The sequence below is a fragment of the Lontra canadensis genome, unplaced genomic scaffold (assembly GCF_010015895.1).
Source record: "Lontra canadensis isolate GAN:19392208 unplaced genomic scaffold, GSC_riverotter_1.0 scaffold188, whole genome shotgun sequence".
Taxonomy (NCBI): domain Eukaryota; kingdom Metazoa; phylum Chordata; class Mammalia; order Carnivora; family Mustelidae; genus Lontra; species Lontra canadensis.
In genome coordinates, this window is record NW_022631182.1 from 139,599 (window position 1) to 263,679 (window position 124,081).

A 124,081-nucleotide genomic window follows, 5' to 3' on the forward strand; every position below is an offset into this window, starting at 1 on the left:
ATGTGCACATTTCTGAACCAATTCCTGTGGACCAAGAAATAAGATACTTTGGTCATCTAAGCCTGAGTCACAGTCCCGTTGCTATGGCTGGAGTGGGTTTAGGGATTCAGCCCTACCAAAACCACACATTATGGGGGAAAGAGGATTTCTGTGCACTGGATGGACAAAAGCAGCATGTGTCCACCAAAATGACTTGAGGACTGATGGATAACATGACATAATACTTCAGCCCTGAGGCTTTGAAGGGGGGCTAGGTCTTACAATAATGTCACCATGATTCACCAGGTGTAGGCTCTCAGCACGTTCAGGGATGTGGCAACTACAGAATTTCTGCATCTCTCTTTTTTTTTTTTTAAAAAGATTGTATGTATGTATGTATGTATATATGTATGTACGTATGTATGTACATATTCAGAGGGTTGGGAGAGGGGCAAAGGGAGAGGGAGAGAAAGAATCTCAAACAGGGTCCCCACTGAGCGTGGAGCCCGATGCAGGACTCGATCTCATGACCCTGAGATCATGACCTGAGCCTAAAGCAAGAGTTGGATGCTTAACTAGGTGAGCCAGCCAGGTGCCCTCTCCATCTCTTTTTTGAAAAGATATAGTAGCCTGTCTTGGAAGGTATAGAGGTCCCCCTCTCAACAAGTTACCCCTTGGAATGGCCACTGGCTGGGACAGAGTGGTAATATCCCAAATCAATCCTCAGCACAAAGGCTGTTCAAACCAAGTGACATTCCAGAGCTCAGGGGGCTTGAGAGAAACCTTCCTCTTATGCTCGTCTCCCCCTGTTACAGGGGGTCCGTCCGTCCTCCTGAGGACATCCGAAGAGCAGCTCCATCAACAGGCCTAGACTCGGGGTCACTTTCAAGAGAATGCCTTTGTCATACACTTCCTGTGTTTTTGTCTTTCTGTTTGTGTGCCTTTGGGTCAAATGCATGTACACAGCTGTGATTGACCTGGCCTAAAGAACACAGCACAACCCACTACCTGCTCGATGGGGATTGAAATCCCACCACTTACAGAGTTTTTCCTTAAAAATGATCTCTTCCTGGGGCACCTGGGTGGCTCAGTGGGTTAAGCCTCTGCCTTCGGCTCAGGTCATGATCTCAGGGTCCTGGGATAGAGCCCCACGTCAGGCTCTCTGCTCAGTGGGAAGCCTGCTTCCCCCTCTCTCTCTGCCTGCCTCTCTGCCTACTTGTGATCTCTGTCTGTCAAATAAATAAATAAAATCTTAAAAAAAAAAAGATCTCCTCCTAAAAGTGCTAATTCCCCAGGAGAGGCAATATTGTTAATTTACTCATTTACAGTTAGTAAGAGTGAGTTCGTCAGGCTCTTTCATGAGCAAACCTTTCTTGATGTGAAATGTGGAGCCTCTTACTAGCGTCTAGTAACTAGGCCGTGAGACACTTGAAGATAGTCGTATCTGATCGGCATTGGAGATGTCCACCTCAGAAGAACCTTCCACATAACTGTTACTCACTACTGGTTTTTATATGAATACTCTTCAAGTTACCTTCAAATTCCCAGTAAAGCTATCGTACACAGAACTGTAAGCGGTAGTATTTTGGGTGTGAGGAAGAGCCAAGGAGGGGAAATCCTGTCCGCCATTAGGGCGGGGTTTAACCTAGAATTACAGGGAAGGAATCACTGTAAGATGGGACAGAAACCCTGAATTCAGGAGATTCTGGAAATGGGAGCAGGAAGCAACAGAAGAAATATTAAGATCCAAATTACTAAGAATCCTGCTGAGGGCTTCATCCTTCCTGTAGGCTGGGGGGTAGGGAGGTTCCAGCTGACGTTCACTGACTTTGAGAGGCAGGTGACGCAGATGGTATCTGGGTTACACCCAGCTGACATAGGGCTCATTCATTCCCCTCCCATGCCCCTCAAATTGGATTAAACCTTTTATATGCGTTCCCACTTTCCTGAGAGGCAGGATAATGTAGCGGTTATCAGCCCAGCACACGGCACCAGACCCCTAAGGTATAAATCCTTAGCTGTGTATGGCTATGCGACCCCAGCCTGGCACTGAACTTCTCTGGTCCTCAGTTTTCTCATCTGAAAAATGGGCGTAATTGTAGTTCTCAACTTGCTGGGTGGTTTGGGGGAACTCCATGAGTTAACATACGTAAAAAGTTCATGATAAGTCTTGACATAGGGCAAGCAATACTCATTCTGCTCTTTTTATTACTCCCGCTAAGTGACTAGGGGAAAGGGCAGTATCATCAGAAGCAGAATCCAAGCCTCCGCTTCCTTAATCAACAGACCCAGAAGCAGAGGACAGCCCCTCGGTCGGAGAGGACCCCCAGGACTGCAGATGCTCTGGCGGTGCTCTGAGCCGTGCTGCCGATGGTTCAAGGTGCCCTGCACTTCCTTGCCGGCCGGGCCTTGCGAGCACGCAGAGGACCAGCCTGGGACCAGCACCAGGGCCGTGGAGGCTGCTCTGTTCTCAGGACTCTTCCGTCTCTGACAAAGAGGGCACAGACGCAGGGTAAGCCGCTTCCTTTTCTTCCTGGAATCCCCCTGACCATGGCTCCTCTCCTTCCCTGATTGTTTATTGAGGCTTTGGGTCAAAACTGAGTGTGATGGTGAGGTGTTTGGTACCGGGTTATGCGTTACCTGTTTAAAGAGAAGAGACTCAGCCCTGCAAACAGAGGCCGACAGGGTCATGAGGGCTGTGGTTCTCATCGGGTTGGAGCTTGGGCAGGCGGAAAACCTTCAGCCCATGGGTTCTCGTTCCCATGTGGGCTGGGTGAAGAGTGGAGAGGAGATGCCACTGAGGGGGAAGAGGCAGAAGGAAGAAGGACTTGTGGTTCCATATGGTGCCACAGGTGGGTTCTTAGCTACACAGCTGGCCACCAACCCAACACAGCCCAGACCCTGGACTCATATTGCTTTGAGTTATCTTGGAGGGTCATCCAGTTGTCCACGGCTCCCCAAGCACTTCCCAGTTCCCACTTGTCATTCTGCCGATAAAGGTGGGTGGAGATGTGTGAGGGAGAAGGTTTACCATTATATCGCCGCTATAGCTTCAGACCCTTACAGGTGAAAATCACTCTTGATTGCTTATTACTAGGGAACAGGGTAATTGAGAAAAGGTGAGGAGAAATAATGCAAGATGTGTTTTTCCCCTGCTTCCTAGCTTTCTCACCTCCACAGCATAATGAATTCTGCTTATAAAAGCATATCATTACTCTTAGGAATTGGTTATTGTTATAGGCAAAGCAAGCCCCTACTCTTTGCTATGAGTCCTTGGATCCAGTGGGCAGAACAACAAAATTAGCAGCAGATTATCTCGTAGACTAAAAAATTCTGATTTTTTTTGTGTATGTGTTGTAAGATGGTGACAGATTTGACTGGGGTTCTCCAAAATTTTGTGGCTATGCTTAGAGCCCCCAGTCTATCCACTCTGTACCACTCACCTGGAACCAGGACCAAAAATCTAATTTTCAAATAGGATAATTTTTAACTTTTTTTTTTTTCCTAGAAGGAGAGTACTCTGTGATCTTTTATGGAGCTTTGTCCATAAAAATGTGGTTGAACTGTGTCCATTGTCCTTTCAGAATTCCCCAGTGCCCAGACAAAGCCAACTCTCCATTATATAGGTATCTATTCAACTACGATATGATCTGGACAGCATCAAAAATTGATTTTTGGCTACACACTCAAGTTTATGGGGTTTTGGTTGCTTGATTTGTTGGTTTTGGGTTTTTTTTGGTAGGAGACAGAAATAGTTTATAATTATTCATCCCCAGTTTCCCCAACTTCCAAAATTTTTCAGTAGACCTCCACCATGACGACCTTCCTACATTGGGCCGATCCAGTTTTCCCTTGAATTAGTGTCCGTTGTCCTGCAGGGGTGAGGAGTGGAGTGGAGTGGATTGCCTGGGATTGAATTCTGTCTGATTATGGCCAATTCCTTCACCTTTTTGCCTCAGTGTCCGCATCTATAAAATGAAGGTAATAATGGTATCTGCTTCATCAGTTGTTGGAGTGCAAAGTGTGTCAATACATATATCATAGTTAATTTAATGCCTGGCACATAATGAGAGCATTAGGTGTTAGCTAGCTAGTATCTTGTCCCATGCCTGGGGCCATACTTGCAGATGACACGCAGTGAATTCTCTTAAGTCTAGACATTTGTCTGGTGGCATGAGGGTGATTTGGACATTTGGCAGGGGAAAATGGTCTCTGGTTGTCAGAGGGCTCTTCTACTCGCTCCTCGGGGTGCATATAAAATATAAAAACCCAGTCCATTCATCTTTGTACCCATAAGTTCCATTTTCCAAGGCACAGGGAATTTACCAGCCTATTGGGGAGAGAAGTCAAAAGCTGACATTTCTTTTCTACTCTGATTGATCTGGAGAGCCAGAGTGTGAGTTGACAAAGGAGGCGGTGTATTTCCACCATGCTGAAGGTACAACTGTGTTGTTCCAGGAGTTTTACTCATTCAGAATATTAAAAAAAATTTTTTTTAAGATTTATTTATTTGAGAGAGAGTGGGGGGATGGACAAAGGGAGAAGGAGACAGACAGAATCTCAAGCAGACTCCCTGCTGACTGTGGAGCTCATCGTGGGCCTCAATCTCATGACTCCGAGATCATGCCTGAGTTGAAATCAAGACTTGGATACTTAACTGACTGAGCCACCCAGGCGCCCCTCATTCAGAATATTTATTAAGCACCTACTGTGTGCCAGGTACTACTGTAGGTGCTGACAGTAAACAAGACCCAACTAATTCCAGAATGCTATTAGTCACCTCTTATTCAGAATAGCATATTCTGGATGTCCCCAGATGGCCATAAGTTTCTGAGGTATCCTGTGAATTACCAAAAAAAGATGATGTGATGGTCACTATAGTGACAAGCATATTTTGTTGCATCCTGATATTTTTTAGAAATAGATGGTGGGGCGCCTGGGTGGCTCAGTGGGTTAAGGCCTCTGCCTTCGGCTCAGGTCATGATCTCAGGGTCCTAGGATCGAGCCCTGCATCGGGCTCTCTGCTCAGTGGGGAGCCTGCTTCCCTTCCTCTCTCTCTCTCTTCCTGCCTCTCTGCCTACTTGTGATCTCTGTCTGTCAAATAAATAAATAAAATCTTAAAAAACAAAAGAAATAGATGGTTTATCCAACACATTGATATTTTCCACAACTATTGAATTAAACTGGATGGCCCATTCCTAGAACACAGGGAGAAGTAGACATACACTACAACAGTTACTTGTACCATTTTGATGGTTTTCTCTTGCTTGTATGTTTTCCTTGCATGTGTTCTTTGGTCTCTCGCCAATTATTATTTCTTCTCTGACCTGCTGGATTGTGAGCTTCATTAGAGGAAGAACCTTCCTAGCTCACATCCCACTGAGGACTTGGCCTGACCGACTGCTGGCCTGAGGCGGAGGGCTCAGGCAAGTTGAAGGGAGGAAGGGTCTGCTACCTGGTGAGATGTGCAAGTAAGCCCTGTGTCAGAGCTGTGCACTGGGAGCTTTTTTTCTGATATTCAGTGGAAGACTGTCAGGGGAAATGAGGTCCTAACACACCTCTCTCCCGTGGTTCTCTCAGCTTCTCTGAAATGACTCAATGGGGTAAAAAGTCTCTCCAGATTTCCTCAAGCACTAATGGTTTCTGCTTCTAGGACACCCAGGCAGAAACTTAAAGAGAGTTTGGGAGTTGGTCCTCTTTTTTGACTTGAAGGAATCCACGTGCTGGGAAGCCAGTGAGAGGTCAAAGTCACTGATTCACAGACACACACACACACACACACACACACACACACCCCTGCCCCCTCTGGACCCTCAGAGAAAAATGATTTCTTGCAAGGAAGAAAGTGGAGCCGACAAAGAAAAGAGGGGAATCAAGAAGGAAGGAAAAACTTCCATATGGAAAAGGACACTAATGATAGGGAAAGAAATTTTATTTTCAAGCTTTTAAGAGAATAATACAAACAACAGAGAGTTTTAAAAAACCCTAAAAACTAGTTTAAAAAAGTACTTGACAGTGTCCCTTTAATACCCATGGATGGTGCGGCCATTGTGCATTGACAATGAGAAATTCTGCAGGTGACCACCCCCCATGGCCTTCCTGGCAAGGTCCCAGGAACTGGCAGGTAGGCTCAAGGGCAGTGCTCCTTGCTAGGGTCCCTGCACCCTGCCTAGCTACATGGGAGGGACCAGGGAGTTTGTAGCACTAAAGGATGACCGCCCTCCAGAGAGGGTCCCGAGTTACAAGGAATACTTAGATTGGTCTCCACTCCACTCCTTGGGGCATGTCCAGCCAACTTCCTCCCATCTGTTGTAGCAGCTATCCTGGGTGGGAGGTGCTCTGCCCTTGGGGGCCCTGGGTCTCTGCATGCGCCAAAGCAGAAAGCATGACATTGAGAGTGTCCTGGCCATGGGCAGGGTTGGGTAGTTGGGAAAGTCACTCCTGGATTGACAACTTTGAAGGCGGAAGCCACAGCAGGACTGTGCTTGAGATACCCACAGGAAACCTGTACTTTTCTCTAGTTGTGTGTGTGTTTCTTGTAAACATCTTTGAGCCAAACCACCATAAAATAAAGCAACAAGGGCACAAAAAGACACCCACCTCCAAACCTAAGCCCCCTTTGAGCCCCTCTGAAATTGGGAGAAGTCAAAAATCACCCTCCCACTGGGGGCTCGCTCCAGAACCTCCCTCCCTGCACATGGCCCCAGAGTCCCTAAAGCCATCTGAGTCAGGAATCCTGCCTACCCAGATGAGCCCAGAGGCCACCAATGCTGCCTGTCATCCTTGCTAGCCCACACCCATCCCTCTCCCTCCCCACCACGGCCCCAAACACAGCCCCGGGAGAAACAAAAGCAAACTCAAGGGGGAAACAAGGCAGGCCACAGTGCCTTTCCTTCGTGCACCCTTTGCATTGTTCCTCCCCAACCCTCATGCCCACAGGGGCATGACCACCAACAACTCCCCGGCTTCGCCCTCCCCAGCCCCCTCTTCCCCCAGGTGTTGTGTGCATGGGCACGTCCGGGATTGTCGTCTTTGTGTTTCCTTTAGTTTCCAGCTGGATCGCACTTCCTTGTTGACTCTGTCCTGGAGTTCCTTGCTCTTCTGGGAGATTAGGCTCGACTGACTGGCCACCAGCCTCACTCACTCCAGCTCTGACCCTGCCATGCAGGCCCCCCTCAAGGCCCACCGCCCTCTGCCTGCCCTCTGTTCCAGCCCCTGGGGTGCCCCCTGGCCTCCCCACACCTGCTCCCCAGACTGTGGCCCCGGCAGGCCCTGGCCCCTTCCTGGCCCAGCCTTCCCATCTCTGTGCATGGTCACGGCCTCCCTTCCAGGTCTCTCGTCTCACACTGTCGTGACCCTCATGACGAGCTCCCGGCTCCCGCCCTGGGGGCTCCGCTGTTCATGAGGTCGTAAGTGACTCAAGATGTGCAGGATGGTATAAGCACAGTGGTGATCGGACAGAGGGCCTGAGGGGTGGCTGGCCACCCGGGCAGGGCCTTCCTCAGGGCCCGGAGTGCCCCCGGCCTCCTCTTCTGAGGAGGGGGCATTGGCCTGGGTGGCTGAGGAGGTCCGGGGATTTGTCCTGCCTCCCGACTTTTGGTCCTCCAGGTCTTTTGTCTTGTCATAGTTCAGCACTTTCCACTGCTGGTTGACAGCCTGCCAGCGTTTAAAGATGCGGTACACAGAGGGTCCCTCGTGCACGATGAGACCTGCGGCACCAGGGAGAGAGGAAAGCAAAGGCTGAGTAAGAGACTGGAAGTCACTGCTGGAAAAAGTGTCTCCCTGTGCATATCAACTGAGAGATGTTGGAGCAAACTAGATTTGTACCAGTTTGATTTGTTCTTTTCAAGCCTCTCTTTCAGCTCTGAGCCATAGGGCTACCATCCCTGTATTTCTAGGCTCAGTGAGTCCTCAGAAGGAGAAGGTGGAAGGCTGCCATACCTAGTTCATGAAATGGTGGTGTACCTATGTGCAATGCCTTTGCCTACCTCTCCTCCACCCCTCGCACTTCTTGGCTTGACAAAACCCCAAATCATCATCCATTGACAATTTTCCTACCTCTACCATGTAGCCGCGGCCCCAGCACTTGGCGGATGTTGAAGGAACCGTGTACTCTCAAAGGCACCATGAATGGTACCCACGGGCATTCCGTACCTGCCAATTGATGTCTGGAATTCCACCAGTTAACTCTTTGCTGCTTAACAAATAGCCCAATGGTACTGAACTACATCCCTGGGAAAGACAACTTGGACACAATTATCCTGGCCAGAAGCAGTGTAGAGCCAGAAAGAAGCCACGGCAGACAACCAGGCAGATGAAGATTGATTATGTGTCTAGTATGTGCCAAGCACTGGGGCTGGTGCAGTGAGCAGGACAGACAGAGTCCTGCCCTCCGAGAGCTTATATTCTAGTGGAGAGATGTGCAGCAGACTCATAAACAAACACGTGAGACTATTTTAGGCGCTGACGGATGCTACGAGGAAGATAAAATAGGGTTAAAGAGGCACTGGCTATAGACACTGAGGGTCCTGCTTTATCATCAAGAGGAGAGGGTGGCAGGAAAGGCCTTTTGAGGGGAGGTGGTATTTACGTTGATATGTAAATGATGAGAAGGAAGAAACCATGCAAAAATCTGGAGAGGGGGCATGTTAGTGACAGGAACTGCAAGTGTGAAGGCCAGGAAATGGGAATGGAATGCACATGGGTCAGAAGAAAGGTCAGTGTGGCCAAGGTGCAGTGATGAGTGGGAAGTACAAAGAGAGAGAAGGGGGTGCAGAGGCCAATATGATAAGGCCTTATAGGCCATGGCAAGGGATTTTTTATTTTATCCTAAGTATAATGGGAAGCCACTGAAGGGTTTTAATGGGGGGCAGGGTGATGTGATCTGGTTTATCCTTCAGAAAGTTCATCCTGGCTCCTGTGGAACTGGATGAGGGAAACGAACAGGAGCAGGAAATGACAGTGATTCAAGCAGGAAGGGATGGTGGCCCAGGCTAGAGTTATAGCAGAGGGTTCCATGAGAAATCGTGTGGTCAGGACATATGTAGAGGTAGAGCTCACAGGCTTGCTGACAGGTAAGGTATGAGTCAAGAGAAAAATCTGGACAACTCAGGAGCTTTTGGTGGTGGTGCCATTTGCTAATATGTGGACGGCAAGAGGGTAGGAGGGATGGATTTATGTGGCAGTGGTCATGACTGTATTAGTTTCCTATTGCTGCTGTAACAAGTGATCATATACTTAGTGACTTATAACCACACACATGTATTCTCTTATAGTACTGGAGACAGAAGTCTAAAGTGAAGGTGTTAGAGGACTGGTTCTTTCTGGTGGCGTTGAGAAGAGGATCTATCTCCTTGCTTTTAAGTTTCTAGAAGTTGCCTGCATTCCCTGTCTCTTACCTAGATGGCTCCACATCTTTGTTCCAATGTCACATCTCCTACTCTTCTGTCAATGTCTCTCTCTGTCTTGCTCTTATAAGAACACTTGGGAGTGCATTCAATCTACCCAAATAATCCAGGATTCTTCCCCTAGTTCACAGTTCTTAAATTAGTCACATCTGCGAGTCCCTTTTGCCATATAAGGTAACATTAATAGTCTGCAGGGATTAGGACCTGCATGTCTTTGGGGGCCATTATTCTGCCTGCCACAGTGATTAGTAGTTATATTTTGGTTATGGTGATTTAAAATGGCTGATAGAAATCTCACTGGAAGATCCAGGTGGGCAGTTGGACATATGAGTCTGAGTTTAGGGAGAAGGCTGGCCTGGAGGTAGAAGTCATTAGTGTAGAGGTAGACTCTGAAGCCTTAGAAATGGCCCAGATCTTCTGGGGAGAGAAGGTAGACAGATAAGAGAAGAGGGCCAATGGCAGATTCCTGGGCCTTCTCGTGTGTAGAGGTTTGGTGGAGGTAGAGCCAGCAAAAGAGGCTCTGAAGGAGCAATAAGTGATATAAACACAAGACCAGCAAGTGTATAGACCCAGAAGTCTAGAGAAGGATACATTTCAAGAAAGAATGTGTGCTAACTCTCAGATTCTGTTGAGTGGGCAGCTCAGGTAGAATCAAGAGTGTCCACTGGCTTAGTAGGCACAGGTGGAGGGAGGATGATAGACGTACAAATCAGATAGTTCTCATCCAAGTGCCTCTGTCTCTTCTATAATTTCATCAGCTAAGATGGACGGGATACGGGAGGAAGTGTTGAAGATTCATGGAGAGAAGAAAAGTGGGAAATCATTATCTTGGAAAGTGGAAGACTGAATTTACAAAGGAGATATGAAATAATTGTTTAACAGTGTTGACAATTGAGGTTTGTGGCCACAAATTTGAAAAGAGTTGTGTGGTTTTTCTCCATACCTTCAACTGCTTGCTAGGTGCACCTATGGAGTGAGAAAGCTGAGTTTAATCAGGATAGACTTTTCCCAGGCAAGTGAGACAGGCAAGAGAGGACACAGAATTATGGATGTTTGCAAGGTTGTGGTTGTCACACTGGCCCATGAAGTCTGGGCTGGAGAGGAGGAAAGTGATACACAAAAGGGATAAGGAAAAATGGAAAGTTATAGGGTCAATGCCAAGAGGTCTCTTTGAAGTTTTAGAGTTAATGAACTACGGGAATGGGATTGGGGGGTTGAAGCTCAGAGAGCAGGATGTTTAAATCCAGAATTTGAAAATGGTGTGGTTCTTGGTGATGATGAGGTCTAGGGAATGTCCACTTGGGCAGGGGCTGAGGTGGGCTAGAGGAAAAGACCTGTGGAGTAATGAGGTAACCAAAAAGCTGGACAGATTATCTGCATCAACCATCCTCAATGCTATCAGACCAAATGCCCCCCTTTTAAAACAAATATAATTTAATATCCCCTTTCTTATCCTGAAGTGAAATTCATAAGATAAATAAGCTACCATGATTTTTTAAAAAATAAATTAATGTGATGCCCTAAACAGATAATGTAAAAAAACCAAAAACACAGGAGAAGTCATTTATAACCAGACAGTATGGATTTCAACACAAATTCTGGGGCACAACTACATTAGAAAACAAACAAAAAAAATCTCAAAGATTTCCAAAATGTCCCCTAGGGGATGGTACCAACCTCTCCTGAGAGCTACTGATCACAGGGATGCTACAGACAGGAATGATGGGAGGGAATGTATGAACTAGGTGCCCCCAGGAATGTGAGGAATGAGTAGTCAGCCAGCAGTCAATAGCATCAAGAAGGGGAAAGTGTCATCAAATATGGTTACATGCACTTCAAAGGGACTGAAGCTTCTGAAGGATAAAGGCAGAAAAGCAGTTTGGAAGTGGTAACGGGGAGAAAGGAGGTTGTGGACTTCACCTCCAGGACCCGTAGAATAGAGTATATGGGAGAAAAAGCAGCTACCACTTGAGACAGCAAGAAACAGTGCCCTCAGAAGACAGCTGTTTCAATGAAAGAAACACTCACAGAAGTTGCTAGTGATGGACCATGAGGTCCAGAGGAAGGGCTGGGAAGATGGAGCCAGTTAAGGGAAGCACATAAAAGGAAAGGGGTGATTGTCCATATCATGAGGGTAGTCTGGGAGGCTGGGCCCTGTGTTGGGGAGTGAGAAGACTGGGCATTCACCCCGTAGCAACTGTCAGTGGAGGGGAGGCTGCTGGCCTGGCCTCTGGGGGGAAGAGCTGACTCACAGCAAATAACAATGAGTCACTCCAGCCTCCTCAATGTCAAGCAGAGATGGGATGGAAACATCTCAAAGCTTCTCCAACCTTGAACACACTGTGATTCTAGGAGACAAGATAGCCACCCACTGCTACTCTTTCCTCTAATGTGACAACAGTTCCTGAAATTGCACTCTGGCATCAAGTTTTCCAGAGTTTGTTAGAGAGACAGTCTCCCTGTGGCCCAATTGTTCCTAATCTCTTGGGTCATGTGCCCCTTTGAGGATCTGATGAAGGCTAAGGACCATCTCCCTGGAACAAAAACCACACAGATGAATCTAGGAATTCATAAATCTGAAGACCACCAATGGGCTCCTTGATATGGCCTATCTGATACAGGACAAGGAGACATCTTCTCTGCCCCGTTTCATCATCCTACCCCACTTACTTCCTTCAACCTTGTGAATACGTGTCCTGTGTTCATTATTTCCACAAGCCTATTTGAGCACCTCAATGTTCTTTTCCCAGACTATAAACCCCTCAAGGACGGAGGCCAGGAATGGTTGAGGGTTGGGCAGCCAACACAGTAGTAGGAGCTTAACAAAGCCTCAGTGACAATGGAGGAGATGGGGGCCTCGGGGAAAGAGAAGCAAGATCTTTTGAAGCCCCAAACTAACTCTTTCCAATAACAGCCACTACACTTGATTCTTAATTAGCTTCTTGATCAGACAATTTTACCCTGATTGAAGAGGGTGGCTTAAATTTTTGGTCTGAATGCCACCTTCTAATTATCTAACTGTCTAGTGTTCAGGAAGTAATTAAACCACTTTAATGGATAGATGGCTGAAGGGGGGAAGGTGCACCTGTTTTTGAGATAATGCTTGTTTGGCAAAAATGGGAAAAGCACGAACTACCTCATTCCCATCCACTGCTCTTAGCTCTCTCTGCTTCTTGATCTACAAATTACTTATTGATTCCTTGGATGGCAGAATAAAAACAAAACAAAAATGGAGTAAGGTGGGCGGGGCTCATCGGATTGGGATGGATGAAAATAGGCAAGTTGAAGAGATGGGAGAGAAGGAAGATGGGTTGGAAGTGGCAGCGGATGGAGAGAGAGGCTGAAATTAGAATAGGAGGAAAGAAAGCTACTGGTGAAGGGAGGCAGAGAGGCAATAGAAAAAGATAAACCATATGGGAAACTCAGTGTGTTTTGACTGGTCCTTCTCTGGCATTTTTTGTTTCATTTAACAGTGACTTCATAACCACCTCCAAGGTGCCCAACCCTGGACTGTATTTGTGGGAAATCCAGTTCCAGAAGAATTGCCACCTTCATCTCCCTGACATCTCCCCACCTTTGAGGGCAGCTCTTCCTCACATCGCTGGAGGCTCCACAACTCTCAGAACACTTTGCTTGTCATCATCTCTCTTCCCACTGGCCTCCAGTGGAAGTGGCCCTTTGGTTAGCCCGTGAGAAGGGAGGCAAGATGGCCACTGTGAGTGGGTGGTCCTGTCTGCTTGGCTCCCCCTGCCCCTAACTCACTGCTGACCTAGCACTCTCAGGAAGTCCTCAATCCTTGCTTGGCATTACCATCCCAGTCCTGCCCTGCTGAATATTGGCCAATGGCTCTTGCTGTGTCCAAAGCAGTGAGATACCATTTAATTCTATTTAGATATTTCCTGAGTACCTACTATGTGCTTCTCTGAACACCTGTGATGGAACAAAAGCACTGGTTCTTAACACGTATGGAGTTAACAGGTGAAGGCTAACTGAGAAGTCTGCAGAGAAGCCTCTTGTCCCCTCAGCAATGCCCAAATCCTCCTTCCTGCCCCTTCTGTCCTGCTGGTATCCTGATTTTGGTGGAAAAAAAGTTACAGACAACTGTGCAACAGTGCTTCTCAACTTTAGCATGCATCAGAATCCGCCAAGGAGCTTGTTACAACACCGGGTCCCGGGCCTACCTCCAGAGAGTCTGAATCAGTTGGTCTTAGATGAGGCTTAAGGACTTGCATTTCTAAGCCGCTGCTGCCTGTGTGCTGACCACACTTGAGCAGCCCTGCCTATAACATGGTCCTTACCTGGGCTACTGCCTCATGGAAGGCTCTGAACTTTGGTCAAAGAAAGAGCTATATGCAATTTTTTTTTTAAAGATTTTATTGATTTATCTGACAGAGAGATCACAAGTAGGCAGAGAGGCAGGTGGAGAGAAAGGAGGAAGCGGGCTCCCCACTGGTCAGAGAGCCTGATGTGGGGCTCGATCCCAGGACCCTGGGATCATGACCTGAGCTGAAAGCAGAGGCTTTAACCCACTGAGCCACCCAGGCACCCCTATATGTAATTTTTTTAAAAAGATTTTTTATGTATTTATTTGATACAGCAAGAGAGGGAACACAAGCAGGGAGAGTGGGAGAGGGAGAAGCAGGCTTCCCACTGAGCAGGGAGCCTGATGTGGGCCTTGATCCCTGGACCCTGGGATCATGACCTGAGCTGAAGGCAGACACTTAACGACTGAGTCACCCAGGCACCCGAGCTGTATGTAATTTTTTAAAAAGTTTTATTTATTTTTTGGGGAGAGAGAGCACAAGGGGAAGGGAGGGCCAAAGGGGGTAAGGGAGACAGAATCCCAAGCAGACTCCCCACTGAGCATGGAGCCCAGTGCGGGGCCCGATCTCACCATCCTGGGATCATGACCCAAGCTGAAACCAAGAGTCAAGGTGCTCAACCCACTAAGCCAGTCCGGCGCCCCAAGAGCTATAAGTAATTTTTTTTAAATGCTCTAGTTCCAGATGAGACAGACATGGAAACATGAGACAGCTAAAGAAATGGATACTTCCCTTCTAGACCCAGAAGACTTTGGGTCGCACAGTTCAGAGGCACCTCACACAGCGGACATTCAGAGTTTCTGCCACCTACTAGCCCTAGGGATTTGGGCAAGTCACTTCCTCTTCCCAAGCCCCAGGCTCTTCAGTAATGGGACTGATACCTCCTTGCTTACAGGGCTGTTAGGAGATTAAAAAGAGGTAATGAGTCCTGTGTGCTCTTGCTTGGGGCTATGCCCAAGCCATGTGATACTGATTGTTGTGGGGATGGGGCTGGAAATTACAGGCCAGAAAAAGCCCACTGGTATCTTTTCCTCCTCCTTTATTGCCAATCCGGTTCCCAAGCGCAAACACCTGTTCTTCCGACTCCTAACTGCCCTTCCCAATCCTCAGTCTGAGTCATTGTTTATGCATGAATAAGATGCTGGAGCTGAGAGCAGCGCTAGGGGCCAGCTGATTCTGCAGATGCGGTGACTAGCCTCCACTCCTGGCTCCCCTCCTACCACGAAGAGCCTTCCACAGTGCCAGGGGAAGGGTGCTCCCCGCCTGCAGAGTCCCCCGCTGTCACACGGCTACGGGGCAAGACTTCACCCTGAAGCCCCACCACTGCCAAGCTCAACTTCCCAATGCAACCCCTTGAGGGCCCAGCCCTGTCAGAACCTTCACTGAAGAACTTATCAAGCAAGCGTGGAAAAGAAATCAGTCTAACTGGCTAGTACTGGGGGGCCAGGGGCTAGGAGGTGCTGTCATGAGATGGCATCTGCCATTCTCCATGGTCATGACTTTGTGCTCCTCACAAGTGTAGCTAGGCTGGGCTCCTGGGAGCCCCTCTGAGGAGGTGGCGAGATAGGATTCTCAGGCCTCCTTTGGGCAGGCTCACCTTGACCCACATGCTTTGGGTCTTAGTTTGAGTTACTCTTTCCGCAATAAAGACCCAAAGAAAGATTTCAATGTGGGTGAAGCAAAACCACCTTCCCTTTGTGTTTCTATCCTGTTGATGCCTCGTCCATGTCCAGGGAGGGGCTGTCCCCTTGGAGGTCCCTTCTATTAGAATGCCCTTCCAAGCAGGGTCCTTGCTGGACTGGTTGACCTTGGTAAAGCTGGACAGGATGTCCCTAAGCACATCAGAGCCAGGACCATCCCGATCCCTCTGCCCACTCAAGGCATTGCGGAGACCCTTGAGAAGACCTTAGCAGGAAAATCATAAGAGCGCTGAGACTCCTTGAAATGAATGAGCTCAACTCAGTAGGACTGGGTAGGGAAGAAAAATATTCCTGGGGCGCCAAATATCCCTGCATTGGTATAAGCGAGGGATCCATTCCTGGAAGTGTGTGTGTGTGAAGCTATGTCCCAAGAAACTGTGGGTTTTTTTCTGTGGGGGTTATCTAAAAGCTCAGAGCTATCACTATCTGGAAAGATACAGACAGAATTGCATTTCTCAGCCACTCTGGATGATGGTGATGGCGATGATAGTACTTATGGAATGCTTACCATGTTTTGTCACACTAAAGGGCTTTGCAAATATAGTCTACATCTCACAGAAATCCCCGTAGGTAGGTGGTATTATTTCCACTCAACAGAAGAGGAAACTGTGCTCAGAGAGGCTTAGGTGTTGTTCAAAGACACACAGCTTGTACATGTAATGGGACATAAACTTAGGTTCATCTTGAAACAGAATGGTGCCATGTGTCTGGACTCCTTCCTCCTCTATGTTCCAGGTCGTGGGCTCCCTGAGAGAGAAGCTGTGGAGATAATTTTTTATAGTCTCTATGTATGAGTATATAATTTCTATTTCAGTTCACAATAAGATGTCTTTTGTGTTATGCATTTACAAAATGTGTTACCATGTTAGAGTGGTTAAGGATATTGGCTTTGAAATCAGATGAAACTAGGTTCTAGTTGTATGACCTTGGTTGATTTACCTTAGCCTTAATTATTTTTATCAGGAAAATGGGCATTTTAATAATATCTACATATAAGTTCGTAGGGAGTAAATAAGATAATGCACATAAAACACTTTTAACATTTGATACATAATGAATAGTAAATTTTAATTATTATTTTATTATCATATTATGAAATAATGACTTCATCTTAAAGAAGTTATGTTAAAGTTACAAAAGTAGTTTATTTAAGCAAATGTGCCAAAATTCTATAATTAAAAATAGTTCAAAATCCCAGGATTTTAAAAGACTACCCCTGAGAGGTGCCTAGGTGGCTCAGTTGGTTAAGCATCTGCCTTCAGCTCAGGTCATGATCTCATGGTCCTGGGATCAAGCCCCACATTGGTCTCCCTGCTCAGTGGGGAGCCTGCTTCTCCCTCTCCCTCTCCATGTATTTTCTCTCTCTCTCTCTCTCTCTCTCTCTGTCAAATAAATAAATAAAATGTAAAAAAAAAAAAAAAAAAGACTACCCTTGGAACTGGGTATTCTTTCTTAGGCTGTCCTAGTGCAGAGCTTCTCTGGAAATTTCTCAAAGACATAGCCTGTGACAGACATGACTGTCTCTCCACCAAAACCCAACTCTTCTCTTCCTTAGTCCAGAGTTGCCACAGAGAACGAATGACTTTTCAGCACTTTGTACCTATAGGGAGCAGGGTGACCAAGACTACATGTGAGCATGAGTCAGGCCAAGGTTGAAGAATGGGTATTGAGGGGAAAGTGTGTGTGGGGTGTGTGTGTGTGTGTGTGTGTGTGTGTTTTATACATCCTTGATTTTAATTTCTATTCACTGGAAATTAAAGATTCAAAAGCCTAGGGGATAATAGTCACAAAATGGAAGGAGCCTGGGTCCCTGAGTCTCTGTGTGGAGGAGAACTTCCCACTGATCAGGAACTTCTACTGTATTAACCACTGAAATTATATATATATATCTGTTGGAGATACTCTAAAATACATGTGCTAGGGTAGAGGTCACAGAGAAAAGCAGCTTTGGGTTCAATGGCATGTTTCATGTCATCCCTGAACTGTATTACCAGATTAGGTTTTTTTCCTAGCCATAGACCCCCTGTCAACAGACAGACATGCCACTCCTGAAGCTGTTCCCATGACTGTACTATAGGCACTGAAGACAATTCCCAAGAGGTGTCCCTACACTATTTTGAGCCCCATTGGCACACTGGAGTAAATGAATTGCCTCCCAAGGGGTCTCCTTTGAGGGGGACAGGGCTCATTTGGTGTGTCTGCTTCTAAATCAGTCATCTGCATTTACCGAGCAGTTAGCAGCTCAGCAGGGAAGAGAGGGGGCCTTGCATAGGAAGCCCTGGTCGGGGAAGGCAGGGGGTGGGTGGAATATGAGTTAACAGTTAATCTGGAGAGTTGGAGAGGCCATATGCATTTAATGGAACCCAGACTAAACATCATCTTGGCCATTTACATGGCTGAGGCTTATCAGTTGTTTGGTCTGGCCAAACATGATTGGGAATCCCCCCCACCACCATGGTGGTCGACCTCTGTGAATTATGACATCTTCTTATCATGGAAGTGACTTCAAAATCCTCAAATGTCAGACCTAGAAGTACCCTGCAAGTTATCAGGTTCAACTGTCTCATTTTATAGATGACTTAACTGAAGTATAAGAGGAAGAAGCAACTTGCCCAAAGTCACAGAAGTCATGGAGAATCTAGTCTTCAGACCTAGATTTTCTACTTTCAAGTCTCTTCGGGGGTACTAGGCTGTCTTCTCTATATTTTCAGTTTATTAATCAGAGAATTAAAAGGTTTGACAGATGGGGTCATTTCTAACCCAAGGGAAGGAAGAAAAGAAGGAATATTTCTACCAGGTGTTTTTTAGTTAATGTGAATTAAAATTAAGTTTGGGGGTGCCTTGGGTGGCTCAGTGGGTTAAGCCTCTGCCTTTGGCTCAGGTCATGATCTCAGGGTCCTGCAATTGAGCCCCTCATCAGGCTTTCTGCTCGGCAGGGAGCCTGCTTCCTCCTCTCTCTCTGCCTGCCTCTCTGCCTATTTGTGATCTCTCTCTCTGTCAAATAAATAAATAAAATCTTTAAAAAAAATTAAGTTTGAAAAATCATGTTTTTGTGGTCCTGCCACCCTCACCCTTTGCCCATTTACTATAAATTAGAATTTGAATTCCTTTATCTCAGAGGGCAGACACCAAGTATCTCTAAATTATAGGAAAGAACTTCAATGAACAGCAGACAGAAGAAGCTTTAACAAAAGATTTTCTATAATTTTGCAAATTACCATATTCCACTGTTTTAAAGATTTGGAACAATCTCAGAAATGCTCTCCTTCTTCTCCCTGACCACATCCCACTCACAAGTGAAAAAATAAACATGATAAGGATGAGGTCCTCATTTTTGCAGATTTGACTTTTTGGTGGCCAATCTCTTGAGTCTGTGGAGTGAAAAAAAAATGTTTTTGGTGCCAAAGACCTTAATTAATTTGCTCTTGTTAAATCCTAATAACTTGACCCACTGGAGCAGAGACTGTCCCATTTGTTTGCTGGGAGGCTCTGTCAGCTTTTCTGCTGGGGCAGACAGCATCGTTAGAGGTAACAGAAGAGGAGCCAGGTGGCAGGAGGACATTCTATGTAATCAGATCTTCTCATTGAAGGAACATGGGTGAGGGAACTAAAAGCCTTCAAGAAGAGGCACTGCTCCATATAACAGCAGACTCTCAATTACGTGAGGGCAGGGTGTCAGGCTTTCTAGGCTGTGACTGGTTTCTGGTTTTAACAGTTTCCACAAACCTTTAATGAGTGCCTACTCCAAGGGGAATCTATCCAGATCAAGTGCCCCCCCAGCCTGGTCACTGATATTTATGATGCCTGTTCCTTCCCATACGCCATTGTATTCAGTCTTCTCAGCAATGCTCTGAAGATGGTATTATTAGCCTATTTCACAGATGAGAGAAGGGAACCAGTGGTTACACAAATCACTCAAGGTCCCAAGGTTAGTAAGAAACTGAGCAACATGGGGTCCAGACCCTTATGTAGCACACTCCTGCTGCTCCAGAGACCCACCACCCTGACTTTTGTGACTCATTCCCTCCCTTTTTTCTCATTCTCAGCATCCATCTCTTAAGTGTATAATGTTCTCCAGATCTCCATCCTTATCCACCTACTCTCTGAATGCTCCTTCTAAGTTGTCTTGTCAAAACCCACAGCTTTACCCACCTCATTGTTGACCCCTAAACCCGTGTTGTATTATCTAACTTCCTACAATTTTATTATCCAACTGCCTACAGAAACCTTTCCTTACTTTCCTCCCCCCTCTTCCCATTAGTCACCGATCCTCTTCAGAACTGGTCCAGTGCCCTCAAATCTTCCTCTATCAATAGGAAGCCGTAAAATGCCCTTTCCTTCTTTCTACCCCCACAGAGACTCCTTCCTGGCAATGCCTTCCCCTCTTTGCAGCCCATAATGTACTCCCTGTCTCTTGCTTCTCTTCTACTGCGAACTCTTTGGTTAGGAACTTCCTCTTACCTTACTGCCTGGATTTTAGGCTTGTGATGGACTTTTCATTTGAAGCTTTTGACAAAGACTTACCTTTGGTTCCCCTTTGCTTCTCCCATCGCCAACCCCATTCTCATGCTCAGCTGTGGTATCCCCATTCAAGCCAGACCCTGGGGTTCCTACTTGCTTCACAGAAGTTCACACAGTCTTACCTCATCCACATCCTAAGTGCTTCTCAAGGTCATGCCATACACTTCTTCCCACTGTGCTGTTTTGCACTTCTTTCCCTTTTGCTCAGACTATTACAAGCATTTTCCCACTGGCCCCTCTCTACCTCTAGTCTTTCCAGCTCTGGTCCATCCTCCCCACCATTGCCCGAGTTATCTCTTTAAAGCACACATATATCTGACCACACTTCTTCCCAGTGTAAAATCTTATCAATGCCTCCCTATCACCAACAGAATGAAGTCTGAGCTGCTTAGCCCATGATTCATGACACTGTGGGATTTGGCTTCTGCCAACCTCCACATGCCTATGGCCCATTACACACTTTCCCACTCTGGCTCTTGACGCTGAGCCACACACACCTGCTCGGAGTCTCCCAAAGGTCCCTGGTTCTCTCAAGTCTCTGTGCCTCTATACATGCTAGTCTCTCTGCTTAGAATGTTCTTTTCCTCTCTTCTGGACAAACTTTGCCCTATCTTTTGAAAAATAGCTGAAGGATAGAGTTCCTTCCTTCAAAAAGCCTTGCTGGACCACTCCAAAAGGGAGTTAATTTTTCTCTGTTCTGTTCATATTTTTCTCTGTTCTGTTCATATTTCTCTCTATGTTATAGTGGCTGTACTTTATTTGTACTTTATTTGTAGACTGGGAGCTCCTTGAGGGCAAAGACTGTGTCTCATTCATTACTTTATTAAAGTTCCCTAGTTTCTGGAAAAAAACATTTGGCCAGGAAATGCTACTGAGTGAATGAACATGACCATCCTGAGGACCTTCTGACTCATAAATGACAAATGATAAATGATTAACTTGTCTGCCCTTCCAGTGAAATATAAGATCCTTGAGAGCAAGTGACTGTCTTATTGGGAGTGCCCTTTCAATAAATATTTTTTAGTCATGAATGGGTTTCCTAAGTTCATGTTAACCAAGAGATGTAGCTTCCCCTGCCCTAAGTTCCTTCCACCAGAGTGTCTCACCAGGAGACAAACCACCCAAATTTCACCTCAATTTCTGTTTTTTTTTAAGAATTTATTTATTTATTGGAGAGAGAAAGAGAGAGCACAGAGGGAGAGGGAGAAGCAGACTCCCCACTGAGCAGGGAGCCTGACATGGGCTCCATCCCAGGACCCTGATCATGACCTGAGCTGAAGGCAGTTGCTTAACTGATTGAGACACCCAGGTGCTCCTCACCTCAATTTCTTAATCCTCTCACTCAGTTGGTGTCAGAATAGCACTGATCAAAAGGGAAGTGCAACAATGACTAAACTCCAAGACCCTGAATAAAGGACAGGAGCAGCTAGGGCTCACTAAACTTCTTATTGCTCAGCCATTACCCTATGAGTCAAGGTATTACTGGAACAATTTCCCTTCAACCTGCCTCCTCATCCAAGCTCTGCATTTACAATTTCACAGAGCAGTCAGAGATAAAATATGCAGTAGAAAGTGCCCAAGATTTTTGGTCTCATTCTCAGCTCTGTCATTTGTTTAGCTATGTGACCTGGAGCACAATTACTTTAAGCCTTTCCTCACCTGTTAAATATGGATCATAATACTTACCCTGCTCATCTTTGAGGGAGATTGTGCACTTTCTCAGTTCTTCTCTGCCCTTGCAGGGGTTTGGTGATTTGTTCTGTCCACAGTAACTTTGTTTTAGTCTTCATAGTGACATGGATTGATCTAGAAGTTAGGACTTTACTCAAGAGACATTTAATCTGTAGGGCCAGCTTGTCTCCCAGAATGGACAACCTTCTGATATAACCAAGTCTAGAGGCCTTGTCCACAACCCTGGACCCAAGCTGCATCCAGCAGAGAACCCAGACCTTCCTGACATCCATCCTAGGCAAAATTCTTTGGTGAGAACCAAAGGCCCTTCCCTGGAGGTCAGCCAGGTGGACATAGCCATGGATGGAGCCAATATGGTTTCGTGGGCAGCAAGGTGACCATGTCCCATGCTCTGCATTCTCTTGGCGTCATGGCAGAGAATATCTGCTCAGCTGGTGCTGGCACCAATGGAGTGTCTCTTTATGTCCTTTCCACTCTTAGGAGTCTTCCCTTAGAAGACTGCTCTGATCAAAGCTTAGTCTATTTTTAAGGATTACTTAAAGCTATAGATTTCATGTTTACTCAGATTCTTTACTGTCTGAGGCCATTTAACAGTCTTAGGGAATAGACAAACTGTTCTTGGTGTCTGAAAAACAGAGAAAGTCCAAAGACTCATTTTAACAGATGGTCCTATTCCTTTCTTACTCAGCCTTTGGAGCTAGCACTCATTTTCCTAGGACTAAACTCATTTTCCTTCTTCGGATGGTAAATTTCTATTCAAGTACTGCATTGCTCCATCCATCCAAGCACCTTGGGTCTATGGGTATGGACTTTTTCATTCAACTTTTTTTTCAACCAACATTTCTTGAGAATACTCACCTCTCCCATTATCAATTCCATCTACTTTCTGGTAAGGAATCATCTCTTCTTCTGTCCACTCTGTCACATCATCTTCTTCTACTTTCTTAGGAGCTCTGGATGGGAAATGTCCCTTTTCCCATAGGAATAAGCTAATTGACTGAGTTTTAGAACTGATGACCCCCTTTATAGTAATAGAGGTGCTGCTCTGTGACTCTTTTGTCCATGTTGTTCATTTTTGTGCACTAAGAAGACCACATTGTGCTTCCTTCTGGCTTACCTACCCAGTCTCCTTCCACGTTCCAACTCCTCTGTCTTGCATTGGTTCAGTGAAACAGGTTTGTGTGTCAAGAAGTCAAGATTCATGGGTAGAGGCAGGAGGTGGTAGGATAGAGATGATGGCATACTTGCTCCTCCTCTCAAAACAAACTAGACCCTGAGTTGCCATTCTGGCTTGTTTCCCTGGAATTCTGAGGAAGGTGGAGTGTCAGCTGTGTTACAAAATTCCCTACGGTGGAGGTAACCCCTGATTGGTGGCTGCTTTACTATGAATGCCTGGTAGGAGGCTGTAGTTTGGGTGTCCCCGACACTGGTAACTGCATATGACTTTTGTGGGGAATTATGTCAAGGTGGTATTGTGGCTCTCATCTCCTTCTTCCTGAGCTATCATCTGAGCGCTGAGAGATGAGCTCTGGACTAGGATATGGAGTGCAGCAAGGACTCACCTGCAGAAGTAAGCTGAAACTGCCTTGTGTAGACTGTGGCTCCTGTCCTAAATTCCCCTAAGTGAATCTAGTGCCAAGTGTACTCTCCTGTAGGTCTGTGAGTCTAAGTGTCTAGTTGAGCCTAAAAATAAATACACAGCTGGTGGACATTCCAGGCTCCACCTGACTATCCCTACTAGGGAGCCCATAAGAGGCTGATACTTTATAACCACTTATGTAGCACTGAGTGTTTTCCCCCAACTGGCCAGAACACTACAGAAGAGAGGTAAGTGACTGATACCTAAACTTTACCCTTGAAACCACCAACATCACTACTGATTATCATCACCAATATCAAAATCATCATCAATGCAACCATCACAAGAATCTGTTCGTGCATTTCAACTACTGTCCACATCTTTCACTCTCTTCTTTAGATCATATATTACTCTCTTTTTTATTTTATCTCCTAGAATTTTCTCCCTCTCCTAGAAAAACACTGAAATGAGACTCCTGCTCTGCTGCCTGAGTCAGCCTAAGACAAATCCTTCAGTATCAGTTTCCCCATCTAGAATAATGGGAAGAAAATTATTGCCCCTGGGGAAATGGTCTAACAACTGAATTAGCTCCACTTATAATCAACAAAATGATAGCACAGTCTAAACTCTTTAAAGGTGAGCTAGTCTAAATGTAAATATATCTGAACACTTTGGGATGGCACTCAAAGTACTTATGATCCCTATGCAGCCCCCTCTTGTCCAATGGCTATCTCCAGGCAGTCACTGGCTTGTCAGAGCAGAATGGACAGATCATGGTGTGGCTTTGCATCGTGGGAAATTATGTTTTCCTAAAAGCTTGGAAGAAATGAAAACTCTCAATATTTAGCTCACTGTCCTTCTTCCAGAAATTGGGTGATTGAGTGCCATATATATATGAAGAGAAAGAAGAGAAAGAATTTGAGAGATAGAAATGGGTTGGAGGAGGGAGACAAACCATAGAGACTCTTAATCTCACAAAACAAACTGAGGGTTGCTGGGGGGAGGCGGGTGGGGAGAGGGTGGTGGGGTTATGGACATTGGGGGAGGGTATGTGCTATGGTGAGTGCTGTGAAGTGTGTAAACCTGGCGATTCACAGACCTGTACCACTGGGACTAATAATAAATTATATGATTATAAAAAAAATATTTAAAAAAATGGAAAAGAAATGGGTTGGAGGGAGGCAGATGGAGAGAAGCCAAGAGGACGAGATGGTTCTGTGGAACCCTACTCAGAGGGAGATACTATGAGCAGGAGAGACCAGGGTGCCAGGAAGGCCCAAGCAGGGGTGCTAGGTGGCCCACAGACCCACATGGAGCAGGCCGGTTTGTGAGGCCTCTTCCTGTAAGTGGGCTCAAGTGCACTCAAAGTTGCAGGTAGCATCTGCATATGTTCCATAAGGTACACTGAAGACTCCTGCTGTCTGATGCAAGAAGATAACGGAAAGAGCACTGGACTGACAATCAGGAGAACTTGCTTCTATTCCCAGCTGAGCAATCCTGAGCAGATCACTTCCTTTCTCTGAGCCCCAGTTCTCTCAACTTCAAAACAGGAGTTGTACGGGTTGATCCCATGATCTCTTCTACATTTACTCATCTCAGTCTTCAAATCTATGAAGCCCTGAATGGCAGATGGCATTTATGCTCCTCTTTCCCTCCCATGTTCCCTTCAGGGAAAGAGGAATACGCTTCCCTCACCTACCCCCACACTGATGTTGGGCTCTTTGATGACTTGCTTTGGCCCATGGGCTGTGGAGGAGACAGTAAACCAGTATTGAGCAGAAGTTTCGAGAGGCCCTGCAAGTTTCCACCAGTCCTCTTGTGCTCTTGTAACTAGCTAGAAGGGTATACCCCAGCAGTCCCTGCCCTTTTAGCCTGGGCCCCAGCACAAGGAGCCACTCAGAGCGGGTTGGAACCCAGTACTTAGTCAGAAGCCAAGCCGACCAAGGCCAGCTGAGCCACAGCCATCATGCAGGCCTAGCCACAGGAAATAAATGCCTATTGTCCTGAGGCACAGCAGTACTGGAGTTGCCTATTACTGCAGCCAAAGCTGACTGATACACACACGACAGGAAAGCAAGTCTAGTCGAAGCACACATCAGGACCAGTCAAAAGCCTGCCTGAAGGAGAATGAAGGGCAGCTGGAGAGGCTCCTCCAGGCCCTCCGCTGCTGCCCTCCTTCATGCCAGAGCTGTACACTTCCATATGGAGACACACCTGGTTTCTGGCAGCCACCACCCATGCCTCAGTGGGGTAGGAAGGGGTTTTGGTGGAGGGGGAACTAAATTAGAAATGCTCAAAGTCAAATTCCTCCCCATTCACAGTCCTCTCTTCCACAGTCCTCCAAACCTGGGCCATCTGTCCAGGTGCCATAAAAGGGTGCTTTTAAAAAGGCTGTTGAACTCAGGGTGGATATATTGGTTTAGCTAGCAGAGAGAGGGAGCGAGACGCTAAGACAAGTATCCAAGTGCCAGCATCAATGGTCTCTGGCTGCTATAATCAGCATGTGAGTCTCCAGGCCTCTCTGACTCTGATATTAAAGAACCCCAAAGAAACTCACAAAGCATCCTCCCAGCCAAATTCTAGCTAATAGATGTTTTCCTGCCAAACAGAGCAGTGTAGCATATTTGATACAATATACAAACCAAAGCCCAGAAAACACAACTGTGGAACTTCAATGCTATCAGCACCATGGCCTAGGGGACAACCCGAGACTTCCAGGTTAGGCTGAATGACCAGTGCTTCATGTCCCTGAGAGAAAACCAGGACCTCAGTCACTTGAATGACAGCTCCAGAGTTGAAAACCAAAAGCATCTGTGTGGAAGAACAAAAAGACCCAAGCCTCCACCAATCAACCTAACTTAGTAGAAGAGGAAGGAACACAGATTTGGGACTGGTGTAAGGGAACAGGCAGGAATTAAAGTGGAGGGCTTCCAACTTTTTTTCTCAAACACTGAAGAGTTATTTAGAACAGAAACGTATGTAAGTGAATAAAAGTACCAAAACTCAAGGTGAAGCAAGGGTGAAGATTCGGAGCCTGTCTGCACTGCGTTCCATTGCCCACTCCCAAACTGGTTCCTGAAGCTGTGTGTGGAACATCGGGACAATATACAGTTTGGAAACCACCAGACTAGAGACATATGGGGCATTATAATCGGCTCATGGAAAGCTGAAGAAAAGGGGGGAGGGGCAGGTATCATGATGGCTATTTCTGGGCATTTTGCTGGGACGTGAATGGATTAAATGTATAGTCATCCCTTGTCACGGCTTGACAGCCATGGAGAACACAACAGAGAGGAGAGCTTCCACATTCTATTTGAGGCAGACAGACTGACCAACTGACCTTTCTCGTCTCCTTAGAGGCAATCCTCCTTATCCTTATCTTCAACTGGGCAAGAACAGATTTGCTTCGGAAAGATTTAGATCTTCCTCCTTGGCTTGCCTCCTCCCCTACCCCACTGACACCTCAAATCTAAAGTGTTGGCTCCTACCGAGCTTACAGCTCTCAAGCCTTGTGCTTCGACATTTCAGAGGGAGGGGTCCTGAGAGATTTGTCTAGCTCACCAGCATATGGCTCCCCACTTCCCATAGAGACAAACCCCCAGACCCACCTATGCACACCACATCCATGAATCCATACATCCCATAGCAGATCTGGAAGAGGAGGTCTTGGCGTTGCCATTTTGCTGAGGGACTGAAGGTTGACCAGATAAGCCAAGAGATACTGGCGATGAGGAAGAGGGAACCCAAGATGGCAGCTGCAATCTGAACCTTCTCAATGACCGTCAGAGAGATGGCCTGCCACTGCAAAGAAGACAAAGACAGGTTAGCTGTTGCTTGGATGCCCCTATCCCATTTCCACCCCATTCCCATCCCTTTTCCTTCTGCTGTCACAACCTCTTACCTCAGGTTTTGAATTTAATGCAAGGCTTTTTAACTAGGAACACAATGGTTATTGTTCCAACATTCTGAGTTTTATGTTCCCCTTTCATTATGGAGGAAACTGGTATCACACCAAACAGGCAGAAGTTATTGTAGGGAGGGGGTTCTGGGCAGCCGTGGCTGGGAAGGAAGGCCTTTATGATTGATTATGATGCAGACAAAGTGAAAGTATAGGCCAGTGAGGGTGGTATTCTGGGGCCCAGAATATTCTTTTCAGAGCAACACTATTTATTTTCACACTAATAGGGCCCAGGCCTTTTTTTTTTTTTAACTTATTTTCTACAACAACACCTGACATGTCATTTAATATAAATGCTAGCGATTACCAATTCAACAGACAAGGAGAGGACACAGGATGTGGGGGAGAGAGAAGAAAAAAAATATACTTTACTATCTGTGAATGCTGAGATTTCATTTTTTAACAGAAAAAGCATTATGCTAACAGCAGTATTGATGGACAGATTGAAGGCTGGGGTGTGGGTGGGCTTTAACTCTGAAATTCTATGATTCTATGGCTGGCCTTAGTAGCACCTAAATGTGCCTGGAGTTGGATTTTAGTTTGGGAATTATTCATGCTCTCACTCAATAAATATGTACTCTGCTAGGTGCTGGAAATAAAGCAGTAAGCAAAAACATATAAGATTTCTGTCCTCATAGAATTTATAGTCTAGGGAACACAGATGATCAAATAATGTATTTACAGCTATAGTTCATCAGGCATAAGTGATGGAGGTAGATAGAACTATGAGAGCCTTTGATAGGCAGATTTGACTTGTCAAAAGAAGCAATGCTTGAGTTGAGGAGGAGTTCAGGCAAAGAGAGGAGGGAAGAGTGCTCTAGGCAGAGGAGAAAGCATGTGCAAAGGTCCAGTGGTGGAAAAAAATATATATAGTGAGTATGGAAACCTGGAAGAAGACCAGAAAGGGTGGAGCAGAGAGAGCAAAAGGGAGTGTGGGGTAAGACAGCTGGAAAAATAAGAAGAGGAGACCATGTAGAATCTTGAAGAATATGCACAGAATTTTGGCTGTGTCCTATGAGTAAATAGGATGCTCTGGAACGGTTTTAAGCAGGGAAGTAACAGGATTGCATTTGGGAAGCTGGAGTGCAGTACCATCTTGTGATTGTCGGGATTTGTGTAAAGCCCAGAGAATACCCCCAGCAGGCGTTTCAGCCTGAACTCCCCAGAAAAACCAGACAACATTCCATCTCCCAACAGCGAGTCCTTCTTCCACACTAAATGGCCTGGATGCAAACACTCATTCTGGCTCCAGGATAACTGACCAGCAGCTCCTAAGGAATGGTAACCATTGGAATACATTCCACTTGTTGTTCTAGATGTAGGACATCAGCCTTTACCTTTAATTGTACAGATAGCATCCTACTCCAGGCAATCAGGCCTTTCAATTTTCCACTGCTTCCTCCAGCCTGGGTCTACACAGAGCAAGGGAATTTTCCAGAAGGTGGTCTGAACCTACAGACTCCTCTCAAATACTAGACCACAAATGCTTCCTCTAGAGCCTGCCTCTCGTCTAGGAAGAGGGTTCCTGATGGAGCTTTTTGGTTTGACCACTGAGTCATCAATAACCTTCACTTCCTCCTGCTCCAGACTTCAAAACCCCCAAATATAGAGGCACAGAAAGTGCCTTAGTCCCTAAAGCCACCCTAGTGCCTGGTCCCCCAGTGAACTGTAGAACCTCAGTCGCTGACTGCGGTCTGAAGCATGATGAGAAAGGAACAGGGTGGGGTGCTGTAGACAGGCTTTCCTCCTGTGTGTCCCACGGGAACCTCTAGGAAATGAGTGGGGAACAGAGCTGCAAAGAGCGAGAGAGAACAAGACAGCTCTGAGACCTCCAAGGGAGGCTGGGAAGGGGAGAAGAGCTCCAGAGACTCTGCTACCCCCAACACTGGGGCTTCATTCCTAACAAGGTTCTGATCCCAGTATCATGATCCCAGTATTCCTAAGGAGGTTCCGATCCCAGTATCCCCCCTGGACTGCAGCACCAGGACCGGCTGTTTCCTTTGACCCCAAGAAGGGGCACTGAGCAAGGGAGGGGTCAGGACCCCGTTCTGGCTGAGCTCTATTGCAGCTTACAAAGTGTCACCTAGGAGAAGTCAGTAAGTCATAAGGACCGTTAGTTTTCCCTTTCATAAAAACAGAAATAACTGGCCCTTCTCACTCCCTAGAGTACTGTGAGGTTGAATGAAAGAATTCCTTGAAGGGGACGAGCAGCTGTCATTTCCACTCTTCAGTATGTTTGAGCGAAAATACAGTGACGCATGTCCAGGTGGGACATTCCCAAATGCACTCAGCCAAGCCATGCCTATGCACGGAAGGTCAGAGCAATGAGACCCTCTGTGCAAGCCCACCCCGCCAAGGTAACTGTGAGCAAATTGTCCCTCCACTGTGTCATCTGTGAATTGGGAAGAACAGTGCCCACAGCCCTAGGTTGTTTTCGGTATTAAATGAGATAATATATGTGAAGACTTAGAGTGACTCGCCCCCAGGGAGCACTAACTAAATGTTTGTTTATATAACTATAGTTCAGTTGCAGCAGAGAGAGGGTGAGGAGCAGCCAGAAAGCCCCAAGGCCAACCCGAGATTCCTTTCTCCATGGCTTTTCTGCTAGAAACTGAAACTTGCGGATTGTCACTGAAATAATGTGCCATGGCGGGCGCTATTTCTCACAACTTTGGATGAGGTTTGGCCCGCGTGTTGGAGGACCTGAGACGTGGGTGAAGTGCCCCCGCTCTGACAGCAGAAGCTTGTCACCCTGGGGCCCTCTCCCCGCGCCCCCCCTACTCCGCCATGGAGACTCTTGCTTGCAGGAGGGGCCCCCTGTTGCGTCCCTGACGGTAGGTGCTTCCGCTGACTGTAGGAGCTCGATCTGCTCCACAGTAGCCATCCTACTCTTGCCTGGGCCTGAGAAGCCCAGGACACACAGCTGGGACAATCTGGACCACAACCACACAACACTGCCACTAGGCCAAACTACTTCCTTCTTCTGGTGCTATCTGGAAAAGTGCAGTGGCAGTTACTGAGCACACATCATGCATTTCCAGGAGCAACAGAATCAGAGGGAGTCCCCAGGGCTTAGAAACTCATAGTGAAAGGCATGTTAGTCACTTAAATTCATGAATCAGTGTTGTCAACACAGCCATTTGCTCACCATACTTAAGAGATCAGAATAACCTTTTCTTTTTTCTTTCTTTCTTTTTTTTTTTTTTACTCCCGGGGATGGGGGGGATGATCCCTAAATGGTTTTTCATTTTATGAGTCAAGATCTGGTGCCTGTTTATGAGCCAAGGGGTTATTTTGGGGTGGGCCTGTGGATCCAGACTCTGACCCTTTTCCAAGTCTCGAAAGAGCTGCGAAGAGAGCAAACGCAGCCCAGAGGTCATGGAATCAGCAGTCTCACAACCTGCTACTTGAAGACACTTGGAGATTTGAAATGAATGACCAAAGATGGGACCAGCACCTGGAGAGGCCCCTCTCATTCTAACCCTTCCTCTGAGGTGTCTGGGAGTTTTAAGGCCTCCTTCCAGAAGTGACGCCCCCTGCTGGCCCACAGGCATGTCCTAGCGCAGACACACACACACACACACACACACACACACACGCACACCCACACACACACACACGCGCACTCATTCCTGGCTCCAGGCTTCCGGCTGCCCCTGCACAGGAAGCCTCCAGCCCCACAGTCACACCACCCCCTCGCCCCCCTGGGCTGGCAGAATCCACTCTTTCCCTCCCCCCAAAAAAGGAGGAGCGAAGCGGCTCATTGCTTATGGGGCAACCCGATCGGCTGACCCCGCATAGGTGCAGGTATTTTCAGAAGCGAAGTGCTCTCTATATGCGAGTGCACCGCGCAGGGAAAGCAGTTGGGTTTGGAGGATTTACGAGGTGGAGTAGGGCCCACCAGCCGCGCTGGGGATGAGGGATGTGTCAGGGTAGGGCCAGAGGGTGGGGGAGGATGGGGGTGCAGCCCTGTCCCAATCCCTGGAATCCGTGTGACAGACCCCACCCCCGCCTGGCCGCTCTTCCCTTGCCGCTGATGGTAGCCCCTTCTCAGTCCCTCCTTTTCCTTCTTTCCATTCTGTTTCTCGCTGCCTCCCTCTCCTGTCTCTTCTCCATTTTCCTCTGGCCCCCGTCACATGGGAGTGTGGTCTGTGGGCCAGCAGCATCAGCATCACCCAGAAGTTGTAAGAAACGCAGAATCTAAGGCCCAGCCCTGGACTCCTGAGTCACAGTCTGCATTTTAGCAAGATTCCAGGTGAACTGGATGCACCTTAAAGTCTGGGGTGGGCCACTGAGTCTGCTCCTTATTTCTGCTTTTTCCTCTCTTAGCTTTCCTCAGTCTTTCTCCTACACCTCTCACCCTTCATCTTTTTTCCATCCTACTCTCATCTGCCCTCTTCCTTTTATTTTCCTCCCTGCCTCCCCACCCTTCCTTCCATGCACCCATCTATCCATCCACCCACCCTTATACCCATCTATCCATCCATCCTTCTTTCCGTCTATCCATCCACTCATCCATCCATCCCTTAGCTCACTGATCCTGTCTACCATCTACTTCTCCACACTTTTTTCCTTCTAAATCTTCCTTCTATCTCTGCCCCATCCCTTTCTCTTCTTGCTAAGGCTGAGGAGAAAACACAAGAGCTCTCTCATCCCATCTGCCCGCATGCCACGGCAATCGTGCCCAACTAGCCCATCTTGTTCCTTTTCTCCACGCTAGAGAAACCATTCTCCCGCCCCGGTCATACCTGCAGAGGATTTTTTGTGCTTATGGCAATGACGTGGTACTTGTAGTAGCACAGCTCGCAGCTCCAGCAGCCCCGCTCGCTGATCCACTTGATGAGGCAGGGCTGGTGCGTGCACTTGACGGAGCCATCACAGCGGCACGGGCTCAGCAGCTCCCCCTGCAGGAGAGAGTCAGAAGGTGGTGAGTTCTGGATCTGAAGTCTGGCAGGTGGGTGGCGGCTGGAGTGGTGGTTTGGGCCACTGAGGTAGGACAGACCACACCACTTAAACTGGTCACTGGCTTTGATGGGAAGCACCAGAATCCACGGGGAACAGGGGAGTCAGGCAGCTTCAGAGCACTCAACTAGCATTTTGGTGCCTTGGCTCCCATTGGGTGCTGCCCAAATCCTAGGGTGCCTGTGAAATGAGTGGGTCGATTTTTATGGAAGCCCTCTGCCATCCAAAGCCCCCTGTCAGCCTGATGGACTTCTCTGTAAAGGGGTCTCAAACTCAGATGCTCTCAGAGCCAGAAAGACCATGCAAGTGACACAAGGCAGCTAGTAGGGACTGGGGCCAATCTAAGGCCCAGACCCCAAGTTAAAGGGACAGCCACCATTAGCTCCATCCCACTGTACACATGGGAATCTGGGTGACAATTTTTATGTAAAGCCTCCCAATAGTGAAATGTCAACAACAAAAGCGGGTCTTCTAAATATATTGTGAGCATAATTTGGTCCAAGTTTGGAGCCTTTGTACTCCCCTGCAGGCCAGCACATGGAGACCCCTGTCCCTCTGTGAAGCCTTCTGCCCTGAGTCTCTGGTTGGCAAAAGCTTGGCAGGTGGGGACAGGGCTGAACCCAGGTACCTAAGAGGTGGGATGTGTATCCCTGCAGGCATGAACTTGGGGCCTGGCTGGGAGTGGATGCGAAGCCTAGTCTGGGCAGGTCTGGAAGCAGAGAGGCAGAGGACCCGGCCCAGCTAGATGGCGTGAGTGGATCACAGAGATGGGCTTAGCCTCCTGTATACCCTGTGACAACATGTGCATGACCATGACTGAAGCTGGTGGGCTTTGGCTTCCTGCCAGACCTGACATGGTGGCCTGAAGTGTCTCCATGAGCCTCCACAACCCCTTTCCTTTCTCTCTCCCCTCCCTTTGCCCTCTCTCCCCTCTGTGTTGTCTTTCCCCCTCCCAGCCCAGAGTCCATGGTTTCTGCTTGCTAAATCCAACCGACTCAACTCCTTCATTTACTTTCCTAGAGATTTAAGCAGTTGGGCCCACCCACCTCCCCCAACCTGGGCTTTCTTCTGACTTACTCCAGGGTTCCCTTTCTCCTTACTTCCTATACCCACCTGCCCACCCCCACTTCATTTATTCTGGACCCAGCCCTTCCATCTCTCTCCTGCCAAAGGACCCAGAAGATGGTCCTGACCCCCGAACTGGTGTGTTTGCAATTTGGTCACTTAAACCGTATCCCTGCTAATCTGGAGGTTCCATCCTTCGAGAAACCACATCTTGCTCCCAGTTTTGGATAAGCAAGCACAGAAGCACCTGACCTATAAAACATATTTAATCATGTTCTTTGCCGTAGACTGCAGAACCAGCTGTTTCCTCCAAAGATGCATAGAATCATCTTTCCCTTCCAATTCACCCCCTGTCACTCAAAGACCCCACCTTGGCCTGGATGAGGTCTAGAATATTCTTATATTGGTCTGTCTGTCAAACTGCTTCTCATCTTCACCATAGTTCCAATGCCACCTCCTACAGGGAGTCGCCCCAGGTTGAGTCTTCTGCAGGTTGAGCTCAGTGCTTTGATCTCTAAGCACCTTTTGCAGAGTGCCTTGGGTATATACGTGTTAGAGCACTGAGCACATCCTTGTAAGGACTTGTGAGTATGCCTCTCTAATGTTCAGAGAAGCTCTGGAAGGCAGGGATCAGGGGTGGTTCATCTTTGGACACTATCCCCTCAATGCCTCACCCTACTCCCTGAAGGCCCTCAACAACAGCTGTGTTTGAATGAGTAAATGAAAAAATTAATCAAGTGTCTGCTCAGGTTCCCTGCACTGCCCTGAAGAACGGGGATGAGATGTCTGCTCCATGAGAATGGGAACCATGTCCATTGGTGGACTTCCAGACCCCCGCACCTTGCTCAGTGCCCAGCACTCAGCATATGTACGTGCCATAAATGAACTTGGTAGCAGAAATGCTCAGAGTGCCTCATCTCTGTAAACCCTTCCCAGTTCCCCACTCCACTCCTCCAGTATTGACAGGCCCCCTTCACTGTAGCTCTCACCTTTTTCATACCCACTGTTGTAGCACTTCTCCCATTTCTCTCTGGGTTCCTGCACCATGATCGCTTACAGGGACAATACTTATCTAACTTTCCATCCTTAGCACCTAGTGCAGTGCCTGAAGCAGATCCTCCTTGCAGTGTTGATGGCAAAATGCATTCCTATCTCTTTGATGAACAGGAAGTTTTGCTCCCCGAGGACATGGCCAGTTCTGGCACCTGGTGGACAGCCATGGTGCCTAGGAGAGTAGAAGAGGCAGGAGATGCCCAAATTGCTGGGCACCTGCCACAGCCTTCCAGGTCTAAGGGCACTGGGTAGTGAGTAGTTGCTGTGTAACTCAGAGAAAGAACTAGGAGGGAGTGAGCAGAGAGAGGTGCTGGGGGAGAGGCAAAAGCCCTCATTATTCATGGCAGCCTTTCCTGGGCTCATTAATTCTAACAGGATGAGCTGGGTTTGATTAATCGGGTTGTCAAGCAGCCATGTCAAATTGCCAATGAAGTAGGAGACATGACTTCCGGTCCCTGGCAACGCCAGACAGAGAAGACTGAACTCCTTGCTTCCAAGCGGCAGTGGGGAGACAGGGCAGAAAGGGCTGTTGGCTCTGCACAACCGATGACAAGACCTGGGCTCTCCGACATGACTCAGGAAGGGTGACCACACCACTAGCGCTCCCTGGGGGCCCCGGACCCCCACACAATAAGTGGGGACAGGGACAGCATGACTCAGCCTGGTCCCAGTGCCTGGCTATGGGGCCTAGAGGCCAAACGGGTGCTGTCTCCCTGGGGACTCCTCGTCCCCCAGAACCAGACAATGAAGAAGACAGAATAGGAACTCATTTCAGGTGCTGCAAAGATTAGAAAGCAAGGACACCAAAACTGTTGGAAAAGTTTCACTCTGATGAAGGAAGCAATCCAGGATTTGGGCAAAAAAATAGTAAATCTGGAAAGATGTTATTTTAACCTTGGCATTTACATAAGTTTTGTATTTTATGATCTAGTATATTTTTATGTACATTTGGGAGAAGGGCCATAATTCTCTTTATGTTTAAGGCTTGTAGGAAGCCTTAACGTGGACGCTTTTCTGTCTTTGACGGGTCAGGCCTGTGTGTCCTCAAGCGCAGGAGAAGTGGAACTGAGCCAGTGGCCCGACTTCATGAAGATGAGCTCTGCAGTCAATTCCATTGAAAGCTGGAGTGTTGGAGCCGGGAAACGGAAGTGGTGAACATCTCTGAGGCCAGGAAGAGGAAGGTTCAATGACCAGCTGCGGGTCACTCAGCGGGCCGGTGGCATGGCCGGAACGGGAAGCCTGGTCTTTCTGACACCAAACACCACGTGGCTTACCACCCCTCTCTGTTCATCCCCCCTGGGCCCTCTGTCCCACCCCCACCCCTCCCACACCCCTGCCTGCACCCTCCGCCCCCCAGCCCCTCCGCCAAGTTTCTTATGCCTGCTAGCTGCACATGGTCTCTTCTCCCTGCACCGAGACCAGAACTTGGCACTTGTCTTCCAGGATTCGGGCTGCTCCTGTGTGTCCCGCAGAGCCCAGCATGTCACAGGTGCACAATCTGGAGTGTGTGCTGATGGGAGGGGCCCCAGGGTATGGCAGAGCATGGCCCCCCCACCCCTGGCCCAGCTCCTGAGGCTCCAGCCCTCGGGCTGGGGCGATCATTACCATCTTTTTTTGGGTAATTTTTATTTTACATTTTTTTAATTAATTAATTAATTTATTTATTTATTTATACCATCCTGTCTGCTGAGCTCCGCAAACGCCACACATCAAAGAGGATTGTTAATTGCAAAGGGCACCAGACACTCCTCAATGATCTGCTCGGGGCTCTGGGGCCCAGGAAATGGCTAAGGCAAGAAAACTCAGGTCTTCTCAAAGCCCCCGGCCTCCAAGGGACAGCATGTGGGGGAGGAATGCAGAGCATGTTTTCGGAGATGGACTCTTTAGGTTTGAATGCCTCTTCATGCTCACCAGCTGTGCAGACTTTCGCAAGTCCCTCACGCTCTCTGAGGCTTCTTTATCTTTCTGCTGCAGGCAACTCTTGCCCCCTCTGAGGGTGGCTGTAAGGATTGAGTGCGGTCACGCCCACAGAAGTGCTGGAGACAGCGCCTGGCACAAGTAAATCCTTCTGGGCGAGTTTTACAATTGTAACTCACGTTACCATGAGGACCTCAATTGCATAGTTTTCTTCCTACTACAGCTCCATTTTATTCCCTACTGGGAGGAGGGAGCCATGCCTTCGGTAAAGTTCAACAGAGCACCGGAGAGAGGGGAGTCCACCCCTGTGACATGGGTAAGGGGTCACAACACAGATCTGCCAGCTCACGGCCCAGGACTGTCCTCTGTGTCATGAGGGGGACGCTGAGAGCACTGGGAGTGGAGGGCGGGGCTCTTCCCTTCCCTGGGGATGCTGAGCAGAAGAGCACGGGCCTCTTGGAGGGGTAAAGTGGGGTCATGCTAGAGGCAGGAGGCAGGACCAGCTGATCCGCAGCCCTTGGTGACAGCTGAGCTGGTGTGTGAGGAAGAGAACAGGACGGATTCTCCTCGCTGCCAATGACACAGAAAGCTGCAGGTGCAAGACTCCAGTGGTTTCTCCATTCACAGATTTCTTTCTGTTTGTTTCTCGCTTGCTTCAATTCTTCCCTGTCTCAATCTGAAAAGGCTCACTTCTGAAGTCCTTAGGTTACCTGGTTGCCATGGTAGTGGCAGGTAAGCCAAGATTTCCCCTGCCACCCACACGGGCACCGGGCATTCCTGCCACGGAGCAGAAGGAAACAAATACAGTCTAGTGACGCAAAGACTCCAGCCCTGCTGCGGTTTGCAGCTCCAGAAGATCCAAACAAAGGAGACAACAGGAACCCTAGCCTGGGGGTGCAGCCTGGGGGCATCTTCCTCTACTGACACTCAAATGGTGGTTAAGAGCTTGGACTCTAATCTTAGGAAGTCTCAGGTATATCCAGGCTCTTACAATCTGTGTGACGCTGAGAAAGTTGCTTAACCTCTCTGGGCCTCATTCAGTCATTCCTTATTCATCAGATATTCATCTAGTATGTTCCAAGTTCTGTTCTAGGTGACAAGTATACAGCAGTGAGTGGAACTGACCAAAATTGTCTAGTAGAGAGAGGCAGACAATAAAAAATATAAAAAGACTACAAGTACCTAAGATGCTATCATGTGCACCCTCTTACACTGTTGGTGGGAATGCAAGTTGGTGCAGCCACTTTGGAAAACAGTGTGGAGATTCCTCAAGAAATTAAAAATAGAGCTTCCCTATGACCCTGCAATTACACTACTGGGTATTTACCCCAAAGATACAGATGTAGTGAAAAGAAGGGCCATCTGTACCTCAATGTTTGTAGCAGCAATGGCCACGGTCACCAAACTGTGGAAAGAACCAAGATGCCCTTGAACGGACGAATGGATAAGGAAGATGTGGTCCATATACACTATGGAGTATTATGCCTCCATCAGAAAGGATGAATACCCAACTTTTGTATCAACATGGACGGGACTGGAAGAGATTATGCTGAGTGAAATAAGTCAAGCAGAGAGAGTCAATTATCATATGGTTTCACTTATTTGTGGAGCATAACAAATAGCATGGAGGACAACGGGAGATGGAGAGGAGAAGGGAGTTGAGGGAAATTGGAAGGGGAGGTGAACCGTAGAGACTATGGACTCTGAAAAACAATCTGAGGGTTTTGAAGGTGCGGGGGGTGGGAGGTTTGGGGAACCAGTTGCTGGGTATTAGAGAGGGCACGGATTGCATGGAGCACTGGGTGTGGTGCAAAAACAATGAATACTGTTACGCTGAAAAGAAATAAAAAAAAAAAGTTGCTATCATGTGTTATGCAGAAAAATTAGCAGGGGAAAGGAAAATAGAATACCAGGAAAGGGGCAGGGTGAGATTCTAAATAAAGTGGCTATGAAAGGCCTCACCAAATGGGGACATTTGTGCGAAGACTTGAAGGTCAGGGTGCAAACCATGAGGATATCTGGGGGCTGAATATTTCAGTGCAAAGGTCCTGAGGCAGAAGCATGCCTGGCATGTTGTAGGGACACCAAAGAGGCTTGAGTGTCTGGGGTAAAGTGAGTGAGGGAAAGAGGAATAGGAGATGAGTTCAGAGACATAATAAGGATGAAGAATGAGGGACAAATCAGGAGAGGCTTGTGGGCCATTGTAAGGACTTTGCCCTTACTGTGAATGAGATGGGAAATCATGAGCGTTTTGAGGAGAATAATGTGACCCGACCATGTTTGACAGGATCCCTTTGGCTGCTGTCTTGAAAACAGACTAGACAGAAGAGCCAAGGAGAAAGACAGGAGGCTGTTGCAGGCTTCCGGATGGGTGATGATGGTGTTTCGGACCTGTATGCATGCAGCGAGGGTTCTGCAAAGTGGTCCATTTCTAGATACATTTTGAAGACGCAAATAACAAGATTTGCTGATGGATTAGATGGGTGGATGAGAGGAAGGAAAACAAGGATGAGGCTGATTTTGACCTGAGCCGTGAGAAGGATGGCAAATTGCTCTCATTTGAGATGGGAAAGATTGAGGGTACAGCAGGTTTTAGAGGTCAGACTGGAAGCTGAGTTTTGGACATGTCGTCTTCGAGATGCCTGTTAAATAGGCATCAGAGACTGCAATAGATCCTAGTCTGGAGTTTAGGGGAGTGGTCCAGGTTCAAGACCTCAATCTGAGAGTCATTGACATACAGACGGTGTTTAAGGCCATGAGCCTGGGTGAAATCACCAAAGGAGCAAGTGTGGGTAGGGGAAGGGTGGGATACCATGGCTGCTTCCTGAAGGACGCCAACATGTCAGAAATTGGGAGATGGGAAAGTACTAGGAGAAGGGACTGAGAGGGAAGGTCAGTGAGATAAGAAAGGAACACTCCAGTGGTTTCTCCATTCACAGATTTCCACAATGTGTGGAACATGTGTGTTCCAACAGTGAAACAAGAAGACAACATGCTTCCAAAAAAGGGGGCCATCAGCCTTGTCAAATGCTGCTGATGGGTCAAGTTGGATGAGAATTGAGAATTAACCATAGATCTGGCAAGTTTTCCTTGATTTATTCATTAAATAATATGAATATTATTTAATAATATGAAGCAAAGTCATGGGCTGAGAGTGAAGGTGGGGAAGGTGGTGTTGGAGGTCTGAGAATTGGTATAAAATAGTCCATCTGGGGGAGTTTAAGAGTGATTAGACTGGAGTAATAAGGTATGATTGCTGGCAGCATGGAGGGTCCTTTCTATTACTACCCTCCTCCCCCATCTGTGAGACTGGGGGTGGAGGGTAGTAAGGAAATATATTTAGCACCACGCCTGGCACATGGTAAACTCTCGGCAAATGCTGGCTGTCATGTAAGGGGTTATCAGAGGGGTTATAGCAGAGCTCCTTCTCTCTAAGCCCACCTTCACACCTACTTCCAACGTTGATCAATTTCCTTACTTTTTCTCTTCCCCCTTTAAGTAACATTCTCCTATTAATAAGCCTAATGTTATAAACACTTTACAATTCTAACAAAGTGCTTTCATTGACATTCTACCACCTACTACTTCAATAACCAAATGAGGCTAATGATTACTTCTCCTGTTTTACAGATACAGAAACCCACTCAAAGAGGCTCTTACTTGCTCAAGAGAAAGGCAGAGGAAGGCTCTGAAACCAGTTCTGTCCATCAGGCTATACCCACCACATCTCTGCCACTCTAGCGTCACTAGCTCGTCTCCTCTTCTCCTGCCCCCAGCAGTCTGTTCATCAGATCCTTACTTTTCCAGCTCCCAACAGACAGCTGACCTTGTGGGCTTCCCCCATAAACATATAAACACAAAGGCAGAAATCCTTGTCCCCTTTTCCCCTTTCCTCAGAAATCAATTTCAGGCAGTATTCACTGGGTAGTAATTGATGTGGTAGTGGGGAGGTCAGGCTAACCTCCCCCTCACTTCCTCCTCACACTCCAACCCCTGGCAGATCCTCCCCATCGGATACTGCTTAAGTCAAAATTAAGAGAGAGAGATTTTTGTAAGCAGAGTAATAGATTAAAGTTTTCTCTGAGATGCAGTCTAGATTAATAAGGAAAGTTACAATTGCCTTACAATGCTCCACTGGGAAGACACAGAGGACCTAAAGCCTTAAAATCAGAATTTCCCCTCCAGGGTAGACCCAGAAGCCATGTGTCCTTGGTTGGGGGAAGAATGGACATAAGAGTAGAAGTAGTTCATTGGGATAGTGGTGAAGAATAAAGAGCAAGTGTGGGTAGGAAAAGGGAGGAATACCAAAGAAAGGAGGGACTCCCCAATGTCCATTATTGGATGGACATTGGATAGGATGGATAGTTGACTTGGTAGGGAAAGAAATGTTTTGTACCATTCCCCACACTCCACATACTTGGAGGATCAACCAACAGAAAGGCTCATCAATAACACATCTTCCATCTGTACAGATGCATCATGGTCCATGATGTTGGCCAACTGTTTATGTAGCCGTGATCTGGATTGGTGGGGGAGGGGTGGGGAGAACGGCGACAAAGCAGGAGCACAGTAGGGCTAGTGCCTTGAAGGAAAACCTGGAAGATTCCAGGCATCTTTTTCAGGAGGCCAGGCAACCATCTCTTGATTCCAGAGACCTACAAGAGGCCAATGGATCCTGGTATTAGGATCAAGAGAAATGACCTATCATGAAGACCTTCTTAACAGCAAAGGTTGTGGTCAAGAGATGAATAGGAGAGAGTGTGACTCCTCTGCCCTGAACTGTGATAAAGCAAGCTTCCCCTTATCTATGGAGGCAGGCAAGATGACTTCAGAGATCCCCATGGCCCTAGAATCCATTATTATACACAGATAGGCAATTCTGAATTCTCTGTATATTGTGCCAGGCAGTGTCTAGGCAGATCTATGTTTTCTGCCTGGAGCCCTTTCAGGCCCATCTTCTTGCTCTGTCTCCCAACCAGAGCATGTAGCTTGCCCCGTTCCCAGCTCACTTCCACACTCAGCGGTGCCAGAGCCAAACCTCAGCTTCTGGAGACTAACAGTGTGTCAACACATGTGCAAGGAAATCCATAATTGTTGCAAGATAATTTGATTTTAAAAAGAAAGAACTCTATTACTAAGTAGGAAAAAAAAAAGATTTAAGGCCTTAATGAGCTGTAGTTATCTACACTAAATCCAATTAACCACATAATTATTTCTAGTTCTGCTCTCACACCAGCAGCTTAATTTCACACACACACACACACACACACACACACAAACACACACAGAAACGTGTGTAATCTGTCTCCCTCTTCATGAAAAAAATCTCCAGCCTTCCTGTTCATCAGTTCCAAAAAAGAATTTCAGAAAGAGACAAGGAAAACACACAGACCCAAACCCAACCCTCCAAATCATGGTTTTTCATTTTCATGATAATTATTTTATTCCTGCAATGCTTTCCCCCTTATAATTTAACTGGTATAAGACAAATGTACCTATTTCCTCTAACTGCCTCTAAATTTACTCAACTGGTACTAGAAGGAAGAACTTAACCTCACAATAATTGAATTTAAATAACATCCAATTCCATAAAGTCAAACATGGTCTGCATAATAAACAAACCACACTTTACAGGGGCCAGCGGGAAGAAAGAAGGTCATATCTTATGTGTATATTCATAGCCGTATCTGTATTTCCAATGACCTAAATGCGCAATGTACTGTCTGTTTGTCTTTCTGTGTAACTCATCATGGCCATCACCGTCGTTTCCAAAGAGCTAAAATTAAAGGCTCATCTTTTCTCAAACCTCTGCCTGACTCAATAGAAAAATGTAATTTCGATAAACCTCAGCTGGCCAGAATGGGGCTATTTGCATATGGCAGCAGCTGGGCCCGTTTCCAGGGCACCAGACCCCCAGGTTGAATCCCCGCCAGTGTGCAGGGATTCCAGGTCACAGTGTCCTCTTTCTTTCCCACAAGTCAGGCCAAGCCAAGGGCACGAGTCAATGTCAAGTTAAAGGGCAAGTACTCAATTACCCCCTGGGGTCAGACCTCGTTACTCCCTGCACACTGGCAGAGGGATGCCCAGCTCCTACTGTGCAAAACCTTTGTGTTATTGGAAGGGGTTGTGGTGAAATTCTACAAAAATTAATTTTCCATCATAGTAATTAATATATCACTCTGTGCTGAGAGGATACAGCAGATGTTACAAGAGCAAACGAACTATGAGGATGGGTTGCACCTCATGGATGTCTTGAATCACAGCCCTACGCTCTTAGAACTTTCTGTATGGCTGGCTCCTACAAAGTAAAAAGCTGGGTCCTTCCTGGGTGCCAACCCTAGTTCTGCCACCCTCTGGCTGGTGACCTTGGGCTTTACGCCATCCAGGCCTTGGTTTCCTGGTTCCCAGAAGTCAGCGTACGTAAGAACCACCTGGAAGCTTGTTAGGAGGCTACGCAGGCTTTGCTCCAGAGATTCTGATTCTATGTGAACCCACTCTTCCTGTCTTGAAGCAAGGTTGGCTAAGACTCATTTTGCAAAGCCCTCACCAGATACTTTTTAGCAAGCCTTCTGTCTTCTGCATCACTCTAAGACTCTTATGTATACAAAGATAAAAACAAATACCAAGAGCTTACAGATAGTGAACACTTACTATGTGCTAAGCCCCATATGCCAGCTTTGACGGCTGAGGTTCAAATCTTGGTTCTCCCACTCAGTGGATGAAGGCCATTGTGCAAGCTACTTACCCACTCTGAGCCCTGGCCCCGCCATCGGCATCTAGATGCATTTCTAGATGTTCCGGCTGCTATGGCTGCCTCTCTTAGTAGCTCACACTCACTGAGCATGTGCTGGATGTACCCTGTGGTCTTAAGCACTTGCCATGCAGGAAGCTGGGTAGCAAGACTATGGGGCCAGCAGATGCAGACCGGCTGGTTTGAATCCTTGCTCTACCATTTACTACCTGTGTGACTGTGGCAAGTCTGCTTAGAGGTAAAGCGGGACCAAAGATACTTCCGGCCTCCCTAGGGTCTCATGAAGATTCAAGGAAGTAATGCACCATGAGACTCAGAACGCTGCCTGACGCATAGTGGGTGCCCGCTGTAGATCACTACTACTGTCACTCATGCACCCACCAAGCCTTGTGGAGTCTCCCGATCCTAACAGGAGGCAGGCGGAAGATGCTGCTGTCTCACACGGTGGACGAGGCGACCCTGCCTTTTGCTACCTTACTAAGCCCCTCACTTTACCACCTTGTAAACGAAGCTCATCAGTCCGAAACTGGTGAGTACTTACGCTGCCTGAGGGCCTGGGTAATGGGTGGAAAGTAATAACAGTGGGATGAAAGCCAGGAGCATCGAGGTACTGCTAACTGCCCTGTTATTTTGAGGGAGGGAAGGACAAAACAGATACCCCGGCTCACATCTACCTGCTGGCCTCCACGTCTCTAAGGAGCCCTCCCCATGCCTCCTTCCTCACATGCCTGGGCTCCTTCCTCCTGTGATAGGGAAAACCACCAGGCGTCAAGCCAGGGGGTTTCCAGCTATCACTTCTCTCTGCCCCCTTTCAGGCAAGGCTGTGAATGTGTGTTCACAGGGCCAGCCGAGGGCTTTGTGATGCCCTTGGAGGCACAGGAAGGAGGGAAAGTGAAAGCGAGGCAGAGAGGCTAGAATGATCTGTGTCACGAAGAGCTTAGCGAGAGAAGGGAAGTGAGAGAAGGCTTTGCCCCATGGTTTCCTCTGCCTGCGTTGGAAGGAGTAAACACTGACGTGCTTTTCAGTTCTTTCTCTGTATGGGACTTACACCTTTTCTTTGTGACAAGCTTCTTTCAGATAATTGTCCATTCAGACTGAAAAGCCCAAAGTCCAGGGAGGGTGGTGGGGCGGTGGGGCACCCTCCCGCCCTGGGTTCACAGTCTCCACCCCTGCCGGACTCAGGCCTCGCGCTGGGCGATACCCATTTCAGAGTCTGCCGAAAGCTCAGCCTGGTTCTCTTCACACCTCTCAAGGAAGCATACTATTCCTGAAGTCTTGGCTCCGCTTCCCTGTCAGGAATAAGCACACTAAGGAGAATTTGAATTACTATGGCGTGTGAATAGACTCCGGTCTGTTGACTCCAAGCTTCTGCTAAGCTGCTCCAAGTGGTTGTAGCTTCTGTCATCTTGGCAATTTTACTTTTTGTTTGAAAGAATTCTATATTCCCTACTTCTGGGACTGGGAAGGGGGTGAACTTCAAAGGCCCTTTGCTTTATCACCCAGCCCTGTCAGAGGACCTGTCCCCAATCCTGACATATGAGGTGTTCCTGTACAGAGATAATGCCAGGAAAGGGGGCCCCAGAGCCTCCCACGCTTACCCATTGCCCTTTTAGATCCATATGGGAAAACCAGTGCAGGGGCGCCTGCATGGCTCAGGCGGTTAAGCGTCTGCCTTTGGCTCAGGTCATGATCCCAGGGTTCCGCTTTCTGCTCAGCAGGGAGTCTTCTTCTCCCTCTCTCTCTCCCCTCCCTCCCCCAACTCATGCTTGCACTCTCTCACTCTCTCTCTCTCTCTCAAATACATAAAATCTGAAAGGAAGGAAGGAAGGAAGGAAGGTAGGAAGGAAGGAAGGAAGGAAGGAAGGAGAGGAGGGAGGAAAACCAGTGCAGAGAAGCCCAAAGTTCATAGAAGCAGACCAGGCTTTCACACTCAAAGATTGGGGGGTATGTATGCACCAGAAGTGTTTCCTACCAAAAGACTGAGGCAATAGCCCATAGTCTCCTTCATTTAAGAGCTGTTTAGTGGCCTTGATTGAACACCAGCTCTGGGCCTTGGTGCTGAGACCCCAAGATGGCGCCCACCCATGCCACACACACACACACACACACACACACACACACACACACACACGGATGTGCTTCCTCAAACCTATCTACATTCTCAGCTTTTGCCATGGTTTTTTGGCCTGCATTTCACTTAATTAGTGGCTTGTATGTAAAATATCATTTCCTCTTATTTGCCTTTAGCCTTTTTCAGGTGACGAGGTAGTTAGGCAAACAATCAAGACTTTTATAGGATTTCAGTCGTTTTCTGGGATTTGGTGATCCAAATCCATGTTGCCCCTCCCCTTAGATTTTGTGATTGATTTAAACTGTATTTATCTTCCCCTCAGCCATTGTGTGTCAGTGAAAATTCCTATTTTTAGATCCCCGTCTCATGTCAGGCATCATTTCAGCCACTTTTTTCCAGACCTTCACCAGTTGCTTAAGTTTTTGAGGGAAGTTTTCCTGCTATGTCCCAGACAGCCAAGGATCCTCATGTCCAGAAGCTAGGGGAGAGAAGTTCATATAAAAATACGTAGAAATTTATTATATATCAAAATTTTCCCCATAACTATGTCCCCCTCATATACATAGTTTCTTCCAAATTAGGAACGTGACATACAGCCTATTTTTAACTTGTATCTTTCTAGCCACACTATGTCATCAAAAATGTCTCATGGTGCTTCATGATTTCATGGTTCATACCTGTGATTATTTCCTTAAAGGATAATCCTGGAGGGGATCCTAGGTGGCTCAGTTGGTTAAGCATCCAGTTCTTGACTTCAGCTTGGGTTTGCATCTTGGGGTTTTGAGATCCAGCCTTGTGTGGGGCTCCACACTGAGTGGGGTGTCTGTTTCTACCTCTCCTTCTGCCCCTCCCCCCACTCATGAACACTCACGCTCTCTCTCTCTCTCTCAAATAAATCAATAAATAATCCTTAAAAAAAAAAAAGAACAAAAAAGACAGTCCTGGAATGGAATTACTAATTCAAAGTTCTTGGGCATTTTTGAGGGTGTTGGTACATGTTACCAAACAGGTCTTGCACAAGATGACCCATTTTCCATCTATATCATTACGGTGTGTCAGTACCTCCTGTTCCTGCCTCATACTCAAGGTTTCATCACCAACAATTGTCAGTGGTACCATGGCTGTGACCCTGAGAAAAAAGGCTCAGAAAACGCAGGATGTCTGTTCCTTTCTACTTTTCTTTCCACCAGGGAGGACGAGCAAGAGGTGACTGCAGGATTGGGACAGAGTTTAGTCCAGAATTCACAGCAAGGCAGCTGAGGCAATCTTGGAGGAGAATCTCAACCATGAAGGAGAACCAGTGGGGGCTCCTGGTTCTCTTAGCCTGGGTGCTGGGCAGGGGGTTCCTTACCCTTCTCCAGAGACCTGATGGATGATGACAAGGACAACTCAGAATATTCCTGTCAAGAGACTCAGTAGAGCTCAGTCTCTGGGGTAGTGGGCTACAAGTCTAAGACCACTGGGGCTAACAGGTCCCGAAGTTAAGACCCCCCACCCAGATAATTGCCCTTTGAGATAGCTAGGTGTGAGTACGTACCCTCACCAGATGTAGCGATACCCTTGTGTAAGGTGACTTTGCTGTTAAAGGTGTCATCTGGCCTTATTTTCCCTGCTACAATTTCAGTCTTTTTCGGTCTTTTCACAATGAATGGACAATGCACAGGCTTTAAGATCAAACAACTTCTAGCTCTGCCATTCATACTAGCTGTGTCGATTAGTTTCAGCTGCTAACTATGCTCTGGCAGATGCACCCCAAAATTTGTGACTTTTTTTTTAAGATTATTTATTTATTTATTTATTTACTTGACAGAGATCACAAGTAGGCAGAGAGACAGGCAGAGAGAGAGGAGGAAGCAAGATCCCTGCTGAGCAGAGAGCCCGATGCGGGGCTCGATCCCAGGACCCTAGGATCATGACCTGAGCCAAAGGCAGAGGCTTAACCCTCTGAGCCACCCAGGCACCCCAATTTGTGACATTTTTAAAATAACAACCATATATTATTTTTTACAAGCCTACAAGTTGTCTGAGTTGTTCTGCTGATCTGGTTTGGCTGAGCTTGGCTGGGCTCGCTCCTGCTTATGTGAGCTGGCTATAGGCTGTCTCATCTAGGACGGCAGCCCTCTGCTCACATGTCTCTTAATCATCCAGTAGAACTGCTTGGGCTTGTTCACATAATGCCGGAAGAGTTCCTGCCAGCAAGAGAGGTTCGGCCCAGATGTGCAAGCACTTTTCAAGCCTTACATCAAGTTCGTAATGTCCCATTGGCCAAGTCTTGTGGCCTGCTCCAGACTCAATGTAAGCAAGCATTATCAAAAGGAAGTGACTATAGGGAAGCATAAAGATCTAGGGCCATTAGTAGAATCAATCTATCACATTAGCTCTATGACCTTAGACAATTTCCTTAACCTCTCTGAGGCTTACTTCCATCATCTATAAAAATGCAGAGCTTTTGTAGGATTCCTTGCTATAATATATGTACAATGTCTGGCACATTATAAACATTCCATATGTGTTAATTTCCTTCTCCTTTTCCATCATTTGGACTCTCTCTTTTTTCCCTTAAATGCATTATTTCTATGCATTACCTTCTATGTTCAAAGCTGCAACATAATAACATTAAACATTATGCCAGGGTCTTCTGTTAAATCTCCAACCCCCCAGCCTGTGGCTAACACAGTATGTAGGCCCTCCATTCATTCCAATCATCTAGAATTTGGATAGTAAGGGAATTTAGGGGTTTCTCCTCCCTGTGTTCTTGGGACAGCCCAGTTGTGAGATGACCTCTTGGCTTTCTGACCCAGCTCCAACATCAAAAGTGAAAAAGAAAGGGTTAACACATTTGCATCAACTGATGACTCAAGATAGAGGCAACAAGATGGGGAACCTCCATTTCCTAATTTATAGGTGACCTTGGGGGTAGGATAAGTATCCTGGCCTCTCCTTAGCTAATCAGGCTCCAGAAGAGACATTAATTGCAGCCAGTCCATCCTGCTGGGGAGACCCAAGGCTGCCAGCTCCCTTGCTGGGAATGGAATAGAATTTTAATTGGCTGTGAAAGCATCATGGCAGTTGGTGCATGAAAGAGTTGATCCTCTCCCCTGAAGCAGGTGAGAGAAGCTTTGGGGGAAAAGCCCTGAAGAGGTACACGACAGCAAAGACCAGCCACGTCCAGGGCTCATCTCAGCGGGAACACCACTGGTCCTGTTCCAGGGCTGGACTCCTGCCAAGGTCGAAGACTCTCTCGCACACTATCCTCGGTGTGGTGAGCACAAAAGCATCAGGCCTGGAACCCCATTCATGCCTGTGCCCACCCACTGACTTTCATAAGAGAAGCACTATGTAGTGACTGTCACTTGCGTGGCCAAGAAAACCAGGACCCCCTACCTCAGAGAACTCTCCATCTGTAATCTCAGTCCCCCAGTGTGTGTGTGTGTGTGTGTGTGAGCACGTGTGTATGGGTGTGTGTGCACACATGAGTGTGTCCGTTTGAACCAATGGCACAGCATTCCTGTGCTATTGACTCAGAGCCTTGTTCCCATTTTTTTCACTCAAATAAATGAATGTGATAATGTCTGGGGAGAATGTCTTCATGGCAATATGTCTGTTTTCTGCCATGGTGTTTCCCGGAACACACATAGAACGCATGTGACGGGATGCTGACCTGTGGAGGTCAGCGGATGTGTCTATGAAAACAAGACAATGTGAACTTGTTAGCATAAACATACAGTGATGGATGTTGTGGTTTCCAGAGACTCTCAGGCAGGTTCTTTAACCTCTTCGTAGATTAGTTCTCTCATCAATAAAATGAGGGCAATAGCAGTACTTACCTAATAGGACTGTTGGAAAGGCTAATAAGATGTAAAGCGCTTAAAATTAATGCAGAGACTCAATAAATGCGTTTTTGTGATTACTTCTAGGCTAGGGGAGGGGAACGGAGCTGTTCATTGACCCAGTGTGCTCTGTTGACCTAGTGCCATAATGAACCTGTAGGCAAAAAGTAAAGCAGGAACGCAAAAAGCATACATGAAAAATCAATGCTTTCAGAAAACTCCTTTAGTGAGGTGAGAGCTTGAAAAAAATTCAGAATTTTTAAGGAAACTACCTCATTAATCTTTAAAACTTCAAGCAATTAAACATCATTTATAACTACTGAACAGTTTTGTTTTCATTGTGTATCTTGATTTTTATTATCAATTTTTTATTAAAAGTTTATCAAAAATTCAGTTAGGATAAAAGCAATGCATTGAAGGAGACCATTAAAAATGGAATTTTATGATTTATAGAGCTATGAAGACAAGCTTCTAAAACCAAAGCAAACCCAAAACCTCAATTCCGTTTCCATTCTCTCTGTGCCCCTCCTGTTCAGACCTCCCAACTCCTTACTGGAGAACAAGACATCTTTCTGGCTTAAGCTCAGAACATAGAAATGAAAATAGCCAGAATAAAAGACATGGACAATACATGGCATCTTCTTTGAAGTGGTGAGAACTTCATCTCCTAAAAACAGCAGATGGATCCGGGACCTTAGGGAAAAAGAGCCCCGGGAACATCGCATTAATTCCTGCCCTTAGAAGATAGAAGAGGCTTCCCAATATTGGAAACAGCTCTTTCCCCCTCCAAACCTGGTCCCTAGATCACAGCTGGGTGCACAGGCTCCTGGGCCTAACTTCTCCCATTTGGACCATCAATGCTGAGGAAATTAGCAGGACAAGTCATTTAAAGAAGTAATTGGTGGCACACATCAGATCACCCCTTCAAAGGATGGTCTTTCTCACCTTTCGTGCATCTGTAAGAGATTGACAGTGTCAGTGGAGGCAATTCTTTCTCTCTCCAAGGGACTGGAAAACATGGCTAGGTCACCTGACTGGGGGTGATATGACAAGTGGCAAAGCTAGTGCCTCAGAAGGTGCAGATGCCCACAGCGGGGTGCATCCCTGATGGTGTAAGGGATGACGGAGATCCTAGAATGAGCTCCTTGGACATGGGCACAGAAGCAATGAAGGTATTAAAAAGCGGTGTCTTCCACTATAAGCATAAAATTTCTGGTCTCCATCTTGGGTTCTTACAAGTTTCCGTGGCCTGAATTATGTCTTTTCAAAATAGGACCACCCAGGGTAAAAGGTCATTAAATCAATGTTCCAGACTTCTCTCACCACAACCTTGCAGGGAAGTTCAGGGTAAAATTCCTCCTAAGGTTGTTGCCCCTTCCTTCCCATTCCTACTGTTCCCGGCAGTTCCATCGGACCAAGGACATAAATTGCTCCTGACAGTGTGCAGGATGTAAGGTCAGTACCATCGATTATATTTTTGTTCTGTTGTTTTGTTTTTGTCCTTTAAATACCCATGAGTCAAGTCTGTCTTAGCCCCTAAAAGAGTGAAAAACACTTACAGACTCCATGGGAGCCATTCAACTCAGCATGCAAGCATCTTCTGTGTTATTCCTAATGACTCACCAGCCTCTCAGTGACAGGGAGCTCACTACCTTAAAGGCTACCCATTGTATTTTTTAATAACCAGTGAAAGCTTGCTAGAGCAATGATAAATATTATATTGCAAGGTGCAGGAGAACAGGGCTCCGTGCAAGGCATGGTACAGAGGTAGGTCAAAAGATTGGACAAAGATCATGTTGTATGGCATGTGCATCTGTATTAGCGTGCGGAGAAGAAAAGGAGATAGGCAGATGTCAGTTCAAATTTGTGTACTGTGGCTGTTTCTGAATGTTCATGTGGTCATGGTACATGGCCCAAGTGCCCTTTCCCATCATGCCTGCAACAGTTTCCCCCATCCCATATCCCACCTGCCTCCTCTGGAATAAATACCTATCTCTACTCACCATGAGCATCACTTTTCTTGTCCTGACTCTAACCCTCAGACAAAGATGCCAGAGGCAAGAAGAATGGAACAGAGGCAGTGAAGAGGAGGGGAACATGAGATTAAAAAGCCAGTGTTGGAGGAGGGGTGCCTGGGTGGCTCAGTCAGTTAAGCATCTGACTCTTGATTTAGGCTCAGGTCATGATCTTAGGGCTGTAAGATTGAGCCCTGCATTGGGCTCTATGCTGGGCATAGAGCCTTCTTGAAGATTATCTCTCTTCTTCTCCCTCCCCCTCTGTACCTAGCCCTTTCCACTCCTCTCTCTCCCTCCCTGAAAAAAAAAAAAAAAAAAGCCAATGTGGGGTGCTTAGGAGCTGGCAAGAGACTCACCAAGAAAAGTAGTGGAATGGATGGGCAGGACCCCTATGGCCCCAGCCACGCTAGCAGACATCCACATATAAACACCCTGACAGCAAAGAGCTCTGATTCCATGAATTTTGGCTTCCCACCTCTTGGCCCACTCATCATAGGCCCATGTAGGAATAGAGCAACTTGTACTGGGGGCTGTTCTGGGTGACTTGTTCATGTAGAAGGGAATTAAGTGCTGGTCATTGCCAGCCATCTCCCTGGACCCATGCTTGTCCCTTTTGCCCTAGCCTGTCAGAGTAATGACACAGAAAAAACCCTAAAGAATAAAGAGGCAAGGGACCATGCAAGCCTTATCCTAGCATGTCTTCTATCCAAACACTCCTTTCTCATCAGGACATCCCAACACATCTACCTAACCCCACCCCACCCTCTTTCACCTAAACATTTTTCATGATGGTCGCCATCATCATCATCATCATCATCACTGGGGTTGAGATTGTTTCAATTTCACCTTTTGGACCCCAAAGACATTTTGATTCCATGTTCATAAAGGCAAAGTTTTAATGGGAATTATATACACATTGGTACACATTCCTTGAGAATGTATTTTCCAAAGAGAATTCCTAAGCCTACTTAATTTTTGATCAATCTTTTTTAATATACGGCAGTTAAACTGTGAGCAGTTTTTCTATTTCTCATCTAATGTTATTGAAATGTCTCATTGGGGTAATTCATTTTATAAGTAAAATGTGTGTTAACCATTCGATTAGCTGGTTGTGAGTCCATGCTAAAATTCGCTAATTATAGCTCCTTTCATTGAAAGTTTTATTTTGTGGCCTTTAAAATCCTTCCAAATTTAATTTTTCCTGGATCAAAATTTGCCAATCTGAATTTTCTCAAGAAGTTGTGATCTTCTGCCAGATTTTAATAAATTATAAATTTGACGGAGGGCGATTTCGGCCGCTGTCAGCTTTCTGGTATTGAATGTTTGTAGATTCTTCACTGGAGTGAAGTTGCCCTCCCACGTAAGAGAAAAGGCATTTTATTCACTGCCTACTACACGCAGGAATCAAATAAATATGACCTCATTTAAGCTACAACAGTGCTGAGAGGTGAGTGTTATTATCCCTGTTTATACATCAGTGAACTAAATCTGAAAGGAGTGAGGTCGTCTGCCCAGTGTTATACAGCAGCTATACAATGAACCTGGGAATTGAAAACTCAGCTTTTGAGTATTAAAAGCGTTCATTGTTTCTACTGTATCACAGGAGCTCTCTCTTCATTTATAATCATACTGAGTCTGCTGGCTGCATGTATATCTCATAGTACCTTCCACCTTGCTCTGGCCCCTGTCTGTCTTTCTGCATGACTCTTACACACTCACACGCACACACCCCTTGTGCTTTGTTCCAGACTGCCCTTGGACCGCAGGCCCCACGCCCAGGAGCAACATGACGCATTCTCTCCTCCCTCTCTGGTAAGTGGTCCCACAGTCCCCGGAAGCGCCTGGGAAGAGCTTCTGTTTGCAGCACCTTAGTGGGTCCTCACACGTTCACATCCATGAGTGCCCCCTGATTCCAGCTGGAAGCCTGAAGGAGGTGGCGGGGTGTGTGAGGGCGTGTGAGTGTATGGAGGGAAGGGGTCCCACCCGGGGCTGGGGAGCAGGTTGCTCCACAGGAGGCCAGTGCCCTCAGCCCTGTCACTCACAGTGACACACAGGGAGGTGACCACCGGCGGAAGCGGGGGGAGTGCGTTGGCATGTTGTTCTGTTTAGTGAGGAAGAGCATGTCTTTTCAGTGGAGCACATCCAGGCAGTTTCCTTTTTTACAGCAAATTACAGGGGGATGGGAAGGAAAGGAAATGGAGGGAGGGAGAAAGGGAGGGAGAGGGGCTTCTATTTTTAAACCCTTGCCAGGCATTAGTTCTGTGGAAGTTTCTGTGAGGGAAAAAGAAGGGAAGAAGAGAGGGGAAGGAGCAAGGGACAGCTGACTGGAAGGGCCAGGTCTAGGATAGTGGTTTCCACACATAATTTTTTTTTTCAAACATACTTTTTTTTTTAAGTAGCCAGAAACTTTCCTTCAAATGTATCCTGTGAGGAATGCCACTATTTAAAATAAGGGAAAGGGGAGCTGTCTTCATTGACATGACTGGAAGAAGAGATTCCAGATCCCCATCCACTTGAGCACACAGGGCTCCTGTACTAGCTTTACTGGAAATAGGTTTCAACCAACATGGCATAGGAAGAGGTCCACCTTTTCATGTGTTCACTCCCTCATCCATTCATGAAATACTTGTTGATGCCTATTATGTTCCAAGCCCTATGCAAGGTGGTGGGGGATATTGTGGCAAATGAAACAGACCTGCCCCTGCTTACATTCTAGCATGGGAGATGAACATTCACAAAATAATCACACAAACAAATGTAAAACTGCTGCTCTGACAAGACCTGTGGAAAAGAGGACATGGTGTCACCCAATGGGAGGCTGCCCCAAGGGAGCCATATGCAGGCTGAGGGCTGAAGGACAGGCAGTAACTACAGGAAGAGGGGAGGGAAGTGCATTCCAGAGAGAAAGGATAGGAGAGAACATGGCAAGTGTCCCTGTTTTTAATTCCTACCTAGCAACCCATCCCCAAAAGCTGGTGGCTTAAGATAACCACCATTTTTACCAATTTCACAATTTTTGTAGGTCAGAAATGTGGGCAGTTGCTTGGCTGGTCATTTCTTCTGCTCCATGTGGCATTGGCCGAGGCCACTCTGTGGTATTCAGTTGGCAAATGGGCTGGTTTGGAGGACCCAGGATAACTTCCTTCAAAGATCTGGGGCTTTGGTGATGACTGGAAGCTGGACTCTTTCGGGACCATTGGCCTAAACATGGCCATTCCAACATGGCAGCCTCAGAGTCATTGGACTTTGTAGGTGGCAGCCCTGAACTCCCAGAAAGAGTATTCCAAGAGGCAGAAAGTGGAAGCTCCTACTTCCTTAAGCCCTTGACCAGAAACCACAACCATATCACCTCTACTCTATTCTACTAGTCAAAGCAGTTGCAAAGCCACTTCAAGAAGTGGGAACATGGACCCCATCTCTCATTGAGTGACTGCCAAAGAGTCTGTGGCCATCTTTAATCCACCATGGCAAACATAGGGATCAAAAGAGAGTTAGTATAGCCAGAACACAGAGTGAAGGAGAACCATGCACAGGAACGGGGTAGGGAGGGCAGGCCAGACCTCACAGACAGGGCTGTAGCATATCTTTGTGTCAGTCGGTCACAGAGCACCTCCAGAAGGCACCATTCCCATCGTAGGCTAGGTGAGCGGAGCCCTTGGAGTCATATGGTGCACAGCCTATCTGGCCACGCTGACTCCAGGAACTACACTGGCCCTGGGAACCATGTAAGACTATTGAAAAATTTTGCTGGTTGACTCTCAAAGCTTTTCTGTCCCATAGAGATAATAACCAGGCAGCCTGCAACTCAAACAGTAGTTGGTTTAAAATTTAGAGTTTGGGTCTTTGCCACTTGGAATCTCCTATAGACAGAATGTTGGTGTCCCACCCTGCAAATGCATATGCTGCAGGCTCACCCCCAGTGTGGTGGTATTTAGGTGGTGGTGCCATTGGTCATGAGAATGGGATTCCTCATGAATGGAATTAGAGCCCTTTTAAGAAAAGATCCCAGGGAGGTCCTTCATCTTTTCCACCACGTGAGGGCACATCCATATACCAGAAGGCAGGTCCTCACCAGACACTGGATCTGCTGACACCTTGATCATGGACTTCCCAGGCTCTAGAATTTCTATGAGAAATAAATATTTATTGTTTTCAGGCCACCCAGTTGATAGTATTCTCTTAGAGTAGCCTGAAAGGACTAAGACAGAAGACTTACCTAGATACACCGTCAAAGGTCACATTAGCTCCCTCCTAAAAGCAGGCATGCCCTCCCCCCGAGCTCACCTCCGGCACTGTGGACAAAGAGCTTGTGTTTTCTGAACCACCCTTTCTGGCCAATGGCAAAGGCGTCCTGCTCTGCCTAGTCCACTCTGTCCCTCAGGTGCTGAGTCCTTCCTTGTCTGTCCCAGTTTGTCCAGTGCACAGGCCCTTTCACACTGGCTCTCTGTCCATAACCAGGTTCTGCCCAGCCAGCCTTCCCTTTTGGGCTCAGCAATTGCATTAGTTCTTCCTGGCACACTGTATTCTTGCGCAAGTCCAGCCTGGCTCAACTTCGACCTGGTGCATTCTCGACCAAGCCAGTGCTGAATGGGCACTTAGAAGAACATGCTTACCAATGGGTTGAGGCTATTACATACAGCAGTAATTTGAACATTTCATTGCAGTAGAATGTTGTCCCTTATGAATGTATCATAATGCAATTTTGGATTGTTTCTAGTTTTGAATTACTATGAACATCATTATATGCATCTCGGCAAGAAGGATGGCCACATGAGGATGGAGAACCAAAAGAAGCAAGGTCACCCTCACTGGCCTGATGAGTGTGCTAGACCCAGCAGCCATACTGTCAGCCCAGCTGACCCTCCTCCTCCAGGAGCACCCCCACCCCACAGTGTCCCACATGTAGTCCTTCCCATGTGGCTTCCAGCTTGATCAGTCAGAAGATTGACTTCCAAATATGGCCCCAACGGTTAATGGTTAATTGTAATTCTTGTACCTGGCAAGTCTTAGAAATTTTAGACTAACTAAAAGATGGGGTCACAGGCCCTCAAAAGAGTCCCCACCAGGATTTCACCCCCACTCCCTGCACTAGGAATTTATCTGGAATAAATATCTGGCCCTAGTTACCATGCTTTGTCTTCTTGTCAACTATTCCTAGTCTTGACTTTAAATTTGTCTCTAGACTTCCACCCTTGGGCATACATGGTCTATTTTTGCAGCTTCTGTTTTGCTAGTCTCACCCTGACTCCAGCCAGTGGAAAAGAGTCTACTTTTATTTCATAGACCAAGTTTTGGCCTCTTTTCCATATTATCCTGAGACCCCAGCCTATTGTCCTATAGTGAAAGCCATGTGATCCCAGGCAGGTCATCCAAGCCCTGTAAACCTCCTGGCTTCCTTGTCAGCTAGCAATTAACCCTTGTTCAGCTTTAGCATAATTGTTAAAAGCCTAGCTCTTTCAGGTAGGCTGCTCAGGGTTCAAATCTCAGCTCTGCCACTTACTAGTTGTCTTAGTCCCTTCAGTCTGCTCTAACAGAATGTCCTAGATTGGGTGGCTTATAAACAATAAACATTTATTTCTCATAGTTCTAGGAAGCTGAGAAGCCCAAGATTAAGACACCAGCAGATTTGGTGTCTGGTGAGAGCCAGACAGATGGCCATCTTCTCACTGGGTCTTCACATGCTGGAAGGGATGAGCAAACTCCCAGGCTCTGTTTTAAGAGCTCTAATCCCATTCATGAAGACTCCACCCTCATGACCTAATTACCTCCCAAAGGCCCCACCTCCTCAAACCATCACATTGCGGTTAGGACTTCCAACATAGGGGTTTGGGGGATACACAGACATCCAGTTGATCACACAGGCAGTGTGACATTGCTCTATGCAAGTCACTGAGACTCTCAGTGTCCTTCCTCAGTGTCCTTACCTGCCAAACGAACAGAACTGAACTCACAGGGTCGTGGGGAGGAGGACATGAGTTAATATACAGGAAGCACAAGCAGCACTTGACACATAAGTTGCAAATAAACGTTGCTAATATCATTAATGCTTTGTCTCACATGGTGTTGAAAGGCTGGAGGGAGAGGCCGGTTTCCGTGATCCATCCATACCATGTGGCACAGACAACAGGTCCTGAGAAAATAGGCTGGCCTAGGATGGGTGTGCTTAGCCTTTGGAATCTAAAGGACTTTGGTTTGAATACCACTCTGCCATGGCTGTGCACCCTTGAACAAGTTCCTTGTGAAAATTAATAGAGAAGCAGGTGGCCTGGCTGGCCCACAGAGGGAACCAAGTTCAGGTCAGTTTTCTGTCCCCTCCGTGGGGTGCTACCTTGGCATGAGCAATACCTGAGTACGTTATTCCATGGGGTCCACCCGCTAAGAGTGAGGCTGGCTGGTTCGCAGACAAGGCAGGACTAGAGGAACATTCAGCCTCAGGCTCAAGTGGGAAGCACGCAGGTGGCCGGTCACACTGAGGCTGGGAGCCGCTCCGCCCACAGACATCACCGGTGCTCATTATGTGACCTGTCACTGTCTGTCTCCTGAGTGCAAGGCCTTTAGTGCTATTTCCAGGGGAAGGTGTCTATAAGCAATTAATAATGACGAATAATGAACTGAGCAAATTGCCATTGGGGTGGATAGCTAATCCCATTCCTGGGCAGAAATGGGCCAGGATTGAGAAGGAGGTGACAAAGGATGAAATGATTCTGAGACCACCTGAGAAGGCCCTACTATCATGGTGCCTGGGGTCCCGAGCCTGGAGTCTCTAAGGGGTGACGTGACGCAAAGCCCCGAGTACCCCATCTCCACCCCAAACTTCACTCAGGGCAGCTTTCTCTTTATCTGCTTTATATATTGGGTTTCCATGAATTTAAAATTTAAAAAGTAAGTTCTGCTGCTAAAAACATTTGAGAACTTGCATTAGTGAAACACGGGAACTAGTTATATTAAAGATGCATATTTCATTTTAGCCCCCACTTTGGGTTTTTCTGCTACAAGAGAGGGTGATTTTAAAGTATGTAAATGAAGAAAATAATAACGCTGCTTCCTTACATGCTTATATGCCGGTTTGCACTGTGCAATCACATTTCTTATTCGACTCTCGCAACGGCTCTGCCGGCTATTCAGGGCCGGGCTTCTTCCTCGTTTGCCAATGAGAAGAAGGGGGCTAGGGGCTCTAGAAGTTTCCCAGGGAGATGAAAACCTGTTTGGGAACAAGGTCTATCAAGCTCTGGATGGTGATGTCAATGAGGATGCTAATCATAGAGCCAACAATTTTTAGGTGCTTATTTTTGTCAGTTCCTGTGCTAAGAACTTTAGATATTATCTCCCTTGGTTCTCACAACGACCCTACCAAGTATGTAATATTATCAGTAAATTGAGGCCCTGCGTCATTGAGTAACTTGCTAAAGGTCACACTGCTAAGAATTCATGCATTTAACTTGAATCCAATCATGTGGAAATGATCAAACAAATCCACATTGAGAAACAGTCTACGCAACCATGGGTCTGGACCCTTCACTCGCCAAAAATGTCAATGTTCTGACAATAGACAACGGTAGGAAGCTAAATAGAAAAAAGTCACCTTAAAGGACATTATGGGGACATTGAGGGATCTCTGGATAGAGGTTGTATAAGGAGCTCTTAGCACTGTATCAATTCTAAATTCTTTTTTTTTTAAAGATTTTATTTATTTATTTGACAGAAAGGGATCACAAGTAGGCAGAGAGGCAGGCAGAGAGAGAGAGAGAGAGGAGGAAGCAGGCTCCCCGCTGAGCAGAAAGCCCAATGCGGGGCTCGATCCCAGGACCCTGGGATCATGACCTGAGCCGAAGCCAGAGGCTTTAACCCAGGCGCCCCTCAATTCTAAATTCTTGAGGGAAATAACTGTACTGTGCTTTTATAGGAGCGTAGGCTTTTAGGAGATTCATGAAGACATATTTAAGGGTTAAGTATTATGAAGTCTGCAACTTACTCTCAAGTGGTTTAGAGAAAATTTTTTGATAGATGTACATACATATATGTATATGTATACAAGTGCAGGCAATATGTATACACATACCTTCTATATGTACTATGTATGTCTTATGTGCATATATACACATCTATCTATATCTCTATAAATTATCTATCTATCATCTATCTATCTATCATAATATCTCCATATCTACCTATCTAAATACATGTATCTACCCATCCATCCATGCGGAGAGAGCATACAATATGTCAAAATGATGAATCTGGACAAAGGGTATATGAGTGTCCACTGCACTCTTCTTGCAAATTTTCTATGTGTTTCAGTGTTTTTAAAATTAAAAGTTGGCAGAGACATTTTTTTTAAAGAAATAAAGCCAGGCACAGGAGTTCCTGTCCTGGGCTCCAGACCTTGCTGCCCTCAACAGCCAGGGACATAGGTTTCCTGTATCTTCCACCCTGTAGGCTAATGATGCACCCATGTAACCACATAAGCAGACTGGATGGGAGCGCCCTACCATGTGCCCGGGCCTCTCTGAAGTGTGACTAGTGAGCCACACCTGCTCTTTGCTCCTGGACCCTCCCACTAAGCACTCTCCTGCCCAGCACCTGTCCCTAACAGTCCTCAGAACGGGATGTTGCTGGTTGACAGTGGAGCCCAGACTATGACGTCTGCTTACTGCCCAGACACTTATATATCATTCATAGCTCATTAACCCAAGCTAAAAAAGGAAAGCCATGCAACATAGCCAGCTGCTAATCCTCAGAGAGCTGATCCTGGTTGTCTTTGGATTATACAAATTGCTTAGCCACTCCTGGCCCCCTGTTCCCACCTTCGCCTATTCTTTTCAGAGAAGGGTAGGGACATTCAGATCTGTCATGGTTGTTCTTTGTGTTTACTCCCAATGACTGACACGGGCATAGTATTTGGAGATGGAAAAGAATAGTTATCATGGCCAAAATGAAATCTCCTACTTACGAAGTGTTGTTTGTAAACTTCTATTTTCTTGCCTTTTGATCCATCCTCACCTCCATACCCCATAAGCATAAAAAATGAAGAGTTGATTCTAATGGCAACATCTTTACAAAGCATCTGGTTCTGAAGATCCCATGGCACTTTACAGATGGTTTCTGGAAAACCTAATTAATCCTCATGGTGTGTCTGTGAGGAAAGAGGTTTTGATCTAAATCTACCCTGAAGACAGAACAGAGCAAGATGGGTGGAAATTATAGCAGAAGAAATTCGAGCTAGAAGAGAGGTAGAATTACCAGATGGTACGGATGGGAAATAGATTTCTGTGGCAGCTGGTACATCCCCTTTTCCAAAATATTTTTAAAATAAGAGAGAACTCCCTATAGTGGACATAGGACACTTTCCTTTACAGCTCCTGCTCAACCCGCACGGTCCGCATAAGGCTTCGCCACATCCCGATTCCAGTCATCTGCCTGTAACCTAGGCTAACCAATCAGGGGAGATCTACTCTGGGACACAATGATTGGTTTAGGAATGGGTCACATGACCAAAACCATTAAAGGAGGTCTTCCTAAGGATTTTGCTTAAGTTTTGGAGGAAGACACTGTCTTAGTCTGAGCTCATGAGTTACGAGTACAACACAGACTCAAAGACGTCAGAGCCCCTCCTGCTTCTACATGAAGAGGCTGGTGTCATGACGCAGATAGATTCTTCTACATGGACCAAAGAATGGAAATTGCAATCTGATTCCCCTGCCATTTAAATGATTTGAGTCAGCCTATAAATACCATGGAAATAAGAAAAAAAATTACTGGTATTAAATTACAAAAAATTAATTGAAATTGAAATTGTTAGAGATAAAACCCCTTGGCTCCAGGCACTCTGCAACTCGTTCCATTCACTTCAGCTTCCTGGCTTTTTAGTTAATACACTTGCTATTTTGCTCAGTGCAGTTTCAGTTGGCTTTCTGTCACTTACAACCAAGAGTGCTGATATAGCTCCATTTCCCTGATCTTCAAGCCCCATTCCATCCCATCCCCAATCATACACCCCTCATCTCAAATGGCCTTGGTGTCTTCCTGCTTGGAGCTGAGGAACCAGCAGAGAGAAAGGAGAATGATGTCTCCAGTCCTCTCCTCCCCATTTTATGATGGGCAAAGCACAGAATCATGGGCCTACATGAGACCCTGAAAGGCACCTAGCCAGTACCACCACCCAAATGACTCCAGACTCCTCTCAGCTTTGCCATCAGGTGGTCACCCAACCTTGACCCTTGCAGTGAGTATCTCTCCTCACCAAGGCCCCCCTTTGACTTTGGGACAGTCCCAATTATTACAAAGTTCTGTCTTAGAGTGAACTCATCGCTGGCTGTCTGTTATTTCCAGCCTTTGGTCTTGTTTTCTGGGGTGACACAGAGGCATTTACTCTCTCTCTTTGCTTCATCATAACCTTTAGGTACATATAGATAGCCAGTCTGCCTTCCGACACTGTCCCTATACCTAGCCATCTTCTGTGGTTTTAAGTCCCTTTATCATGTTGCCATTTTATTAGCCCTCCTCTATAGGTATATGCTTAAGGGTGACAAGAGAGGCATACAGGGAAGCTCTTACTTCTCTTTTCTGGATTCCACAGTTCAATGAATGTAGCCGAAGGCCCCATTATCATCACCAAGGAAGGGGAAGGGAGAAGAGGATTCTTTTAAGTAAAAATGGTAATATAATGGATGATAAAGAATTTGGGAAATAGCAAAAAGAGAACAGAAGATTTCCTTTAATCTTACCACCTAGGGGTAAGTGCTGTTACTACTTTATTATTTCTCTTCTAATCGTTCTCCTATAAAAACATAAATTTAATTTAAAAATAAAATCTGGAATCAAACTCTGGATACTTCTTAGATTTAAGAATATATCCAATGTCATTAATTAACGCTATTGGTAACAATTCCAGAATAGTCCATACTGTGGCTGAACCATGTCTTTATTGTCAAACACTTTGGTTTTCTCACACTTTTACTTTAATAAATAACCACATGATATGAGCATTTTAGTAGAAGATACCATTGTAGAAGTAAGATTAGAAGGCAACTGAATAGGAACATTTGAAAGGCTCTTTCTTCTTTCTGGTGAATTCTGCTTCAGGAACATTGCAACCATTCATTCTCCACCTATAGGTTATGAAGCACTTGTCTTACCTCAATCCGGTCAGCATTACATATAATTTTATAATTTATTATACTGCGGTGAATTTATTAGGAGCAATTGATACCTAACTGTGGTTCCAAGTTGTATCCTTTGATTATTTGTGGAGTAGAAAATTTTTAGATTTAATAAAACAGTTCTTAAATGGAGTAAAATGTGTTCCTCTTTTGTGATTTCTTCCATTTTTTCAGAGGTAAATGGTATTAATTGCTACTTTAAGTTGTATTTCCTTGAATATTAGTAAAGTTGAAGATTCTTAGGTTCATTACAGTAGTTTTTAAATAGAGTAAAACCAATTTTTTGTGATTTCCATTACGTTTGCCTGGTGTATTACTTTCATAAGCTGGAAAAAACTTAACTGATCCCAAATTTTAAGTACTAAAATTTATGGGCTCCTTAGGTCTAATGATAAAGCCTCCATAGCTACTCCACAGGTCAGTTTTCCTCTTTTTTTCTTTTCTTTTTTCTTTCTTTCTTTTCTTAATTGCATGCCATTTTCCCATTAGGAACCGCCAGTTCAGCTTTTGTTTTGTTTAATTTTATTTATTTATTTGACAGAGAGAAAGATAGTGAGAGAGGGAGCACAAGCAAGGGGAGTGGGAGAGGGAGAAGCAGGCTTCCTGCTGAGCAGGGAGCCCGATGCAGGGCTTGATCCCAGGACCCTGGAATCATGACCCGAGCTGAAGGCAAACACTTAATGGCTGAGCAATCCAGGCTCCCCTGCACAGGTCAGTTTTGAAGGAGCGATGACATGTATCATGAGATGGCACTTGAAAACTTAAGAAGCACATGTAACTGGGTGGGGGGGGTGGTTGTCATCTTTCTCTCACTGGCTATTTCTCACTACCTATCCATCTCTCTCATCTTCATTCACAGCTGTTCTATGTGATCCCTAGATATGGAAGGGATGTAGAGAAATCCAGTTTCTGAGGGTATGGAGTGGGGAGAGATTTTTCTGGGCTCCCAAAGGCTGATGTGAATATTGTATAAAATACTCAAAGATAACTGATGCCCCTGTCATTTAGATGATTTGAATCAGTCAGTAAATACCATTAATTAAGGGTCCACTCTGGGCTGAGCCCTGAAATAAGTATGATGGGAAGCACTTAGGGCCAAGGCAATAATGGAGAAATGGAAGTCATTGTAGAGAGAGGAGCCAGTGGGGCTGGAAAGCCATGATAATGAGAGCCATTGATTCTCTCCCCCTCCTGCTTCATAGGTTTTGCTTCTGGTTTCCAAGTGAAATGGGGATTATAAGAGAACCAATCTGCATTATAGTTGTGCGTTGTAATCACAAGATACTATTTAGGAACACTTAAATTAGATCTCTAGTTCAAACCTTATGCCAAAATAAATTCTAGATGAATTTAACATTCAACAACTTTTAATGAATGTCTTTTGTGTATCTAGGTTAGACACCAGGTTAGGTGCTGGGAATACAAAACAGACATTTCTGCCCTCCAGAGAGTCTACACTCTAGCTGCAAACATTGAGGAAGTAGACAAGTGAAATATGTAACTGCGATTCTTGATGAAGCTCATGCAAGAAAACAAAACCGTGCTAAGAGAAAGAGAGACAGGAGCTGGGAGAACCTTCTTCAGATTCCATAACAAAACAAGGAAAACTTCTCTGAGATATTTGCTCTGAGACGCAAGGAATGGGAAGGTGCCATACAGTTGCAGAGTGGACGAAGATCACTCCAGGCAGAAGACAGCTGTCAAAAGACCAGGAGAGCTGAGAGAGCTAAAACACACCAGAAGAAAATACAGATAGATACTTTCATAACCGTGGAATAGAGACACCCTTTCTACATGTGGCTCCAAAAAAAAAGCTAGAAATACAGAAGTTCAACAACATCAGAATGTTTAACTTCTTCATGGCAGAAAGCACATAAAAACCAATGGTCAATGAAGCAAAATGACTATAACTTGTATGACAGTTACTATCTTTCCTGTTTAGAAAGTCCTTAAAACCAAGTATCAGAAAGATTCATGCTCCCAAAGAGGGGGGAAAACATCAAGGAATTTCACAAAGCCAAGAAACACAAATGCCAATACACAGAGGAAAAACTGTTAAACTCCTCTACTAAATAGAGAAGTGCACATAAAAGCAATGATGGTACGCCATTTTCCACTCATGATATTGGCAAATATTGGTGAGCAGAACTGAGAGGAATAAAGAGAAGCAGTTACTCTATCCCCTGCTGGGGGGATGTACATTGCTATAACCCTTCAAGAGGACAGGGAGCAAAGGTCTTAAAGATATGCATACACTTCAAGTCAGCAATTCTAGTTCTAAGGAATTTTTCATAAGGAAATATCCTCAGTTCCTTAGGAAGATTTAACAATGAGGCTGTTCACTATAGTATTTTCTACCATGCCCATAAGCCAGAGGCAACCTCCCGAGATTCATTGGTAAGGATGGAATACAGTGAAATCATTACGAACGATCTTATAATGATTTCCAAACTGACCTGGAACTGTGTTCAAGATGTTAAGTGAAAGATACTTACGGTAGAATTGTATTTTGTTTTAATATATGGTTATGCATAGAAATGTCCTTAAAAAGTTAACAATGGTTATCTCTGACAGATGGGAGTCCATATAATTTTTACTTTGTGATACTTTTATATGTTGTATGGTCATTTTAGAACAATGTGCATTGCTATTTTTTCATAAGAAAAAAATAAAGCTTTTCTATTGGGGTGGGTAAAAAGTGAGTCATCTCCATCCCTTTGGGGCAGAAAGGGTAGGAAGATGATCCTGTCTATTTGGCTTCTCCGGGGCAGATCTGTTTGATCAGCATCACCTGAGCCTCAGGAACAGGGCTAATCCCCAGGGGAGGCAATATCCCTCTCCAGTAACGTTCTATCCCTGGTTTAGACACAGTCACCCAATCCACATAAACCCCCTGCTCAATGTTTTCTCTTTTCCTGGGAAACAAAGCCCTTTGCTGGCTCTGATTCATTGCCCAGTTGGAAGCTAAGTCACCAGAGCCTCAGACGCAGGTGTCTGGGGTGACACAGCACGACACAACGCCTCTAGAATAAGGGCAGCCCTTCCGCCTTCGAGGCTGTGAAATGTCAGGCGTGATTAGAAAGGTCACTTGTCCTGACAGCTCTCTGTGCTTCCCGGAGAGCAGCCTTCCTGCTGGGAACGTTCTTAATTGTACTCCCTGTGGTGGGGTCCCTTCCTGCTCACTCCCTTATAATAAAGGAGGCCCTATTCTCCCACCAAGTACTTCTCAAACATGGGAGGGGAAAAAAAAAAAAAAAAGCCAAGGATTGCAAAACCTTGCAAAACAGAGCAGCTCTCTGATTCAAGATGCAGATAAAAAATGAATTTATAGGAAAAAGCGTTGCATAGTGGAAGAAGGAAACCGCCATCTTGGAGAAAAGAAATACGTAGCCCTGGAGAATGTGTGGGGAGCTAGGGGGCAAAGGGGTCGGGGAACAGAGAAGAAAAGAATAAACACACCCCAAAACCATATCCTTAGAACAAGGGGAAAAAGCACGTGTCACAAAAACACTGAAGACCGACGTGGAAGCTCTCTTATAGTGGCGCGGTCCTGGCCCCACCCCCTGCAGGTCAGAGGTGCTGCCCAGAAACCTGCATTTTAGAAAAGCACCAAGGGTGGTTCCGGCGGCATTCTGTGCATCCCCCTTTGAGACTCCTGGCGTGGAGGATAAGGATGGACATGTTTGAGAAACTAGCTGCTGAGCACACTGGAGGTGTCCCAGGGGGGTAGCAAGTGAAGAACGGGCTGGAGTGGGAGAGGAAGACTGCCTAGAAGGAAGGGGTGGGGGTGAGCTCCAGGAGCCCCAGCTAGCCCAGGAATGTCTTCTGATTCCATTAACTACACACCTGTCGTGAGCGTTCCCCCAGCAAGCCATCATCTCTAATTAGTGTCTTTATACAGGACTTGCACTCAGGTAAAGCATTGGCTAGACACCTACCCTGTGGCAGAATTTTCAGTGTGTGCACAGCTTGCCCAAGGATCCCATGCAAATGCAGATTCTTGCTCCAGAGGTCTGGGGCAGAGCCGGAGATTCTGATTTCTAGCAAGTTCCCAGACAGTGGTTCTCAATTCAGGCTGCCTAGTGCATTCACCCAAGGAGCTGTGGGAAAAGCAATGTCTGAGTCCCACCGCCAGAGATTTGGATGAAATTGTTCTGAGGCATCTGGATATTTAAAGCTCTCCACTAAGGCCAGTATCCACTCCTCAGGGTACCCCAAGAAGGGTCAGGCAGAGGACTAGAGGGGGCTCTCAGCCCATACTCTCTCCTTCACTAAGTACTAATTAGGCAGATGAATGTGGAAACTCAGTGTGCATCCAGATGTAGACTCAGACCTCTGGGCTTCAATATGGCTTCAACTGTATTTTAAATTTGACCAACTATCATAATCATTGATGTATTTTTTTATTTTTATATTTTTTAAAGATTTTTTAAAAATTTATTTGATAGAGACACAGCAAGAAAGGGAATACAAGCAGGGGGCGGTGGGAGAGGGAGAAGCAGGCTTCCCGCTGAGCGGGTAGCCAAATGCGGGGCTCCATCCCAGGACCCTGGGACCAAGACCTGAGCCCAAGGCAAACTCCTAGCCTAAGGAGGGAGCCACCCAGGTGCCCCATAATCATTGCTGTAAATAGCACTTCCTAACTCGCAGAGTTCTTTCCCATCAGAACTCCTCTGTGAGTTATCCTCCTAACTCCTCTGTAAAGTGAGACGTATTATACCCATGTTATAGGAGGTATGAACTACAACACTGAGCTTGAGGTATCTCATTCCACCTCAGACCCACTGAATCAGAATCTGCATTTTAACAAGATCCGTAGGTGATTCATGTGTACATTAACATCAGAGAAACACTGCACAGCACAGACTCCAGTCTCTGGCTGGCTCCTGACTGGTTACAGCAAATGCTCTTAGGTCACCTGAAGGTCTTTTTTTAAAAAAAAAAAAATGCAGTCTTTAGCTTTTTAGCACCTCATTGAAATCATCTGGCCCCACCCCAGGCCTCCTGCATCAGCTTCTCAGGGGTAAAATCAGGAATCTTCATTTTCACTGACCCACCCCTAGTGGTTCTTATACTAAATATAATAGCTGAGAACTACTACCCTAGAAGTGTAGGGGGAAGGTATCACCAGTAATAAAGTGTTATTTTAGGGGGTGGACAACATTTTTACTCCCTGCGTGATTGGATCTAAATTATCCATGTCGATATAATGGCCTGGAGGGGGTGGGGCGGTATAGGTATGATGTATGGGAGATATTTTCCTTTCATTTCTTGGTGTCTGCCTTCTGACGGCCTCTTCCTTATTGTACTTGCCCCCAGAGCGTGGACAGGGCATAGGGCACCACACCGCCCTTTACTCATCGCGCTGCGAAAAGAAAAGGAGGGGTTGGGATGAGTGGAAACGTGAGAACATCAGCCAGGATGAAGTTTTAGGGATAATCTATGGGTTTTAGAATCTTTACAATTTTTGCCCCATTGGTTGGCCGTGTTATTTTTCTAATCTCAATAGGAATTTCTAGGGTAATGGGAATGTTTTGTGTGCAGTTAGCTTTCATCATGTCTTGTCAAGGTAGTGCAGCAGGGACATTGGTCTCTAAAACATCAAATCCAGTTCCTGTGGTCACTAAACACCCCTCCCCCAGTTTGGGCTCTGAGATACATAAGCTTTCTGTTCCTTTTCAAACAAACTCTTTTTACACTTCTCCACAGGCAGAGAAAGGAGAGAAAGGATATGACCAGGTCATGTGGTGATGGCATGAAGGATACAAATGGAAGAGGGAACAATGCACACGTTGACTCTCCAGCAAATTCTGCAATTGCAGGGCAGTTGGTAGTGATGAAAGACACGGGAAAAAGCTCAGCCATGGCTCCAGCTGTGTGATACTGAGTAGGTAAAGGAAGCACATGTTAAAATTGCCAGAAAAAAAAAAAACTGAAAATTACTGATGAAAGAAGTTAAAGAAGGTGTAAACAAGTGGAAATATTACTGTTAAGAGATGAGAACTTTGTAGTGTTTCAATGTCCATACTACTCAACACAATCTACAGATTCAGTGCAATCTCTCTCAAAATCCCAATAGTATGTTTTTACAGAAATAGAAAAGATAATCTTAAAATTCATATGGAACCACAAAAGATCCTGCAAATCCAAAGCAATATTGAAAAAGAAGAACTTCTGATGGAGGCATCAACTTCTAGATTTTGAAATACATGGCAAAGCTACAGTAATTAAAACAATATGACACTGGCATAAAAACAGATACACAGACCAAGAGAACAGAATAGAGAGCCCAGAAATAATATATGACCCTATATGGTCATCTTCTAAAGCGATAACAAGAATACACAATGGGGAAAGGATAGTGTCTTACCAAGTAGTGTTGGGAAAACTGAATATCCAACCATGTAAAAGAATAAAATTGAACCTCATTTTACACCACACACAAAAATCAACTCAAAATGTATTAAAGATTTAAATATAAGACCAGAAACTCTAAAACTTCTAGAAGACAACATAGGGAAAAAACTTCATGATATTGGGTTTGGCAATGATTTCTTGGGTAAGATACCAAAAACACAAGCCAGAGAAGCAAAATTAGACAAGTGGGATTACATGAAACTAAAAAGCTTCTGCACAAAAAAGAAATAATCTACAGAGTGAAAAGATAACATACAGAATGGGAGAAAATATTTGCAAACTGTATGTCATAGAATGGGTTAATATCCAAAATATGGAAGAAACTCTCATAGCTCAATAGAGGAAAAAAAAAAAAACAACTAATAACCTGATTGAAGGACTGACAAAGGACTTGAATATACATTTTTCTGGAGAAGACACTCAAACAGCCAACTGGTATATAAAAAGATGCCCAACATCCCTAATTATCAGGGAAATGCAAATCAAAACCATACTGAGATATCACCTCACACCTGTTAGGAGGCTATTATCAAAAAGGCAAATAAGAAAAATTGGAATTTTTGTACATCGCTGTTGGTGGGAATGTAAAATGGTGCAGCTCCTATGGAAAACAGTATGGAGTTTCGTCAAGAAATTAAAAATAAAACTACCACAGATTCAGTAATCCCACTTTGGGGCATATATCCAAAATAATTAAAATCAGGAACTCAAAGAGATAACTGTATTTACCTGTTGACTGCAGCATTACTAACAATAACTGAGACAAGGAAACAATCTAAATGCCTATCAATGGATGGCCCTATCAAGAAAATGTGGTATATACACGTGGTGAAATATTATTCAACCTTAAAAAAAGAAGGAAATCCTGGCACATATGACAATGGGATGAACCTAGAAGACATTAAGCTAGGTGAAATAAGCCACTTACAGAAAGACAAATATTGCATGATTCTACTTATATGAGGTATCTAAAACAGTCAAACTCATAGGAACACAGAGTAGAATGGTGGTGGTCAGGGGCTGGGAGAAGGGGGAAATGGGAAGTTACTGTTCAGTAATGCGAGAATAAGTCCTAGAGTTCTGTTGTACAACACAACACATATAGTTAAAATACTGTATTGTGCACTAGAATTTTAAGGGGGTAGATCTCGTGTCTAGTGTTCTTACTACAGTAACAACAACAACAATAATAGTAATAATAATAATAAGGTTACCAGGAAAAAGAAAGGGTTTTGCCAAACAAATGCATCCAGTCCTTGCCATCTGACTTGGGATGCAAGGTGCAGAATGACTGGGTGTTGTTCTTCAGAGCATCTTCCCTCCTTGCAGCAAGAAGCTCACTACAACTTCCCACAGAAAGCAGAGTAGACTCAATAGATTTTTTTTTTTTTTTTAGATTTTGTTTGTGGGGCACCTGGGTGGCTCAGTGGGTTAAAGCCTCTGCCTTCGGCTCAGGTCATGATCCCAGGGTCCTGGGATCAAGCCCCACATCGGGCTCTCTGCTTGGCAGGGAGCCTGCTTCCTCCTCTCTCTCTGCCTGCCTCTCTGCCTACTTGTGATCTCTGTCAAATAAATAAATAAAATCTTTTTAAAAAAAAGATTTTATTTGTTTATTTGTCAAGGAGAGAAAGAGCACAATCAGGGGGGAGCAGTAGGCAGAGGGAGAAGCAGGGTCCCCACTGAGCAAGAAGCCTGATGCGGGACTTAATCCCAGGACCCTGGGATCATGGCCTGATACAAAGGCAGACGCTTAACTGACTGAGCCCCCCAGGTCCCCCATCTATGTTTTTAATCTCCAGGCTCTGCAAGTTAGTGCTTACATTTGAGCAACTCATCCCTTACAGAATGTTACACCAAGGGAGGCAGGTACATCACCACCTACACTGTACAAAATGTAAGGGAAAAGGAGCCATAGCAGATGCATTGTTCAGGAGCCAGATGTGTGTCTGTCAGGCCAGCTGTGGCTCTAGGTGCTGGAGACACAGCAGTGAAGAAACCAGGCAGCACCCTTGCTCTCAGGTGATTCAATCCAAAAGGAAGAGATAGACCACAAATAAGTGTTTTAAAATATGTATGTCAGGGGTCATAAATGCTGTGAAGATAATTACATCTGCATAAAGGGACAAAGAGTCATAGAAGCTACTAGTGGGAAATCAAGGAAGGTCTTTCTAAAGAGATGACATTTGAGCAGTGACGGAATGAAGTAAGGAAATGAACTGTGTGGATATCAGGGAGATCCCCGCTCCAGAAAGAGTGCAAGTTCACAGGTTCCGCCTGGAGCAGGAGAATAAGAAACTCACCAGGCCCTTCCTGAATCAGGTCAATATAATCCTCGCTCCGTCCTCAGGCTTTCAAGTTAGCCATGCCTGTAGAAAGCGCTACAGCTAGAGAAGTACTATGATTTTGAGCAAAGAGGCTACAGACCTTCTATTGGCCTTTTGGGAAACACAAGTTGGATGCCTGATGCCCCCAACATGATCATCCAACCTGGAAGCCCCTATGAATGGACAAGTTGCCAATGCCTTGCTTATGTTCTTCTTCATCTCCCCAGTGCACAGGGCTATGTAAAAGAGAGAATGGAAAATCTGCTTAGAACCTAGGACAATTGTAAAACATAAAGGTAGATTCAGAGAACATAAAGGACTCAACATTAAACAAATCCATAAATTATATCAACTCTTAAGGTATTCTTCTTGTGATGTTTTCTGGGAAATAACTAAGAAAGGCACATGCTACATTTTAGCTTTTTATGGACAACTTCCTATGGGTGCTTAATTCTCTACCTCTCTTATCAGCATTCAATTTAGTTAGTAATAAAAATGTCTACTGATTGAACATTTCCTATGGGTCAGGTTCTCTGATAAGCATATTACATAACTTAACTCATTTAATCCTACAAGGAAGATAACATTACCTTATATTGCAGATCGAAGTAACTGAGGCTGAGAGACATTAACCCATTTGCTCAAAATCAAGTAGCCAGCAAGTGGACAACCCAGGTTGAAAATCTAGCTCTATCAGATTCCAAAGCCCATGATTTTAGCCCCCACACTAGATAGTCTCTTAGAGCAGCTAAGGGTGTATAGCGTAGCCTCCTTTACTTTAAGAAAGATTTTGAAAAATTTCTCTGGAGTTGGGTAATAGTGGAGAGGAACAGTGATGTTAAAAGGCCAGAGCTGTAACACACAAATGGAAGTTCAAACTAGAAAGCTGGGGTGAGACAAGAGAGTCATTTAATCTAAGAAATGGACATCCTAGTGTTGGTATGAGGGCCTTAACTCCCTAGTCAGAACTCCAAGGCTTCCCACAACCTGGACTAAGTACTTCCCATTCTCCCATCCATTCAAAAAGTATTTAATTAAACCCCTACCATGTGCCAGGTAACAAATAATAAACACAAACAGAATGATCCCCACTCTCATGAAGCTTATGTCTACCTGAAATAGCATCCAAAATAATATGAAATCACAGTGATGGTAAGTCCAAAGCAAGAGAGCCATGTAGTGCTAGAAAAGCATGTAAGAGGGGATGGTCTGTCCTTGAAACAGTGATGCTTGAGCCAATGATATGAATGATGGCTAGGAATTAAGTAGGCAGAAAAGGAGGGAAAATGTTAATAGAATTATCCAGCCATTTTCACCCTCTCTTCTTCTTAGCTTGCCATGGCAGAAACCTGAATCCCGTGAAATGGAGATGGGACAGTACAGGAAATGGATCCTTCAGGCCTCCTTTTTCCAAGCGAATGTAGCCCTGGGAACACTGAACGTTTTATTCATTGAGGAGAAAGATGAGACAAGGTGACTTGGTGATACAAGACCAAAATGGGGACATTGGTATTTTATCCTTTGGTATATCAGTCTTCTGGACTCCTTGGTGACATTGCTAATCAGGCAGGACTGCCACTGTCTAATGCATTGCATTTATTTGAGCTAGAAAAACATACCCACTCCTCCAGGAAGACCCAAGTCAGGCCAAGACACCTGGCTTGAGGAGTAAAGCATGGATTAGATTTCTACCTTGAGGACCAGCTGCCCCAACTCCAGCCAGATGCCCTTGTCCAGTGAACAACTGTCACATCTGTACATGGTGGAGCTGTGGACAGATCTCTGCTCTACATGTCTCTGTAACTGAGACAGCTGTGAAACAAGGAGGGACTGGATGGTAAAAGTATTGTGCATAATGATGCATACTCGGGGTGGGGGAGGTGTGTGTGTGCTCTTGCACACCTGTGTGTGTCCTGGTGAATAAAGGTAAATCACCAAAGATGGCTAGAGAAGTCTAAAGGGAGTAACAAGAATGAGTACTAGCAAAACTAGCTTGTCTTTGGAAAGTGTTTACCAGAACCAGTAACAAGGAGAAATGTGTTTACAGTAGACAAGGAGAAAGAAGAGGTGGGCATCAAACCATTAAGAGAGAAGAAAACAAATACCAGGCGATTGGTGATGAGGTGCCTAGACTCAGAGAAGTTGAAGGTTGGTTTGGTTGATGGAACCTGGCTCCATTGTGGTTTAGAGCAAAGGTTTTTAACTTGGGGTCCATAAATGAGCTTCAGGGGACCTCTGAGCTTCCTGAAACTGTAGTCTTATTTTACACATATGTGTACATGAACACTTTTTTTATGTGGAGTGTTCTTAGCATCAGATGTTCAACTGAAGGAACCCTGGTCGTGGGATATACAAATGATCTCCATTGGTAGGTCAGAGTATTCTCCGTAAGGATAAAAACATCTTGTCATGAGATGTCCTGTCACAAAACAAAGCTATTTACAATTAAGGCCAAAGAAGTCATAATTTTCCTTGGCAAAGAGCTACCAAGACTTCAAAGTGCCCTTTCCCAATGGTAACTCTGAGCAGCTTGGGTTTTCTGAATGAATGTACCTAAAATTGAATAAGCAAAGTGTGTTCATCAACAGATGTTTTAACGGGTACTTCAGTAAGTTATATTCACATCGTTTCTGCCTCCTCAGGCTTACAGTAATTCATTTTCTCTTTCTTTGCAATCATCCAAAATGATTGGAACATAGAACAGAGCAGATGAGAATCTAGGCACTGGAGTCCTTCAATGTGGAGTTGAAGACTCTTCCAGTTACCAGCTGGAGAAGTTGGTAGGTTATTTCCTCACCGTGAACTTCAGTGTCAACACCGAATGGGGATCATAACAGGGCCTAACTTAGAAGTTACTGTGAGGATAGAATCATCCAGTTAATCCACATAAGGTACTTGGCATAGTGTAAGTGCCTCATACAAGTAAGAATTATAATTTACTCCATGCCTCCCTTTGAAAGTTCTGTTTTTACTGTGTGCTTTTAAAAACTGAATATAATTTACATACGGGGGAATCACGGATTTTAAGTACAGTTCAATAAGTCTTGACAAACCCATGCATCTTTTTGATCAACAAAAGTGACATGCTCTTTCTGATGTCTATTTAGTGAAATGCTTGCTTCCCAAACGTTGACTTATATTACAATATATGATTTATCTATAAAAAAAATCTCCACCCTCTCTCCCTCCAACATACAGTTTCTAAAATAGCACCTCCCCACCCCTAGACCAATTTAAAACCTGGAAGGAACTTAGTGCAGTCATTTTGCCCCTTCCCCTGCATCCAGGAGAGGCTGTGCATAAATCTGTTTTATTTTTAGGTCTCAAAGGAGAGTGTTTCCACAACCGCCCTCAGTCACCTGTTGCAGCACTTGGCAACATTTAACACTAGAAAACTCTGTCCCTGTGCCTCTCTGATTTTAAATGAGTAGTAACCACTAATATTGATAATGCCTTAGCAAGGGCCATGGAGGGAGACATGGGCAGAGATGTATAAACTCAGCAACATGAGTACATGTGAGTATGTCTTGAGAATTGGGGACTGGGGTTGGGGTACAGAGAAGGAGCACTGCCCAGCTCCACAGCCTGCTGGTCATGGGTCAGTTTAGAATCTCTTCTTTAGAATGTATACAGTGTTTTCACATTTACTATCTCATTTTACCTCAAATATACCTGTAAGACAGATAAGGTCAGCAGGTATACAGTCTGGTTTTTATGAGATGAAGAAACTGAGGCTCAGAAATAGTAAGTGACTAGTTCAGTCTACACAGCTGACAGAATCCAGATCTGATGGTCCTGTTTCATGTTCCCTTGCTACATCCCAGCTTGATTCCTGGGGCAGTGAGAACCCTTGTGCACATCTCAGTGGTTAGACCACCACCCACAGTTCATCAGTCATTTACGGAAAATGCAGGAAGAGATGAGAGGCAATTCAAAGAGTAAATATGTGGATAAATAAAACTGAATATTGACTGTAAAAACAATAATGATGATATTTTGTGGGGTTTAAAAATATTTGTAGGATTTAAATCCTGGATAAAAATAAAAACAGCCAGAAATGCATCCAATGGATGTTTGTGCCCCTCCCAAACTCACATGTTGAAATTCTAACCCCCGATGCAATGGTGTTAGAGGGTGCTAATCAGGTGATGTGTGTGCATCCCTTACTTTCCCGAATTTAGTGCTTTAGGAAAGGGACCCCAGAACGCTCTCTTGCCCTCTATCTGCCATGTAAGGTACAACAAGAACACAGCAGTCTGCAAGAGGGTAATCACCAGGAGACCACCAAGCTGGCACCCAATCACAGATTCTCAGCCTCCAGCAATGTGAGAAATAAGTTTCAGTTGCATATAAGCTCTCAGTCTTGATACTTTGTTCTAGCACCCCGAACTGAGTAAGATAGTGGTTAAGAGGTTTAAATGTTCTACGATCTGACAATTCTTAGCATTGTCTCAAAATGGAAAATGTACCAATTTATATTTGACTATAGTATGTAAAGTTGACCATTAGAAAAATAAAAGGATATAACTAAAAGGCTGAAAGAGGGAAAATACTGTATTAATACAAATGAAGACAAGAAAGGAGAGGGGGAAAAACATAAATCAGGTAGGACAAACAGAAAACAATGGAAAGATAGTAGATATAAACCCAATGATGTAAGTAATTGTATTAAATATAAATAGACTAAATACTTCAGTTAAAATATAAATATTATTGGGGCACTTGGATGGCTCAGTCATAGAGTATGCAGCTCTTGATCTTGGGGTTGTAAGTTTGAGCCCCACGTGGGGTATAGAGATTACTTAAAAACAAAATCTTTAAAAATATACATAAACATTATCACACTGGATTAAAAAATAAAAACCCAATTATATGTTCCTTAAATATAGTGACATGAAAGATTGAAAGTAAAGGATGAAAAGTGATAGAATGTCAACACTAACCAAAAAAAAACTGTAGCTATGCTGATATCAGACAAAGTAGATTTTACAGCATAAAACACTACTAGAGACATTTTATAATGATAATATGGTCAATCTATCAGGAATATATAACAATTCTTAATTTATAGATAACTTACATATAACTTAAAATCTATAAAGCAAAAATGGACATAACTGAAAGGAAAAATAAAGTCACCAGGGAAAACTTCAACACATCTCTCTTATAACACATAGAATAAGCAGGCCAAAATAAATCAGTAAGGATATGAAAGAGCTGAAAAACCAAATGACAAACAAATTTGAACTACAGATAGAGGTAAAACACTGCTCATACTAATGACAACATGTATGTTCTTATCAAGTGCATATGAAATTTTCCAAATTTGAACACATATTGTGCTGAAAGGCAAATTCTAAGAAAATTCCAACAACTGAAATCACTCAGTTTTCTCTGAGCATGTCCAATTAAGCCCCAAATCAAGAACAAAAAATGACTAGAATATCAGCAAATGTTTAGAGATTAAGTAATAAATTTCTAACTAATCCATGGGTCAAAGAAGAAATCACATGGAAATTTCCAATCTTACTCATAGAAGTCTGACATACCAAAAAGATGTGATACAACCAAAGTTTTACTTAGAGCCTTACACATTTATATTGGAAAACAGAAAGGCTAAAAAAAATCATTAATCTAAGCATTCAACTGAATAATTTAGAAAATAGAACAGCAAATTAAGCCCAAAGTAAGTAGAAGGAAGAGAATCATAAAAATAAGATCAAAGGTTAATGAAGCAGAAAACAAATGCACATTAGAGAAGACCAGCAAAGCCAAAATTGGGTCTTTAAGAAGAATAATAAAACAGAGAGACCTCTGGCAAGACCCATCAAGACAAAAAGAAGAAAAGCAAAAACTCCATCAGGAATTACGTTCACCACAGACCTTTAAGACATTAAGAAGTTAATAATAGAATATTAACAATCCCTATACTAAAAGTTTTAGAAAATTCAGGTGAAATAGACAACTTTCCAGAAGAGTACAGCTTAAAAACTAACATAGAATAGAAAATCTAGTATCTCTAGATCTATGAAATAAATGTTTGACTAAAAATCTTCACACAAAGAAAACTCTAGGCCCATATGGCTTCACTGGTGAATTAGCGCAAATATTTAAGAAATAAGCAATATCAATATTACCTAAACTACAGGAAAGAAAGAAAGAAGGAAAGAAGAAAAGAGAGTACTACATTCTATGAAGCTAGTATAAGTTTGGTACTAAAATCTGATATTAAAAGGAAAGAAAATTTCTGGCCAATCTCTTTCATGAGCATGACACAAAAATCCCAAACAAAATGCATATCAGCAAATTGAATCCAGTGATACTAAAAAGATCAATACACTAGGACCAAGTAGATTTATTCAGAAACACAGGAACTGTTTAATAAGTGAAACCCAGTCCATGTAGTTAATTTCGTAAGTATAATAAACATGTTTATTTATTTATAAAGGAGAGAAATCATATGGCCATCTCACTAGATGAAGAAGAAAAGATTTATTAGAACTTAACACCCATTAATGATTAAAGTTCCTCGTGAACTAGGACTAGAAGAGAATTTCCAAATCTTTTCTAGAATATCTACAAAAATTCTAATGCAAAAATAGTACTTAATGGAAAACTATTAAAGGATTTTCCTCTTAAATCAGAAATGAGACAAAAATGCTCACTACCTTTATTTCTATTCAAATGCTCCTGGAAGTCTTAACAACTTCAATAAATAAATAAAAGATATAAATTTGTATAAGAATCAGAAAAAAAAACAAGTGACATTGCCATTATTTGTGTCAATATGATTGTGCACATAAGAAAAAATAATCTATAAATGATTATAATTAAAAATGATCTGGCAAAAGTTCTTGATTTTTAGGGCTAATAGAAATCAATTTATATACCAGTGGTAAACAGAAAATAAAAAATTAGGATGATATTATTTAAAATAACATCAAGAATATTGAATACATAAAGATAAATCTTGTGAAATCTTGCAAGAACTTTATACTGATAACTACAAAATTTTGCTGAGAAAAACTTAATAAAATATAAAGATGTTTTCATCTCCCTAAGTACATGTATGGATTCAATGCAATACCAATCAAAAATCCATCTTTTCTGTGGAAATTGACAAGTGAATTCTAAAATGTACGTGAAAATGCAAAGGGCTAAGAATAACCAATACAATCGTGAAGGACAAAGCTGTTTGCAACACCAGGCATGAAGACTAATGACGGGACCACAGTCATTAATTCAGTGTGGTATTGAACTAATTCAAAGAGACTAGTGGAAAGATGTCCACAAACAGGACAAATCCATGATTACTTGATTTATGACAAATGTGAAACTGCAGGGCTACGGGGGATGAGGGGCAGACTGGACTTCTCAATCAATGGTGCTGTGCATGTTGCACATCCATATGGGAAAAAAAGGGAATCTTGAACCCACTTCATCTCAGATTCAAACATTAGGTCTAGATGGATTGCAATTCTAAATGTGAAAGTAAAGTCTATAAAGGTTCTAGACAAAAACAAAGAAGAATACTTTCATGATCTTGGGGATGGGCAAAGTTTTCTTATACAGCACACAAATAGCATTAACCATGGCAGGGGAAGGATGTGGTAAAATTAAAAACTTAAGTTTATCCAGAAACTTAATTTAGAAAGTAAAAAGGCAACTTCCAGAATGGAAGAAGGTATTTGTAAAACATGTATATGAAAAACACAAAACACATTTATGACAGAGGTCTTAAATACAGAACCTATAAACAAGTCCAACAAATCAAAAAGAAAGAGACAGATAACTCCGTAGAACAGGTGGCAAAAGGCTTAAACAGGTTTTTCACAGAAGAAGACAGCCAGAGGGCTAATCAACTTATGAAAAAGTTCTCCACTTCAGTGACTGTGAAGAAAATAGTTTAAAGCCACAGTGACACACCCTGTAATCCCACTGGATTGGCTGAATTTAAGACAACATAAAGACCAAACTGTGAAACAGAGTTTGGTCTTCCTTGCTGGGGGAGGGTTTACATCAGTACAACAAATATGGACACTGTTTGGTAGTCTCTGCTCAAGGGGAACATGCATACCCTTTTGTCCCAGCCATTGAAAGGGACATGAATCATAAATTCAACCCCTCAGTTCCTCCTGCTTTATGCTTTTCTCTCTGCTCTAAAAAGATTTCTTTTGACCCCATTTTCTCTGAAATCTTCCAGTTTTCTTCTCTTCTGTTCCCCCTCCATTCTGTATATTTAGCTTAGCTGGCCTCTGGGACACACCTAGGTGGTCCCTAGGCCATCTCTCCTGCCTACTGCAAACAGGGCCCTCGATGTGCTTAGCAAAAGCCCACACTTGGAATTCCTTCTGCCCAGGACATGGGTGGGGGGCAATGTTTTTGTAGCACAGTGCCAAAGCAACATTTGGTCCCCTAGACCACTCCCCTAAATCTAGTCCTGAAATAACCCTGGCTGAGGTGATTTTCTTTTTTAACAATAATCGCTAATGTTGGCATGGTGAGCAGAATACGGCCCCCCAAAGATATCCATATCCTAAACTAGGGAACCTGTGAATATGTTACCTTACATGACAAAGCTGACATAAAATTAAAGAGGTTATCCTAGATCAGTCAGGGGGACCTGGTATAATCACAATCCCCTTCAGAGTGGAAGAGGAAGGCCAAGTGTGGATCACAGAAGCTCAACATGTGTACTAACTACTGTGGCTGGCTTGAAGATGAAGAAAGTGGCCCATGCACTCAGGAAGGTGGTGGCCTCTGACTGCTGAGAGGGCCCTCGGTGACAGCCAGAGAGAAAACGGAGCCCTCAGTCCTATAATCACAAGGAATTGACTCCTGCCAACAACCCAAAAGAACAGAAACAAATCATCTCCCAAGGCCTCCAAGAAGGAACGCAATGTGCCAACATCTTCATTTTAGTCTGGTGAGACAGACCCGTCCTGGACTTGGAAACCACAGAACTGGAAGAAAATAAATGTGTGCTATTTATAGCCAAGAGGTTTGTAGCAATTTGTTACAGCCCCAATAGAAAACTAATATAGTTGGCAAGGATGCAAAGAAATAGGACTTTTGCAAGGAAACAGCCTGTTTTATCAGAAAAGAATTTGCTAAAACATGGAATTTTCAAATAGCCAGTGAGCCCAGTAAATCAACCAATAGACCAGATTCACCATAAAGTAGCCCATGGATTCCTGAGTGCTGTGAGAACTGGCACTGGGAAGGAACCTTCACCATTCGAATGGCCAGGTGCTATTTCTAGCCATGATGTATGACTTATATGTCAGAAAAAAATAAACAGAAAGATTAGCTTGGTAGCAATGTGCAGAAAATCAATATAGTTCACAGTTACAGGCAAATTTGGTCAAAATACATAAAAAAGATACCAATGCCTGAGCAGAACCACAAAATCTACTGTACATAAATCTGAAATTGCTGACAATGGAGCCAAATGGTCATTGGCCCCAAATCTTATAAACACCAGAAGATGGGCTAAACAAGAAAAAGGCAGAAACAACTGCCATTAATTCCAGAAATTCAAAATCAAAGCTGATATGCCATTTGAGGAGCTGATGAAAGAAGGCTCCCAAATGACTAAAGATTGGAAAAGCAGAACATGCATGACATGCACAAGCGTCCAAAACGATCTCATCACAGGGGAAATGCTGGAATGTAAAAATGTAACTGCTAGGAATGTATTAAAGCTGATGTGTCATTTGGGGAATTAGTAAATGAATGCTAAAAGTGCATACAATTGAAAAAGTTGAAAAGATAGTTCGCAGCAAGAAATCAGAGGATACAGTCCCATCTGACAAGACAGCCTGAGGTGTGGGTTTCTAACATGGAGCAACAGGAATGTGATGACTTTGTAGAAGTTTGTGGAAGGCTAGACACAAAAGGGCAAGCAGCAGAGAAACAGAAGAATCCAGAACAGAATGAACAGTATGACAAGTGCCTCCAATATGATGGACATATGATTATTGAAGAAAGGTAAGAAGTAAATTGATTAAAGTCCTAAAAATTCTAGGCAATTTTAAGCTAGCAGGAGAACTAAGAAGTGACAGTGGTACCCAGATCCCATATTAAATTTTGTTTACTGATTGCTAGAAATCAATCAGACCATTGAGAAATGAGCTAAAGTCTCATAAAAATGTTAAAAGTGTAGCAACAGAGAGTGATATAAAAAGGATTTCGGAAGAAATCAGCAAAAACTGGAAGATTCCTAGTTGCAATGCCAACAAGCTCGTTTCTAATGAGAAAATATACTTTTTTGATTATTAGATACTCTCAGGGCACCTGGCTGGCTCAACTAGTAAAGCATGTGACACTTGATCTCAGGGTCGTGAGTTTGAGCCCCACATTGCGTGTAGAGATTACTTAAAAATAAGTAAAAATTTAAAGATATTCTCACATAAAAACCCGTCATTTCAACAAACTGGGCAATTCTTAAACTGCTGCTGTAAGGACAAAATGAGACCAGTGCACTCACACATGACAGGCATCTCTATTGGCACAGGAAAACCTTCTCATCCAATAGAAATTGCTCTACAACAATGTTAATCAGTACACTTGCTAAATTACTTATTCTGTTAATGGGACAATTAATGAATTGGCTTTGGCTTGCCCTATCTGTCTGTCTATCTATCTACCTATCTATCTACTTACTTACCTATCTATCATCTTCCTAACTGGCCATTTGTGAACGAGTCACTTGATTAATTGATTTTTAGCAAAATAGTAGATCAATTCAGTGTTGGTAAGTTTAGCAGAACCATTTCCTCTATAGTAAATGGGAATGCAAATAATTAAAAAAAAAACCTTCTAGAAAGCAATTTGACAATACTTGTTAAAAGCTGTAAAAATGTGCATGTGCTTTGACCAGTAATTCCACTTCTAGGAAATTATCCTAAAGAAATAATGACAATGTGCAAAAATATTAGGCTATACAAATTTCTTCATATGATTTTCCAGTACAGTAAAATATTAAAGACAAGAAAAAATTTCAATAAGAGGGCATGGGTTAGATAAATCAAGTGCATGTCTACAGCGAACTGTTATGATGCTTTACAATTTGTGCTGTGAAAGAGTATAGAAGGTCTTGTAAACTTATTCAAGCATTACTGTTAAGTTTTTTTAAAAAAATAGCTTGCAAAACAGGGGTGCCCTGGTGACTCAGTCAGTTAAGTCTCTGACTCTGGATTTTGGCTCAGGTCATGATTTCAAGGTCCTGGAATGGAACCCCACCTGAGTCAGGCTCCAAGCTCAGTGCGGAGTCTGCTTCAAGATTCTCTCTCCCTCTCCCTCTGCCCCTCCCTCTATGAGTGGACACACACTTGCTCCCTCTCAAAAATAAATAAATAAAATTTTAAAAAAATTAGGTTGCAAAACAGATTGATACCACTCTTAGTAAGAAAAAATTGCCATATGTGTATGACTGAGTGGATAAACTCTAAACTATTTAATGTGGTTATTTTGGGGCTTGGCATCTGGCATAATTTTTGTTTTCTTTGTTCTGCTTACCTGGCTTCTCTAAATTTTCCACAGTTAATATGTTATTTTTTTTTGTAAAGAGAAAAAAGCTAAAGTTTTTAATCACCTTAGAAGCTGGGAGACCTGGGAATCCTCACTCTGTATGTGACCTTGAATAAACCCCAATGTCTCCAAAATGTCATACTTCCCATCTTCCTTGAACTCATGCCTCTCTTCTTGTCTTTTCTTTCCCTCCACTAAAATTCTGTCAGTGACTCACTACTTCTAGAAATCCATATCCCATGAACTCCAACCTAGCTGGAGAAGATTTGCTTGGAGAAAGTTTTGAACATTTGTATGTTGAATGTCCACGTACAAAGCTTTCATCCAATAACTACTGAATGACAGGCCCTTTAGGAGCAAGGGATGCCAAGAGGAGGAAGTCACTCCTAGCTGCTCACCCTCTAATGGAAGAAACAGAGAGCTGATCCCAAACAGCATTGCACTGTGTAATAAATGCTCAACGTTCAAGTTTGAGCAAGGTGGTGTAAGGTCATAGAGGTCAGCCATGCCTTCCAGAAGACATGTGAATGGGTACCAGAAAGAAGAAACAGCCCAAACCTGCACTCACTGAATACTTGCTGCTACCACGGGGGCTTTGTCAGACTTAGCCCACAGGAGGCTCACAACAGTCGCACCAGGTGTCGCACCAGTCGCATCAGTGTCCTCTCCCTTTCCCCACTTTTTCTTAAGCCATTGAAAACACTGTTTTAGGGTAAGTCAAGTGCCCCATGTCCCTGTGTAGGTCACTCTTCGCCTTGCCCTGTTCTGCTCTATGTCCCAGGGCACTGACCCCTGGAAACCACACTTCTGAGGCTCCATGGCCAACTGGTTCAGCCAAGTGGGAGGTTGGAGGGTGGGAGTTAGGGAGAAGCTAGGGTCAGTCCTCATTCCCTCCTAGCTTCAAAGATCAATTTCAATGGTAGCTGTGCAGACTTCTTGGTTCCAGCACCCTCTAACCCATGCAACCTCCTCCAGATCCCACAAGGAAGAGTCCAGGAACCTGCCCCCTTCCTCTGTCCCTCCAGCTGAGGGATGGTACCATTTACTACATTGCTTCTCTGCTCTGCCTCAACATCTCCTGCTGGACTTAGGGCTCCACAAACACCACCAGAACCAGTTCCCTCCTGAACTAAGCAGCATGGGCTCTCTTTTCCCAAACAAACTCTGATCCATACATCACACAGCTACTCATTGGCTGGGCTAAGACATTCATGGCCTTCGGATTCTCAAGTCTTCAAAGATGATAGCCCGCATCCATTGCCCACTGATGGCATGTCAGTGTCTTTAAATGGATCATCTGTTTAAAGCTCACAAGAACCCTATGAAGTGGGTGCTATTATCTCTCATTTACAAGACAAGAAGCTGGGGCCCAGAAGACAAAGTAAATTTCTGAAAGACACAGCCAGCAAGTCTGGGAAGGAGGTATACGAAGATACATGCAGTTAGTTTGAGTCCAAGGTCTGTGTCTTCAACCACGATGCCGTCCCGGGTTGGAGAGCAGGGAGCCCAGCAGTGGAAGGGGATCTCCAGAAAGGGGAGAGTGAGGCACAAAGAACACAAGCGTGACCTTGAACCAGTCCTTTGACCTTCAGTATATCAGTTCCTGAGCCATAGCTGAAAGGATGGACCTGGTCACCAAGACCCCCTCTCTGATGCTCCCCAGAAGCAGACCCACTGTGCTGGCATCTGTGAGAGAAGAGAGTGCTTGGCCTGTCACAAAAGATGCCAACATATGAAGTGACCCTGCCTTCTGGGCACCTTCTCAGTTCCTCATCCCCACCTTCCCACTGCCTACAGTCCTCCATCTGCAAAGGGGAAAAGCCCATGATACCCCTTGGAAAATCCACCCCATCCTCCTGGCTCCCCTCCTTTGGCATCTGCACATCACTGGAATTCAGGTTGCTCTGATTCTAATGAGCAGGTGCCGAGCAGCTTCCATATTTCTTAGTAAATATGTCAAAATACAGGATCCATTCATTCTTTCAACACCCCCCCCCCCCCCAAGACATACTTTACTCTCTTGGCTGTTCGACTAAGAAGTGTTTTGCTTCAAAGAGCAAAAGTGGCATTAACACCGCGAGTCTGGCAGTCTTGCAGTCCTTTTCAAACCCTAGTCTGCCCTCCCGGCCATTCATCCATCAGCTCACTCGTGCATTCACTTGCCCACTCTGGGGCAGGAACAGACTTGGGGTCTTGGGTTTTATCGGGGTCTGTCAAGTAGAAAGCTGGCATCACGAGGGATCCCATGGAGACCCTCTGGGAAGCCCCATGATCACCCAGGGCTCTGCTGGGCCACTGGGTACCAGGGAGCCTGATTTGGGGCGCGGTGCACTTAATTTCCACCCTCACCCTAGACCTCCTGCTGGGATGTACTGAAAACAACTGCTCAAATCCAGCAGCAGCCTCCCCGCCCGTGGCTCCGCCCCCAGCGCCGCCCCCTTCCCCTCGGAGTCTGGGGTGAGGGAGCCCGACTTTCCAGTCCTCCCGCGCCGCGCTCCCAGCCCCCTTCTCCCAGACCCCGCGCCCCAGACAAAGGAAACAGGAAGTGGAGAGGGTGGGGCGGGCTGCTCAGACCACCCCTCCTGGATGTCGGATTGATTTTACAGCCCGGGTTCTGGGGACCATCCTTCGTTTTCATGGCCAAAATGAGGGACCTTTGGGCGGGCTGAGGGGGAGCCTTTCCCACCTGCGTGTCGCTGTTGTATTAATATAGGGTAGCACGTGAATCTAATACCCAAAATGATTTTAAAGGGCTTGGCGGTGCAGTTTCGGCCAGGAGCTCACACAGGATGCCCTCCAGAGTTCTTTACCCGGCAGCCTTCACCCCCGACAGTATCTGTGGGGGAGGAAAAAGAAGAGGCAGAGAGGGGCTTCCAGGTCGGAGCCTCATTGTGAATATAATGAACCCCGCCAGGAGCCAAAGCCAGTGATTTCCTAATCTGACCCCAACCCTTCCTTTGTAAGTAGTCCCGCAGCTACTGCCTGCAACAGTCTTAGCCATCCTCCAGGCTGTCCCTCTGTCCATCATTCCAGCACAGACCCAGCACTCTCCATGCTCATAGGACCTCATGATCAAGAAGAGAAAAGAAATGATCCTTGCCTTTAAGGACACAGCGCCCAGCTGAAGGACAGAAATACATAAGCCAAAGAATTTCAACAAAGGGAATGAGGGCTGGGCTGTGCATGAAAAAGTATTGGGGGGGTGCCCCACAGAATACTGGGGCTTGCAGGGACTTGCAAACTCCACTAGCCAGTCTGTCCAGTGGTATGAAAACCAAGGCCCCGGGAGGTGAGCAACTTGCCCAAGGTCACCCAGCAGCCAGGAGCAGAACAGGACGCACCCGGGAGCCTCCTGGTTTCTCAGATTGGCCATCTACACCTTGCTGTACAGGCTGTGTGCAGCTCCGTGGCTGTCAGTCCCTCTGCCTCCCCCTCATCCTATTGACACTTCTGCTGGCAAATCCTCAAGTTTGTGCCCTCCCAGAGTGCCTGGCCCCCAAGTGCTTGCGCCCCAGGAAAGCGGTTGCTAGCACCATTCCAAGGAGGCAGGCAGGCAGTGAGAGGTGCCAGCAGAATCATTTTCATTAATTTATGCCATTTTGCAGTTCCTCCAGTCTGTGTGCTCCCTGCTGGTCCTTCTGTATCCTGACTGAGATTGCTGTTCTGTTTGTTTCCATTGTCTGAGAAATGAAATGGTTTTGATTACACCCACGGTCTCTCGTGCATGACTACATTTTGGCTGCCCACAAGGCAGAAGGCACCATCTGTATTCTTCTGCCACTGGCTTCTGGAAGAGGGCTGCCTGCTGCTGAGAGCTGTGGGTCCAGGGACACCACCTGACCCAACCCAGCCCACCCCCCGGAAACAGGCATGGACTGAGAGGTTGGGAGGCAGAGCCGAGTAAAAGGGCAGGACCCAGGACCCAGGATGACCCAGTTTCCTGTTAGCCCCCAAAGAAGGGGAGAGGAAGGCAGAAAGAGTGTGTTAAAAAGAAAATGGCGGTCCCCAAGCGACGTCCCTTAGGACAAATCACCAAGATGAGGTGATACCTAACCTAATTGCAGTTTCAACCTCCCCCAGGAATGTAGGTCTTAACCCACCAAGCAGGAGTTTTCTGATCCACATCAATGAGGTAATCTGTCACCTAGGCCACCCAGCTCCTACAGGAAGAGGAGATACCACCTAATTAGAACCCCTCTGCCCTCCCCCACCCAAGGGAAGGTGACCTTTTCTTTTCTTTTGCTAACTTTATTGCCCCACCCCCTTCCTATAAAAACCTTCCATTTTGGGGCGCCTGGGTGGCTTAGTGGGTTAAAGCCTCTGCTTTCAGCTCAGGTGATGATCCCAGGATCCTGGGATCGGAGCCCTGCCATTGGACTCTCTGTTCAGCAGGGAGCCTGCTTCCCTTCCTCTCTCTCTCTCACTCTCTGCCTACTTGTGATCTGTCTGTCAAATAAATAAATAAAATCTAAAAAAAAAAATAACTTTCATCATAATTATTAAAAAAAAAAAAAAACAACCTTCCATTTTATACTACTCCTTGGAGCTCCCCTCCACCTGCTAGAAGGGGGTGCGGCCCGATTCATGAATTCCTTTGTTAGATCTGCCAGTTAGATCTTCAGATTGACTCAGTTGACTTTTTATTTTTTAATAAGAGGAAATTAACATTTCTGAGAGGATAAGGCAGAGTCCATCAGTTAGCCAGTCAACAAACAATACCAGCTGCTCAATGCTGGGGACTCAGGGGTGAACACGGGGCCCAGGCGCTAGTATATCTGGGCAGTGATGTTCAAAATAGTAACTGGACCTGCACAAACACCAACCAATGAGCAAGGGTCCCAGGTGCTCGGTTGTGCTGGGCATTAACCTTTTAGTTGCTGGGTCCTGGTGAGATCAGGGAGCATTAATCCCAGAGGAAAAGCTGGAGCAGTAGGGATGGTAGAGCCCCAGACTGCAGCTGCTCATGAGCCGGCAGTCAAAACTGCAACAATGCAGCAATATTAAATATCAGCCATATACACGGAGCTCAGATCTGGGGGCTATGGAGGGATTATAGTCCGCCCCTTAGCAATGGCCCATAACTGGGAAGAAAAAAACCAATGATTCTGGGCCTTCCAATCTAGAGGAATCACTTCTAGAGCATGTGTGTATGATTTTTATAAAAAATAAATTATACAGGGGCACCTGGGAGGCTCAGTGGGTTAAGCATCTGCCTTCGGTTCAGATCATGATCCCCGGGTCTTGGGATGGAGCCCTGCATTGGCCTCCCTGCTCGGCAGAGAGCCTGCTTCTCCCTCTCCGTCTGCCTGCTGCTCTCCCTGCTTATGCTCTTTCTCTCTCCGTGACAAATAAATAAAATCTTTTTTAAAAGATTTTATTTATTTATTTATTTATTTATTTGACAGAGAGATCACAAGTAGGCAGAGAGGCAGGCAGAGAGAGAGGGGGAAGCAGGCTCCCTGCTGAGCAGAGAACCCAACACAGGCCTTGATCCCAGGACCCTGAGAGCATGACCTGAGCCGAAGGCAGAGGCTTAACCCACTGAGCTACCCAGGCGCCCTAAATAAAATATTTTAAAAAACAGAACATGAATTATATTCCCAGGCTTGGTCAAAAAAAAAAAAAAAAAGTACCTTTGCCCACACACCCTCAGAGAGCCTTCCGTTTAAGCCCTGTGGCCTTAGGACACCAGGAACTGGGCTGGGCTTTAACAGGTTCTGACTACAGTTAATCCTCACAAACACCCAGAAGGTTTGTGCTATTCCCTCCAGTGACAGATGAGAAGGAGCAAAGATCAATTGTCTATGGGGCAGGAGTTACCAGGGCACCTGTCCAGCACAAGAGAGAGCAGCTGGTTGAACCTAGGGCTGCCTCGGTCTAGGAGGAAAAAGGACCCATTCGGGTGCACAGGAGTTCCGGCCCTCTAGTCCGCACCTGTCTTGTCAAAGAGACGAGCTGGGCTGAGGGAAAGACCTGCAGAAGGACCAGCAAGGCGGCTGAGGGGGTGTGACTGGCCTACGATGTTCCGCCATGGGGGCAGCAGGGAGGGGGCACCAGCTGCTTCTTAGAAGTGGGAATTGGGATGTAGAAGTTAGACTCTGGTCTTCTTCCACTCAGAGGATGAGTGAATCTGGGACGTGCAAAGAGAGTTGAGGAGTGGGCTGAGGTCTTTTTTTCCATATGCCTGTGGAAAGATCCACATGCCGCCTTCTTCTTTATCCTGGGTCTTAGGAGCTGGTTCCCAGGGTGCAGCAGTGCCCCTGCCCTCCAAGATACCCACAGAACCTGGGCTCGAACCCAGTCAGCTCCCACAATCTGCAGTCGGGCCACCAGCGGGTGGGAAGGCTCTTGTATTCTCCTGCTGCAAGACTGTACTGGAATTCCAGAGAGGAGATAGGTGGAACTTAGGGGAGGGACTGGGCAAGCAGAAGAAACTGTCCAGGAAAAGAGCACGAAGACAGGAATGTGCATGTCTGTGAAAGGAAGGGTCCTATGATCCACTGTCCAGAAGAACAGCGACTAGTAGAAAGTGAAGATTTAAATGTAAGGTTGTGGCCAAGTTGAAGGACTCTTAGGGGACTAGGACCTTAGTTGAGGTATTTTATTCAGTGGGCAGTAGGTTTGATAGTAGGTTTGATAGCAGGGTGTCTGACGAATTAGGAGACTGACAGCTAATCTCTGAGTTCCTAACATTTGTCAGACTGTTTATAATCATTCATCCAGCTTTATATATACTCTTCCTCTATCTTTCAATGACTCCCAAGAACAGACCTGTGAGGAAAATATTAAATATTACCCCTTTGCAGGTAGCAACACCACAACTCAGAAATGCCAAATGACATCTCTGAGGTCACACAGCTCACGAATGACAGTTCAGGATGGTAACTGAACTGGGGGGCTTCCTAAAACTGGAGGTGGGGAAAGCAGTGAGACGTCTGTTGAAACATTCTGGGTCTGAACAGAAAGATCTCTAAATGCAGTGGAAGCCAGGGGAAATGCAGGGGAGGGGGGGTGGATGCTGAGGTCTTCGGAGTGGGCCCTAGTGACTGATTCAGTGCACATGGAGGTGTGCACGGAGGGAGGAAGAGAGGGAGAAGTCGTGGGATGCAGGATGGGGCATGGGAACCCTGGAGAAATCGTCAGCCGTATAGGGAATTTGGCAGGAGGGCTCAGTTCGCAGATGATGGTCTTGCTGTGATTTCAGAAATGTTGCAGAGGTGTGGGAATGTCGTTTTCACTTCCCGGTTTGGCAGTACAGAAAGACAAAGTAGAACAGAAGCTTCTCAACTTTTTTTTTTTTTTTAAACTAATCTGCAGCAAAAATATACATTTAACAATACTTGCCCTTCCTACGTGGAATGTACTTGGAATTTCATCCTATCCTATTCTGGTGTATTTCATGGGAGGGGGGGCGGGGGGTGGGGGGAAGTGGAAGAGAACTCTGGCTACAATGCCTTCATGCAGTTGACTTCATGACCCACACCTGCCGGGGATGGCCCGCAGTTTGGACAAGTCTTACCCGGAAGCAGGGTGGGAGGGGTGGTGAGTGGCAAGTGTTCACGTGCGCCACACACAAACATTAACAAAGACAGACCCAGGAGAGAAAAGCCCAGAGGCAAGGAGGGAAAAACTGAGGGTGTCTAACGGGCAGAGGAACCACGGAAGGAGAGCTTCTAAGAGGCCACTGGGTTTTAGAATTAGGTCATCAGGAACCATCCAAGGAACATTTGCAGTCAGTGGTGAAGAGGAAAACAGACTGCACAACAGAGGGGCGCGTGAGGGGATGAGAGAGCACTACACCTTCCAGGGATATTGAAGACCTTAGCACGCCTCTGTGCCCACGAGCGTGGTCAGTGAAGGGGACGCAATTAGAATGTCCGAGAGCACGTGTGCGCATGCTCCTGGCAGTGGACGGTCAGGAGTCCCGGTGCCGATGGAAGACGCTGGGTGAGCTGGGACGAAGGGCATCCGGGTCATCATCTTGGGAAGGAGGCATATTGGAGGGGGGAGGAGACACGAGGTAAAGACAGACATCTGCAAAATCTAAGGGAAAATGATGGCAGGTGGAAATAGAGAGAGGATGGAATGTGAATGGCTGACCCCACATTTCTCGGGAAAGTAGGAGGCAAGTTCATCGCCTCAGAATGAAGTGGGCAATTTGGTGAGAATGGAAAGTGTTTGGAACAGCTGCTAGGGCGCATCAACAAGCAAGGAAAGAAGAGACATTCTGAATAGTTGGAAGACCAGTGTAGATGACTTGTCTGCGAAACCCATTGGTGTGGGTTTCGGAAGACCTCTGCCCTCTCTTATCAGCTGCTCTTGGAGCAGGGCCCCTTCCCCCCACAGTTGTGCTCTGGGCTCCATCACCCTGGGAGTTCAGGGAATGTTGATTGCCAGCTAAACGGCCACAGAAAACAAACCTTCATGCCCTGATTTTTTTTTTTTTTTTTTTAAAGACTCTTGCCTCTGGGCTTTCCAAAATAAGCTCCCTCTTTTAGATTTCTGACTCCACTTCCAATAAATCACTTGACAGCACAGCCTAGCCCATCTGGAGCAATCAATCAGCCCTTATCATCAGCAGTATTCTTCTCTCTTTCCTGCCCCCCCACCCTGGGATTTGCAACCCTGTCTGCATCACCTGAGGAAGAGGTAAAAATACTGATGTCTCTTTCCACCCTACGGACTGACTTAATTAGTCTAGGTTTGTGAATGGGCATCTGTAGAGTCCTCTCCCCCCAGATAATTCTAATAAGCCAGTTAACACTAAGAACCACAGAGCCCCTTGCACCCAAAGTGTGCTCTGTGGACCAGAATTATCAGCATTGACCTGGGAACCTCTAGAAATGCAGAACGTCAGGCTCTAGCCCAGAAATGGGGAATCAGATGCTACAGCTCAGCAGGGACTCCCTGCAGTTCATACGTATTTTAAAGTCTGAGAAGCTCTGTGCTGGAGATCTAGCGTAAGCTCTGTGTAAATCTCATAAGAGGGTCTCAGGGATCACACCCCCTTGGCTCTAAGCAGTCTGGCAAACAGCGGATGGCTGCTTTCCCCTAGAGTGTGAAAACGCATCTATCAGTCAGTCAACAAGAGCTTCTCCACATTTGGCAAGCAGACACTGAGTATGAGAGGTGTTGTCCCTGGATGTAGCAGTCTACAGTGCCATTTGTTGGAGCATTGTTGTAGGCTGACCAACAGTCCAGGTCCAACTGGCACTATTCCAGGTTCAGCACTAAGGTCCCACACTGTGGAAAAATCATCAGTCCTCTGGGAAGCTGGAATGGTTGGCCACCCTATGTCAAGTAACATTCAGAACTGATTTTTTACCTGGCACACTCTAGACACACACACAGGGTTGAGAAATGTGATCAAAAAGACATGACCAGGGGCGCTTTGGTGTCTCAGCGGGTTAAGTCTCTGCCTTTGGCTCAGGTCGTGATCTCAGGGTCCTGGGATCGAGCCCCACATCAGGCTCTCTGCTTCCCCCTCTCTCTGCTTGCCTCTCTGTCTACTTGTGATCTCTCTCTCTGTCAAATAAATAAGTAAAGTCTAAAAAAAAAAAAAAAAAAAAAAAAAAAAAAGACTTGACCACCCATTGACCTGCAAGCTGGACCCAGGCACTCCCTCCCTCCCCTGTCCTTGAAATATGAGTTCCACTTGCTTTCCCTGCTCCCAGAGGCTGCTGCAAAGACAGAGCATTGAGACAGTGAGGTGGTATTGAAAACACCTGCACAGTATACCCGGCTGAGCCCAGTGAAGGCCTCTTGATAAGCTTTTAAGGCTTGGAAGGCAGGTGCAGGGATTCATTCACCTTCCTGCTGCTCAGGACAAGCCTTGTATATCAGTTCCCTTTGCTAGTATTAAAATGGCCACCTACCACCCAGGGTGGCATGCCTCTTTCCTCAGTCTCTCCCTGCCCTCTGCATTTGGGGTTGGTTTCAGATTACACCAGTAAAGCTCAAGAGACAGTTAAAGGTCTACACACACACACACACCATCAAAGGTACGATCTTTTTCTTTGGTTCCCACCACCACCTCATGAACACACATAGCTTGGAAGTAGGGTTTCGATGCATAAAGTTAATGCTTAGAAATGTTGGTTCATCCACTCAACAAAAATCCATTGAGTATTCTCAGTGTGTCAACCTCTGTGCAAGATGCTGGGGAGCAGTAGGACCCAAGTAGACACAACACCTGCCCTCATAGGGATTACAGTCTACAGAGGAATGCAGGAGCAATGATAGTGCAGTGGGGTGGGTGCTGTGATCACAGTGCAGGGAGCCACAAAATTTATAGGAGGAGTGCCCACACAGGAACTAGGGACTTCTGAAGGATGGGAGATTCTAATCAGGTGGGGGGAGAAGGGCATATGTAAGGGGGCAGAGAGTTTCCTAAGCAGAAGGAATGGGGGGTTGCAGGGGATAGAAAGAGCATGGGAGCTCCTTTGAACCTGAGACAAGATCAGTATCTCTAGGAAAGACAAGGAAGGCAGGACGTGAGGGTAGGCAACAAAGCAATCTGGAGAGGTAGGCAGAGATTGGCTGGTTTGTAAAGCAGGTCAAGGCACTGGGACGTGGTCCCGAGTGTGAACCACGTAGTGGAGAATCACTGAAATTCTGTAGAGAACAGACATGGAGTGAACAGCAGGGAAAGCAAAGGGTTAGGAATCAGGGAGAGAGAAGAGGACAGCTCAGACTGAGGTGGTGGTAGTCTAGGCCCAGAGAATCAGATGGATTGGAAAGATGTTTAGAAGTAAAAGGGGATGCCTGGGTGGCTCAGTTAGTTAAGTGTCTGCCGTTGGCTAAGGTCGTGATTCCAGTGTTCTGGGATCGAGTCCCATGTCAGGCTCCCTGCTCAGCTGGAGCATGCTTCTCCCTCTGCCTGCTGCTCCCCCAGCTTATGCTCTCTCTTTTTCTGGCAAATAAAGAAATAAAATCTTTTTTAAAAGAAAAAAAAAAGAATACAAGTAAAAGCAATGGAAGAATATGTTGGTTGAAAAATGCCCATGAAGGGATGCCTGGGTTCATTAAGCATCCGACTCTTGATTTCAGCTCAATCTTGAGCCCAGGGTCATGAGTTCAAGCCCCATGTTGGCTTCCATGCCCAGCATGGAGCCTACTTAAAAAGAGAAGAAAAGAAAATGCCCATGATGGACAAAGGGTAGAAGAAAAGAGAGGAACTGAGGTTTCTTTTTTTTTCTTTAACTTTTTATTTTCAAGTACTTTTAGACTTACAGAAAAGTGGTAAAAATGGTAGTTTCTATAAATCCCTCCTCAAATGTCTCCCAATGCTGACATCATATGCATTTACCATACAACCACGAGAATCAGAAATTATGCTAAATACTGTCACCAAATGAAAGACCCCATTCAAACTTCACCAGTTTTCCCTAGAGCCATGTTTGGTTTGGGTTCCAGGCTCCCACACTTGATTTAATGTTACGTATTTCCGGTCTCCTGACATCGGCAACAGTCCCTCAATCTATCTCCTCTTCCAGGGTCTTGAAATCCCTGAAGACTACACCTCAGTTGTTTGCTGAATGTCCCTCAAGTCCACCTGTTTGGCGTCCTCGGGTTTCTGCCTCTGACAGCAAGAAGGTAGGCCCCTCATGGGCAGAGGCATATCTCACTGCTCACTAATGGATTCTCCGTAGTACTGACTGTGTTAAAGAAAAGGACAGGGAGGGTGAGGTGCCAAGCATTGAGATATGGTCAAAAACACGCTTCGTGGATCTCCCCCGGCTGCCTTAAAATATCACAGACTGGTGGATTAAACAACAGACATTTGTTTCTCCCAGTTTTGGAACCTAGATGGCCAAGACTGGGGTGCCTGCATGGTTGGGTTCTGGTGAGAGAACCCTGGCTGACAGCCCCCTTCTTGCCGGGTCCGCACATGGTGGAGACAGAGCCAGCAATTCTCTGGTGGGTCTTCCTGTAAGGGCACTAATCCTATCATGACAGTCTCACCCTCATGATCTCCCCTAACCCTCTTACCCACCCAACCACCCTTAAGCCCCATCTCCACTTATCATCACATAGAGGGTTCAGGCTTCAACATGTGAACTGGGGGGACGGGCAACAATTCAGTCTATAGCACCCACATTAGCAGAAAGCAGAAAATATTGGTTAGGGAAAAAAATGCTTTTCTTGAGTGGATCCATGAAAGTATTCAAATACCTAATTGACTTGGATTCTATTAATGACATCACCTTTTTGAGCCTGCTAGGCACAGTGAGTGATACAAGGGTGAACTATACACCTGGCACTAGCTCTCTTGAGCTCACCTTCCACGGGGGAAAGGAAATGAAGGTCAACGGTGATAACAAGGCAGGCAGCCTATGGTGAGTGTGTGCTATGTGAGCACAGCCAGGATGAAATGCAATGTAGGAGGGAGTCCTCACGGAGGAGGTGACAGGTGAGGGTGACAGATGAGGAGGTGGTTAGGGTTAGCGCTGGTGGTAAAGGAAGAAGGGAAAGAGGTTACAAGTGAAACAAAGCCTTTGAATCGAAACCAAAAGGCAGAGAGCCAAGAGGTGTGTTTGGAGAATGGAAAATGGCAGGCAGTGGGGATTGGCTGGAGTGGCTGATGAGACATCGAGGTGCTGGGCTGGAGGCTGGAGGCTGGTAGAAGTTAGGTCCAAATCCCAACAGTCTTTGGTTGTCACCAAACCAAGGGCATTTAGCTTTTTTCCATGTCAGTAAGAAGCCGGAGAGCGAACTGCTCAGAATTCTTTTTGTGGAGTCAGAGTATGGTCTGCATGTTTCTTTGCCTCCTTACTGAAAAGAGAAGCTTTAGTGGAGGCAACACACTGGACATGCTCAAGGACCTCTGGTCCTCACTGTCCTGTCTCCTGACACTCCTCACTTTCACGTGCCACACCACCTTTACTTTGCAAGTGTCAGGGAGTTCCTTCCACCACCAGGCTCTGGTGAACTCTTGCCCATTCTCCTAGCACCAGCTGGAGGTTCTTGTCTATGAGGCTGTCCACCTATGATTCACTTGAGCAAAGTTGGCCCCTCCCTCCTTTCTGCCCATGCTAGAACATCTCTCCATCATTAATTTTATGACAGTTCCCTCACATACTTAACCCTCTTGTCAGACTGAAAGGTCACTGAAATCTTTTTTAAAAAGATTTTATTTATTTATTTTGACAGAGAGAGAGATCACAAGTAGGCAGAGAAGCAGGCAGAGAGAGAGGAGGAAGCAGGCTCCCTGCTGAGCAGAGAGCCTGATGCAGGGCTTAATTCCAGGACCCTGAGATCATGACCTGAGACAAAGGCAGAGGTTTAACTCCCTGAGCCACCCAGGTCCCCTGAATTTAATTATTTTTAATTAAATAGAAGAAAGAGCACTGGAGGAGTGCCTGGGTGGCTCAGACAGTTCAATGTCCGACTCTTGATTTAGGCTCAAGTCATGATCTCAGGGTCCTGATATCGAGCCCCGTATGGGGCTCTGTGCTCAGTGGGGAGTCTGAGATTCTCCCTCTCTCTCTGCACTTTCCCCAGTTGCATGCTTGCTCTCTCTCTCTCAGCAAATACATAAATCTTAAAACAAACAAAAAAATAAGAACACTGAACTAGGAGCCAGGAGCCCAGAATCTAAACTCCAGCCCTGCAAACCAACAGAGTTCCCTGACCTTTCTGAGTCTGCCTCCTTATCCATAAGGAGAAGAACAGATGGTAATCTGTATTCCACAGTTTTGTCCTGAGAGGCTCGATTACATTCCTGGAGCATAAATGGAGCTGAAGTTCTCTCCTACACCTTAATGATTTGCTTAAGAGTCTGGAGCATTTATAGAGGAACAACAGGCATCCCACAGATCTCGCTGCTACCACTGGGAGTTCTGCTTCATGCCAGACATCACTGAGGGCAGAAAAAAGACCTCTTGTGCATATTTGGAGGAGAAATGCAGTGGGAAAGGGACTAGAAATTTGATCAAGAAATTAACATCATCTGAGAGAGGGAAGGCAAGAGCTACAAACAGAACTGTGCCAAGAAGCTAGAGTAGTTGGACCAGGATGTCCAAGGCCCACCAGGGCCACTAGCATGACTCAGGGCCTGTAATAGGACTTGACTTCACCTCTAGACTGTAAGCTCCATGACAGTTGAGGCCTTGTCTATTTGGTTCATGGCTATACTGTCTATGCCTAGTCCAGTTTGTGTGTGTAACAGTAGCACGGAATCATCATGTAACCTCTTTGGACCTTGATTCCCTTAATCTCAAAAAATGGTGGGACATCCCATTCTCCCAACATACTCTTCTATAAGCAACAAAACCTGCTAAGACTTTCTAGCATGAGGGGAGGTTGCAATAATGCTGATGGCAACCTAGGAATGATAGTTTAACAAGGAAAGGCAAACTTAGTACCACGGTTGTGTCTCCACACAACACATGGTTGTGTTCTCCAGCTCTCCTATATCTCTGTGCTTGCTCCCATCTGTGGAGATGATGAAGGTCTGGAAACACAATGGGGCCAGTGCTGCATTGATGTTTTTTTTTTTTTTTTTTTTTTTTTTTTTTTTTTACTCTCTGGCCAGGAAATGACCTTTAGGTTAGAGAGAGCTGAGATAAAAGTATGCCTGGTCCTTGAATGAAACGCTATTTACCAACCACAGTGAAACACAGACCTCCACATACTTGCAGGCTGGGAGCTTCTACACCACTTTTGTCAACTGGCTGCCCTCCCCCAAGAACATGAGATGGCGGTTACCATGGTGACCACCCACAATGGGGGGGACCTCTGTGTCCCCTTCCTCAAGGGGGTTAAGCGAGGCAGCTCCCTCGTGTAAGCCAGGGTGGACTAGGCCATGGTGGGCACAGATGGAACCCTGAGCCGAGCAAGACTCACAGCTTTCACAGTTGACACCCTAGGGAGGCGACAAACTTGATTCCCCAGAGGACACAAAGAAAGGAGGACAAGTGAAAGCTTGTGTCTTGAAGCACAGTGGGCTTTTCCATTCCTCTTGGGGCTGATGCTCCTTTCCTCCCTCCAAGTTTTTTGGAAAAGCTTCTACTTCTGCCCACTCTCTTATCTTGGCCAACCTCAGTCCAGCACAGATATCTCCTCTTGTGAGAATGCCTCCCTGATTCTCAAGCCTGCACACCATTGCACTCAGCACAACTATCAGTCCTTACCATCCTGCCTTGTTATCACCCACCGGCAGTTACCGGACAGCAAAGTTCCTGGAGGACAGGAGCCACGTTCCAGTTCACTAGCATAACTAGAACTCTCAGCAGAGCTCTGGTATAAAGCAGCTGCTCAATAAATGTTTGCTAAATGAAGGAATTAGAAATATCATTCCCCTCTTGTGGGAGGAAGATGAAACAAGTTGATATCACAGTTTAAATAAAATCCACTCATCAACTTCGGCAAGGTGTCTATGGTGTCTGTAGTGTCTAAGGAGTCTGTGAAGCTAGAACTCTATTCCCTTTGCCTTCTATAACCACAGAGCCTAGTGTTAAACAACAATCCTTCAGCATAAAAGAAATCTGGGCAATGTCCAAACACACTGCAAGGTGACTTAACTTTTGTAAAGATTCTCAACAATAAAAGTTATAATATAGGGGCACCTGGGTGGCTCAGTGGGTTAAGCCGCTGCCTTCGGCTCAGGTCATGATCCCAGGGTCCTGGGATTGAGCCCCGCATTGGGCTCTCTGCACAGCAGGGAGCCTGCTTCCCTTCCTCTCTCTGCCTGCCTCTCTGCCTACTTGTGATCTCTGTCTGTCAAATAAATAAATAAAATCTTTAAAAAAAAAGTTATAATATAAATTATAGGGTTATCCCTGAATGCACTAGAAAATGAAATTAACCATGAGTTGACCCTATTCCTGCCATTTTCCCTCCCTAGTCTCTTCTATTCTCCAAATGTTCTGGTAGATTAACACTTTACTACAATATAGGAGTGTTTTAGGAAGCGAATGAATGAGTATTTTTATGGCTGAAAGAGGAGTAGGGGAAGGATGAATGACTTTCTCCTGCAAAGTATTTACTGGTACTTTCCAGTCTGAAAATAGGAGCACAACATCTCTCCTCTCCAGATCCTGTTTTCTCACTTCTAAAAAACTAGGAAAATAATGTCTGCTCTTCCCTCTTTACCACAGGGATATGAGCTAGTGCCTCTGTATGTATGGGAGGATAAGGAAGCTCCTGGACCCCAAGGGTCCTTCCAGACTCTCCCGAAGCTTCCAGATAAAAACTCAGTTCAATTAACCATGCGAGTTTCTGTGGCATTACTATTCCCAGGCAGGTGGCTCCCAAGCACAGCCAGACCATGAGGCTCTTCTTACAGAAAGGCCATTAGAACCCAGCCCAGAGAAGCTAGCATTGAGAGTAATTGCTGGAGAGGAGTAAACCTACCCCTCCCCTCTCTGCAGCCTGCCCACACTTTAATCCACCCAGCTCTCTGAGGAAAGATATACTGGGTCTTAAAACATAGCAGGGAAATTTGAAAAGCAATGAGAAGGAGAGAGGATTAGGCCAAGTGGAAAGGAGTATGTTTCTAATGAGGAGAATGAGGTAGATCTTGTATTGGTGTACTTTGGCATACACTTTCCCTGGGAGAATTCCTCTTTCCCAGCCCTACTTGTCCACTCAAAGGTTAGCTTCTCTGGCAATCCTTGTCCTGTTGTCTCAGGCATCACTAGTCACCCCTCCTGAGTGGTCCTTCAGCACCATGGATGCAATCCTGTTTCAAAGAACCCATCATGTTGTCTTGTGGTTGCTTCTCACAATAGACTGAGCTCCCCAGCTTGCCTCCACATTCCCAGGGCCTGGCACCCAGCTATGCTGAATCAATGGTCACACTGATCCTTTTGCTGCCATCAGACCAAGTAGACCGGAAAGAAAACGGACAACAGGACATTTTCACCTTTAAGTCATGGCCATTGGGGATGGGAGTTCCCTTAAAAGGTCATCAAATGTATTCCCCTCATTGAGTAAGACTAATAAAGTGCCTGGTGAGACATACTCACATTCTGTCTTTTACATAGGTCCACAGCATTGTTGTGCCCAAAGCTGTCTTGCCCACCCTCAGCTAGCTCTATCTCCCCTTCTATAAAACCTATTTAATATGTGTCTTTTTGTAGCAAATAATGTCATACCTCTTTATTACATAAAATTCAACCACATATAAAAATATGAAAATATTTAAAAATATATAAAACATATAATTGTAAAACATATAAGTATACATAAAATATACTGTAATAAAACATTATTAAGTAGATGAAATAGTACAATAAACCCATCACCCAATCATAGCACTTTTAAACACATGTCAAATAAACACGAGCTATCATGTCAAATAAACACTTTTTTACTTCTTTTACATTCATAGGAAAGATAGAAAATAATTTAAATCATGAAGAACCTCTATGTGTCTTTGGGGAAGAGGAAGAACCTTTGAAATCATATCATATACTTCTCCAAAGCCCCAAACTGACTTTTTTTCCCCCAGTAAACACTTAATGGGTGTCCAAAGCAAGAAACAAAGCAGTGAGTATTATGTAAAATGTCAGCACTGATTTTGCAAAGACTAGACCCTCTGGGCTCTCTCTGGAACAAGGGTACGCAAAAGGCTGGAGGAGCAGCGAAAGGACCAACAACCTCAAATGCCTTTTTCTTCTGAATTAAATAGTCGTATTCCCTGTGCACACATACTGCCTACTCCCTTACATCCTCAGTGTTCTCTCTCACTCCCACAACATGCGCCCAACAGGAGGGGACACCTTTGCACTCTGACGGGACACCAGCTCTCATTCAAGGGCAGCTGCCTGGTTTGGGCAGCTGTTTCTAAACATGTTGGAGAATGCAGAGCCCTAGTACTAGAAAGCTTTTCTTTCTCAAGCAGCACATTGCTCCATGGAGGCTTAATTCTGTGGCTCCTGGAGGGATTGCTACAGGATGTATCAAAACAGACAACCCACACTCACTCAATGTGCCAAAGCCCTCCTTTTGGGGTGTTAGGTTAAAAATTGTTAAAATACCACTGCATAATGGCCAATGCTGTTTCTGCTGATGATGATTAACTCTGTTTATATGCCTAAGATCTCCATATTGGGAAAACTTCATTGCCCACTCAACACTTTCACTCCTCAGGTGTCACCCTGTCAATCTCAAAGCACTTAGCACACAGTACTTATACCCAGGGAAATGTGTGAGGCATGTTTATCGTCCTCCCTGGATAGAGGTGGAAGGAGCGCCCAGATAGAGAGTTCATGTTTATGGGGAGCCCCTTCATGCATTGCAGTAGGTGTTGTCTACTCAAATTCTTGTGACAATGCTATGACATATTTTTTATTTGTTCCCCAGTACCACAAAAGACACTAACTTCAAAGGATTTAAATGATTTTCCCGAAGCCCACAGCTAAGAAGTTCTAGAGCTCAAATTCTAAACGAGGTTTTTATAACCACTAAAACCATGGTCTTTTTTTCTGTATTAGTAATTGCCCATTTTTCCAAATATAAGTAACTACCCCCATTGAAATTATTTTTATTTTTTAACTTTTAATTCTGCAGTGACCTCAGATTCATTTAAAAACTTATAAAAATAGCACAAAGAGTTCCCATTGACCCTTCAACCAACTTCCCCAAAGGTTAACATCTTACAGACTAATGACCAAAACCAGGAGCTTAACATTGACACAATACTGTTAACTAGTTTACACACTTTATTCAAGTGTCACCAACTGTCCCACTAATGTCCTTTACCTGGTGCGCAATGCAATTCAGATCACTCATTGTATTTAGTTGTCATATCTTCTTAAGTCTCCTCTAACCTGGGACATTTCCCTCATTGTTCTTCATGACCTTGACACATTTGGAAAGTACTGGCTAGTTGTTCTGTAGAATGTCCCTCGACTTCGCTCCCTTTCAATGCATCACTTTCACAAACGCTCAAGAGACTTGATCTGTACTTTGAGTATTTATTGATTGACAATATACTTACTGACAAGACGCTACACTGAAGTGAAGGATGCTTTTGATTTCATTCATCACAATGGCTTTCATACACATTTTTTTAAAACAAGTATGTATATCTGTGTGATCGTTTTCACTTAGTCTACCCGCAGTGCTTGGGTATTTTTAGGTTCCTCCACCCTGATGATGTCTTGGTGGGACCTCCGGAGATCAGCAGCCACAGTCACACACACACCAAGGCAGAAATTCTCAAAGAAAACTTGAAGTGAGTAAGGTCAGATAACAACATCAAGAGCTAATGTTTATTGAATATTTGCAAATTTATCATATGTTTGCATTCCACACTATGCCAAGAGTTTTGCATGCGTTATATCATTTGAACTTCACAGCAACCTCTGAGACAGATACTATTATAACCATTCCCATTCTATAGTGAAGAAAAATGAAGATTCTGGGTTTGTAAGTTATTTGCCCGATATTATACCACTACTACACAGCAACACTGGGATTTGAAAGAAGTTCTGCTTGGCTACATAGGCCCCATGTTCTTACTCACTGTCTTAACTTCGTGCAAAAGCATCTTTGATTCTTTGCTTCCATTGTTCCTATGCCTGGAACAGTCTTCCTTGTCCTATTTTCCAAATTCTTTCCCTGATTCGGTATTTAATGTCCAGTTCTAAATTCATTCTTCTAAGGAGACTGCTGTTGGTGAAGGGGGGACTTGGTATGCCAGCCCCAGGTACTGCTCCTCCACATAATATGGCATGAAGAGGACAGCACAACTAAAAGGAGCTTGGATATTTCTGAGGACAACCTCTTCCTTTTATAACTGAAGAGATAGTAACAAAACAACTGGTATTTATTGAGTGCTCATTGTAGGTCAAGCGTTTCTACATGCTCGATATGTATTCTCTCATTTACATTTCTCACAACCCTAAGAGAGAGGTACTAATATTGTTGAGGGAGGGACATCTAGAATTCACCATACCTGAGTTTCCTCTCTTTCCAGGTGCCCAGGAGGACGATACTCCCCATCCCTACTGCTATTAGGTACAGCCATTCTAGATCCAACCAATGAGCTGCAGGTGAAAGCGTTGTGTCATTTGTAATTCATGTCATCATGGGTACTCAGTGAGCTATGGAGTGGCAAGCTGCGTACTTTCTGTTGCCTTGCCTTGGGACTCTGGGACTTCCCCCATGAGGCCCCTGATTTGCCTTTGTTCAAGAATACTCTCTGAACGTAATTCAGGAGCCCACCTGCCTCTTCCTTATATGTCTGAGAACCTCGGTCCAGGGGAGGCATCTCTTCCCCCTCCCTTTGGCTGCCTCTGCACACTGCTGCCTAATCCACAGTCTTCCTGAATCATCTGCCTTAGAACTGTCAAAGCCAGTGGTTGAAAATGCAGATTTCAGGGCAGCACTACCTTGGGGCCATGGCCTGGGACTCAGCATTCTTTCCCCACCCCCAATTTGGGGCACTTCTTGGTATCCACAGATGTTTCTGAATTATTATAAAGTATACAGCCCAGGTCAATGTCACCTAAACTTCAGTCACGTACACTCTCCAGGTGTACCATCCATACTATTACTGACTCAATACTTAACATTTTTCTTGAAATGTCTTACATTTTTACTTCAATAAATTTATTTCTAAAGGAGACTTTTGTTACTACCATAAATAAAAAACCAATGTCATTTATCAAAGTAGGAATAGACAAGCTGTGTTTATATGATAGAATATTATTCAGTGCTAAAAAGAAATGCGCTGTCAAGGTACAAAAGACATGGAGGAACTGTAAGTGCATATTACCAAGTGAAAGAAGCCAGTCGGAAAAGGCCACACACTGTATGATACCAACTATATGACCTTCTGGCAGAGGCCAGGCTGTGTTGCCAGGAGTTCAGGGGTAGGAGCAAAAGGATAAATGGCGGAGCACAGGGGATTTTTAAGCCGTGAAACTGTAATAATACCATATATGGTAGATACATGCCATTAGCCATTTGTCAAAACCCTTCAAACATATAACACCAAAAGTGAACTCCAATGGAGACTATGGACTTTGAGTGATAATGATGTGTCAGTGTTGGTTCATCCATTGTAACAAATCACTACTCTGGTGCGGGATGAGGTTGGGGTGGAGGGTTGGTGAGGAGTGAGTATATGAGAACTCTGGTACTTTCAGCCCACTTTTGCTTTGAACCTAAACCTGCTTTAAAAAAAAATAATCTATTAATAAAATAATAGATACACACAACTGCAAACTGAACAAGACTAACCAATTATAGCTAGATAATTACTGTATGTCCAAAGACTCTGAGCCTGATGCCTTCTCTTTGTTTATAAAGGAGACTGACAAGAGTTAAAAAGGTGTTAAAGACATATTATCACTCCAATGAGATTTTCCATTAGACATAATCATAAGGCATGAGAACAAACTGAAAAGAGAACAGTGTTCTCACTTGATGATCAACATTATTTAACGTGGTATCCCCCCGGGTTATCCATGTCATCCCAGACTTTCAGAAATCCTTGTCTAGGGATGACCCTGAATGCAAACACCTTGCTGTCACATGTTGGGGAATCATTTCTTCTGCCACTTCCTCTATGTGCTCCTCTGCGTGCTTAGCCTGTTTCTGGCCTCTGGGGACTCAGAGCCCAGGAAATTGTCTTTCTGCATAGTTCCTGCCAAGAGTGCTGCTTAATAAAGATCTGTCAGGAACATAGCGGTGATGGAGATAGATAAAGACTACTATGTTGGGGGTGAGAGACCTGGGCAGGAGAGCAGGGAGGTTGAACTGAATCAAGCAATACAAAGGCAGGAAGTCAGCTAAACAGGAACACTGGATTTGAACATGCATCCCTGAGATCAGGCACAAAAACAGCCAGGAGTTTACAGTGGTCAAAGTACAGCCTTACTTAGAGCATCTGCTTTTTTAAGGCTGTAGTACAAGAGAGTTGTAGGAAAGGCAGCAGCGTGGTCTGGGAACCCTACTCCAGGTCTCTGAGCCACGTTGACAGAATGAGGGTAAATATCACTCCCATTTAATGAAGAGCTGCTATGTGCCTAGAACTTTAATACAGCATGTTCACCACTTATGATAAGTGTTCAAGCTGAATATTTTATTCCTGCTTTGTAGACAATGAAATCAAGGTCTAGGGAGATTAAGTCACTTGCCCAAGGTCACCCAGCTGGGAAGGGACCAAACTGGGATTTAAATTCATGTCTTTCTGACTTCAATGCCTGTATTCCTCTCATTGTTCAGCAAAAGAACAAGAACGGGTCTACTCCTGGCCAAGTGGACTCAAGCCAGGACAACAATCACTATGATTACTAGGATAGGAATCATCACTATTTGTTATTATGGAATCTGAAAAGGAGGTTGGATGGGGTGAAGACGGATGTCAAGGGAGCTTCCATATCCTTCTTGCTTGGTATTTTAATTTCTATACAGACATATACACATATGAACACACACACACAAGGGACCAAAAATAACACATAACTAATAACACTATTAGTCTGGAATGAACATGTGCCAAGAAGGATACCAAGGGATCAACAAATTTTGAGCCCCTACTGTATGCAGAGTCAGATGCTAGCCACTAGGGTGGCTTCGAGAGGCTTCTTCTGGAGAAGTTGATGTTGATTGACTTCAACCACATCCAAAGTGACCTTTCCATAAAGATGGAAATGAATTTGATCTGTCCACATCAGCATCTCTGAGCAGTTTCCCTGAAGAAAGCCTCATGAGGGCAACAAACTAGGCCCAAGACTGGGGCTTGAATCATGGAGTTCCACAGAGCCTCTTTTTTGCTGACAGTTTGCATCTACCTGGAACTCAAATTGTAACTAAATCAATTTTGCCTATTTTGTTATGAGACCGCCAGTCCCATATGCACTCCATTTTTGCTTTTAACATATACAGAGGGAGGTATCAAATATGTACTCCATGCAATATGCACACATAAACTCTATCTTACATATGATACATCTTGGTAGGGGGATGGTGTGCAGCTCAGGCCACACAGTATTCACTTGCCAGCTCCTTTACATCCGGGCTCACTTCCAACTTGGCTTCCTTCCCAGCAAACAAGAAGCAGCTCGCTCATTCCCACACTCCTTCGAGTAGCCCTTCTCCCCCCTCCCCCCTCAACTTGCTCCCCCTCCCCCAAATCACAGGCCACAGCTGGGCCTCTCTAACACACCAGCTGGAAAGAGAGGAGAGCATAGGTGGAGGGGAGGGGTGGAGGAGAGGAGAGAGACAGAATCCCAGTATCTGGACTTTCTCCTCCCAGGCTCTTTAGAAATCCATATTTTACTCCACACTACCAGCTTTATTAAGTACTTTTCTTTATGGGGGGTTCAACTTGAAGCCACACCCTATAAGTTAGCCAACATACCACATCCAGACGCAGGCTACAAAGTGAGGAAGGATGGTTCCAAAGTGAACACTGTCTAGAGGGTCTACAGACAATCTAGGTGAGATTCACTCTACAACTGTTAAGACAGCAAGTGCCTCTCTTCCTCCAAACCTTCATTCTGTCTGTGAAAGTGAGACAGGTGCACTCGGTGCTTTATTCCTGCGCATGTGTGTGCATGTATGTGTGTGTAAAAAATAGATAGCTAAATCTGGAAAGCAGCCAAGGACTTGATGGTGAAAACTGAACTTCCTTACATCACTTCCCAATAAAATATGAGAGCACTGGTGAGAACCCTGGAGGAGGAAAGGGTCCTTGGAGATTTTGATTTAAACAGGATCAGGACTGGGACTCCTGGGTGGCTCAGTTGGTTGGGCAGCTGCCTTCCGCTCAGGTCATGATCCCAGGGTCCTGGGATGGAGTCCCACATGGGGCTCCTTGCTCGGCAGGGAGCCTGCTTCTCTCGCTGCCTCTGCCTGCCTCTCTGTGTGCACTCTCTCTCTCTGGCAAATAAATAAAATCTTTAAAAAATAAAAAATAAAAATAAACAGGATCAGGACTGACCAAAGTAGAAGTGGAAAAACCACAGCAGACAATCCAAATAGGGGAACATGACGTGCTGCTCATGACTCTGGGTGAGGGGTAACTGGGCTTCCTCTTTTTGGGGATGTTCTGCAACCTTAGGTCCATGATGGTATCTGTTGCCTATTATTCATGACATGTGCCTAGTATAAATTCATGATTGCCAACAATTTAGGATTTCTGTGAACACAGGACAGAGACTATTCTTTGTGATCTCTGCTGAAGACACATTTGTACATGCCATCTATTGCATACACTGGGATTAGATACTGGGACAAGACGAACCCTTGGATTGACAAGGGATGCAAGTTCATCTCTTTACACTTAGATTAAAAATGTCTCTGGACCCTCAAGCAATCTTGTAATGAAACCCAACTTTCAAGCTCAGCAAGGATCTTGAAGATCACTAGCTCCAATCACCAATTTGAGCTCCCTTTCTAAAGCAGCCTATATTATCTTGGGATGGCTTTGATGAAAGTTCTTTCTGCTATCAAAACCAAAGTTGGGTTCCCTGAAGATTTCATCACTGGCCAAGTCACTGACCATTGTGATTCCACAAAACAGGTCTGCCCCTTCTGCACAGCACATTTTTCAGCACTTGATGCCAGCAAATGTTTTTCTTCCTTATAGTCTCTTCTCCCCAGTCCCCCTATGTGTGGAAATGCTCACTGAATGAGCTCTAGAGGATGATTCATTCAACAAAAACTTACAGAGTATGAAACAGGTGCCAGGCACCAGAGTGGGAGCTGATGACCCAATGATAAGCAAACACACACAAGTTGCTGCTTCTAGGGATCTTATAGTCCCTTTGCAGTGCCTCCCTTAGACTCAGGTAAGTCCCTTGCTTAGTCCCTTGCTATAGAAGGCCCCACTGTGGCCCTTCTTCAGCTGCACTCTTCCCATAGGAAATCTGTGCGGTCAAGGAGCTATGACTCTCTTCTAGAACTTGCTCCAATTACCTGGGACCCCAGAATTCCTGTGTATTCAGACATGAGCCTGCTCTCAGAACATTTTCTTCCTTGGGTTCAAAGGAAGAGGGGCAAGGGACATTAGCCATTTGTTAAAATAGTATGGACAGAGCTTGAGAAAGCCAACTGGATAGTATGGACAGAGCTTGAGCAAGTCAACTGGAGAGTCCACGCATGTGTGACAAAGGCTCATCCTGCTGCCAGATGTAGCCAACAGTGGAAAGAGAATCAAAGTGGCTTGTAGACCAAGGGCTGAGTACCCCCATATGGCTAGCACAGAATACTAAGGAATCTAATAATTCTAAATTCAAACCTGTCTTCCAGGTTGTTTTGACCTATTATTTGCCAGGTTGGTAGGATAAAACTCTTTTTATTTAATAGTTATCGGGATTTACTACTTTTAAGTATTTTTGGCTTGTGGTATGTGAGCCTCTATCTATACTTTTGTTCTAGAGTCCATAAACGTTAGGAATGGGCCTATTCTTTGTGGAGACTGATATTAATTAAATGATCATATAGGCACACACACACACACACACACACACACACACACACACAAATGTAAAATCGAACCATAGCTAAGCACTAAGAAAAATAATACTCTGTTTGGGTCTCTCCTAAAATGCTCTACTTGATCTCCATTCCCAGGGTTCTCATCGCATCTTGGGGTCTCCAGTTTCCCCTGAGCACTGTGAAGCTCTTCTCTTACTCTCCTGGGACCCAAAACACTGATGAAAATATTTCATACTATTCTTGCTCCTTCTGAACGTGGAGCTCTATGGAAGCAAACCCCAGGAAGAATAAGGGAGGCAAGCCAAGGCTGTTAATCTCTTCTAGACTCATTTCCTCTTTTCCATCTGGTCCAAAACAGGTGCCCCCACGCCCAGACTGCCATGGTGGATTTCATCCTCGCACCCACCTCTAGGTGCTCCCCAGCTGACCCTGCCTAGGAAATGCTTTCACCTCTTTGCCAAGATATCCATGTGTCTCACAGCTCTTCTGCTTCCAGCTGCCTAAACTCAGCCAATAACCATTGCTTCTCACTTGGTCTTCAACAGCAACAGAGAAGCCTTCTCTGACTAATTGGGGAAAAGGTAGCACATTCCCCCCACTTGTGTCCCTGAAAAGGCATGCCATACACTAGCTACTGTTAAGCACACATCTCTTTCTTGTATCCAATATTACTATAATTCACCTGTGACCCATTGTCTGTGTGTTCTTGATTTCTATCAGTCTCTCTGATGTCTGGGTGAGATTGTGAAACTCCTAGAGGGCAGGGCCACATCCGCCCTGTGTCTCCAGACCCTGCTCCGCAGAGCGGCAGGCATAGGTAGGTGCTTGCTTAATAAAGACTTTTGATGATGGAAACAGAGGCGTGGCACTCTATGCCTAGAGGATTGTGAGTGCACAGGAAGCAATCTACTACCACCACCAGCCCACAGTCACAGCAGTCCTGCCAGGGACTAGCCTGGGAGCTGGGGCACACTGTTCCTTTTAAATGAGGCAGAGGGAGCACTGTCTTGCCTCTGAGATAGTAACAGCAAAACACTGTGACAGCATGGCTCTAGCTGTGTTGACCAATCTGACGCTCAGCATGACCATCAGTTGGGGGTCTATCATTATTATCCTTGTCTTACAAAGGGAGAACCTGAAGCACAGAGGGGCTGTGCTGCTTGTCCAGGCCTCAGACTGGGGCCATCTGGTTTCAGAGACCTCAGCTTACCCACCATGGTCCATCAAAGTGAACCAATGCAGCTTCAACCAGAAACAGAGGGTGAAGAGATGCCAGCTGGGCTCTTTTCCCACACTTCCATGGATCCTTGACCCCTGTCCAACCTGGATGAATGGCTGAGAGGAGGGGAGTGGCTACTCAGTCAGCTTTCCAGCATTGAGCCAACTTGGCTCTCCAAGCATTTATTCACACACCATCCGTCTGCCTCCTCCTGTCCTCTCCTCTGTTTCTCACACATGCTAAGCTTGTTCACAGTTAGGTTTTTCAACCTGCTATTTCCACCTCCCAGAATGCTTTTCCCCCAGGCCTACTTATCAGGGGGTTCTTCTTATCATGTAGGGGCCATATCAGATGGCACATTCTTGGGAAGGCTGTCCCTGATCACTCTATCTAATGTAGTTGTTGCATCTTTCTCAAACCCTCTCTTTCCTTCTTGTCTACTCATTATCCTGTTTGACTTTCAACATGGTGCTCAACACCATCTGAAATCGCTTTATTTATCTACGAGTTGACTGGTCTGTTTCTGCATCTCTACTAGAATGTCAGCTTCTGGAGAGCAGAAATCTCACCTGTTTTGTCCCCTCCTGGATACTCAGTGCCTAGAACAGCATCTGGCACCCAAAAGTGCACAACAAACATTTTTAAAGTAAATGCATGCATGCATGAATGAATGTAAAGACCACGGTGGACACGTGCAAACCTGGAACTAGTTGGACCCTCCAGGTGCCCCTTACCACATACAAGCCCTTGTCTGGAAGAGATCAGATCTTCATTTGGGACAGTCTTTTAGCCCCTGGAGCAGCAGGCAAATGACTAGGAGCTGTTTGGTTTCTTTGTTTGGGCAAAGAAAAGACCATGACATTCAGCCGCTGAGACTGCCGACTGCTCTCCCTTCAGAGCCACATGTGCACGACTGCCGGACAGCTGGCTCCCTGAACAGAAAATCAGATCCTGACATCTCAGCTCTTCACTTTTGTCTTTCTGTCTGTCTCTCTCTTCCTACTCTAGAGGGTTTTCCCCCATCTCCTTTGTTGCCCTTCCTCACTGAATCCTGTGAAGAAAATTGAGTAAAAAGAGGGAAAAGGTGTTCATATCTAACACATGCTTCTCTTATTACTATGATAGCACAATCTCATTAAAATCTCCTGGCTCCTGCACAAATAATAAAACCCCCCAAATATAATCACCATATGCAGGAAGTGCTTGACTTGAGGCAGTCTTATGCCAACACGATGCCCCTATTCCTTCCACATAATAATAGAGCCCATTCCTTTATTGGTGTTAGCTCTTTTATTCAGTCCTTTATTTATGACACACCATAAAAATAATGAACAAGAAAGGAAAGCTCCTAACCTCTGCCCAGATCCTCTATCACATGCAGATATTTCACAATATTCCTAAAGATCCTTTTCTTCTTCCCTTTTTTCAACAAAATACTGCTTTTCCATGATCAAAATACCTGCCATTGTATTTTAATCCCTTTCAAGATGTTTTCAGGCTCATTATCTTCTGAATCCTCCCAGCACAGTTAAAAGGAAAAAAAGGAGGACAGTAAAAGGTGCCTCTAAATCACAGAAGTTGGAAAAGGGGCCCAGAGGTGTAGAATGATTTGAAGAGGTTCACACCGTGAAATACCATCCAGATTGGCCTCCAGGTCCTGCTGTTTTCTAGAGACAAGGGTATTTTTGCCAAAAGCCACACTCCCAGCAGCCCCTGTGACACACAGACCTAAGCCAACACATATGGGAGAAAACAGCTTAAGAAGTTTGGAAGCTAAGTAATTCTTTCTTATGGGAAAGATGAGGCTCCTGATTGGGGCAAAAGGCTGACCAGGAGCATCCTAAAGTGAGGCCTCACTCTTGCTCTCAGCCAAGCCACTCCACCTTGTGCCCACCAGTGGAAGTGGAGAGAAAGGCTGGATGAAGGGCCCCGAGCAGGTGCCCTGGAACTCCTCACCTAACAAGAGTCCTCAACTCTGGACAGGACTTAATTTGGGACTTCAGTAAGCCTAGTTTCAAGAAGAAGGAACCCAACTCTTAGCTCCTCAGAAACATTTATTCACACTGAGATCTATGTGACCTCCTCTCATGATGCCCAGGCTTCTTGGCCCTAGTCATCTTCTGTCCCTGAAATATGTTGCCCATTCAGAGCAAAGATAAAATGAATGAAAGTATCAGCTAAGCCTGTCCCTCACAGAGCAAGCCTTCAGCAAGAGCCAGAGCCCCCTTAAGATCACTGGCATGGCATTCTGCTCTGCCCCTTGTTCAGGAAGCACCCAGACATCTTCCCTCTACTTCTGGGAAGCTACTGAAAAAGTGGCTGATGCGACCATGGAACCCCCTTGACCAAGGTGCAATTTAATATTCCTTCTCCAGGATCACTAACTAGATCAGATTTTTTAGATGAGACTTTTCTATCTGGGATTCTGTGGAAAGTGTTGCTATAATTCATGACTCTAGGATAATGTCCACATACTCTCTCCAGCCTCTAGCAGACACTAGATTGGAAGTAGAGCTGGAAGGGCTGGGGTGAGTCTATCTGTGAAAATCTGAACGAACAGGGAAGGGAAGACCTTCAGACTAGTGCATGATTATACTTGGCATCCCTGCCCTGGATGGGGAGGGTTTAAGGGATATTCTAAGTTGAGGTGCTTCAGGTCTGAGAAGGGGAGTAGATATGACAAGATTCCTTACTTCCTTCTCCATATCCCTTAAGCTCGCCCTCAACCTGCTTACCTATTTGCTTTCAACCTAGGAGAAAAAAAAAACTTGAGTCAGCCAAGAAGTGTCTCAGCAAACTAGAGAGTCTTCTTGGGACTAGAATCTCTCCCCATTTCTTCCTCACTGACTAAAATATACTGCTGAGGATGTCAGTGTCATTTGGGAGGGGGTAGCTCAAAGTGAAAGAATAGGGTCAGGCTTGTGTGTCAGTCTATGAGAATAAGGAAAGAGGAGACGATCTCTGCATATTTCCCTCCAAAGAGGGAAGAAGTTTGAATCTAGGACTGAAGATGGGCCGAGGGAAATGCCAGTAACAACAAATCATATGAAAAGATATCTTGGCTTCAAGCATGAATGTACTACCAAGTTCCTTCATTTTATCACTTCTGACTTCTGAATCTTCTATTCTGAAGATGCTTATAGAGTTTTTGGATGGAATCGAAGACACTAACATTGGAGGAAAATGCAAAAACTAGGGTACAACTGAGTAACCAAACAGGCTCTACCAGGTACCAGACACCTTTTGGGCAAACTTAACCATAAGACATCACTGAGGAGCCCTTAAAACATATATTTCTTAAACTAAAGACAGCACAATGGCTCTCCAGGGAAAGCAGGTGAGTAGTAATCTGCAAGATCTGGAGACACCATCAGGCAGCAGGAAAAGGGAAAAAGGGTCTCACCTGTTCTGGCCCCTGGAAGCAGATGCGGCAGAGCGGGGTCCTCATGCCACTGTCCAGGCTGCTTCCCAGTGAGTAGCAATCCTCAGCCTTCCCCTTACAGAAGTCATCTGAGGAGGCACTGCTGAGCAGCGATGTGGGTGGCTCTGTGGCTGGGCCACCCCAGTCATCTTCCACAGAAGAAGGTGGCAAAGGTGGTGGAGGTGGCAGAGGAGTGGTCTCCCTGCCCACCCCTTCTCGAGGACCCCTCCAGCCTGCCCACCCCCCGGCACCCAGAGCCGGAAGGGTGTTGTTGTTGGCCGCCAAACTGGGGGGCTGGGGGTCGCCGTGCATGGGCAGGGGCGCTGGAGGAGGGCGCCGCAGCAGGAAAACCTTCAGGTCATTGAAGAGCATGCGGCAGCGGCACTTGAGGAGACCCTGGTGGCGCAACATCTGGGGAGCCGGGGCCCACGATCCACAGCGGTACCAGGCACAGCAGCAGCAGCTCCACCACCACCACCAGAGCAGCCCACTCAAGGGTATCAGCATGTGCCCAGTGGAAGCAGAGAGCCCAGGAGGGGCAGCCAGAGTCTTTGCAGAGGAAGATAGTAGAATGGTTTGGGGGGGGGGGTTCTATAGCAGAGCTGTGTTATGAAGGGGGAGATCTGCTTTCTCACTGGCTCTTCTTACACCCCCTCAAAGTAGTAAATCAATTGTTCCCAGGACGAAGAACTGTGAGTCACTGATTTTGAACTCTCCCTGGAAAGCCCAACAACAAAAAAGGTTTTCTTGCCTCCCCCCTGCCCCCCCACCAACCTTAGCTTTGCTCAGGTAGTTTCCTCCTTTTTGCCTTTGACTTGGGGGTACTGGCATGGGAAGGGGAGTAAAAAAATTGTTGAGGAAGGGCTCTTTGGGCCTTGAGATCAAGGTCTCTAGTTGTCGGAAAGTTTCCCAGGAGAAGATATTTTCAGTTCTTCTCAGATTCCTAGGCAGTGGGAAATCTCTTTTCTTTTGTATAAAAGGGTGGAGAAGATTATAAATCAAATTTGGAGTGGACTGAGCTGGGCTTAAGGCAAAACAGCTCAGTGAAAAATTGAGCACTGCATGTGCAGAGTGAAAAGATAGTTTTCCTCAGGTATCAGGAGATTGGTTTGGGGGGGGGGTGTTCGGTGGGGAGGAGAGGAGGTTGGGAGAAGTTTTAATTCTCCTGGGCAGAAAACTGGGGCAATTAATCCCCAGAAGCACCAGAGTTGCTTTTAAGAGAGCAGTTGGGGGGGAGGGGGGTGTTGCAGGTGAAATTGGGCAAGGGGCTTGTGCTTTGCCTCTGCAGCCAAAAAAGCTGCACGGAAGAGGGAAAAGCCAATTAGGAGAATAGAAATGGGAAGATAATGGACTGAGGAAGGGGAAAGGGCGGGGGGGGGTGGAGATCCTTTAACCCTCGCAGAGCAGCTTCCTTCCTGAGCATTAAGATCCTGGCTAGAGGAAGGGTGTGTGTAGGGGGGACGGGAGGCCGTTGAGCAGAGAGAAGGGGTAGAGAAAAGGGGCGTGTGGGAAGAGACAGGAGGAAGGAGTAGTTACATGATCTCAGCCCCCAGCCCACCCCTGCGGCAGTCCGTAAATCCGTGGCCCCTTCCCTTTGGCTCCATCAAAGGTCCCTTTGGGCGAGGGGCAAAGGCCAGGAGAAGGGCAGATCCGGGCGGGTGAGTGGCCTTGCCTTCTCTTCCTCTTCCTCTTCTGGGCCGTTGTCGCCCTCCTCCTCTTGCTCCGAGACTGCCCGCGGCCGCCGATGCTGCTGTGGCGGCGGCAGTGAATGCTGGTCGGCGTCCCGGTGTCTCCGGGGCGGGGGCTGCTCCGGCTCGTCCTCTGGCTGCTGCTCGCCCTCCGGCGCGGCCGCGACTCCCGGCTTCATGATCCTCCTCCTCCTCCTCCTTCCCTGGGGGCCGGCTCTGAGCCCCCGCGCCCGGGCAGCGCTGCCATGCAACCAGAGGCGAGGCAGGCGTAGGGGTGGGGGCGGCTGGGGAGTGAGGAGGGGAGGGCAATAAAAAATGAAATAAAACTAGTGGAAGAATAATAATTCGGTTCCCAAATAATCAGGAATGGGTGCTTCTGGAGGGGTGGGGGTGGAGGAGGGCGGCTGCCGGGTCTTCACGGCAGTTCTGCCCTCACTACCCCCACCAAGGGCGGCCTCGGCCGGCTCTCTGCCGCCACCCCCCCGCCCCTCCCTCCTCTCCGCTGCCTCCGGCTGGTTGGGCTCGCTGTTGCTACCTCCTCGCAGATGCAACGAGGTAAGGCTTGTTTGCGGTGCCAGTTGCAGGTGGGGAGGGGGAAACGAAGCAGTGTGGCCGAGGTGGGAGACAGCCAGCACTTGGCTGGGGCTTGGTCCTCGCGACTCCTCAAAGCCGTATATAAATATATCTCTTATAAAAGGCGAGAGGAAGCAAATCAGATTCCAGGCTGCTGCCAGGTGTTGTCTCGTCTTCCGCCGTTGCTCAGCACCCGCCGCCGCGACTGCTGCCCCCCTGGCTCAGTTCCCAAAGGGGTGGTGCTGGAAGGAAGGTGGCGGGGCGGTGAGCTGACCGTCCGAGAAATGGAAACAAGGTTCTTGCCGCGGAGAAGGCTTTCAGCTATCTCCGCCTCGGCCGCTGCCGCGGCCGCCTCTGCTGCATTCAGCACCCCAGGCGAGTGGACAGCTCCCACCCAGACCCCGCGCGTCACGCAAGTAGGGGCCTGACGCAGACGCCGCGGAGGGATGGAGGAGGGAAAGGGGCCAAGAGGAAAAGAGGCTAGGGAGAGAAAGAGAGAGAGAGGAGAAGAGGAGAACTGTTAGAGGGAAGGAGATGGGGAGGGACCAAGGGAAAGGAAAGGAAGGAGGCTAGGGAGGGATTTAGGAAGGAAGGGAGGAGGGAACAAGAAAGGGAGAAAGGCAAGTGGGGTGGAAAGGAGCAATTCAGGGTACATTTTCCCCCAGCTGGAACGTATCAGTGTGGATAGTAAGGTTATAGGGTTTCCTCCCAATGTACACTATCACCAGCCCTCTGAACGCGCATAAACAGAGCCTTCTACATCTCAACCAGAGTCCATTTCCAAGCTCATAAACATTGTAAGCAGATAGAAATCTGCAGGCTTTGGGGAAAAAAAAAAATAAGTTTTGTGACTCTCTAACGAACTCCGGGACTCGGTGGAGACTAAGTCCCTCATGACTAAAAACTCAAGAGAAGAAAATGCTTCAGAGAGGGAGGGAGATGCCAGCCCCATTTTTGCCAGTTTCTTCTAGAAATTCAGTTCCAAAGGGCATGATTTGTTTGTTGCTGTTGTTTGGGTCCATTTTAATCCTCTGTGCCTAGGTCAGTAATGACATGTAATATGTGCTCAATGTATATTTGTTGAATGGAATATGACCACCATTGCCATCATCAAAGTCATCATTGCTCCAGGTATAGACCTCTCCCAACTGTGAGTCATAAGAATCCAGAGAGATATTAACCCTCCTCCTAACCACTATCTCCAGCTTCCCTCCATCCAAGCATTTAACTGAGCCACTGACAAGAGGTCATTTGAAGTGGATTTTAATTTCCTCTTTTATTTCTGTTTCTGACTCATGTCACCCTACCTCATCCTTGTCAAGGAGTTTCTAGTAAATAGTAAGGGGTCCCCAAATGTGAAGAGCAAGAAAAAGAAAACTTAAAGTGGTCTATACAAATAACTCAGTACTTACAGCTGTAGACTTGGGTCATTTAAAACTTAGGTTTGCTTTCTTGCCTTTCTTCATAACCCCTTTCCACCTCAATACACACAGACCACGAGGGTCATAGACATGGACAAGCTATCCCAATGAGTCATCTACAAAGCTGTGGTTAATGCCTTTGGAAATATTGGAGCCATAGACAGAGAAGCATGTAAAATCTCCACACTAAAATATCACTGGCGTGAAGATGAGCCCTATGAATCATAAGAAAACTACCCCTTTGCTGCCATCTCCTTGAATGATTTATTCCTACAAGCTCTAAAGAGCAAGGACCTAAGTCTGGGTCTTGATTAAGCTGGGGTGCCTGCTTGTATGCATCATTCCTCAACACCCACCATGGATGTTGACCCCTGGTCCAAGGTGAGTGGTTGGAAGAGAATACTACAAAAATAACTACAAAAACAACTACAAAATAATATGTATATTACGAATATCAGCACACTCACTCTGCCACAAAAGAGAATTTCTTTGTTATAAAAATCCATCTGCTCTCAAGGAAAATTCTCTGTGCACCACATTACCCTGTGCCTGATTCTGACATTGCACAAATAATGATCTCATCATGTATTCATCTCCCTCTATAAGACACAGAGCTCTTTGAAGGCAGGGACCAGTATTTATGTTTGCAACTTCAGCATATAAACATAGTGCCTAAACCTTACTGGGTGATCAAGAAAATGAATGCTAAATGAAAGAAGGGCCTTTTTGCTTCAGTGAAGCGACCCTATTTCTCCCCTTCAACCAAAACAGATTCATGTGAGTGCTCTCAGACATGACTGAATATCTACTTTACCTAAAATTGAACTTCAGGGTCTTGTAAAATGCTAATCCTCATAAAATACTAGTTTCAAGTATGTCGTGCAAGTAAATTGGGGTAGAAGATAGAAGAGCCATACAAAACCTGTATTCAGAGTTATAGAAAGTGGTGAGATCCATAAGACTGTCTTTCCCAACCTTTCCGCTGAAAGGAAGAAGATTCCTAGAAACAGGAGGCTGCTATGCACAGGGAGCAACAACAGGGCTGTCTTCAGAAAGACTGGAAGGCTTGAGGGCTCTATTTTGAATATAATGTAAATCCTGAAAAGCACCTCAGTGAGTGTCTCCTAATGCTGTTGATAAAACAAAAGTTGTGAGCCCCAAGAGTAAAAGCCACAGTGAAGGAAATGTAAAATTCAATGGGTCTCCATTCAAGTATTCAAAAAATACTTACTGAACGCCAACACCAATGGTAGGCAAGGCATTGTGTTGGAAGATGGCAACACAAGAATGGATTGGTTGGAATCTCATCCTCAAGAGTCTAGTAGTATAAATATGTACATAATCATAATATAAAGTACAAAATAATAAATGCTATAAAGGTGTAAGAAGTTTGGGGAGTGTTTAAAATAAGGAGGTAACTATGTTTATGGCTTAGCGAAGGTGGGGAGAAGTGAAGATACCACATCTCCAAGAAAGCCCTTTTCAAAAAGTGACATTTGAACTGAATTAAGGTATAAGTTAAGATATAAGAGGAGGGGATGCTGAGTACTTTAGTTCTTCCATTTGACTGGAGCATAGGTGCTTGAAATTAAGCAGCTAGAAGATAAGTCTGAAAGGTAGGCTGGAGCCAGATCATAGAAGGTCCTGAATGCCAATCTGGGAGAAGATTTACTCATTGACCAGTTATTTGTTTTAATGGTTTTAAAGATTTGGAGCTGAAGGTAAGGGCGGTAATAAACTTTATCACTGAGCAGGTTAATTAACTGGATGTGATTTCATTGCTAACAGGTGAGAAGCAATCAATATTTTTCATTTCATGCCAGAAAGTTCTCAGCTCCTTAATAGATTTAGTCTTTTAAATGAGGTTGTTTTTCAAATATATTTCATTACATACAGAGATGCTGGGGTCATATGAATTAGAAGAGTAGAAGAATGAGAGGCTCCAAGGAATAGTCTTTAGGAATAAATACCAGGAAATGAAGATTTCAGAAAAGACTTATGGAAGTCATTGCACTTGCTTCTTTAAACAGGGGAGTCCTAAAGTGATCTCATACTAACTGCTATTGTTTCTTCTTTATCTAGACAGATAGTACTAAAGCTAGAAGACATTTTACAGAGACTGAAAAGAAAACAAAACAAAAACAAAAAAGAGGTCCAGAAAGATTAGGTGGCTCTGTGCCCAAGATCCCACAGCAAAGTAAGTGTCAGAAAAGAGCTCAAACTTCTACATCTTCTGATCTTCAGTGTAGTTTTCTTTCTACTATATCAGTTGGGTATCTTCAAACATATAGTTCGTCAAGAATAATTGCAGAATTAAAGTTATGCATGTTAAAAGTTAGCTACCATGTACTGAGCCACATGCCTTTCTCATATATACTTAGAAATATCTGTGCATTTATTAAAAATAGAAATTATTAGGTGCCACCTAGGTCTACTGAATATGAATTTCTTGAGGAGAACCTGGGAAAATGCATTTTAATCAATGCCTTATCAAAGTGATTATTTTATTTTATTTTAAGATTTTATTTATTTATTTGACAGAGAGAGAGAGATAACAAATAGGCAGAGAGGCAGGCAGAGAGAGGGGGAAGCAGGCTCCCTGCTGAGCAGAGAGCCCTATGCAGGACTCGATCTCAGGACGCTGAGGTCATGACCTGAGCTGAAGGCAGAGGCTCTAATCCACGGAGCCACCCAGGGCCCCATAATTTTTTTATTTTAAAAACTTGTTAGGTAGTGGGTATTTTCCTTATTTGGGGGGTGAGAAAACCGAGGCTCAGAATAACTAAGTCTAATATTATACAGCTGGTGAATACCAAAGCTGAGATTGTAACACTGTCTCTCAACCTAAAGTCTATGTCTTCTTATGATGCCACAGTTCCTTTTTTTTTTTTTTTTTTTTTAATTTTATTTTTTATAAACATATATTTTTTTTCCCCAGGGGTACAGGTCTGTGAATCGCCAGGTTTACACACTTCCCCACACTCATCATAGCACATACCCTCCCCAATGTCCATAATAACCCCATCCCCCCCACTCCCCTCCCGCCAGCAACCCTCAGTTTGTTTTGTGAGATTAAGAGTCACTTATGGTTTATCTCCCTCCCAATCCCATCTTGCTTCATTTACTCTTCTCCTACCCCCTTAACCCCCCATGTTGCATCTCCTCTCCCTCATATCAGGGAGATCATATGATAGTTGTCTTTCTCCGATTGACTTATTTCGCTAAGCATGATACCCTCTAGTTCCATCCACGTCGTCGCAAATGGCAAGATTTCATTTCTTTTGATGGCTGCATAGTATTCCATTGTGTATATATACCACATCTTCTTTATCCATTCGTCTGTTGATGGACATCTAGGTTCTTTCCATAGTTTGGCTATTGTAGACATTGCTGCTATAAACATTCGGGTGCATGTGCCCCTTCGGATCACTACGTTTGTATCTTTGGGGTAAATACCCAGCAGTGCAATTGCTGGGTCATAGGGTAGTTCTATTTTCAACATTTTGAGGAACCTCCATGCTGTTTTCCAGAGTGGTTGCACCAGCTTGCATTCCCACCAACAGTGTAGGAGGGTTCCCCTTTCTCCGCATCCTCGCCAGCATCTGTCATTCCCTGACTTGTTAATTTTAGCCATTCTGACTGGCGTGAGGTGGTATCTCATTGTGGTTTTGATTTGTATTTCCCTGATGCCGAGTGATATGGAACACTTTTTCATGTGTCTGTTGGCCATCTGGATGTCTTCTTTGCAGAAATGTCTGTTCATGTCTTCTGCCCATTTCTTGATTGGATTATTCGTTCTTTGGGGGTTGAGTTTGCTAAGTTCTTTATAGATTCTGGAGACTAGCCCTTTATCTGATATGTCGTTTGCAAATATCTTCTCCCATTCTGTCAGTTGTCTTTTGGTTTTGTGAACTGTTTCCTTTGCTGTGCAAAAGCTTTTGATCTTGATAAAATCCCAATAGTTCATTTTTGCCCTTGCTTCCCTTGCCTTTGGCGATGTTCCTAGGAAGATGTTGCTGCGGCTGAGGTCGAAGAGGTTGCTGCCTGTGTTCTCCTCAAGGATTCTGATGGATTCCTTTCTCACATTGAGGTCCTTCATCCATTTTGAGTCTATTTTCGTGTGTGGTGTAAGGAAGTGATCCAATTTCATTTTTCTGCATGTGGCTGTCCAATTTTCCCAACACCATTTATTGAAGAGGCTGTCTTTTTTCCATTGGACATTCTTTCCTGCTTTGTCGAAGATTAGTTGACCATAGAGTTGAGGGTCTATTTCTGGGCTCTCTATTCTGTTCCATTGATCTATGTGTCTGTTTTTGTGCCAGTACCATGCTGTCTTGATGATGACAGCTTTGTAGTAGAGCTTGAAGTCTGGAATTGTGATGCCACCGACTTTGGCTTTCTTTTTCAATATTCCTTTGGCTATTCGAGGTCTTTTCTGGTTCCATATAAATTTTAGGATTATTTGTTCCATTTCTTTGAAAAAAATGGATGGTACTTTGATAGGAATTGCATTAAATGTGTAGATTGCTTTAGGTAGCATAGACATTTTCACAATATTTATTCTTCCAATCCAGGAGCATGGACCATTTTTCCATTTCTTTGTGTCTTCCTCAATTTCTTTCATGAGTACTTTATAGTTTTCTGTGTATAGATTCTTAGTCTCTTTGGTTAGGTTTATTCCTAGGTATCTTATAGTTTTGGGTGCAATTGTAAATGGGATGGACTCCTTAATTTCTCTTTCTTCTGTTTTGTTGTTTGTGTAGAGAAATGCGACTGATTTCTGTGCATTGATTTTATATCCTGACACTTTACTGAATTCCTGTACCAGTTCTAGCAGTTTTGGAGTGGAGTCTTTTGGGTTTTCCACATATAGTATCATATCATCTGCGAAGAGTGATAGTTTGACTTCTTCTTTGCCGATTTGGATGCCTTTAATTTCTTTTTGTTGTCTGATTGCTGAGGCTAGGACTTCTAGTACTATGTTGAATAGCAGTGGTGATAACGGACATCCCTGCCGTGTTCCTGACCTTAGCGGAAATGCTTTCAGTTTTTCTCCATTGAGAATGATATTTGCGATGGGTTTTTCATAGATGGCTTTGATAATATTGAGGTATGTGCCCTCTATCCCTACACTTTGAAGAGTTTTGATCAGGAAGGGATGCTGTACTTTGTCAAATGCTTTTTCAGCATCTATGGAGAGTATCATATGGTTCTTGTTCTTTCTTTTATTAATGTGTTGTATCACATTGATTGATTTGCGGATGTTGAACCAACCTTGCAGCCCTGGAATAAATCCCACTTGGTCATGGTGAATAATCCTTTTAATGTACTGTTGAATTCTATTGGCTAGTATTTTGGTGAGAATTTTTGCATCTGTGTTCATCAAGGATATTGGTCTGTAGTTCTCTTTTTTGATGGGATCCTTGTCTGGTTTTGGGATCAAGGTGATGCTGGCCTCATAAAATGAGTTTGGAAGGTTTCCTTCCATTTCTATATTTTGGAACAGTTTCAGGAGAATAGGAATTAGTTCTTCCTTAAATGTTTGGTAGAATTCCCCCGGGAAGCCGTCTGGCCCTGGGCTTTTGTTTGTTTGGAGATTTTTGATGACTGTTTCAATCTCTTTACTGGTTATGGGTCTGTTCAGGCTTTCTATTTCTTCCTGGTTCAGTTGTGGTAATTTATATGTCTCTAGGAATGCATCCATTTCTTCCAGATTGTCAAATTGGTTGGCATAGAGGTGCTCATAATATGTTCTTATGATTGTCTGTATTTCTTTGGTGTTAGTTGTGATCTCTCCTCTTTCATTCATGATTCTATTGATTTGGGTCCTTTCTCTTTTCTTTTTGATAAGTCTGGCCAGGGGTTTATCAATCTTATTAATTCTTTCAAAGAACCAGCTCCTAGTTTCATTGATTTGTTCTATTGTTTTTTTGGTTTCTATTTCATTGATTTCTGCTCTGATCTTTATGATTTCTCTTCTCCTGCTGGGTTTAGGGTTTCTTTCTTGTTCTTTCTCCAGCTCCTTTAAGTGTAGGGTTAGGTTGTGTACCTGAGACCTTTCTTGTTTCTTGAGAAAGGCTTGTACCGCTATATATTTTCCTCTCAGGACTGCCTTTGTTGTGTCCCACAGATTTTGAACCGTTGTGTTTTCATTATCATTTGTTTCCATGAATTTTTTCAATTCTTCTTTAATTTCCTGGTTGACCCATTCATTCTTTAGAAGGATGCTGTTTAGTCTCCATGTATTTGGGTTCTTTCCAAATTTCCTCTTGTGATTGAGTTCTAGCTTCAGAGCATTGTGGTCTGAAAATATGCAGGGAATGATCCCAATCTTTTGATACTGGTTGAGACCTGATTTAGGACCGAGGATGTGATCTATTCTGGAGAATGTTCCATGGGCACTAGAGAAGAATGTGTATTCTGTTGCTTTGGGATGAAATGTTCTGAATATATCTGTGATATCCATCTGGTCCAGTGTGTCATTTAAGGCCTTTATTTCCTTGTTGATCTTTTGCTTGGATGATCTGTCCATTTCAGTGAGGGGAGTGTTAAAGTCCCCTACTATTATTGTATTATTGTTGATGTGTTTCTTTGATTTTGTTATTAATTGGTTTATATAGTTGGCTGCTCCCACGTTAGGGGCATAGATATTTAAAATTGTTAGATCTTCTTGTTGGACAGATCCTTTGAGTATGATATAGTGTCCTTCCTCATCTCTTATTATAGTCTTTGGCTTAAAATCTAATTGATCTGATATAAGGATTGCCACTCCTGCTTTCTTCTGATGTCCATTAGCATGGTAAATTCTTTTCCACCCCCTCACTTTAAATCTGAAGGTGTCTTCGGGTTTCAAATGAGTTTCTTGTAGGCAACATATAGATGGGTTTTGTTTTTTTATCCATTCTGATACCCTGTGTCTTTTGATTGGGGCATTTAGCCCATTTACATTCAGGGTAACTATTGAGAGATATGAATTTAGTGCCATTGTATTGCCTGTAATGTGACTGTTTTTGTATATTGTTTCTGTTCCTTTCTGATCTACTACTTTTAGGCTCTCTCTTTGCTTAGAGGACCCCTTTCAATATTTCCTGTAGAGCTGGTTTGGTGTTTGCAAATTCTTTCAGTTTTTGTTTGTCCTGGAAGCTTTTAATCTCTCCTTCTATTTTCAATGATAGCCTAGCTGGATATAGTATTCTTGGCTGCATGTTTTTCTCGTTTAGTACTCTGAATATATCATGCCAGCTCTTTCTGGCCTGCCAGGTCTCTGTGGATAAGTCTGCTGCCAATCTAATATTTTTACCATTGTATGTTACAGACTTCTTCTCCCGGGCTGCTTTCAGGATTTTCTCTTTGTCACTAAGACTTGTAAATTTGACTATTAGGTGACGGGGTGTGGACCTATTCTTATTGATTTTGAGGGGGGTTCTCTGAACCTCCTGGATTTTGATGCTTGTTCCCTTTTCCATATTGGGGAAATTCTCTCCAATAATTCTCTCCAATATACCTTCTGCTCCCCTCTCTCTTTCTTCTTCTTCTGGAATCCCAATTATTCTAATGTTGTTTCGTCTTATGGTGTCACTTATCTCTCAAATTCTTCCCTCGTGGTCCAGTAGCTGTTTGTCCCTCTTTTGCTCAGCTTCTTTATTTTCTGTCATTTGGTCTTCTATATCGCTAATTCTTTCTTCTGCCTCATTTATCCTAGCAGTGAGAGCCTCCATTTTTTATTGTACCTCATTAATAGCTTTTTTTATTTCAACTTGATTAGATTTTAGTTCTTTTATTTCTCCAGAAAGGGCTTTTATATCTCCCGAGAGGGTTTCTCTAATATCTTCCATGCCTTTTTCGAGCCCAGCTAGAACCTTGAGAATCGTCATTCGGAACTCTAAATCTGACATATTACCAATGTCTGTATTGATTAGGTCCTTAGCCTTTGGTACTGCCTCTTGTTCTTTTTTTTGTGGTGAATTTTTCCGCCTTGTCATTTTGTCCAGATAAGAGTATATGAAGGAGTAAGTAAAATACTAAAAGGGTGGCAACAACCCCAGGAAAATATGCTTTAGCCAAATCAGAAGAGATCCCAAATCGTGGGGGGGGGGGGGGGGGG

At 45.1% G+C, this 124,081-nt stretch overlaps 1 protein-coding gene across 1 annotated transcript; it reads right to left on the reverse strand.

The window, feature by feature from the left end:
• Positions 1–7,007: 7,007 nt before the first annotated feature.
• On the reverse strand, positions 7,008–112,859 carry MARCHF4 (membrane associated ring-CH-type finger 4). The gene is made up of 4 exons (XM_032847458.1): positions 112,278–112,859; positions 31,907–32,062; positions 26,809–27,001; positions 7,008–7,688 (listed from the first exon to the last, which is right to left on the reverse strand). Exons 1-4 carry the CDS (start codon positions 112,800–112,802, stop codon positions 7,321–7,323), a joined length of 1,242 nt encoding a protein of 413 aa, XP_032703349.1. The 5' UTR covers positions 112,803–112,859; the 3' UTR covers positions 7,008–7,320.
• Between the last annotated feature and the right edge of the window lie 11,222 nt (positions 112,860–124,081).

Bases quoted from the DNA above. Each gene is read 5' to 3' on its own strand.
- MARCHF4 (XM_032847458.1), bottom strand. From the start codon at position 112,802: ATGCTGATACCCTTGAGTGGGCTGCTCTGGTGGTGGTGGTGGAGCTGC. The intron at 32,063-112,277 runs GTGAGACCCTTT...TCTCTCCTGCAG, and splicing joins GCTTCCAGGGGCCAGAACAG to GGGGAGCTGCTGAGCCCGTG. The intron at 7,689-26,808 runs GTGGGTCTGGGG...CTGGTGCCGCAG, and splicing joins CATGGATGTGGTGTGCATAG to GTCTCATCGTGCACGAGGGA.